The sequence below is a fragment of the Halichoeres trimaculatus genome, unplaced genomic scaffold (assembly GCF_033239565.1).
Source record: "Halichoeres trimaculatus isolate MK-OKI-2021-1 unplaced genomic scaffold, fHalTri1.1 fHalTri1_scaffold_5, whole genome shotgun sequence".
Lineage (NCBI taxonomy): Eukaryota > Metazoa > Chordata > Actinopteri > Labriformes > Labridae > Halichoeres > Halichoeres trimaculatus.
This window is the reverse complement of record NW_027437183.1, coordinates 32,958,144-33,080,039: the sequence shown is the minus strand read 5'-3', so window position 1 is coordinate 33,080,039 and position 121,896 is coordinate 32,958,144. Positions and strand designations below refer to the sequence as shown.

The 121,896-nt window shown below is 40.5% G+C and overlaps 3 protein-coding genes across 7 annotated transcripts; all 3 read right to left on the bottom strand.

The window, feature by feature from the left end:
* Positions 1-24,169: 24,169 nt before the first annotated feature.
* On the bottom strand, positions 24,170-43,169 carry LOC141789836 (secreted frizzled-related protein 1-like). The gene is made up of 3 exons (XM_074669313.1): positions 42,349-43,169; positions 34,261-34,341; positions 24,170-25,053 (listed from the first exon to the last, which is right to left on the bottom strand). The coding sequence occupies exons 1-3, from the start codon at positions 42,869-42,871 to the stop codon at positions 24,728-24,730; spliced, it is 930 nt and encodes a 309-aa protein (XP_074525414.1). The 5' UTR covers positions 42,872-43,169; the 3' UTR covers positions 24,170-24,727.
* A 6,216-nt stretch (positions 43,170-49,385) lies between these two features.
* loxl2b (lysyl oxidase-like 2b) lies at positions 49,386-101,104 on the bottom strand. Its single transcript, XM_074671105.1, has 14 exons — positions 100,842-101,104; positions 95,960-96,319; positions 95,666-95,841; positions 78,478-78,689; positions 74,945-75,161; positions 72,820-73,003; positions 70,005-70,156; positions 63,179-63,346; positions 60,370-60,535; positions 58,572-58,812; positions 56,377-56,492; positions 55,304-55,440; positions 55,110-55,221; positions 49,386-53,177 (listed from the first exon to the last, which is right to left on the bottom strand). Exons 2-14 carry the CDS (start codon positions 96,306-96,308, stop codon positions 53,107-53,109), a joined length of 2,301 nt encoding a protein of 766 aa, XP_074527206.1. The 5' UTR covers positions 96,309-96,319; positions 100,842-101,104; the 3' UTR covers positions 49,386-53,106.
* A 2,835-nt stretch (positions 101,105-103,939) lies between these two features.
* Positions 103,940-109,451, bottom strand: LOC141789890 (lysosomal membrane ascorbate-dependent ferrireductase CYB561A3-like). 5 transcript variants are annotated; one of them, XM_074669406.1, is made up of 7 exons: positions 109,214-109,451; positions 108,803-108,932; positions 107,721-107,925; positions 105,035-105,243; positions 104,787-104,941; positions 104,548-104,704; positions 103,940-104,459 (listed from the first exon to the last, which is right to left on the bottom strand). In XM_074669406.1, the coding sequence occupies exons 1-7, from the start codon at positions 109,228-109,230 to the stop codon at positions 104,433-104,435; spliced, it is 900 nt and encodes a 299-aa protein (XP_074525507.1). In that variant the 5' UTR covers positions 109,231-109,451; the 3' UTR covers positions 103,940-104,432. The 5 variants fall into 5 exon arrangements, with proteins under 5 accessions (XP_074525507.1, XP_074525508.1, XP_074525511.1 ...); XM_074669407.1 differs by lacking the exon at positions 109,214-109,451 and adding an exon at positions 108,236-108,269 and having other exon boundaries at positions 108,803-108,934; XM_074669410.1 differs by lacking the exon at positions 109,214-109,451 and adding an exon at positions 108,252-108,269 and having other exon boundaries at positions 108,803-108,934.
* Positions 109,452-121,896: the final 12,445 nt, after the last annotated feature.

Below are 121,896 nucleotides of genomic sequence, written 5' to 3'. Positions count from 1 at the left end.
GTTTTCAACACAGTTTGCAGCAAAGCTTTTCATCCTTTCTCCACATGTGTACATCTGGATTTCTGTCCATACAAAAAAACTTTTGGACAAAAGCTCCGACTCTCCATACATGTGTAAAATCTACATTTAGGAGCAATAAAACACTAAGAAACCAGTTATTTTTTTCAACAATTTAATTCAAGGCTCTGTGTTTTTAGACCTCTTGGGTTATAGAGCTGTACAAGCATTTGGCTGCAGTGTGTTTTATGTGTTGTTATCATAGTTGTGTTAGCTTCTACCCAATGAGTGACATTTAACCAGTGATGTGTGTTTTGTTCATTGTTATTTTTACGTCCATAACTGAGACAATGTATAGTCCATGTACTGATGACATAGAGGTCAATAGCCAGTCTCCTTCCATCTTATGTCTAAAAGTGCTGTTAACCTTTGTTTGGAATGTTGTCTGAATCATTTTTGACCAGAAAGTGATCAGAAAAAGCTGCAGACACCCTCTCAAAAAATATTACCACCTGAAATAACAGAGATGCTGATTTGGGCTGGATTGATGTCATTAGAGGACCTTTGTGTGTCTCAACATATGGTTGGTTATTTGCCCTGGAGTTTTTTTTGACATGGTCAATCTGCATGGGATTAAAATCTCAGACATAGAGCTTTAATTTACACATTTGTGGATGGCATGATGAACTGTGTTCACAGACAGGTGGAATCAGCGGAAATGTCACTGATCAAGAGCAGTAATCTCAACTACAGTGGCATGTCTGTTTTTATTATTATCAGGAATATCCATTCATTTTCTGAACCCCTTATCCTGTTCAGGGTCACGGGTGGCTGGAGCCTATCCCAGCTGTCATTGGGTGAGAGGCGGGGTACACCCTGGACTGGTCGCCAGTCAATCACAGGGCTGACACATAGAGACAGACAACCATTCACTCACACACACCTAGGGACAATTTAAAGTGTTCAATTAACTTGATGAGCATGTTTTTGGACTTTTGGACTTTTGGACTTTTGTGCAGCCCATTATCAGGAATGTTTTTTTTTTTTTTTTAAATATTAGTTGCCTCGTTACATTATAAAAAAAAACCATGGCTCAGTTAAACATTGAAAAAAAGGTGTTTTCTGTAATTCAGACAGCTCAAGCATTCCACTGTGATGTACAACACTATCCAGAATAAAAGTCATGAGTGTTTTATAACAACATGATGTGGCAGTGTGGCCTTTCCCAACAACAAAGGCTTTAAACAGATTTTTATCAAAGCGATGCAGTCGCTCAGTGTCGGGGGGGCAAGACAGAAGAGGTAAACAGATAAACAACAGCCTTGAGCTGCGCATTTTGGCATCTTCTATCCATAATAAAAGCCCACTAATGAATGACAGTGACAAACAGCAGCATTCTATGCCACAAACATAAGAACATGACTGTAGTCCAAAAATCACAGCCAAAACTCTTCAGGAAAAACTTAAATGCAACAGTATAAATGAATGCAATGTGTGCCTTGCATTACTTATCATCACTGTTCTGCTTGCTTATAATGTCCATCTTTCTATCTTTTTGGCTCACATTACGAAAAAGCTAACAGCTCAGACACACCAGATATGGCCCCAGTCTCACTCTGCTTCATTGTGTGTTGACTGCAGACATCAACTCATACAGGATGCAGGATCAGTCTAGCAAGCTGCATGACTAGCCACGTTTACATGGACCCAAATATTCCACTTGCATTCGGTTTATTTGCTCAAACATAAAGAATTTAACCTTTGTATACACCTCATTCTGAAAGGAAAGTGCCAATCCGAATGGAAACTTAATGGGTTTCACAGGGGTGGAATATTCCTTTCCCCAAACCGATTGAGGTATCATGTATCAACTCAAATGGAAAGTTGTCAGGGTGCGTTTTTTCAGCACGAGCTCAGATATGACGTAAGACGAAACTACAGACGTTCTTTGATAAATCACGTGATATTTACGTTATTCTGCGCATGCTCCATTGACTATTCTGTTTGATTATAGCGGCACATGTAGACCAGAGATTGGAATATTCCTTTCCATGTATATTATTGTTTTCAGAAAAGTCATTCAGAAAGATTCCATTTGGGAAGTCAAAAAACTCCTCATGTAACCGTGATTACTGACAGGCAGCTGGAGTCGACAGGCTGAGGAGTTCCCGTGCTTCTCACTCCATTGATGAGCCTCTCTTCATTCATGGAAAAACCTCAAACCTGTTGTCTCCTGGCCTGGCTCCGCTCATATTGTTGGTTTGTTGTTGTAGTCAAGCTAAATGCCATATGGTTTTGATACAGTTTGTTTTACTTCGAAAGTCACTGGGTGTTTTTAGGTAGTTTCCGTCCACGGCTTATTGTCCCGCTCAATCTGCCATATGATGAATTGACGCATCACAGCCCCAATGTCAACATGGGAGGGATGAAGGCTTGACCGCTGTTGTGGGAAAAAAAAAAATCTGCTTGGGTTACTGCTACAGAGTCATGAGTTTTCAATGCCGCGATCTCCACTACAGAGTCATGAGTTTTCAATGCCGCGATCTCCACTACAGAGTCATGAGTTTTCAATGCCACGATCTCCACTACAGAGTCGTGAGTTTTCAATGCCGTGATCTCCACTACAGAGTCATGTCTTGTTTGTATGCAGAGCTGCTCAGGAGCCTAGAGTTCACAGGCTTTCAGCAGAAATTCAAAGCGTGGGGAACATTTTTCTGTAATTGTTCCACAATTTTTGACAGATTTTTTCGCAGTCTGGTAAATCTCTGTCTGTCTTCACTTCTGAGAGACTCAGCCTCTCTAAGATGATCTTTTCATACCCAGTCAACTCTCTGATCTGTTGCCAGTTATTAAATTATTTGCAAAATGCTCCTGACACTGTTTTTTATTTGAACCACTTACTTTTTAAGCCCTTCAATGCCACTGTCCCAACTTTTATTAGAGGTGTTGTTGCCATCAGTTTCAAAATGGGCTAATATTTCACATGAAACAGTAAAATGTCTCACTGTAAACATCTGATATGTTGTCTAAGTTCTACTGTGAATTAAATATGGATTTCTGAGATTTGCAAATCATTGTTTTCTGTTTTATTTACATTTTACATAACGTCCCAACTGTGTTTGGTTTTATGTATATGAGTGTAAGACAGTTTTTCAAGACATATTTACTCTTAGTTGTTCTTGTTCCTAAAATCATCACAGGGCAAAGTTCCCAGCAAGTGTTGTTTTTTTAGAGCAGCCTTAACTAAAGGCTGCTGAAATATGTTGAAAGCTGATTGCAGTATCAATATTGTCCTCTGAATACCTCGTAATATGCAAATTTTTGAATCCAACCATCTGTTGAAAGTATAAAAAGAGCGTTTTATGACCACGACTTCACCACATCTCGACAAATCCAGTCTGATCTTATCATCAGAAAGGTAAGGGTTTGGTTTTAACTCCTAATCCAGCGTCATATGATATATTCTTGATTTGACCCACACTGTGCTTATTCATTTACAATAATAGATGTAAACTAGAAGACATTCACCAACAACAGGGAATCAGATATTGTTAAGTTCCAGCTTCAGAGATGATTTCCCCAAAGGGACGTTTGAGAAGTCATGTGGTGAAGCTTCTCTCAGTCCTGTCTTTCTCTCAGCTCTATTAGTTCAGATGACATTTCTCTTTCTGGCTGTTCAAATGGATCACTCTACTGTCACGCTAAGCTAACATTTAGCTCTTTCTGTTTCCTGCAGATGGCACTCACTTATCAACTCATTGTGCTCCTTGGCTTGAGCAGTGGACTGTGGATGGGAGCAGATGTAAGTCTTGTTGGATTCTTCTGGAGCTCTGTGGGCTGAGCTGTGTGCTCCAACTACAAATGTCTGATCACAGATAATATTGGTCACTTTAGGGGAATTTTTAGAAAGTCTTCAATCAGATTTTAATCCATACATTTTTGGAATGTGAACATGTTTAATGATGACAGTTGAAGCCAAACTCCCTCAGTGGACTTTGTTACGGCTCCTTTTTTCTGTTTCTTTGTTAAATGTCCTCTCCAAGAATCCTGAAAGTAAACTTCTGTTTAGTTGAGCCGCCAACATCATGTTTTCAGCTTTAATCTTGAGAGTTAAACTGATGAAAATGTTTTTTCTTGTTTTCACAGGCTGCAGACTGTAAATCAGGTAGGTACTGGTCTCTCTGTGTCATAATGGAGTCATATTCAGTGTCTGCAGCCAAGCATCAGATGGTCTCCAGCTGTCAAAGTGCTCTGAAGGCCTGAGCTGGTCTCAGTTCTGGTTCCAGTCTGTCCTTGAAATAGTGCTGTATAGGTTGTCTGAGCAGCAGCTGGAGATGAAGCCGTGTTCAGGTTGAGTCCAGCTGCAGCTTCCAGCAGCTCTATCAGCTGTGATGTAGTTTAAGAGAGAAAATAAAGTGGAGGGAGGAGTTTGAGGTGATATCCTCTAAAAACACACACAGGGCTCATAGAGCACACTCTCACAGTCAGAGACCAGAGGGTTTGATAACTCTCCATCCTTTCTCAGTCAGCAGATGGACTTTCTGTATTATTTAGCTATTTGTATGTAAAGAATCAACAAAAGTCTTTCTAACATGACATTTGTGTTGTTGAAGGTTGCTGCTTGATCTGCCCTGGGGGATGGGAAAGATATAACGGTCGCTGTTATGAGTTTGTGAACCAACTGAAGGACTGGAGTGAAGCTGAGGTACTCATAACACTGTGTTTACTGCATGTTTGTCACAAGAATCTTTCTGATGTTAATGTTTTCTCTAAACTTTTATTTGGTGATTATATTTCTGCTTCTAATTCTGCCTCTCACTTTGTTTGCTCACTTTAGGATGAATGTATAGCCAGAGGTGGCAACCTGGCTTCTATCCATTCTGCAGCAGATTTGGAATATTTCAGAGGATTAGCGAGACCAGATGGTGAACCAACAAGAACTTGGGTTGGAGGCAATGATATAATCAAGGTAAGTGAATTATGTCTGGTTATTTATTGAAAAAAAATGGATACATGAAGGCCGATAGTTCTGGGGGGATATGGAGGTGAAGGTGTGCACAGATATCAGCACGAAGAAACCTGAGGCAGAGACAGAATCATGGTCAAAAAGAGAGCAGCGAAGTGACCAACTGATGATGACGATGTGCCACCATGTTCAGTAACAAAAATGATCTCTCACTGACTGAAAATGTTTGGGGTATTTTGTTTTTTCATTCAGGAGGGTTCATGGAAATTTGCTGATGGCACAGACTTTCCTGCCTCTCTTCCTGGTTGGGGTCCCCCCCCTGCTGCGGAACCAAACGATCCCGCACAGGGACCTGAAGACTGCATGGAAATCATGGCTGTAAATGAAGCTGGAGGTACAAATTTACATTTCATCACTCTTTTGTGACATTCGTGAAACCTTTTGTTTATACTGAATCTTAAATGAACCATTAAAAACCTTTGATGGATAAAAAAGAAACCTTTTTCTCCAGAAGTGTCAACCTTTCATACTGTCACAGTGAGCTAACTAAAGGATTGAGTGGGTCACTCAGAGCATTGTGTCCAATCACTTGTTTTTTTGTGTGTTTTCCCACAGATGAGCAGCCCCTCAACGATGCTCCATGTAATGTCAAGAAAGCTTTCATTTGTTGCCGAGACCCCAGAGCAGTCAGTAGAACATAAAAAAGCAACATCTTCAGTGATCCTGCTGGAAATCTCTTCACTGCCATTCTTGATAACATCAGTGTTTGAAGATTTTTTGACATTAGGGATTATTTGAAATGTTTTAATAAATCAATTCTCAGCATTCATCATGAGTCTTCCCTTTTCTTTTTTTTTTCTATTCATTGCTAAATGGACTTACAGCTACGGTTGGTGTCACAGACTCTGCTTTTTGGAGCACTCCTTTGGTTAGTCAAAGAGCCTGCTCTGGCCTTCAAAGGAATGAACTGCATATCTCCCGTAAAAATGTAACAACAAGCTTGGGGAGGAACACTGAGCTCATTAACTAGAGGTTTTGACATGGTTTGCCTGCTACAGACTTTGTAAACATAAACTATGAACTAAGCATGCATCCTAAGGGGTTTGTTCTCTAGCTACATGGTGTGTTAATAAAACCTACACTCACCGTCCACTTTATTAGATCCACCTCGCTAGTACTGGGTTGGTCCCCTTTTACCTTCAGAACTGCCTTAATCCTTAGTGGCATAGATTCAACAAGGTACGGGAAACATTCCTCAGAGAGTTTGGTTCATATTGACATGATAGCATCACACAGTTGCTGCAGATTTGTCGGCTGAACATCCATGATCAGAATCTCCCGTTCCACCACATCCCAAAGGTGCTCTATTGGATTGAGATCTGGGGTCTGTGGAGGACATTTGAGTACAGTGAACTCATTGTCATGTTGAAGAAACCAGTCTGAGATGATTCCAGCTTTATGACATGGAGCGTTATCCTGCTGGAAGTAGCCATCAGAAGATGGGTACACTGTGCTCATAAAGGGATGGACATGGTCAGCAACAATACTCAGGTAGGCTGTGGACTTTAAACCATGCTCAGTTGGTACTAAGGGGCCCAAAGTGAGCCAAGAAAATATCCCCCACACCTTTACACCACCAGCAGCAGCCTGAACCGTTGATACAAGGCAGGATGGATCCATGTTTCATGTTGTTGACGCCAAATTCTGACCCTACCATCTGAATGTGGAGCAGAAATCCAGACTCATCAGACCAGGCAACGTTTTTCTAATCTTCTATTGTCCAGTTTTGGTGTTGCTGTGTGAACTGTAGCCTCAGTTTCCTGTTCTTAGCTGACAGGAGGGTCACCCGGTGTGGTCTTCTGCTGCTGTAGCCCATCTGCCTCAAGGTTGGACGTGTTGTGTTCAGAGATGCTCTTCTGCAGACCTCGGTTGTAACCAGTGGTTATTTGAGTTACTGTTGCCTTTCTATCAGCTCCAACCAGTCTGTCCATTCTCCTCTGACCTCTGGCATCAACAAGACATTTTGTCCCACAGAACTGCTGCTCACTGGATATTTTCTCTTTTTGGGATCATTCTCTGTAAACCCTAGAGATGGTTGTTGGTTAAAATCCCAGTAGATCAGCAGTTTCTGAAATACTCAGATCAGCCCGTCTGGCACCAACAACCATGCCACGTTCAAAGTCTCTTAATTCACCTTTCTTTCTTCATTCTGATGCTCAGTTTAAACTGCAGCAGATCGTCTTGATCATGTCTACATGCCTAAATGCATCAAGTAGCTGCCATGTGATTGGCTGATAAGAAATTTGCATTCATGAGCAGTTGGACAGGTGTGCCTAATAAAGTGGCCAGTGAGTGTATGTGTTACAATGTCTGCTGCAGACCCAACATTTACCTACTAAGGGCGCGGTCACACTAGCTGTCCAAACCGTGCGGTGCTCAAGCGCGAGGAGAGAGAGGTGGACTTTGGCACGGTTTACTTCATGCACGAGCACAAACACTCTGACAGTGCGTGTGATCCATGAACTATGATCACCTCAAGATCATCCTTTAACAATCATTTTAAATAAAGCGGGTTGTTAGAGGGCTGTGTCGGGCCAAATCGACTTACCATCAGTCTAAAAGTCTCTAAAGTTGTAGCAGTGCTCTCTGTGTCTTATTGTGCTGACTCTGATGAGATCGCGCCTCATGTAAACAAATGCTTCACGATGACATAGGCGAGCCATGCGTGTGTCTGATACCCGCTAAAGTCTGGTTCACATAGGGGTAGTGTGGCCGTACTCTCCAGCTGGGGAACAGTGCTGTGGGGGGGCAATCGTGCTTTAGCTCAGCACGGTATGAATGGCGAGTGTGGCCGCGCCCTAATTGTGAGTTTCCACTTCAGTGTTCCTGTGCTGCTGTTCTGTCTGAAGCCGCAAACAGGTAATTTTTTTGAGAAAACACTTAAACACAAGCAAATGTTTTCACACTAAGAAATTACATCTAGAGGAGTTTTCTTGTGATCCAGTTCTTCACCAGCAAAGAGGTAGTGTCAGAGAAACTGACCGTCAGAGCTCATAACAAAGAGGGAGACAGGCCACAGTCTTTTGGCTGAGATTACAGTTTCAGAGTGAGACTAAAAAATACTATTTACTGAAGCTCTCTCCTGTCTGTCAACCAGATAATGATCAGAAATAAACACTTATGATACAAATTAGAGCCACAAATGAACCAGTCTACTGATGGATCGTTCTGCATCATATTAGAGGACGATGAAAGTCAGCAAATACAAGCTGAGCAATGACGTGCAGCTTCTGATTTTGTGTGAAGGGATGGGTACCTTTCACATTTGAAACGATACGGTACCAATTCCCGGTACCTGGCAACCGTTACTGGCACTCAACGGTACCAATTTTCAGTACTCTTGTATGTTTATGTGGCAAAAAGTATCAATTTGTTAAATAATAAAATTAAACTCTTTTTGATTTAACATATTTATTCTTCAGTATGTGACCTTGTAATGCTGTGTTCATGTACAGCATGGAAAACTTTTGAAAGAATTCGGTCGGTACCTATAAAAGTACCTAATTTGATACCCATCCCTATTTGTGTGATTCACAAAAACATTACTTTTTGCACATAAACCTTCTGCAAAAGAGCAAAAAACAGTTATTTTGAATGTGATGGCAGCAACACCTTTAAAAGAAAAAGCAGGGACAGGGCCATGTTTACGTCTGTGTAGCATCCCCTCTTCTTAAACAACAGTCTGTAAACGTCAGAGGACGGAGGAGACCAGTTTCTGGAGTTTAAAGGGAATGTCATCTCATATAATGTAAGATTCTAGCTGCTCATCAGTACTTTTGATTTCCATTTCTTTCGATTTACCGCTCCGTACTGCACTGCACTGCACTGCACTGCACTGTACTGTAATGTACCGTATCATTAATGGATCTGTGTTCAACCCAACTACAGATACTGAGAATGACATTTTAAAAAACAAGTTGGTGCTGTTTAAATCATGAATCATGAACAGGTGAAGAAACAAAACTGAGACTACTAGAAGATAACTTATAAATTAAGAACACACACACACACTTATTTTATCATACTCTTACTCAACTGTTAACAAGTGAAAACATGACTGAGCCAATAATCAAACTAAAATACATCGTTTTGTTTTTTTAAATTCATCATCAAAAAGTGAACAATGTAACGTCATTTTATAAGCTAGCATCACAATTGTAAATACACTGATTTGAAAATGGTATGGATACATTGGTTTATTTTGGGATGGTGATGCTGAACTCAGAGAAACCAAAATATGGTATTGCTGGTCCGCCTGCACCCTCTAGTGGTGTACTCAGGCTGCTTGAAGGGTACGTCTTTGGTTTTACTTTAAAATCTTAAGAGGGGCAACCAAAGGGAAAAAAAATCTATTTACATTAAGTTAATTACATAAACATCCAAAGTGCACTATTATGAGTAAAGTTTTAAAGAGGAGCATCCAGAAGGAACTTTTTACACCCAGTTTAACACCAAGAGGACATCTTTTTCATGTTTTTACAACAGCGCATCCAGAGGGCATGGGAAGGCCATGGACTTTTGGTTTACCAAAATAAAAGTCCTGAAAAAACATTGGGCCGCTCAGCACTTAAAAGTAAGGAATAGCTTATCTAGGCTGGTATACTGTATGGCAGGGGAAGGGGCACCATGAGGGACCCCTGAATCTGACTGACACACATCCACTGAGCAGGAGATATAGTCTGAGTTTCAACAGTAGGACCTTGTCTATTTCCTGAACATTGGTTGCTTAGGTAAAATGAACTCAACCAATGTCCAGGAAGCCCTCTAAGGGTTGTGTTGGAGGCCCAGTAGAAATATTGGTTTCCAGGGCTGTTACTCAAAATTATCTGGTTCCTGGTCCCAGGTTGCTCACACAAGGCTCTGCTCAGGCCCAGGACCAGAGTAGAGTACCACTGTTTTAGCATGATAGCCTCAACAATAGGGGTCTGACTGTATTGTTTTGCCCTGGGACAACAGTCAAACAAAAAAAGCAAATGTCTTTGCACCCCCAATTAAAAAAAGAAAAGAAAGAACAACTTTTTTTTGTTCTTCATTTGTCTTTAAAAGTATTTTTCAGTTTAATCAGGCTAAATGACAAAAATAAACATACCAATTCATAGGAATGACTCCTGTGAAGTTTTGTCTCAAAACAGGGATCCCAAACACCTGACGAAACATGCCACCCACCAATCCCCCACTGTTTGGCTAGATAAATATCTTGGGATATTATATTTCAAATAAGATGTTTTAAAACATTTAAAGGGACAGTGTAATAACAAAAAAAGTGTTTTTTGTTTGTTTGCTTTTTTGCCTCAGGGCAACGCCATGCCATAGAGGGTTAGCATAATCAAACCATTTATAACCGCTTATGAATGGCACACTCCTGCTAAAATTTGGCATTAAAAATAACACGTGCCGAAGTAGAACTTGGAAAGGACTGAGAAATGTGATTATTCTCTTTGGGCATTAGTTACCCCCCCAAACATTCAGGCTATAACTCAGCTCGGTAACAGCTGCTTGTGATTTATTGGTTTTAACTTTGGAAGTGAGAGAGGCTTTATTGTGCAACAACTGAACTTTTAGTGCCAACTTTGGCTCAGTCAGAGGAATGAAACTCTCTCGTCATGCATTAACCAAGGCACTGAGGAGCTGATGTAGCCAACACTCTGTTAACGATGTGCCTCATGTGAGTTGTGAACCTGGAACCAATGTGAGTCACAACATTAGCAAGTAGAAACAAAAGATTAATTTAAGACTGGAGCAATGATTTTTTTTTAATTGCACAACCGTTGAAAAACAGAAATGATGAATTGACCCCTCTTCCTTTGTTTGACTGACTACATCAGGAGTTTCCTAACATCCTTGTGCCATAATCACAGACTGATGAAATCAAACCTCACCTGTCCCTCAGGTGTCTCTTGATACCAGATGATAAGTAATCAGTTTCCTGCAGTGTTAAGCAAAGTATTTTATCCTCCTTTCCCACCATCCTCTCATATTGATATTTTACCAAAATCTCCCGTATTAGAATGGAATTTAACAAACAAAAACAAAAAAGTTCCTCCCCCTCTCCAAACTGAACTCTGTCGCTAGCCTTGTATAATTAGGTGGGACGGCTCGCAGCAGGCGCCAGAAAGTTTCACAAAACTAAACATCAGCAAACTCTGCTTCTGACCGAGGAACATGTTCTCCATTAGGGGGCGATATGGGGAAAACAAGTCAGGATTTTTTTATAGCAGGATCAGGATTTTATCAGGATTGTTTTTCATATTCAGACTATTTTGACTTAAAACAACACTTTTAGCCCCCAAAACTTCTGATCCTGCATTCTGAACTATATGTTCTGATGTGCCTTGAACAACAAACCTATTTTCACATCATGATAAATCCATCCATCTAAAGACATCAGCTGCAGGGCTGGCCCTAGCTCAGCAGGCAACCTGGGTGAAAGACAAATACGCACCACCCCCCGCCCTCTGCGGCACACACGCAAACATACATACATACAATAAAATAAATACATAATAAATTGTGAAGATAAACATATATACATTGCACACTAAAACTTTACAAACAGGACTTTTTGTGAAATAAAAACAATACAGCAAATCTTAAAACTTTTCAAAACAGTGCAATGAGCAAAATATGCACACCATTGGAATATTTAGAACCATAATAAAAATAAATAAAAATTAACAATACCTCCAAGTTTAGTGCAAAAGCCCCTGGGGGAAAAAGTGCAATTCCAAAAACCTCTCTCTCTATTACAACATGGTAACATCCCACTTCTTGTCATTGAAATAATCAACAAAACAATACAACCAAGGCAAACCGGACCGGGAAGAGAACTCACCTACCCATGAGTGCTAGCGCGTGCATACTGCCGTAAAGGTACAGATCTGCCGGCTGTTTGCAGGATGGATCGCGACGAGGTAATTTATTTAATTTTGACTAAATGACGATGTTTAAAATCGCTAAGTTCAACTGGTTTTATTACTGTGAAGTCGCCCCTGCGCTCATCCTGTTGAAGCGATGAAGTGAATAAAAGTAAAGACAACCACAAGCTGGCGATATCACACACTTGAAATAGGTCTAAACGAAACTACGCACTGGTACGTTCTCAAGAATACAGTAAACGGATGGTAAACAATCAACATGTACTTACAAGTCCAGCAATAAAAGGGCCAAGTCAGCATCGGTTAGACATCCCTCCTCGACTTATATTTCACGCCAGCAAATGAACACCGTACCGATGTTTATTTTGCGCCTAGGTCGCCTATGCCAAAGGCTGGCCCTGGTCAGCTGTAAGAGTTACGTTTCTGCTGAATCTACACAGCTTTAGCTTTAGACAAGTAGCCTTTGCACAGTCCAAATGTAGTTTTGTTTGGTGTTACTCATACTTTGGTTTTGTTTTTGCACTCTACAGAAAATGACAGATATGTCTCTCAATACTAATCCTCTTTGCATCAAAAGTATAGTTTGTTGAAGACTGGGAGCTAAAGAAATTAACTGATCAAACTATTCATGTTGATAATCGCCTGGTTTAAAGGGGAAAGGAAGTCATGCATTGCAGAGTCACTTCAGGGATCCCTTCCAGGTCTGCAGGAATATAGTTACTGGAACAACAAACCTACCATGACATCACCCTCTTAAAAGTAATGGCTGTTATTCAAAGACATATGGCTGCTTGCCACATGTGTAGCACTTCCCTGCCCCCGCCTCTCTGGGGGACATTGGAAAGAAATAGTTTTCCCTGTAAATTTCACTCTCAGGTTATTCCTTTCACTCCCTGGGGTTACAGAGGCTCATACAGCTGAATCACAACTGTCAACTGGTCAACATCAGACTGAGTGGAGCAGCCTGTCTATGCTCCTGATTTGGATGACATAGTATGTAATGAAGTGTGCTAACTCAAAATAACTCACTTGGACAAAATTTGCTTGTTTTATTCTGTTGTGAATTAAAATGTTTCAGGATGACATGTGTGGCTGTTCTTTGTTTGTCAGGGACTGTGGACTGTGCTGCCGCCTGTCTCCAAACAAAGATTTTTTATCTCACCGAAATATTTTCTGGCTAAAGGCTCTGTTCAGACTTTCTGTTTAGTGTTGACTGCAGTGACACGTGGTGAGAACCAGGGGTTTTCTATAGCCTTGTTTCTACCGAGCAGTCCGGTTTGGTTCGTCTCAGTACAGCGCGCATTTTGTGGCATTTCCACTGACTTATCACGGGACAGATCCCCAAATAACCAAGACGAGCGGTCCCACTTTTTGGGACCCTACAGTACGGGCGCCAGGGTGCTGTCAATCATGTAAAGCTACTACAACGATACCAGAAGGACAGAATAAAGACTATAAAAAGCACAATACCCCTCTTTAAAAGTCCCAAATCATTATCATCATCATTTTGCTTGTATTAATGAACTTTTCAGTAAGTTCACACTGCATTAACTTTCTGCTCCCCCAACTCCTGTTTTATGTATATCCCAGAACACTTTGTAGAAAGAAAATCATTTTGCAACTACAGGTTTATTTGATATCGTTCAGTCCCGATCTTCATGTTTGGCTGGGATATAGGTTGTAAATAATCACTGATTAAATGCAGAGTGGTCAAGTAACTAGGTAAAAATACTTGGCTACCTTACTTAAATAAAAATTTGGGTATCTATACTTTACTTAAGTAATTATTTTTTAGCCAACTTTTTATTTCTACTCCTTACATTTTCAGGCAAATATCTGTACTTTCCACTCCGCACATTTAAAAAAAAGCCTCGCTACTCCTGTTTTATTTCAGCTCGTCATCGTTCAAAAAGACACCAAAAAAAGTCTATCCTATCCTAAAATCATTGAAATTGCATCATCCATAAGGAATGAATTTAATTGTGGATGATGAGATGTATAAACGTAATGCCATTCCAACACCCTGCTGGTTTGTACGAGACCCATCACACCTGCATATGACACAGACTGCCCCACAGTTCAGCAAGGAGATGACAGACGTTTGGAATATGGTGTGAAGATGTCTTGTCAGTGGCAGAGACTCAAGAGGGGGGATGGACTATATGAACTATAGGCCCCTGTGGTACAGCCTAAGCTTTTGACCTTAAGCCACGTTTCCACCAAGCAGTCCGGTTCGGTTCGTCTCAGTTTGGTGCGCATTTTGTAGAGTTTCCACTGACTTACCCAGGCACAGATCCCCAAATAACTCAGACGAGCTGTTCCAATTTTTGGGACCCTTTCGTATGGGTGCCAGACTGAACCGATCAACTCTTGGAAAGTGGATCTACAACACTGCAGACCGTTGATTGGTCTAAAGAATCGTCACTTAAACATGCGACAGCAGCTGCATTTCTCCGGGTGGCACACAGACTTCTCTGAAACAAAGCTTGATTGCACTTTGTAACAGAGAGCTACATGCCAATCACAGAGAGGATAAAATGCTGCATGTCTTCCATCTATGCTCTTTGTTTACTGTGTTCTTCTCTGTTGGATTTATTAGCGGGGTACACTAACAGTGTGTCTCAAATCGCATACTTCCATACTATGTACTCAAAATTTTCTAATTGAGTGTACTAAGCATACTACATACTCACTGGCTTAGTGCACGAATTTTGAGGGTGTAGTGCTGTCTCAAATGGCATACTGCCGAGCGCCGTACTTACCGGAAATGACGACATGATGTCGACCTCTTCTTCTTCTTCTACGTCTAATTGTGACCGGCTTCCAGCGCATTTCCGCCAAATACCGCCACCATTTGCCAGCAAATTTTCAAAGCCTTTTCAGCAGTATATTAAACACAGCTAAGAACACGATCAGAATATCAAGATCTTATCATCTTTCATTGTATTTACAACGAATTTCAATCGCGCTTTGCTACGCGAGCCAACAACATCTCCTCCTCCTCCTACTGGCTAAAGATGTCCTGGTGTGTATTGTTTATTTGTATTTTTACCGTGCTGAGCAAACGGCCACAGCTCTCTTCCGCCATTGCTGCCAGAGGAGGAAATGAGTGCTTTGAGTGTTCACAGCTGCATACTCAAAATCCGGGCCGATTTGAGCACATCATCCGGATACTTTTGCATACTCATTTTTCGCATACTATGCACTCTGTTTTTCATTTTGATGCAGTATACTCAAAATTTTGAGTATTTGAGTATGGAAGTATGCGATTTGGGACACGCTATAAGTCGGACTGCTTGGTGGAAACAGGGCTGTAACGTCAACCCCCTCACCGGCTTCAAGTTTTTTTTTTTCATACTTTAAGTAGTTCTGAAATCAGTACTTTTACACTTTAACTTAAGAAAAAAGCTTGAGTTGATACTTCAACCTCTACAAAAGTCTTTTTAAACCATAGTAGCTTTACATCCACTTGAGTAATGAATGTGAATACTTTTGACACCCCTGCTGGGATACATTTGTAGATAATCACTGATACATGATGGTGACCACTGGTTACTGTTTATGGTAAGGACATTATTAGATGCGTTAATTTTAAACTTGGTAGTTGATGACAAATTGACACATACCCAAATAAGTTTAACACCACTGTTATTCAAAGCTGTCTAAATCAAACCTGCTTTAGCAAATCATCCTTTCAACATACAGAGCTGGTTCCTGCACAGGCCTGAGTTTATTGGAGCTTCCCTGAAAGCAGCTTTCAAGTAACGGTAAGAAAGTTCTCATCTGTGATAAATTTTATACTTTGGAAGTGCCAAAGCCAAGACTGGAACCAGATGGAGGAGACATTAGTCTGTTTGATACTTCCTGTTTTTTTCCTGCTGGGTTGTTTAGGAATGTTGCACTGACTTATCTCAGCTCATGAAATACTTCACAACAAACCATTTATCACTTTCAAGCTTCGTCGGCCTGTTTTCAGGTTTGTTTCTATTTAAGTTTAACCATCCAGAAATCAAAGGTAGTATCAGCAGAGCGTCATGTCTGACTGGGAAAAAATGAACACATTCAAAGTATTTAAATTTTCATCAAACAAGGCTTAAAAAAATAAATAAAAATAAAATTCCCTACCAGTCTTGAACTGATATTAGGATCAGATACATACAGGAGCTCCATCAGTCCATAAAACAGCTAAGATCTCAGTCCACCACTGCTTGACATGATGGCACGATAAACAAATCTGAGCATCAAAAAGGAAGAGCAGGAGGAGCACAGAACACTGATCAAGAGCTTCACGACATGGTGTGACAACAACCACGAATCCTGAAATACACCAGATGGGTCTCCTGTCGGTCACTGCTCCGTCATGACACCTGATCAGAAAGGTTTTCTTTCTAGTCAATCCATCAGCTAACACTGGATCCTTTACATAGTGTTACGGCTGCGAGGCTGGTCCAGCAGGTCACATGTTTGTGATGCATCATTGTAGCATAGGGAAGATCAAATGGAACAGGAAATTGTGCACAGAAACTACCAAAAATAACCCAGTGACTTTCAAAGTTTAAAAAAAGTGTCAAAATCAGTTTGTATTTATCTTGATTACGATGATAAACGGACACAATGAGCGGAGCCAGACCTGGAGTCAACAGGTTTGAGGTTGAACAGCCTAATATCAATCAAGAGAGACTTATCAATGGTGTGGGAAGCGTGAGAACTCCTTGGTCTGAGACCCCAGCTGTCTGTCAGTCATGGGGCTTGACAGACTGAAAATGAGCAGGTTTGAGTCCACAAACGCTGTCAAGACACAACAGAGCCAAGTGAAGCTCAACATCAGCAAGACCAGGGGGCTAGTAGTGGATTACCGAAGGAAGAGGAGCCCCATCGCCCCTGCCCCCATCCAGGGAAGGTTGTAGAGAGGGTTGACTCCTAACTGTACCTCGGGGTACAAATCAACAACAAACTGGACTGGTCCAGGCTTCTGGCACTGGTCTGCCATCAAGTGAGGCCGGTGTGGCCCATGTGGAATGCAGGATGTCTTCTTAGAAATTATGCACTGTCTTTTTTTATTGTGTGGCAGCCTGGATGTGTGATGACAAGCAGAGTAGGATGGTGACTTCCTTAGCCCCATACACACACACACACACACACACACACACACACACACACACACAAACACACACACACAAACACACACACACACCAACCTGCAGTAAATCAGGAGGATGCAGCAGCTGGATGCAGTAAGGAACAATACTATACAATACATAAAAGTGTGTAACTTCAATAAAACAATAAGCTTTCTTCAACAACATCACCGCCTCTGACGACATCAGCTTGGCTTCCAGCACCACTGTCAGGAACCTGGGAGTTCTTTTGGATCAGGACCTGTCCTTTAACTCTCACATCCAACAGGTCTCAAGGACGGCATTTTTTCATCTTCGCAATTTCAAGAGAATTAGACACATCTTGTCTTGGAGCGATGCTGAGAAACTAGTCCATTCTTTCGTTTCTTCTAGGCTGGACTACTGTAACTCTCTTTTATCCGGCTGTCCTAATAAGTCTATAAGGACTCTTCAGCTGGTTCAGAATGCTGCCGCTCGGGTACTGACTTGGACTGGGAGGAGAGAGCACATCTCTCCAGTGTTAGCCTCTCTACACTGGTTACCTATAAAATCTAGGATAGAGTTTAAAATTCTTCTTCTGACTTACAAAGCGCTTAATGGCATCGGGCCATCCTATCTTAAAGACGTAATTATTCTGTGTTATCAGTCGAGGTCACTGCGTTCTCAACATGCAGGTCTGCTCGTTGTACCTAGGGTCTCTAAAAGTAGTATGGGAGGTCGAGCCTTTAGTTATCAGGCTCCTCTTCTTTGGAATAACTTACTGGTTGAGGTCCGGGGAGCAGACACGGTCTCAACCTTTAAGAATAGACTTAAAACTTTCCTTTTTGATAAAGCTTACAGTTAGAGCTGGATCAGGTCTGAACCAGCTCTTAGTCATGCTGCTATAGGTTTAGACTGCTGGGGGGAACTGACACACAGGGCTCCTGTTTCCCTCTTTTTCTGTCAGTCTAACTTCTAGTCTTACTGTCCTGTTATAGTTACTGACCATACACCTCTATGGGAGGATCTGAGTTTGTCTTGTAGGTTCCTGGGGATCGGTGAAGTAGACGCCCTGCTGCTGTGCTCCTGTCCGACACCAGCTGCTACGGCTGTAGATTGTTGCTGGGAATGGCCTGCTGGTTTCACCTTAACTGTCGCCACAGCGCCAAACTTCAGACTGCGTCTGTCTCTCTCCCCCTTTCTGTGTACGTGTGTACGTGTGTGTGTGTGTGTGTGTGTGTGTGTGTGTGTGTGTGTGTGTGTGTGTGTGTGTGTGTGTGTGTGTCTGTCTGTCTGTATATGTGTGTGTGTCTGTGTGCGTGTGTGTGTATCCCTATCCCCCCCGTCTCTCTCCCACTCTCTCTCCTCTATCTGTCTCTCTCTCTAACCCCAACACAGTCGAGACAGATGTCTGTCTAACATGAGTCTGGTTCTGTCCGAGGTTTCTGCCCGTTAAAGGGAAGTTTTTCCTTGCCATTGTAACTTGCTAAATGCTGCAAAGTCCTGTACTCATGGTGGATTAAGATAAGATAAGACTCCTTATCTTGTCTTGATGTTGGGTTTCTAAAATTTTATTAACATTTACGGGTCTAGACCTGTAAATGTTTTTGTAAAGTGTCTTGAAATAACATTTGTTATGATTTGGCGCTATCTAAATAAAGACTGATTGATTGATTGATTGATTGAATAATAAGATTGTATAGTGGATGTGTTTTAACTCATTCAAGTTAAGGAGTGTAAGTTATCTTAACTGTTTTTACCATCAATATGAATTCATATAACATTTTGACATAGCTGTCAACTCTCACACATTGGCCGTGAGACACACGCAATTGACTGGCTCACGCCAAGCTCACATTGGCTCCGGTACGGTTGCAGTCCAGATACCGTGCAGATTTTCCACAAGCTGCCACTCACATCAGCTCCAGATAGAGGCTCCGGTGCCAGGTGCAGAAAGGGCACTCGCGAGAGTAGAAGGTCACGTGGGTTCACGTTCTTGTCTGGACTTGAGCGAGAGATTTATTCCTCTTATGTTTATTATTTTTAATAACGTTACTTTTTTCTTTTCTTGAATTATCCTTATAATAGAATGGGATGTGTCATTTAAAATGGGATGACTTTCCACTTCAAGGATGAGTCTCTCGTCGTCCCTTGTTGTCAAAATGAGTGAGGAGATGCTGTGCTGCTCACTTTTGCGACCTCGTGTCACCGGGTATGATGTAATGTTTACATTTACTACTAGCACGAATGTGCTGTGGAAGAAGAGTTAAGTTACATTTGTTTGTTCACTGATTTTATTTTTAAAAAACAACAGATCTTCATGTCACCCGGCAATTCACTTCCTGTACAGCCCATCATATTTCATTCAGCTTGACGCAGACCCTCTCCGGCGTCTGGAAAAGATAGACTTCTTGCGGATTCTTTCCATTGTGCCATACGGCTCCCGTAACCGGACTCGCAATGCGAGGTGCGCGTTGATGTCATTCTTGGCGCGCGCACCTCGCGACCTCGCAACTGCGTCAAGCATAAACTAGGCTTAAGTGTCTGTCTCCTCTTCGGAAAAAAAAATCCATTCTGTTCTCTGTTTTCTGGTTATGATCCTGAATGGGTCAAACTAAATATTGCTGGCTATACGGCAAAATGTTGGTTGGCCCCTCCAAATCTCATTCCAAGGATTTTTGAAAAGTTGATAGCCCTGTTTTTAACTAGACATCTCATCATGAAATAATAACATTGTTAAACACATGAACCTTTGTGTTCTTTAAACCACAATATCTTAAGAATCTCAGCCCAGAGTAACATACCGTACCTGAATGTTTAATGACACAGTAGGGTGGTGACTTTTTAAGCCACATACACACACACACACCAACCTGGAGGATACACGTTGCTAATGTTAGCCGCTAGCTAGCGATCTTTTATCCCTCACACAACATGTGATATCGAACGGTTAACTCAACAAAAACATGGCGAATCATAGAGAAGGCACTCATCAGTTAGTCAGGTATTATCTTAAGTTATGTAGCCTATGTGTGTGTTGAAATGAATGTAAACGTACACTCTTACAGAGAGGTTCACACATTACCTGCAGTAAATCCTCCGGGGCTGGGCTGCAGTTGCACACCACAGGCAGTAGGTGTCACTCTTGAGCCATCTAGCTGAATTTAACTGCAAACCTGTTCAACGATGTTACACCGGCACGGTCAACAAGCTGGTGACGAGGGCCCGCTCTGTGGTCTGACTTGAACTGGACAGTTTGGAGTCAGCGGCTGAGAGGAGGATGAAGGACAGGGTTGAGACCGTCTAGGATAACCCCTCTGACCCTCTCCATGATGAGCTGGGTAGCTTCCTTAGTCAGCGCATCATCCCACCCAGGTGTAAGGCTGGTGTTTGTGACCACTGCCAGCAGACAGTTTAACAGCCCTGGAAGCCTGTCCAAATGCTGAACAGTTCCCCCCAAAACTAGACACTACGTTGCACCTTAACTCACCTCATGCCTCCTATAAATTACTGTCACTCTGCCTCCCCTTTATCTTTATATAATTTTATTGTTAATTGTAAAATCTACTCTGGTTTATTCCACTTATTTCATTTACCTTATGCATATTTAGCCTATTTTATTGTTCTTATTATACTTACTACACATATTTTTCTGCACCGATTCTTCACTTTATAACTTGCTGTTAGCAGCAACAAACAAATTTACCCCCAGCGATAAAGTCTTTATTAGTTCTTTTAAGAATAAATGTGCGTGGGTACAAGAATAGAGTCATGAGAGTAGGACAGCAATGATATGAGAGTAAAGTCTCAATGTTACAAGAGTTGTTTCTTTGCTAGGAGAGTGAAGTTGCAGTGTTGCCAGAGAAAAGTTGTAATGTTACGAGAATAAAGTCGCTGTTTCAGGATTAAGGTCAACTAGTTACTAGAGTGAAGTGATGGCTTTCAATATCTGGTGTCTGTTAAGAATTAGTTAGAAATAGTTTGATCTATTCGCATCATTAGCTTTCATGCTTAACAATCTCCCTTGGAGCTTAAGTTGTATTTTGGCCTTTTTCAAATTGGCTGCTCTCATGACATCATCTGCGCTCTTCTCTTCAGGAAATCATGGCTTATTTTCAAGGAGTTTCAGGAACAAAAACAAAAATGTAGTCTCTGCTTTGGAAGAAGCAATATTTACTAAAATGTTTACTAAAAATGATGCTGAAAACCATCCAGTTTATCAAATGTCATACAAAAAAAAATTATAATAATAATAATGCAGTATTTTTTTGTGTATTTTTTTTTTAAAAGGGCGAAAAAACATCTCAGCTCCAAATAAAGTTACAACTTTTTCTGGTAATGTTTGGAAGTACTGTGCAGTACATTATGACTTTAATCTAACCAAATTTTTTCCTAAAAAAATCTGATTTTTCCTCTGAGCACCCTGACTTAAATTTTAGGGGAAAAAAAAAAAAGATTTTTTTTTTTTTTCACAAGGTTTTTTTTTTTTTTTATCTCTCTCTTCATTACAACTTTTTCCTTGTCAGACTATAACTTTTTCCCCTTGATATTTTGAGTTTTTCTCTTTAACTTTTTTTTTTTTTTTTTTTTTTTTTTTACTGTGGCCATAATGCGCTGTCATTCTACAGCTTCCACCTTGGTCTGGGTTTTTTTTTATATGTATATATCTAAATCTTGTAGGGAAATAGGTAAAAGTTCAATTAAACAGGCTTTGATATACGCGTTTAATCATCTGGAGATGTACACTTTATTACCAAAAGTATTTGCTCACCTGCCTTGACTCACATATGAACTTAGGTGTCATCCCATTCCTGACCCATAGGGTTCAACATGATGTTGGTCCACTTTTTGCAGCTGTTACAGCTTCAACTCCTCTGGGAAGGCTGGGAGGTCACAAGGTTGAGGAGTGTGTTTATAGGAATTCTGTACCATTCTTCTAAAAGTGCATTGGTGAGGTCACACACTGATGTTGGTGGAGAAGGCCTGGCTCTCAGTCCCCGCTCTAATTCATCCCAAAGGTGTTCTATCGGGTTCAGGTCAGGACTCTGTGCAGGCCAGTCAAGTTCATCCACACCAGACTCTGTCATGCATGTCTTTATGGACCTTGTTTTGTGCAATGGTGCACAGTCAGGTCAGAAGAGGAAGGGGTCTGCTCCAAACTGTTCCCACAAGGTTGGGAGAATGGAATTGTCCAAAATGTTTTGGTATCCTGAAACATTTAAAGTTCCTTTCACACCCAGCTCCTGAGAAACAGCCCACACCATAATTCCTCCTCCACCAAATTTCATACTTGGCCCAATGCAATCTAAAATGTACCGTTCTCCTGGCAACCTCCACACCCAGACTCGTCCATCAGATTGCCAGATGGAAAAGCGTGGTTCATCTCTCCAGAGAACGCATCTCCACTGCTCCAGAGTACTGTGGCGGCGTTCTTTACACCACCGCATCTGATGCTTTGCTTTGCACTTGGTGATGTATGGCTTGGATGCAGCTGCTCAGCCATGGAAACCCACTCCATGAAGCTCTCTGTGCACTGTACTTGGGCTAATCTAAAGGCCACATGAAATTTGGAGCTCTGTAGCAAATGACTGTGCAGAAAGTTGGCGACCTCTTTGCATTATGTGCCCCAGCATCCGCTGACCCCTTTCTGTCAGTTTACATGGCCCACCACTTCATGGCTGAGTTGCTGTTGTTCCCAAACTCTTCCACTTTTTTTATAATAAAGCTAACAGGTGGCTGTGGGATATTTAAGGGTGGGGAAATTTCATGACTGGATTTGTTGCACAGGTGGTGTCCCATGACAGTTTCACGCTGGAATTTACTGAGCTCCTGAGAGCGACCCGTTCTTTCACACGTTTGTAAAAACAGTCTGCATGCCTAGGTGCTTGATTTTATTCACATGTGGCCAGACCAAGTGATTAGGACACCTGATTCTGATCATTTGGATGGGTCAGCGAATACTACTGGTAATAAAAAGTGATAACCTTTGAGGCACTGTTTTTATTTTGTGGGTTAGTTAGTTTGTAATTATTACATATCACTGGACCTGTGGAGTCTGATGTTCCAGACTTCAAATCTGTATCAGGGTTCAGCGTTGCTTTGGGCTAAATGCTGAGTTCAGCGCTGCACATTCGCAGTATGTTTCAATGCAGAAATGACAAATTTTAAGAGTTCTGTTTAGATTTACACAGAAACTGTATTTAATGATAATAACATGTCTTGGAAAAAAGCTGAATTAGTTTCTGATTTCACTCTTAAAAGCAGTTTGTGAGACATCTGATGGTTGAAATGTGAAAAACAGACGAAAAAGCTTTACAATGAATGTGTGAAAAAGTCAGAAACAACAGAAACGCTGATAGTTTATAAATTTATGTAACATTTCTATGAACATGTTATTGGCAGCAGTGTGCCAGTTACATTCAAATCTGAAACAAATAAAAGACAAAGGAGACAACAAACAGAGAGTTGACAGGTTTGATTAATTGCACAGTCAACATGTGGAAAAGATGTTTCTTCATATTGATAACTGAAGTTAATGTGTGGACAGAAACAGAAGAGTGGATGCTAAAAACTGCACCATGAGCAGCTGCTGCACGGGTGGACTACACCATAAACTGATATTACGCTACAACGATTCTTCAAGTTACCAAATGAAAATGATAAGCGATATAACAAAGAGGACTACAGTGGCAGTGCAATAGGTTTGAGGTTTGGCAGCACATGAGCTCAGATAAGAGCTCTTCATTACTCTTTTGAAATCCTTTATTGGACAGAAATCTGACATGGAGCTGGCGTCTGCAGTCATCCTGTTGTTCTTTAACTCTGTAATCTGGTTTCTCTTTGTATGGAATAAAAACATTAATCACTAAATGTTGTTTGTTCTCAGATTTAATGCTCTCATGTCTGAATGTTATAATGAGTTAAATACTGAGGCCTCCAGATTGTTTGCTACATCAAACTCTTCAGCCCACGACCCCAGAAATAGTGGGAATGCAGGAGTAGACCAATCCAAAACAAACAAGAAGGGACTTAAAAATTAATCAAGCAGATTGGTAGTAAATTTGACTTTCTGTGTGCACATGTTTCTGTGTTCCCTAAATTAATCTGCCTCCACTTATACTGTTGTTTTCCTTGTTTAGTCACCTCAGGGGTCTTTAACAAAGAAATGTTGAAAAAAAATGTGTTTGTATTAATGTTTTTCTATAATTAATGGAATAAGCTGTTGTAAATAGTTTTTGATTTCACTGGTCATTTCATGACCCCTTCATCTGTGATTTGTGACGTCTACCATAGAAACCGCTGACCTAAATAACTGGGAGTATATACACTTAAAAAAAAAAAAAAAACACCTTTTCTCATCTTACAAAAATACTATGACTATCAACTCCAAATCTTATACTTGTTTGTGTGGATTTATAAAAATTACAGACTGTGAATAATGTGAGTTTTGTCCACTAAATAAACTGTGTGCCTGTACTAAACCCAAAACATGGCATATACATTTTTATAGGGATTTTAAAGAGGTCCATTTAAAAGAAATCAACTGACCAACAGGATGTAAGAGAGTGTCTTCACACAGAGAGTAAATGTGATTTCAGCCAGGCTTCATTTTCATATTTGTTTCTTTGGCAGAGGACCAAAAGAAAACAAAGCCCTTTCAGTGTGTGTGTGTGTGTGTGTGTGTGTGTGTGTGTGTGTGTGTGTGTGTGTGTGTGTGTGTGTGTGTGTGTGTTCTACTTGAACACATTTTCAAACACAGGACATTTGTGTGTTTTGAGTTTCTTCAGAGCCTGTTTGAACTCCTTGCTGGACTTGTCCCACTTGTGTATGCCTGTCAGCAGGTACTGCTGCTCCACCTTGCGGCCCATGATCAGGTAATGGTTTCCCAGGTTGTCCAGCTGCTGGCAGGGGCAGTCTGCACCATTTTTCAGGTACAGCACCAGTGTCTTCAAGTCCTTTTTCTTCAGGTTCCCAGCTTTCACCATCTTCTTTCTTTTCTGAAGGATCACCTTACGGTCCATATTTTCTCGTGTCACCTCTTTGATTTTGGTTTTGAACGCTGTCATCACAAAAAAGAAAAACATATTACTTTACATATTTCTTTGTGTCTTTCTACAGGCCCACCATCGAGAGCATCCTGGTGTACTGTCTGTGTGTGTGGTACACCGGCTGCACAGTGGCTCAGAGGACATCACTGCAAAGGATCATTAACACAACTAAAAACATCACCGACTGCCCTCTCCTCACACCGGAAGAACTGCACCATTCCCGCTGCCTCTGACAGGTGGGAAAAATAACCCAGGACCCCTCTCACTCCAGACACCACATGTTTAATCTGTTACCGTCAGGCAGACAGGACAGGTCAATCACTACAAGGACAAACCGCTTCAGAGACTGTTTCTACCCAACAGAAGTAAGAGTCCTGAACAAAGGCTGAAATCACTGCCTCATGTGTCGTCATATAATTACAATATAACAATTACCTCATGTCATTAATGTACCTGAACATGGGAGCTATTTTGCACTTTTGACTGTTTTGCACTGACTGAAGGGCTCTTGCAATTTTGTTGCACTTGTTGCAATGACAAATAAAGTTCTATTCTATTCTATTCTATTCTATTCTATTCTATTCTATTCTATTCTATTCTCAATGACAATAAAGCAAGTGGCTCTGACCAAATTACAGCGGAGCATCTCAAGTTAGCTTGCCCAAAGGTTGCAGTTTTTCTCGTTTTGTGTTTTAATGGTCTAATATCCCATGGCCTGTTACCAGACTCCATGCTGTCTATTACTTAAGTACCTGTCATCATGGATAAAACGGGCAAAGTGGCAAGTTTAGACAACTACAGGCCTATTGCTCTTGCTAGTGTGGTAGCTAAGGTCCTGGAAGGGGTTCTCTTGGGGCGCATTTCCAAATGTATTAATTCTTCGGACAATCATTTTGGCTTTAAAGTGAAGTATGGTACAGATTTATGTATTTATGCTTTGAAAGAGGCTGTTGATGTATATAGAAGGAAAAATTCCTCTGTTATTGTAGGTTTTATTGATGCATCAAAAGCATTTGATCATGTAAATCACAAGAAGCTGTTTATTAAATTATTACATAAGGGAGTGCCTGAATACATTGTTAGAATTTTGTCGTATTGGTATGCTAATCAGAGTATGCAAGTTGGGAGACACAATGTCATCCCTGTTTGATGTTAGAAATGGGGTAAGACAGGGGGGTTTGCTTTCTCCTGCGCTTTTTAACCTTTACATAGATGAATTATCTCAACAACTGAATGGGTGTAAAACTGGTTGTGTGTTAGGAAACAAAATAACTAATCATCTCATGTATGCTGATGATTTGGTCATCTTTTCCCCAAGCAGTGCTGGGTTTCAGCAGCTACTTAATATTTGTTCAGAATATGGGGTTCAATATGATGTGCTTTATAATGCCCAAGGCTAAACGTAGCTTACAATGACGCACTTAGGATTATATTGAAGAAACCAAGGCGGACTAGTGCAAGTGAACTTTTTTGTAATGCTGGGCTTTACTCTTTAATGCTCTGTTGAGAAATCTGATGTATAAATTTATGTGTAGATTGACAGACTACCAGAACTCTATATTGGGGCTGCTGACTAATCCCCAGCTTAGCTCCATTCGATACCAGTCTCCCTGGTGGAGACACTGGTACAGATGTCTTTTATAATTAATGTCTATTTTGTGTCTATTAATGTCTTTTTATTGTATTTGTTGTGTTTATGGACTTCGAGTCTGGCAATAAAGTATCTAATAAGGTATCTATTCTATTCTATTCTATTCTATTCTATTCTATTCTATTCTAAACACCTGGAAGCTGTTTGTTGCTGTTTCTATTTGTAACTCATATTATAACTTATTTCAAATTTCATCCAGATAAGGATATTGACGTAGATTTGTATTCATGAGCCATGGTCAAATGTTTCTGGGGCAGTCAGGAGAAGAGATTTTTCAGTGACATAGCTCTTTTCTGTCCCTTGCCCATAAAAGAGGAGGCTGGTTCTTAGATGGTTCTCAAGTTGAATCAACACTGAACCAGCACCAGAGAAGGCCACATGTGTGGGTTATCTGTGTCTTTGTTATTGTTGGTGAAAGTTACACCAACACATTTAAAACTTAAAAACAGGGAAACCATGAATATAGAAGTTTGTTAGCTGAGATGGAAAAAGTTCTTTACAGATACTTTTTCTCTTACTGCCTGACTTTATCTTAAATTTCTCTTTTTCTATCAGTCTACCCAAATTTTACTCTTCTTTTTTGTTGGTTCATTTGTAGGGGTGCACCCATCACAATTTTCGGCCCAATCACTAATCACCGATCTTTGAAAAGCCTGACCTGCTGATACCAATTTTATTTTTTATCTTTTATAGCTGACAGCATAAACCTTTAATGTTCCAATCTTATCTTATTGAAAACCATTAAACAATACCTGTGAAACAGTAAAATCTGTATGTTTTAACTTAAACAACCAATGAAGTGTCCTGAGTTTTAGGTCTCAGAGCAAAAAGCACCAATGGCTGGCTGTCAGACCTTCCTGGAGGTTTATAAGATCAGTTTCATATGTTAGGATGGGTTGATCAACAATCCCCCATATAAAGAAATCAGCTCCAATCGATTGGCTGACTGATTGATTACTTCATGTCTATACATTTGTTTTATTTCATTCATTTATTCATTCATTGTCTGTCTTAGCTTCCATCTGTTTTTTTCTTTTATATTTCTTTGTTGGTTTTTCTGTCTGTCAGTCTTTTTCACTCTGACTTACTTTTATCTTGTTTTTCTTATTTTCTCTTCTTTAGTTCTTTTAATCTTTCTGCCTTTCTTTTTTCTTTCTTTCACAAAAACTGTATAATAAATTGGTACTGTCTCCGTGACATCACGCATAAGTTTCTGAAACAGAATTTTGACGCAGCCCCCTGATAGGGGCCATATTGGAAATGGGGCGGGCTTTGAGCCTCCACACAAACAGCTATAGGCCGCCTGCCTGTCAATCAGCTGAGCTGTGCCTCTGATTGGGTAAACTTGCATTCTTAATATTTTCTTCACAGCTGAGTTAGAAAAAAGAAATCCCCTCCCATACAGTGTGTGCTGCCAGAGACATGTTGTTGTATCAGGCTGTAAACATGTTTATTTCTGCTGTGAAAGTGGCTTTTTTGCTTGGTGTGTGGTTTCCGGTAAATGACATTGGGGATCTCACACTATCTGCAGAAGGAAATGTGTTTTTATGGTTGTGGGGCTGAGAGGAATCTGCGGTGTCGGAGGCGTTACAGATTTTGTTTAAATCAGAATTAAGTCATCTAATCCTGCCTCATCTGGCTTTGCTCTGAGCAAACAAATTTCCCAGACCTTTTAAATTTAGCAAGAGCTGAATACAAGTCTGGAAACTATTTATTTGATCTTTTATAAACATTACAATCAGTCTATTTCCAGTACTGCGCTGTTCCTGCAAACAGTGCACATACTTTGCTGCTCTAAAGCCATGAGTATATGTTCAGTTGAAGTCGTTCTGTCTCCATCCATCTCTCTACGTCTCACTTTCTGACACAGTAGCAACAGACGGCTGTCTGTGCAGAGCCTGCTCCTGCCGAGGTTTCTGCTGTCAGAGGGAATTCTTTCCTCTCTGTTTGTACTTGCTGGGAGCTGCTTTGTCAGGAGGATTAATGTTTGGTCTTAGTAAATAATCGTACAGATAGCACAGTTTAGACCTGCTCTCTCTGTAAAGTGTCTTCAGATAACTCCTGTGGTGCTGTACAAATAAAAACCCATGTACTCAGAACACCTACACACCCATGTACGCACACACACACACACACACACACACACACACACACACACACACACACACACACACACACACACACACACACACACACACACACACACACACACACATACACACATGCGCTGAGACTTGCAGCTCTCTCCCTGAGGCCTTGAACTGTCTCCAACAAATCTGAAAACTTCTGCAGTCTATGTTTTTTTCCCAACTCAGCACGACTGTGTTTTATTGATACGAACATTTGTGGTGTCACTCAGGAAGTTTTACAAATCTTTTTACAACCATAGCTCTGCTCTTGGACTATTACCAGTGCTCAGGGTTTGACACTTTGGTGGATTTTCCTGGAGGTCTGGATTGTTTTCATCAGGTTTTGAGTTCCCATTGGAAGAATTTTGTCTCAGACCTGGAAATCCTCATAATTTTGTGATCTTCACCAGAGTACACAGGAAATTATTTGGTACAAGTCTCCATGCCTGGAGACTCAACTGTGATTTAGCAACACTTGTACTATTTGATGCTAGAAGTCAGCATTAAAGAGGGGGTATTCTGCTTGTCCATACCTAAACCACAAAAACAGACCACATGAAGATTTTCAAACAAATGCATGTTCATATGCTGTAGAAATCCCTGAATCTGGCTTTAAACTGATTAAAATGCTTTGTTCTTAAAAACAGCATGAGATTTTCATGAGACTAGCTGAAATGATGAGGTCAGGCAAAAAGTAGTATCTGGCATGTCACTTGCGGCTGAGTGGAGTTTGCCTTGTGGCATATTCCCGTTTTCAAACTGGCATGCCAGCTGCATCAGTGGTATGCCACTCATCGAGGACCCAGGGCACCAGATTAGCCAGTTTGGAAGTTCAACCATGCTGCAGTCAGTTCTCAAATTCAGCATTTCTTGTCTTACTTTTCTGAGACTCAAGGTACAAATACAAACTCAGCTAAATGAAAAAAAAAAATAGTAGAATTGTCAGGATTTGCACATCAGTTATAAGATGTTCAGAAGAGAGCTTAAAATAGAATAAAGACAGAAAATGGTTCCAAAGATGAAACTCATGCAGACACGAAACACAAACTTTCTGATGGATTTTTAAGTTTTCTTTGATATCACACTATAAAGGTTGCTAGGCGCTGCCCTGTTGGCTATGTCTGTCTTTTGCAGCAGCTCTCTCTTCTTTGTACATTTCTTGTAATTTTTTCATCTCTTTTTTCAACATTTGGAGTGGATCATTACTTTGCATGGTTCATTGTTGGTCATGGACACCAAACTTTTTGTGTCTTCAGTGATATTTTTGCTACTTTTTCTACTGTTTGTCTGGAGTTCCTACATGTAACCATGGCCACATTGTTTACATGTGAACTCAGCTGTTAGCGGTCTGTAGCATGTCAATGCTAACTGGTGTAAGGCCTGATGTCTTCCCACAAGGTGAAGAGAAGGAGGTGAGGACAACGTGCTGGTTCTCAGGTATGAGCTAAGAAGTGAAGACGTGGACCTGTCCTTCCATCCATCGTTATTGGAAATGTAAGATCTATCTCCAATGAGATGGACGAGCTAGCTGTGCTAACCCAGCAACAGAGGGTATACCAGAAGGCAGAGCAGCATCATGCTATTCACAGACATGGCTAACGGAGCTAACATCAGACACCAACGCCACATTGGAAGAACTTCACCTGCTGTGAGCAGACAGGATCCAGGAGACAGAGACTGAACAGACTGCTGAAGAAGCTCAGTCCTGGACCCTGTGGAGGTGGAGGCTGGCTGAACTGGACAATGATGGACAAGCTGTCAGCATCTATTTTCTTATGGACCTTTTTGCACTTTCTATACACTTTCTTACTTTTCTTTTCTTGATTGCTGCTGTGACTTTAATTTCGTTGTACTTGTTACAATGACAATAAAGTTCTATCCTATTCTATTCTATTCTATTCTATTCTATTCTATTCTATTCTATTCTATTCTATTCTATTCTATTCTATTCTATTCTATTCTAAACACCTGGAAGCTGTTTCCATTAATCTAGTTTAATCAGAAATTAAGAGCTGTGTGTGGCTTGGTTCTTCTTAAAAAGTTACAATTCAAGTGAGCTTCACTTTTTCTTTTAAATACTCAGGTGTTTTTAATTTGTTACACTTTGTCTTTTAACAAGAAAACCCAGTTTGTTACCAAAGAGCTAAAAGTTTACTTGGAGTTTTTGATAGTAACAAGTTCTGATTTTCCCCTTATGTCAAAAAGAGATTTGCAGAGTCAGTGTTATTCTACCTCATTTGACTGTGGTGGTGTATGTACATAAATACCTCTGCTCAGAGTCTTCTTAGTGTGGTGTATCAGCATTCATCACTAACTGTGGCGCTCTTTCTCACCATTGTAGCTTGTATTCTGAAGTCAGATCCTGCACCGCCTCGGTCCCTGGGGTATTTTTATCTATGCAGATGTTCTGGGCATAATCCCAGAATACCTTTCCTCCCTGTAATTCCTGAAGGATGGATTCACAACCTCAGTTTGTTGGAATTTGTGATGTTTGTTTCTAAAGTCAGAGCTAATCTGGAAATGAAAAGCTTTTAGGTATTCTGAACCTTTTGCCTGGAACAGTCTACAGTCTGACTTTTTGGAAATCCTAGTTAACCTGAATGTTTTTAAACCTTTGTGAAAAGTTCGAATCCTGGCTTTTCCCATGGCAGCACTCCCTTGAAAAAGCAATTTCTGATCTGGAGGAGACTAACCTGGCCGAATGAAGGTAAAATAAAACCCAACAAAATACATGAAGAGTAAAAAAGTCTTTCTGTTAAGGATGTTCAGTCACTTCATGTTTTTTGTTTCATCAGAGTTGTCTCGAAACCAAGAGCTGCACACAGCTTTGTTCTTTGCCATTACCTCCGTCTGAACTTCAGATTGTTATGTAGCCTGACATAAATCCTCTTGATCTTTCAATAAACTCTGTTTAACCTTCTAATCTCCCAGTTTCCTCTAGTTCTCCTTTTAAAGCAGGGCAAAAGCCCCACTGTGGTGGTCCAAATCCCCACGCATGGCCTCCACCGTCCACTGTCAGTTATTGAAGTTTAGAAAGCATGGACAACCTTGAACAACACTTCCATGAGAATAAAAACTCCAGCAGTTTAAACTGACAGAGCTACTTGAGATAAATTCTCTGAATATGGACTTTTAGTCTCCAGTTGTTGTACTGTAACCTGGTGGAGAATAAAAATGTGCGTCATGCTTCCATCTTCCCCACAGCCCCCAAAACAAATTCCCCTTAATTCCTTCTTTAAACAGTTATACTTGGAATAGAAAGACTGATCTGTCTCTATAAGACACTTCAAAACGTCAATTAAAACCTGTATTATCACAAATTAAAGAGCTGCCAGCTTTAAGAGTGCACATGGGAGGGATTAAGACTTTCATCCTCTGTCTCCAGCCACAAAAAAACACCTTCTGAGAGGAGGCTTAGTGTTCAGTGAAATCACAAAAAATGGGCAACATTCTTCATCAGTGAGTCAGAAAAGCCGACATCTTCATGATGAATTCTTTCTCCTTGATGCTGCTTCATGATACCATCTCTTACTGGCAGTAGTTTTTATCCTGCTGTTACACTGAAGGCTTGTTTGAGGTGATATGTGTGTATGAACATGTGTGCAGCTATTTCTGGTCCATATGTATGTGCTCATCTCATGGAGGTAAGATTTTTAAACCTCTTCAAACTCGTGTCGTAGAAGTCCCTTAATCTGTCTCTTCATAGTTTAAAACGGTCAGAAGATCCTCACAAGACATGCTGAAATGATTACGTCAACACATGTGGCTCTCATAACTGGTTCAGGATACATTGGTTGGATGGGCCTCAATCACCAAGGTCTACTCCAAGGTTATTATAGTTTTGCATTTTCCTTAAGTTGATTTGAATTTTTATTTTGTTTTGCCTTGTTTTCAATTTCAGTTTAGGGAAACATTTTAAATTAGGGAACACATATTCACTTTTTATTAGGTGCTTACTTATATGCATTTACGTAGCACACTAGCCCTTTATTAGTATTTATTAAAGGGATAGTTCAGTTTTTTTGAAGTGGGGTTGTATGAGCTCTATGTGACCACTAAGGACATTAGATACAGTAGAAAGTTGTCTCCTCTCCCTCAGTAAGACACAGACTGTAATCGATGGTGACGAGGAAATAGACGCTAACAGGGAGAGACGGTACCAAATTCAAAGGCTATTTTCTCTGCCTACAAGAACTAAAATCAAAAAGTAACACCAAAGTTTTAGAATACGCTACAAAAAATATTTTTTAAGTGCATTAAGTCTTCAGAAATATAAACATTTATCCGGACCTAACTAACTGGTCATGTGTCCTTCCGTGCAGCGCTAGTGCGCTCCGTCCCCCTCCTCCTTTCAGCTGTAGGGAATTTAAACAAGCTATGCTTCGGGCGCCGGTTTTAGCCTCGTGTAAGTTTGATCAAGTATCGTAATTCTTTTGTTTGTACTCTCAGGATTGTGAGGCAGCGTAGGAAATTCAAAATGAGTGACTATGACAGCAACAATGAAGTTTCATTCACTTTGGAACCAAAAGGATACCTGTATGAACTGGAGCACACAAAAGAGGAGCTGCTACAGATGGCGACTGAAACGAATACAGAGGAAACAAAAAGGATGTCCAGTGTCCGTTGATGTTTCCTCTGTATTCCTTTCAGTCGCCATCTGTAGCAGCTCTTCTTCTGTGTAGCTGCTCCAGTTCATGCAGGTATCCTTTTGGTTCCAAAGTGAATGTAACTTCATCGTCGCTGTCATAGTCACTCATTTTGAATTTCCTACGCTGCCTCACAATCCTTAGAGTACTCTTAAACTGTGGCATTACTTTTTGATTTTAGTTCTTGTAGGCAGAGAAAATACCCCTTAAATTCGCCTAAATTCACCATCGATTACAGTCTATGTCTTACTGAGGGAGAGGAGACAACTTTCTACTGTATTTAATGTCCTTAGTGGTCACATAGAGCTCATACAACCCTACTTCAAAAAAACTGAACTGTTCCTTTAAGCACTTATTATAACCTTCTTCTGCATAGCCTTATCCTACCTCTATTACAATATAAACTAAGAATTTTCATTATATTAACTCCTAATAATCACTTACTTTGAAACATGTCGACTCTTTAGACGTTAAAGAGGAAAGTAATGGTGGTTAAATAGCCTCATTGTATTGAGGATTTACACTTGTCCAAAGAATAGCTGAGGTCTAAGGAGTGCTTTGTTCAAACATTTCCTTTTGTTATCATCAAAAAATATGCCTGACCTGAAACAACTTCTTTCTTACTCTTACCGGGAGCCTAACAAGCTTTAATTAGACATCTTTGAAAGCAGATGATATAACTGATGTAACCCCATGAAGCACTGTGATGTGAAACCTGAGCGTTTCAGCGATGACGGTATTGTTCATGCACGTTATGTTATGTTTGCAAAATGATGTTTGAAGGATGCTTACCGAACTCGCTGGCACACATGTGCTCCAGCATGGCATCTGTTTTCATTTCATCGTCACATGGAGGGCAGATGGGAGAGTAACCTGCAGAGAGAAGAAGAGAAATGGACTGAAAATGAGGCCAAACCATCACATTTAAGTAGGGGAGAATGGGGTTGGTTGTCACACTTATCATATCTCGCCACCAGAAGGGGCTGAATCTTCATTTGTGTTATGAGTCAGGCAGCTGAACTTGAGGTGAGAGGACTTTTTGTGATTTTACTGTCAAATTGTCAATATTTAGCTCCTAAGTGTTTTCTTCTTTACTTTTTTCACAAAGAGTTCAAACAAAACAATTGTTGTCCTAAAAAAGTGTGAAGGAAAACAGTTTGATAGTGATAGTTGAGATTGCTATTAGCTAGCTGACTAGTTTGTACACGGTTGTTAGCATTGATGCTAGCTAGTGGTCCAGGTCGCACTCTCTGAGACTCGCCCTCGCAGGCCTCCGCCCTGTGTTCAAATCCAGCCTGTGGCCATCAGGCATGTCACTCCCTACTCCCGCCCTGTTCCTGCTCTATTCTCAGCCCTTTCCTATCACATTAAAGGGGCTGAGAGGAGTTTCTAAGTGATCTTACAAAAGTCCCCCTTCTAGATATATGCCAGATCATAACCCACACTTTAAAATTAGGTTTACATCGCCAATATTGCTGGTTACAGGTTATTTTAAAATTCTACTTCTTAGCTCAAACAGGAGATCTTTGTTTTTCTCTGCTGAAAATGATTTTTTGGATAAGTTTTGTAGTGGTGGTGGACACTGGAGCCTAACTGTCAGAAAGAAAAAGGACAGAAGAGTAGAAGAAAGATTAACAGGAGAGATATACAGTCCTAGCTAAAGGCTAACACAGGAGCTAAACTGTTTGTTCTAATGTTTATTCCAACCCACAGTCAGCAGTTATTCTGCAGTGGTCTGTTCAAACTTGAGAGTCTATCAATAAATGAAGAGTGAGGTTACGTTAGCTCTGATTGGTAGATGACTGGCAGGACACAACCAGGATTCACTAACGTTACACATTGCGGACACGTCATGGAGCATCGTGCTCTCAGCTGTGCTAAATATAAACAGCTACTAAACTACTGACAAACTGACAGTGTTTACTTGTTGTTACCTTAGCCTACAGATTAGTCGGAGCACTGGGCTGACGATAGCGCTAGCCAGCTACTACAACCTTAGCTTGTTGTCACATTTCAAACTTAAGCACTATATACCTCTTCTGATAAATACCTTTCCTCGGTGCGTTGAATCCAGTAAAAAGTTATTTTTAACAAAGAAAATTTGTTTCAATCCGATCTCAATTTAATTCTTGAACAAACACTCCCCTTGCTAAAAGTAACTTATGACAGTGTGCGTAAGACTCCAGGCTAGAAGGTGGCGAGCCAGTACAATTAAAACAGATCCTCTTCATAGAATCTTTAAGGGCGTAAAAAGCTTTCAAACAAATATTATTGTGTTAGCCATCACCATGATGGGGATGATGCAGTTGGACTTGGCAGGTCTCGGTATGCCTTGGCGCTCAGCTAGGAATGGGTACCTTTCACATTTAAAACGATACGGTACTGATGCCCAGTACCTGGCAATCGGTACTGGTACTCAGAGGTACTAATTTTCAGTACTTTTTTGTGTGTATGTGGTAAAAAATATCATTTTTTAATAACTTTTTTTTTTTTTCAATTTAAGATATTTATTAGGGGTGCACCGATCACAATTTTCTGGCCGATCATAGATCAACGATCTCTAAAAAGCCTGACCTGCCGATTCCTATTGGGGCCAATACCGATTTTTATTTTTTATAACTGAAAGCCTATACCTTCAATGTTCCAATCTTATTTTATTGAAAATCATTGAACAATACCTGTGAAACAATAAAATTTTTATGTTTTAACTTAAAAAACCAATAAAGTGTCCTGAGTTTTAGGTCTCAGGGCAAAAAGAAACAATGACTGGCTGTCAGACCTTCCTGGAGGTTTAAGATCAGTTTCATATGTAAGGAGGAGACGATCACCAATCTCTGATCACCGATCCCCCAAAATAAAGGAAACTGGCACCAATCGATCGGTGCATGTCTATTATTAATCCTTCTTCAATCTATAACCTTGAAATGCTGTGTTCATGTCCAGTATGGGAAATCACTATCGGATACTTTTGACAGAATTCAGTCGATATCTTTAAAAGTACCTAATTCGGTACTCATCCCTACATTAAGGGTTAGCAAACTTCACCCGTAAGAGAGAGGTGAATAGCGAAAGATGACAACTAACTGTGTTCTCCCCTATCAGTGATACCAACAATGGATCAATCTCATGACTCCTTACACTCAGAGGATGTTCTTCAGCGAATACAGATCAGAAAGGAAGAAAACAAAATAAATGTGTTGGATGCAAAAGAGGATTCGAGTAGATTCTTAGAAAAATCACTGATTCGGTTGTTTTGTTTCAGGAAGTCTTAACTCTCTGAATGCAGCTCTCCTGGCCTCTGAGTCCTGCTCTCCTCTGTGCTCCACACTCTGATGACCTGACTGCGGTGAGGAATGTCTTCAGCTTTTACAGCCAGCAGTCACTAAAAGCAGCAGTAAACAACTCAAACTCACTCTCCTCTTGATTTACACAGTTTTCAACATGTTTCTTTGCTTCGACGTGCTGCATCATCACCCTGTCTTGAAAGGAACGGTAGTAGTAACGCTTAATCCCAGCTCTGATGAATGCTCTGACATTCCTACAAAAAAGGTAAAAACTGAGCTTCCAAGACAAAAACAACAAGAAAAAAAAACAGAAGACAAAAAGAAGTTTCTGCCAAAAAAGTGTGACGTATCTGCAAACATGTTTCCAACAGGATTTTTCAATTTATACTAATACTGATGGATCTCTTCATGCCAAACAGCTGAGTCACAGTGCTCGGCAGCATTCAATTAAAACCCACAGCGTGGAAGTGTCACGGTGGGTCTGTGGATGGAGTGAGCTCGGGGGTGACAGAGAGGAAAGCAAATAGTTTTCCTCCAGTTGCCAGTTGTCTATTACAAGTGTTTTGCGAAAGCTTGTTAAAGTTGCACTGAAGTGCAAAGAGTTTGTGAAAACAGACTCTGTTTGCAGAGTCACAGGGTTACTTCGCCTATTGACAGCTCCTCTCTGTAAAATGAAGGATAATCAGCCTGGATTTAGAGCAGAGGGGGGAAATTGTTCACAGACCTCTATTTGAAACTGTTGAGGGGTGAGGAAGCAGTGTTTGTCCTCGCGACTAGATTTCAACATTTTCCAGTAATTATGAAAAATGAAATACTGCGTCACTCTGAGTTATGAGACCGCAGCTTCGAGGGGCTTGCTTTTGTGTTTCGTTGTTTTTTAAAGAGCAAGTTTGTAGAATAATAAACAAGCAACATCTGAAAACTATGCAGCTCTGTTTAACTCTCTGGGAAGGAGAGCTCCTCAGAACACCAGGGGTAGAAGTAGCTGAATTTATATACCCCACTTACTGTACCTGGGTAGCTTTTTAGAGTACTTCTATTCCAGTATGTTTGTGAAAACATTCGCGTTTTACTACAGTTTACATTTCCTCAATTACTGTTTTAAAAAAAAGAAGCAGAGGGGATCCAAGTTGTCCATCAACAGTTTGCCTGCAGCTGATTGGCTAACATCTCCAGTCAGGTAATCAGATGAACTTACAACAACAATAAACTGTTCCACAGGTTGGTCTTCCAGGTCAATTACTGCTCAGAGAAACAGAGATTTGATGAAGCTGACTCCTCTTTTCAACCACAGTCAGCTCCAATGTGAGCCCTAATCTGATTCTGATCAGAACAAGCTGTTCTGCAATCTGGACACTTCAGAGAGGGCTTTCACACTGGCACTGTTCTGGTTCTGGGACTAGTTCCTTTCTAAATTCTCAGGACCATGGTACTTTCTAGCAAACCAGCTGCTTACAAACCAGTTTAAATAGGTTGTAATGGAGCTTTCGAGGCCACCCCTAACTCGTATGTTTCCCAGTTGAAATCTCCGAGTTCCAGGCAATTTACGACTTCCGATTGAGCGCAAAGAATTCTGGGATGCTAACAAACCAGCGTTGCAGAAATTCTTAGATTTATTCTTGGTCATTTCACTTACTAAAGGAGCCTGCAAGTTCTTTATTTAAGTGAAAGCGAGGAGGGGAAACGGCGCATGAGGTATTTACTTTATATAAAGTATTTATATATAATATAATATATATATTATAATGTAATATTTTACGGTATATGTTGTTATTTTAAAGTGTATTTTTTGTTGATAAATGCACTGAACGCCAGAGTTGTGCAATGTGTGAACATCAGACTACAAGTTTACACTTGTAGCCCAGTGATGATAGCTCTCTCTCTCTCTCTCTCTCCGTCTCTCTCTCTCTCTCTCCCTTTCTCTCTCTCTCTCTATTAGGTATTTCGTGTTAGTGACACATTTGTCCACGGTCACGGACACATAACAGATTATAGTACATAATGGTGTGTGTAAATTGTGATTGCAACGTTCGAATTTACTTTACATTGTTGTAAAGTCTATTTCTCAGCGTGTGTCACGCGTCCATAGAGGCTGCCATATTGTTTTGGCATAGATGTGATCTCACAAGTCGTAACTCGGAGAACATCGATCTGGTACGAGTCCACGGGTCGTAAGTTACGAGTTCGATATATGAGTTACGGGTTGCCTCGAACACACAATAAGTGGGAGGGTGTTGATCTGTGTTACTTAGGTGGAAGTAAACAACACTCGTCTTTTCAATACAATTAAAATAAAAACAAATGTCTGCTTTAAAACAAAAAAGTAGCATGTCTTTATTGGTATAAAATGTAAATGAAGACACGCCACCAAACCAACATGACTGTAAATGAGTTATATACCCCAACGTAAAGCGACGCTTGAAAGTAGAAAGGACCTCTTTGTAAATTCTCAATTGTTTGTGTTCCTGACTTGTGCTGCTAACGCAATTCTTTCCTTGCATCCTTCCCTACATGCCCACCCACAATGCTATGGTTCTAAGCCAGCTGTGAAACAAATTTTCAGGTTACCGTTTTTTTTCCAGTCTGGCAGGTTCAAAATTATGTTTGGGAACCAGAGCTGGCATGAAGCTGCCAAAGCCCTCATAAGTGAACTCTATCAGGCTGTGATTTGATGTACAAAGTGTCTACAAATGTCAAAATGTAACAAAGAGGCAACTCAAATATTCAGGAAGTTCAACCTAAATCTATGTTGTTCTCACATTAAAGCTCTCTTGTCGGTTTGACTTTAACTATCAGCATAGGAAGAGATGATCTGACTGCATTCAGAGCTCATATCTTGCTGATATCAACTCCCCTCACTCCACACCCGGGATTTATAAAGAACTTCTCAGCACTGGGGATGGTTATCCATAACCAGTTCCTGTTAAAAATCAATTACAAATGGTCCGATCCATCCACCTCGTCAATTCTTTACATTACACCAGGACGGCCAGACCTCATGGTGACGTCACATGACATGCCACACATCAATCACGCTTGTCAGCCAGCAGCAGGATTTCCAAGACACTGGCAGAGACATCAAAGCGATCAAATGCTTGGCTTCACTTTACCAAAAAGGATGCTAAGTAGTGCTGCACAATTTGGGGAAAAGGTGCGATTTGCGATTAGGTAGACAATATTGCGATTGTGATTGTGTCTGCGATTTAATAAAAAAAGTTATGTCATGATGAGTCTACAGATTTGCTTGGTTATCATGGAGAAAAATCTGAATTGCATGTGCTGACATTGTGATTGCGATTGCGATTGCGATTGCGATTGCGATAATCGTGCAGCCCTAATGCTAACAATGCAAAGAGTGATTTGTGCAACGCTGTAATATGCAAGGATGGCAACACCACCAACATGTTAAAGCATAAAATGTCATCAAAGTAACTAAACTCATACTTGATTGAGGTGTTTAGCTCTCTTCACACCTCTTCACAGAGTAACACTCAGTTCTTCTTTACACAGGTTCACTCTGCAGGTACCCTGAGCACTGACGCTGAGAGATTAACTCACACCTCACTGAAAATCATCTAATGAGGTTATTTAATGCTGTGAAGACTAAGATGTAGAGTTCATGTCTTATTTTAAAAAAATGGTCTCAAAATGTGCCACATTCACCTGAAAAATGTCTTATTTCAAGGTATTCAAACACAAAAGTTGCTCCTGAATTACTTGTAGAGTAACAATAAAATCTGCCAATGAGGGAAAAAGAAGGAGCTTGTTCAGCTTCTTGTATTCAGGTGTTAGTCTAGCTCAAAAAACTTGACAATCGAGGATGTTTTAAACACTCTTAGATTCCAGTTTGTTGCAGTGCAGATGAACAGTGACATGAGTTAAAGTTGATGATGGGAACTAATTTCTTTCTCATGGTGTATTCAAGTGAATGAGTTTGATTTGCTGTATAAATAAATAAAGGATCGATTGCTTAAGAATAGGAATAAATCATAATTGTATGGCCCTTTTAAGAGGTACTCAAAGATGCTTGGTTAAATGCTTAGAGAAACTGAAATAAACCTTAAAATGGAATCTACTTTGGACCAAGGTTTTTTTATTGACAACTGCTTTAGTTTTTTCCAAAACTTCATGCTTTTTCCTCTGCTTTTTCAGGATTTATCTAGTATTCTCTGCTACCATAACATCACAAGACCAAGGACATGTAGCTTCTCGGCTCAAGAGACACAAAGTGATCAACTTCTGTGAATTAAACTAACTGTTAAGATCATCTGGAGGGGGTTAGCCTTTATGAAATCAAATAGAGACTGAGGTTTTAGGGCAATCGGTAGTCCAACATCAGATGAAACCAACAATATCTGCAGCCTCTGCACATGGACTTCTTTTCCACCAACTGAGCCAAAGCAGAGCCCCAAAAGTAACACATCCAAACTCAGTACCTCCAACTGCAACCTGGTTTTCAGGAACCATTGTTGTAAAGACACAAAAGAAGACAAAGAAGGCTGTTTACAGAAGCAGAGAAGCTAAAGGCAGCTTAAGTAATGTTATGTGCACTAATGAGGTAATACAATGATTCAATACACCAGCACATAAGTGTTAACGCTAAGTTTGAGGAGGCTGCAAACACATCAGGCCCAGACCTCATCTGTGAGGAGAGTGAGAGCACGTCTGACTGCTCTGGACTGACACACACATCTGTTGTTTGGTTACTGCTTGGTGCTTGTGGGCCCTGAACAAGCATTGTCCCTGAATTCCACAGAAACCGTCAAACAACAATGATTTATCTGCTGAATATTACAACGTTAAATCAAAATCACAAGTGACCGGCCTGACATTCTCATCAAACAGAAAAAACTAACCACATCGTGTTTTCTTTTGGGGAGCTTGGAGGGGGAAGGTTTGAAACTGAGATCACAGCATGTCCCCCACAAAAGGCTGCATTTGTTTGTGTTGGGATTTGCATCTGCAAGCGCACCGTCACCCCTGAAACAACATTCTCAAGCCCATCTAACTGCACCCCGTGTCTGTTTTTACACGGCGGCAAAAGTGGGGGCTGTTAGTTTTCCCACTCTGGTTAGTTGCTCTCTTGGTTGAGTGGTTGGCGGTCGGATAGGTCAACAAACCCCTTATGGCTGAGACCAACAGATGGAAAAGTCAACAGAAAACCAAAGTGGGCTTCTTTTTTAAAGGCACTGAATTAATGTCCACAGCTCATCTTGGGGTTGAGGGTTTAATGTGTGGGTGTGGAGATTTAGAAAGTGACTGTTCCTTCAATTATAGTGAATTTAGGTAACCTACAATTTTATTTCACTGACGCTCATAAACCTTTTAACCACAGCAGTGTGTGGAAATCTTCACATGAGAATTATATACCATAAAATGATTACTGCTTACTAATAATGAGATATACTACTCGAATAATACTATAATATAATAATTATTGCAGCTTGTTAATTTTACTACAAGTTGTAATTTAATGTTAGATAAATAATCATCATCATTTAAATCATTTTAAACTTTGAAGACGCTCCTCTGAGCACTTCCAACCCAAGGAACAGATCAGTGAAGCCTCAGCCCAGCATGACCCTGAGTTTCTTACCTGTGGGCCTGGTGGCCTCGGTGGCGTTGGGCTGCGTCATGGCAATGCACACATCATCCTGGGGGAACTTGTCACAGGTAAGCATCTCCGGCCAAGGGAACCCGAAAGCCGCCATGATGGGGGTGCAGGCGTCCCGCACGGCCTCGCACAGCCAGCGGCACGGATAGATGGGCCGCTCAAGGCACACGGGTGCAAACAGCGAGCACAGAAAGACCTGCGTACCCGGATGGCAGTTCTTGTGCACCAGCGGCACCCAGCTGTTGGCCTGCTGCCTAACCTCGGCCATGGTTTCGTGCTCCAGTAGGCTGGGCAGCAGCATCTGGTTGTAGCCTACATTGTGACAGAGCCGCAAATCCTCCGGGATGTCCACGCACTGTGGAGGCTTGCCGTAGCTGCGTCCGCCGTCATACGTGTCCGACTTCCAGCCAAGGTACTCATACTCTGAGGCGCTGCAGGATGACATGAGCGCCAGGAGAGCAGTCAGCTGGATCACCCTCCATAGCGACCCAGAAGCAGACTTCATGTTTTCTTTTTAAAGTAATGTAGCACGACGCTGCCAAGACGAGCGATTCAACACTCACTTCATGCATTAACTCTGCTGAGGAACAAGGAGCAGATTTAGAAAACCGGAGCTCTGCTGGTCGACTTTGTGGATCGGGTGAAGTCAGCAGTCTTCTCTGGCTCCGGCCCCTTAGCGCACCTCCGCTGCGTGTGGCTCCTCGGAGTGTCTGGCGAAGAAAAACGCTCTGCCTGCGCTCAGCTTGGAAACAAGAGGAGACTGTAAAGTACGCTCCGGCCAATCGGAGTTCGTCTGCGCCTTTTGGCTCACTGCTGACAGTTCAACAAGCTTAATTACCAAGTGTGTAAAACGCTCCAGGAGCCAGAGACCCCAGCCCCTGCCCCCATTCACTTTTAAAACAATAATTTAAAACTCGCTGGGAACAAATTGAGGCCATATGACTACATTAATGGCTAAGTTGTGCAGCATATCTGGTCTGCAAGAAACCAGAAATATCTTGATGATGTGCATTGGTGTAAAGAGTTATGAAGTGTTTTATCTGAAATAAAGATGCCAAAGAAAAGGGGATAAGCCAGAGTTCAGCTACAAGCAGCACTGAAGGGGTTTTTGTACTTCATCATGCGTGGAGCAGCCTCAGAGCCTATCAGTCAAAACTTTGTGTGTGTGTACCAAGAACTTATCATACAGCACAATGATCATTAAGTCAGTATATCAGGGGATATCTGTTTGATTCTGTTCTCCTGCCACATCATTAAAGAAGAAAAATTCAAAATTCAGAGTTTGCAACCGGATTTGTTTGTTGGTTTTACAGCTAACAAAAAACTCAGTTTACAGTGATTTTTTTTGTTTGTTTGTTTCTAGGATGAATTCAGTAATGGCAATTTTAAAGTTTCTTGTATGAACAATTTGTATCACTGAGGAAGTAGACATCTGCTGTCATCTGTTACATGACACTGATTTGATAAAGGGAAGTGTTACTCTGCATTCAGCATAAAATCCAGACCTCTAATTGTGAAACTTGTTTTTCTGTTGACCTCTGTTTGACCTGTGTGACACTGTCTGCCCCTTTTTTTTAATGGAGGCTTTACATGAAGGCTAGGGACTGACCCTCTTTGAGCTTCTTTTCAGACTGTTCACCATTCTGATTGCGAGGGAATAAAGCCATACTTGACTACTGAGCAAGCATTTGCAACACAGTTCTGCATCCTTGCATGCATCAGTCCATAAGTATCTCTGTTCAAAGGGACTGGGACACAAGTATGAAAGGCTAAGTTTGGGGGTGGGGGTTGCTGAAATTAAACTTGAATAAGGTAAATCTCCAGGAGACTAGTGTGTGCAAATGGAAAATCAAAACAAAACAATCATCATCAACAACAACAACAACAACAACATTCAATGCTTTAACATTTAACATTAATAAGTTGGGCTGAGTGAAATCTGATTGATCTAAGTGCTCCAAAAAACTTTTTCCCCCTTTTTTTTCCTTGGGTGGACTGTTAAAGAATTAAAAGTTAAATTGATTTCATAATTTTTGCATTTGAAAAGGTAAAGTTAAACGATTACAGGTTTAAATAATATATAGCAAAAATAGTCATAAAGTACAACCGTTAATATAAATATAGTCAAAATATCTGTTTCAGTCAATGATCAATAATCAGCAATCTTTAACATAATGGATTTCTCCGTTGCGCATCCTTCAAGTCATCCTCACCAAACCTCGTGTAAAAACCCAGCGTTTAATGTACATACAACTCAAATACACCTTTAAATGAGGAACATCTTTAAAATCATGCAATCAATAAAACACTGATGTACAAAATAATAATACGGCTTACGAATGGGTTTGCACAGAAAACATTTTTTTACATAATCAATAAAGAATCAAACTCCTCCATCACTTTCCGAACGGAAAAGCCCGGGTTAAATCAGACGTTTTTCAAAGGGGGTTTTGCCCTGGAGTTTACCTCACCTCCAGCAGAAACAAACTCACAAACAAACAAACAAACACGTGAATCGCAAACGTTTCCAGGGTAACAACAACTTGAGAGGAAAACAAAAACAACTGAGTTTAGACGACTCCTATGAAAACTTTCCTCCAAGTGCGTCACAGACGATAAGGAGGAAGAGGAAGTGACTACGTAAACCGGATATCTGTAAATTGTGGCTCGAGCTCTGATTGGTTTATTTATTTTACGCCAGAAAAATAAATAAATAAATAAATAAATAAATAAATAAATAAATACTAACAAAAAAAAATTCTCATGAGACTAAGCCAAATTAGTATTATAAATCCAGAATAAATGTTTAATTTTAATTATTAAAAGAAAAAAAGTAAGGCCTGGATTGCTATAAAGAGTAAAAGAAAGATCTGCCCTGTGAAGAATAATAATTGAACAAACATCTTAATAAGAGAACTGGCACTTTTTTTTTGAATCATTCCTTTACAAGAAACATAGATGTATTTTTTTTCTTTTAACTGTTGCTCAAAGTAAATAAGATATACAATGACAGTGCGCCTTTTTTTAAAAAAATTATTAGTATGATTTTATTTTAATGGTGGGATCGGGGTCTGGATTTTATCAGGATTGTTTTTAAACATTCATCACAAACATTTCTAGACCCAAATACTTTTTACCCTGTTTCCTAAACTATTCTCATGCACCATTTTTTTGCACATTTTCATAGCTTTTATCTTGTCTTGTGTACTCTGATCTCACATTCTAACATCATGATAAAATTATTCATATAAAGATGACAGTTGTTGTTTTGCAGAATTAACAGAGATTTAGCTTTATACAAGTAGACTATGCACTGTCCAGTAAGACATAACTAGGTAGACTTTGGAAATGTCTGGTGTAAACATACTTTCAAAAAACAACGTGTAGGTCTATATTTGATTTGGTCTCTCCAGTCTCTCATCCAGTCTCCTAAAAACAACTCCTTGACCAAAGTGCCTCGTCATGCAGCTGATGATTGAGTGCCACTCTGTTTAAGCTCACTGCAAAGGCAGCCAGTGTATAAACTGTTTGCCTAGTTAACTGTGAGGTGTGTAATTACTTAAGATAAGTAATTACACACCTCACAGTTAAGTCAATTTGTCTGCCCCAGCTGCCTTTCTCATCCTGGATTTCCCCGCTCACAGATAAGAGCAAAGGTGTGAAACACCTCTATTAAATCAGGGAACGTTTGCTTTCCTTTGTTTTGTTGACAGCACCGACAGAACAACAGATAAACAACAAAAAAGCCTAAACATAGCTCTTAATAACTTATCACTTGATAACTTAAGGTACTTCCTTCTTTTACCTCTACCTCTGCCACCATGAGGAAACATGCTGCGATAACATTCACACAGTGACACACATCTGTCAGTATAAATGAAAGATGAGACATCACATTAAAATATGAGCTTTTATTGGGTTTGAGCAACAGTTAAAAAGTAGTATGTATGAAAAGGTCTTTGAATTATTTTGACCCTTGAAGAATAAGAGATGGCTCCATTTTTCAGCAGAGTGATGTGTTGTGTAACAAACTGCGCACACTGTTTATTTGTGTTAAAGAAAGGCGCGCTGACTCTCAGAGGTTAGTCTAACAATGGTGGATTTGTTTGTGGTGATGCCTTTCAGTCAGATTTATGAGCCAAAGGTAACGATCAACAGTTTACGCATCACTGGTGGATGAAAAAAGAACTAAAATCCAGGAGACAAAGTGGATCTGGTTTTCTAAAATTAGAGGAGAAAGCTCATCAGGAATGATTGCCTTGTTAAAAACCACAAGTTGACTAACAACAAACCAAAACCTCAGCTTGACAATGAGCTGAGGTTTCACTTGATTTGACTTGTTTTTACTTCCAAAATGAGAATGCAGCAGAGAAACCGAGGGCTTCTTGCCCTTTACAGAGTGTTTGACTCTTAAACTAAATAGAATAAAAATAAACGTCAGCTGGAAGAAACCAGAGACAAGGACGTTGTCAGTGTTTCACAGACTGAAATAGTTGTTATGTGTCTGAAAAATAAGCTTACAAACAGAGAAACATTCTGACATCGTCAAGAAGATACAGACAAGAAACGAGAAGTACAAAAACTGCAGGAAAAACCCAGTGGATTATAAATACATTTCTGTACAGAGCTCTGGTTTTTCTCAGTCGTTCAGTCCTCAGTGCTGTGTCACAGAAATTATAGTCAGGATGGATGGTCCTGTTTTAAAACTGCTTCATGTCATTATGTCATCCTCAGAGATGGATGGTAACTGTAACTGAGGTTTTTAAGTGACTCATGGCTGTGACTCTGCTACATTTCTACTTCTCTTCTTTTCTAACATAACCAGAAAGACAGTAACATGGGTTTGTGTAGTTTTTCCAAGTGCCTGTTATCGGCACATATCTCCTCAATGAAACACAGAGCAAACGTCACACAGATCAGACACTTCATTGAAGAGGTGGTAACGATGGCTACAGCAGAGAGTGATGATTATTCTCCACATGAAAACCATCTGAACCTCATGTTTGAAGTTTCTGGAATTTACCTGCTCCCTGCTCTGTAGAAACTTCATCACAACTTGGAGAATTCATCATCCAACCTGAAAAAGTACGTAGGCGCCTATAGCTTAACATTTGTTTTAATCCAGATGGACATTTCAATCTAATCTGTCTGTCAAACTTTGAGTAGTATTTTCAAAATGACAGCTGTTATTCAACCAAAAACTGGCAGACACCAACTCTACTACAGACAATTTAATGTAAAGCAGCTTACTGATGAAATATTTGACATGGAAATAATAACGTACATGATAAGGAACTTGGGTGGTGTATTTGAGTCATGATGGAAAAAAATAATTAACAGTGAGGTAAATTAAAAAAACCGAATGATTATTGTAGATAAATAAAAAAAAAAAAATACACAGCCTGGTTCATGAATCATATTGCTTTTGCTTTAAACCTCTTCTTTCCTTGCATACACTTATTTTATAGTTGTTTTTGTTTTTTTTTTATATTATTTTAAAAAAAGTTTCAAATATATACGGTGGCCGGTGGGTGTCAGATGATTTGCAGAAGCCACAACAGGAATGCAAGAGCAAAAACACGACTGCAAAAGTGTCAACATAACAGATGTACAACCATAAAGGAAGTTGAAAGATGTTAGTTATCCTAACCAGTGTTGGGGAAGTTACTTTTATAAGGTAGTGTTTGCTCGTTACACGTTACTTTTCGAAAAAGTAGTCCCTGTGTTTACTCAGGTACCCTCCATGGAAAGAAATTTTTTACGTTACTTGTTACTTTTACATTACTTTTATGGTGCTCAACTTTGGGCAAACCCCATCTCATTTTCTTCATGTGTATAGGCCTACATAAAGTTCTGCTATGGAGGACATAACAGGTTATTCTTTTTTGCTCTTTATTTTGAAAAATGCCACAGAGCACTTGACAAGAAAAACAATAATGCCATGATGACTGACTGCCCTCTGCATGCTATTGCAGGTACCAGTCTCAGTGAGAGCTCGCGACTATTGCACATTCACGCAACTGAGGCAGTGTTGCTGTAAAACCAGTCCCTGGGAAGGTAATATTGTGCCCAACTGAAAAAGGAACTACATTTTCTAACCATATTTTCAGCAGTAACATGTTTCACTACTTTTTACCCCGAAAAGTAGTTTTGTTACTGTAACTAGTTACACCCAACACTGATTCTAACCGACACAGAAAAGTTGTTAAAAGTAAGTAAATGATTATCTTTTTAACTTCATCTATGAAAAAAGGAAGCTTTGTGGGGGTCTCACCTTGTGATATTCTCTACAGCACTTTTTTTTTTTACTGGAAAAATACATCATCTTATATTTAGCTTTATGAATCCATAACATTTTTCTTAATTTATCTTACATTCCCAACTTTTCAGTGTCCATTAGGATTACTGTACTCTTAGCTTCCGTTGTGCTGTGGCTTTTGCATTTGTGTTTTTGCATTTGGCACCAGGCTACCATAAATAAATCATAATTTTTTACTCGCATAAATTATGAAATCAATTTTACCTTTTGGTGTACCTTTCTATTTTTTTAGGATTATTTCACCTTAAAGTACTGAATAAAACAAATTAAAAATGATGAACTATGTTGTCTGCACTCCTTGTAGCTTAGATGCCATTCTTTTAAAGTAGTTGTGAAGACAGTCTGAAAAAGCTAGTGTTTTTCCAGGATAAAGACCTGTTTCCCATGAGCACTTGCTCCCACTGTTATGAGGATGTGACTCTAACCAAGGTGTGGCAGAGCAGATCTTCTTTAAACACTACTTTTCCTTGTGTAGGAAAACTTTTTACGAGATTCAAAGTGACGAGGTGATGTATTTATTCATTTAACTTTGTACCATAGTTTATTAGCCGGGTATATTCAGTGCATACCTGGAATACAGAGGTATACACAAGATGCTAGGTGCTGTGACCCATGAAATAGACAAGAAATTTGTAAATGATCCATGGTTTTCAAAAGCACAATAAAAGAACACAAACAGAATGATTGGTTGCTCCATGACTCAGACCTTTATGCAGACTTATCACACAAAGTACATCATTCATTAAAATCAGTTCAAGTATACTGTTACTATACATAATGTAGATGTTCAACATGTACTATGCCCTCAGAAAACAGAGGTCTAGTGTGATAGCACCATTATAAACATTATAATAAAACAGGATTTAATACATTATTGGTAAACACTTTAGATGTAAAAAAAAAAAAAAAGAAGAAGAAGCCAGCAAACAGGAAGTTTCTCATGTGTTAGCTTTTAAAAACTGTAAGACCAAAGGCATCATATCTACTCTGTTTCTCCAACATGAAAGTGCTTCTCTTTGTGAACTCTCACTTTATCAGACTGTATGTGCTGCTCATCCTTTTACAGACACTGAGGAGGGGAGGGAATTTAGATCTTCAGCTTCAACATTTGGTGAGAGGCTGGGAACAACCTCTTGTTAGACACCACAGAGACACTAATTAGGGAATCAAACATGTCTGTTGACTGTAGCCTGAGAAACACGGAAAGAGTCCTATGTATGTATGTATGTATGTATGTATGTATGTATGTATGTATGTATGTATGTATGTATGTATGTATGTATGTATGTATGTATCTATCTATCTATCTATCTATCTATCTATCTATCTATCTATCTATCTATCTATCTATCTATCTATCTTCTCCACCCACAGTCTATCAGTCTTCTAACTCTGCTCTAGGTCTTTATTTGTTCAGACAGCGTTTGTCTTTGGTAAACTTGTGGGTTTATGTAAGTACCATTATCAACACCATAAAAGCTGCTCTGTATGCAAATTGTCAGTCTCTCACCAAGCCTTAATGACAGATCACCAACGAATAGATAATTATTTATTACCATCTTAACTGAAGGAAGGCACAGACTCTTTAATCTCCATCTGAAAGCACTCTCAGGGGAAGCTGGTGAACTGTGAGGGCAGCCATGCTAACTATGCTAACCATCTGAGCTGCTGCCTGTCAGTCAGTCACAGCTCCGGGAAAGTCTCTTTCACATTTTTTCTTTTTTTACATCTTTAGGCAATTTGTTTACACTATTACACAAAACCTAAAAACAAAGATAGTAGAGAAAAAACTCCAGACAAAGCTTATCTGCCAGTTAGCAAGCTCGTTAGCTTAGCTCAGCTTGGTTACTAGCTGGAAAAACAGACTGTTATGCAACATAAACTCCTGACATATAACTGTTTACCACTGCTCACATGTGGATTAATTAATACTGTGACAGAGAGGCTTTTAAAACAGTCAGTGAAGGTGAATCACAGGAAATATGCTCTTCATTCCAGCAGACACAATCATGCTCATGATAAATACAACATCATGGCTACAGAGCAGTCAATGAAAACAATACAGGTCAACATTAACTACTTCCTTTTGAATGTTTTGAAATTTTCAGGCTTCAGTGGTATGCTAACAAAGCTAATAATCTTACTTCACGGTTATAAGTGAGCTTAAACTAGTGTAACTGGAGCACATCATAATAAATGTGTTCTAATATTTTGGCTCTTTGTTCACTGGTATGTTAAAATACCGTGTGGGACACCTTTTGATTTAACCAAAGACTGTACAATTTATAGGCGTAGTCTCCCTGACTTCTGTTTCTGAAACAGATTTTTGAAGCAAACTGGCTAACGCAGCCATATTGGAAGTTGTGAGGGCTTTGAAGTTTTGTTGCGTTTCAGCCTTGCGTTTACACAGCCTCAAATGTAAACTTTTGAAAATGGCCTCCAGAGTAGGATTTTTCTGAAAGGCTGCAGCCACTGTTGCCGTGTAAACAGTAAGCCGGCGTTTTCGGCTTACTGTTGTTCGACTTACTACAGTGTTTTCAGTCGCCGGGCGCATTAACACAGATTTTTTTCACTGTGTTTTAGCGTTTTTAGATGAAGCATTGTTGTGTAAATGTGGCCTGAGTCTCAACACCAACAACTATAGGGCTTCCGTCAGTCACATGAGCTGAGCTGTGCCTCTGATTGGGTGAACTTGTGATCTTAATATCTTCTAAACTGCCGGGTTTGGACCCCCCCTTGTGTGTGCAGATGGTAAAATTAGCGATTCAGTTGAAGTTTTGTGAACCAGGCTGTATACAGGTTTTTTTCTAGTCTCTAGTAAATACCAGTACTTCCAAAGCCAACCTCAAGAGGACACTCAAGAAACAGCAGATTTTAGGGCTGCCACATTTTTCTCATATTTATGGACCAGAGGTTGCCACGATAATTTAACACAGTCCAGAAAACCAAAACCAAAACCGCCCTCTATGGCTTTGAGAATAAATAAAAAGTATTCACAAGATCTTCATCTTGCTAAAGTCATAAGATCTTCATATCACAACCTCTAAACTGATTTATGAGACATCGTAGAGGTGGGCCTGGAGCACCAAAGTCTACCCATAGCTCATCCAATCAGAGGGAAGGGGGTTCTTGAAGCTGGGGGCCTTAAAGGGACGGCAGCTAAAACAAAGTGTTTTAGTCTGAGGCTGAAACGAGGGTTTGCTAAGACACCAGTGTGAGAAAAAAAGAATCTTTTGAGCTGTACATTATGTTAAGATGGTCTAGGGGGACAAAAGGGACCTAAAGACTTAAAACTTGACTAAAAATCAAGTAAACTTCATGTCTCTTGCATTTAAAAAGTGAAAGTCAAGGGTTAAAGAGCACATTAAAATGAAAGTATACTGGAGCTATCATAACTGGATGAACAGGAGGTTATGATGATGAGTCCAAGTCTTTGAGTCAAAGTTTAATGCCCACATAATAAGAAGTCATGAGTTGATCTAAAATGTCTTTTTGGAATTATTCAATGTTTTAATCTGAAGCTACATAAGGTTCTTTAAACATATGGGTAACAGGAATGACAGAGTGAGGGTTGCATGAAACTAAAAATACTCTTAATAAAAAAGTGTAGAAGCTAAAAAAGACTTGCGTAGAAGTTAAAAACTATTTCACTATTTGATACTTCCTTAAACAGTTTCCTTAACAAACACCGTTTTTGGATTTGAGTGCAACTCACGCTCACGTATTTTCTTTTAAATTATTATAAAAGAGGCAGTAATATCTTTTTTTTTCAGGCATTTAGTCTCACAGCTACAAGGGGAACATGTTTGTGATATCTTCACTTGAAGCACTTGCTTGTGCCACTTCTTGTTGTTTAAAGATTTATGCTTTGGTCTTAGCTTTAATGGCAAACATGTAAAAGACTTAATTGAAGGGTCATTTGAGTGTCACGATCTGTTTGTGTACTTCAGTGTGTAAGAGGCTCAATCTTTCAAAATGGGACAACGCTACATCTTTAATAACATGAAGGCTTCTGTTGTTGTGAAGAAATCCCCTCTATCCCCATGTTTCCTGGCTCTGAGCCCCAAACGCTCAAACAAAAAGTGTTGCAGAGTTCTGTCAGAGGAGTCAGCAGCTCTCAGCACTTTATGTAACACCATCAATCATTCAAAGGAGAGACGTCACAGGGAACAGGCAGGCACTGCTGTTTTCTTGATCTTAAGCAGGAGCCAGGAGAAGATGTATGACTGTAGCTGCCTGCATTAGACAGGAAGTGCATTTCATATCCTCTTTCCCCTGGTGGGCCTGAGAGGGTGACAGAGAGCCTTTGGATGCTTGAGGAGGGAGCAATGAAGGGAAGGGTAGCCTGGCTTCAGATGGTTTCTCCTGCACAGGGAGGATGGGGGTGTTGATGGTCACTCGATGCCTCTCTGGGGCTTATTTTACCTGTGGGCCACCTGGTTGTTGAGAAGGCCTGGAAATGTATCTTCAGTTTCAGTGCTTAATGAGCCGCCTGGAAGAGAAAGACAGAGTTATCATGTAGAGCCACTCTCGTTTCCACTGCAACAAGTGAAATCCAAGCAAAAGTTTCTCTCATTTTTTTAATAAAGGATTTCTTTTTTCAGAATCGACACAAGTTACATTCACCAGCGACAAGTGACTCATTTCAAGATTTTAAAGACAAAAAAATGCAATTCTAAAAAATGATGAATTGCTTACGATTCATCTTATTGCAAGAAACTAGATGGGCACTTTAACTCCAAGTTGTGTAGCAACTGGTTGTGTTTACACCTGTGCTTGCTGGTAGCCCTGGAACTCATCAGCCAAATGTTGGACGTTCCTGCATTATGGTCCACATAAAATCTCTGCTATATGATGGATGAGCAAACAGGACTAGCCAGATGTCAGATGGTAGGGATGGGTACCTTTCACATTTGAAACAGTATGGTACCAATGCTCAGTACCTGGCAATTGGTACCAGTACTCAATGGTACCAATTTTTGGTACTTTTTTATGTTTATGTGGTAAAAAATATTAATTTGTTTAATAATTTAAATCTTTTTTTTTTCAATTTAACACCTTTTTTTCTTCAATATATAACCTTGCAATGCTGCGTTCATGTCCAGCATGGACAATCCTCTACTCTTCTACTCCCTCACAGTCACAGGGCTGTGTTTAGGTACCTAAACATGGAACCTTTTAATATTACGTGAATTGGTATCCGGTACTTTCGACAGAATTTGATCGGTACCTACAAAAGTAAATAATTTGGTACACATCCCTATCAGATGGAGTTTGAGGACAGCTGGTTCTTATTCTGTTTTTCATTTTTACTATCTATTACTCCTCTGATATTCCTTCTGTATTGTGTATAAGAGCAACTGTATTGACCAGATTTCCTTTTCTACAATTTCATTTAGCAGTCACTTATTACCTAAGCGACGTAAAAGATTTGACTGTATATAGAGTGGAAAGCATGGCTCCAAAATTTACCGTTAAAATGAACAGTTTTGAAGCTAAAATACCCCTGTCACAGGTGTAACACTGTGCAGCCAGAGTCTGTGCAGTAGAGGCTATGAGGGACTCAGAGAGAACCTGAGTGGAGCCGGGTGACAAAAAATATGTTTTTTTTTTCGAGAGAGAAAGTCTAATCTCTTCTTGGCTCTGCCTCCTGACACATTTTACAATTCCCCCCAAATACACAAGATGATGTAAAGCTTTGTCTGAAAATGAAAATGAAAGTTTTCAGAAAAAAGAGGACTTGAATACAGCCAAATAATATCTTTAAATTACCCCAACAATCGGACGTGAGAAACATTTCTACGAGGTGTATCAATTTTTTAAAGTATGACCAGAGCCCATCTGGAACGACTGGGGAGATGGATTTTTTGACCTATACTGCATCCAGCCACCAGGACGAGCAGTTTTTTGTGGTGACCTCTGCAAGCTGAGCAGTCATGTAAAACACAAGCAAGAATATAGGCTGGAGGTAAAACCTTAGTTGGTGCACCAAAGTGTTTCAAGGTATTTTGGCCACAGAGAAAGAGCTTCCTAAATAGATATATCATATGTATTATAACCATGACTAAAAAGTTAAAATCAACAATATCATCCAACCCCAAAACATTCAATGATCAGAGGAAAATATTCACTAAGAGGTCTTAGACCTTCTGACTCATTCTACCCCTGAGACAGACAAGTCTTCAGACATCTCTTAAAGTAGAAAGGGTCTCTGTGGATCGTATAGAGTTTGGTAATTCATTCCACCATTTAGGAACAACAGAGAAGAAAAGTCTGGCTAGAGATTTAGAGCCGCGCTGGGCTGGGAAAACCAGGAGTCTTTCACAATTTCTGTAAGTAACAGAAATAAATCTCCAAGATTCAAACACCCTTATCAAATATTTAAATGTGACTGATATTCACAGAAACATTTGTGCGCTCTCACCGTTATGACAGCTGTACATCCAAACACGATGACCATCATATCGACATCTGCACTTCAGGATGTTGTTGGTGTAGTCAGACTCAGGAACCTCATAGTTTGGATTGATTATGATCTGGAAGAAGGGAAGTGATGATGATCAGGAGAACAAGTCTGTATTTGGAGGAAAGTGACAGATGCATCATGGGATACGTTACCTGAAAGATGTAATCTCCAGGTTTGAGTTCAGTGATGTCGACCCACTGACAGTCAATGTCGTGCCTGTAGGTGTCCCAGCAGCCCACAGTGATACCCTGCTCTCCAAAGTTGGCACATTCATACCTTTTTTCAATCCCTGAAATCAACGAGAGGAGAAGGCTGTGAAGAAATCATGAAATGTTTAAGAAGGACAGAGTGATGCTTGTCCACAAAGAGGCAGTTATACAAGCTGTAAACACAACATTCATCCATTCATATCTAAATGTTTCTCTCCACAGACAAAATAATGTTTATAACTCATGGCTGCCTGATACAAGATTTAAAAGGTCAACCAGTGATAACATTGAAAGATATCAAAAACTTCTTGGTATTGTTTGGAGTACCAATCCTGTCTCTTGGTACCTGCTACTAAAGATTGGTTTGACATTCTTACACATACTGCAAGAAAGGGTATCATTTTGTCAAAAATAAGGAAAAACATCTTAAAAATACAATTTATCCATAGATTTTCTGACATCTACACATTCATATGTTACAGAAATGGTGGTTTATAAGCCATTGAAGTGGCTGAAGGTCTGCTATATTAACCAGGAATTAGCCCCTGACAGGCCTTTAAAGGGCTGGCCAATCAGAGGGAAGGGGGTTTGTGGGATGGACAGCTTTAAAGAGACAGCAGCCAAAGCAAAGTGTTTCACACAACGGCTGAAATAAGAGTTTTCTAAAACACAAGAGAGAGAAAAAAGGGGTTTGTCTGAGCTGTAAATCATGTAAAGATACAATGGAACTACCAGAAGGACATTTTTAGGACAAAAACACAGTACCCCCTCTTTAGATTAAAGAACTACTGAACCGAAATGCTTGGTGGAAAAGGAGTTTTTATGGGCTGTTGGTTGAGTTTTGATGTGCATGTCGTCAACCAAACCTGACGCTGTGATGTTCCTTTCCGTCTTCATTGGGTTGGTCTCAACCTTTGGTTCACTTTAAACAGCTGTGAAGTTCTCTGTGAAGCAATCTGCAGGGACCCCAAGCTTTAGAAAACTTTATTCTCATCCTGAAGATTTTTAATCCTCACCTTCATCACACTCTGAGTCCTCCAGGCAAAAACTTGCTTTGTGTCCTTCTGCCACCTTCGTCCCGTTGAGGCTGAATATGTCATAGAGGGTGAACACCTCCATGCTGTGATAATGTCTACAAACACAGGAACATACTCAGGCTGAAAATGATTCATTAAAAACCTAAAAATCAGCAAAGTGCACCAAAGAGAAGATCAGGGTTAAAACTTTGACATACACTCAACGACCACTTCATTAGGCACACCTGTCCAACTGCTCGTTAAGGCAAATTTCTTATCAGCCAATCACATGGCAGCAGCTCAATGCATTTAGGCATGTAGACATGACCAAGACGATCTGCTGCAGTTCAAAGCGAGCATCAGAATGAGGAAGAAAGGTGATTTTAGTGACTTTGAACGTGGCATGGTGGTTGGTCTGAGTATTTCAGAAACTGCTGATCAACTGGGATTTTAACCAACAACCATCTCTGGGGTTTACAGAGAATGGTCCCAAAAAGAGAAAATATCCAGTGAGCAGCAGTTCTGTGGGCCAAAATGCCTTGTTGATGCCAGAGGTCAGAGGAGAATGGACAGACTGGTTGGAGCTGATAGAAAGGCAACAGTAACTCAAATAACCACTGGTTACAACCGAGGTCTGCAGAAGAGCATCTCTGATCACACAACACGTCCAACCTTGAGGCAGATGGGCTACAGCAGCAGAAGACCACACCTGGTGACCCTCCTGTCAGCTAAGAACAGGAAACTGAGGCTACAATTCACACAGCAACACCAAAACTGGACAATAGAAGATTGGAAAAACGTTGCCTGGTCTGATGAGTCTGGATTTCTGCTCCACATTCAGATGGTAGGGTCAGAATTTGGTGTCAACAACATGAAAGCATGGATCCATCCTGCCTTGGATCAACGGTTCAGGCTGCTGCTGGTGGTGTAATGGTGTGGGGGATATTTTCTTGGCTCACTTTGGGCCCCTTAGTACCAACTGAGCATGGTTTAAAGTCCACAGCCTACCTGAGTATTGTTGCTGACCATGTCCATCCCTTTATGAGCACAGTGTACCCATCTTCTGATGGCTACTTCCAGCAGGATAACACTCCATGTCATAAAGCTGGAATCATCTCAGACTGGTTTCTTGAACATGACAATGAGTTCCCTGTACTCAAATGTCCTCCACAGTCCCCAGATCTCAATCCAATAGAGCACCTTTGGGATGTGGTGGAACGGGAGATTCTCATCATGGATGTTCAGCCAACAAATCTGCAGCAACTGTGTGATGCTAACATGTCAATATGGACCAAACTCTCTGAGGAATGTTTCCAGTACCTTGTTGAATCTATGCCACTAAGGATTAAGGCAGTTCTGAAGGTAAAAGGGGACCAACCCGGTACTAGCAAGATGTACCCAATAGAGTGGCCCAATAGAGTAAGTGTATACTTCCTTTATATTATTACCTTTATTTGTAAAATACAAATCAAAGGTGGCAAAGGTTTGATTTCTGACTCTATACACCTCAACAGCAGCTCAATGAAGCTGCCAAGAGTAAAGTGTTCCCTCCGGCCAACAGCAGAACCACAAAAATGTGGGACTTTTACAGATCTCGACTGTGTTCGGAAAGCTTGAAGCTGACAAATTAAATTACAGGGCAGCAGACCTATGGAAAGGAGGGAAATACTCCAAGAAAAACACACGCCGCAGGCTGAGTTGTGTTTCTTTTGGCGTCACAAGTATAATCTGAAACATAATCTATCACCTTTAAATGTACGCTGAAATTATTATGGTGTGTGAAAAAACAGGCTTACATCAACAGTTTTACACCCAATAAAATTCAATCATTCAAAGAGTGATCTATAAAAAAGATTTCAAAGGATGCTTTTCGCTTTTGATTTATAATCAAATCAAGAATTACCTCTGTTGATTATAGACTGGTTATAACTGTTTATATTCTGTGTCTTTAATTAGGAAAGATGAAGTCATGTAAATTCCATTTTGAACATTATAAATCTGCACCAACCTGCCTATAAACTATTACCCATATGCACTTTAATTTTTGTTCTTGGAAAATGTTCCAAAAGTTTCCACCTTTAAAAGGCCACTGTGGGGTTTTTGTGATCTGTTTGGTATTATTATGTAATTATATTTAAGTATCACTGACGTTTCCACCAGCGAAAAAAGCCCACGCAGTCTTCTGTGACGCTTACCTGTGACAGTCGTGCCACACCCAGGAGTCTCTGCTGGCTTTGGGCCTGAAGTCAGACTGGCCGTTGTTGTGGATCTGAGAGGAGAAGCGCAGCAGGCGGCGGTAGGAGTTGGCCGGCACCTGGCTGGACGTTGAGGACAGACAGTTCTCCTCAAAGGCACACTGCAGCATAAACATGGGCCGGTCCTCCATGTAGGTGGTCTGCTCCACCACCTGAGGGTTCAACACCAGGTCAGGGGCAGCTGTGGGCGGGATGATGAGGGGAGAGAGAAAGCACAAGAGAGGAGACAGAGAGGGAAAATTCTGAGTCATAGACTGTATTATGCATGGACATATTCTCTGTGACATCACCCATTTGTTTCTGATGGAGAGTTTTGAAGGCCATCTTTGACTGAGGAAATGCTAAACTCGAGCTAGCTTCTTTGACTTATGATGAGGGCTGTACAAGCTGTCAAAGAGTGAGCCATTACAGTTTTTCTCAGTTGCTTTGGTACATTCCTCGAATCATCCTCACTATTTGCAAAACAGTAAGTGCATTTCTCAAAACAGTTTGTACAAACAACAAAACACCATGGATTACCTGCAAAAGCCAGTCTCTTTCTCAAAATCCTTAGTTCATCCCTCAAAACTAAGTTTCTGTGTCAGTGAAGGTGTCAGTGCATCAGAATGACGAGTCCTCGTGTCAGTGTGTATGGATAGGACAGTCAAGGTGCTGAGTCATGTTGTCAGTATAACAGTTCACTCTGGAAGGATGTTCTGATGGAAACTATGGCAAAAGTTTTGATGACAGTTATTGTAAATTACTAGTTTCATCTTAGGGTAAATTCGAGATAAATTACAAGAGACTGGAGAAAATTCACATTTTCACTTTCACTGTTTGTGCTGTAATTTGCTGATTGACCTCATCAAACTGTTCATGCAGTGCTGTGGGAATTACAGGTCAGTGCAGTCTTCCGCCACCTCCTTATGTTCCTGTATGCTGGGCCACAAATTCTCATCCACATCACAACAAAGATCTTCTCTGTCCACAAAAAGTCTGAATGATTGAGGACACAGTTGTTTTCCCAAATATTGGCTGCATCCTTCAACCAACCTGGGCTGTTGTAAGCTGATGATTGAGAGCTTGGTCTACAAGTGTGATAGATCTTTATTGCCCTTTACAGGAATTTTTTTGTTTCTGTACAGAGGAAGGTACACATACAGTACATACTTACCAGTTGATGGTTCATGAGATGAACCTTTGAGCTATTTCAGGAAACTGGTTGATCATTAGTTGATCTGATGCTTCAGCCATTTTCATTTGTTAGAGAAAGTCATGATTGACCACGGAGCAATTTACCAATCTAGACAGATTTAGGAAAAAAAGTCTAATGGAATTGTGTGGGAAGATGCTTGACATATTATGATAACTTATGCGTTGAACTAATGACTAAATGTTGTGGGGGGTAAGACTATTCAACAGAGACTCATGATAATACATTTTGACCAACATGACAAAAGCAACTGATAATTTAGGAAACAGCAGAGAATTGTTCATAAACATTTGCATGGATGTCCCAAAGCATCTGCATGTTGTTCAAGAAATAAAAAAACTGCCTTTCTGATGTGCACAAGTGACGCAATGATGTCTAGATTGAACAAGTAGTTTTGAGAATTTCAACTGTGATCTGAGAAATGAACCAGAGCAACTGAGAAAAACTGTAACAAACCAAAACTAGTCTATCTATGGAGCAGAAGGACACACAGCAGGTGGTTTGTCATGTGAGGTGTGATGATTTCTGGGATGTCGACTGTCTTACTCTCTGAACAGGACACTCCAGCAGCGTTGCGTCCGCCTCCTTTAGCACAGCTGAGGTGCTCTCCATGGTGTAGACAATGAGACAGCGACATCTCAGTACCAGAGCAACGGACTCCACTCATCACCACCATGTCAGCACCCACCTGTCCTGGCCAATACCACGTCTCCTGTTTGGGAAACAAGAGCCCAACTTTACATATAAAGGTGGTGTCAACATTCTCTTCTCATGGATATGATACACTTTCAACCAGACGATACAGCAGTAATACTAAAAGTTGTGAAATTTACATCATTTAAATTTTAAACCTTCAGGAACACAGTTCACAAATGAAGGAGAGTTGAAAAAAAAAAGGAATTTAACAAATTTTACAAAAGAAGAACTTTTTAAAAATGTTTAAAAATCTTGCGTTGATCTTGTTTATTTTCTCCAAGTTAAACTTTCAACTTTTACACCTTTTATTTAGACAAGGACAGGATCAAGGACAGCACCAAAAACCAGGAGAAAGAGAAGGAAAATGACACGTGGGAAAGGTGCACAGGGCTGGAAGCAAACCGGAGCTGATCTGCAATATTTCTTAAAAGTGTTTTCTTACTCTTATAAAAAATTGTCCAATAAGACTCAATATGGGAGCACAGATGGCCCAGTGGTTAACGTCACGCTCCATGAGGTCCGCCCTCCTGCAGGTGGCCCAGGTCTGAGTCCAGCCTGTGGCCTTTTTCCTGCATGTCACTCCCCACTCTTGCCCTGTTTCTTGCTCTTTTCAATGTCCTCTCTACTAACTGATTCAAGGCACCAAAGCCCCAAAAAATAACCTTGAAAAAAAAAAGACTCAATATGAGCCACATTAACTATGAAAAAATACTTATGACCCGATATTAAAAGACAAAAATGACCCTTCAGTTTCTTGAAATGAGTAAAACAAACACAGATAAAAAAGAAAAAGGAAATCTACAGAGGTAAGAAAATTTACTGAAGTGTCTTGAAAAAAAAATCTTTACTTCAACAAATTTCTTAAGTACATTAGTGAAACCACACTAACTTTATTTATGACTTTCTCTGGTGATAAGTGCGGTTTTCTGTACCTATCACCAGGGGGCGCAACATGTCACCGTTATGAGTCTAAATCATCATGGACCCAAACTTCTACAGGACACCAGGGAGTGGATTTAGAGAAAGGGCTGTGAGACTTATCATCTGTAATAAAGGATCAGTTCACCCAACATTTAAAGCTCCAACATTAGAACAGACTCTTTCATTACTGCAAACATGATCCTGCAAACATATAGAGCCTGTTATTTCACAGACCATAAACACACACACACACACACACACACACACACACACACACACACACACACACACACACACACACACACACACACACACACACACACACACACACACACGTGTTATGCAGAGAGGGAGAGAGAAGTATCCTCATCCCTTTTTGCACTTTGAGATCAGTCGTCACCTGAACTAATAAAAATATATGTTTCTGAATTACTTCTGATGTATTTTAAGTTTTCAGGCTGTTCAACAAAAAGCTTGAACACCACTGGTTTGTGGTTCTTGAAACTGGGATCAAATAACAGCAATTTGAAGTAGCTCCTGTGCTTGAATTTTGTATCTTTCCTGAAAAAAACTGCTGCACTTCTGAAAACCATTTGAAATGCTTTGAAATAAAATAACCAAATCTGAATCACTCTGTGTTCAAGGTGAGATACTGTTAAAGGTTTTGCTCTGTAAATTCTTGAACTGTCTGAAGATTTGGTTCAGCAAACTAATCACAGATAACAAAAAATCAACATGTTGTGTCATTTTTTAGCTTGATAGATGCTGCAGTATTCACTGCACCAGAAGTTCGGTATTTACAGTCAGTATCTGTCAAGTTAGAATATTATTGCTAAACTTCCTGTTTCCTGATCTTGCCTGCTGGACTTGTACCTTTGCCTCCTTGAACTGACTTCAGTCCACCGAACCCGTTTCTGGATTAAAGACTCTTCTGCAACGCTCAGCCTGTCTCTGTGCTGGTGCCTGATATTCAAACCTGGCTTGTTACCCAAATTTTACGGCTTAAAGCAAAAAAAAAAATCACACGGGATACGGCCATAGACTGTATATAGAGTGGACACCGTGGCGCCGCCATTTATCACTGCACAGTTTCGAAGCAAAACTGGCGCCACCATTGTAGGAGTTTGGAGCCAGAGTCTGCACAGTAGAGACGATGAGGGATTCTGGGAGAATCTGAGTGGAGCTGGGTGACTAAAATAATATATATATTTTTTTCTTTCGAGAGTCTAATCACTTCCTGACTCTATCTCCCGACAAATTTTACAATCCCTGAAAAAAATACACAAGAACGGCAGCTGTCAATCATTGTTAAATGTTACGTAAAGCCTCGTTTTTAACCTTGTTTAACTAATGAAAACGAAACTTTTCAGAAAAAAGAGGACTTGGATACAAGACAGCCAAATAATATCTTCAAATCACCACAACAACCAGACATAAGAAACATTTCTACGAGGTGTAATAATTTTTTTACGTTTGACCACAGCCCATCTGGAATGACTGGAAAGCCGTATTCTTAAACCTATACTGCAGCCAGCCACCAGGGGGAGCAGTTTTTGTGGAGACCTCACTTCAGGCCGAGCAAGCGGACGTCCATATTTTTTTTACAGTCTATGAATACGGCACATATTTCACAAATCTTGTTAGTTAGGACACTCGTAGGTCAAGGTTCTGCAGAATAAAGATAGTCAAAAACATCCTGTTGTGTTAAAAATGAACAAGTAACAAATTAAACTTGTACCTGGAAAGCGCTGCTAGCAAAGCCAAGACCCAGTTGTCTGCAGACCACCATGGCCTCCATGAGTCCCCAGCCTTCACTGCAGACCGTCCCCCAGACCAGAGAACCGTTCTTCCGCATCAGCACCTCCACCCGACCTTCAAAGGGGTTACGACCTCCACTCAGACGCAGCTGTGGGTATGAACACAGGAACAGAGGCACTGAGTGAAAACAAACTTCAACTTCACATATTTGCATGAAGTTCTGCTTAATTTAGTTTAATGATTTAGGGTCTCATGGCTTCACTAGGAAGAACAAACAAACAAAAAACGTGTAAAGTTGGTTAGTCCAATAAAACTTTGAACTTTCTAAACTTTGTGTTGGGTTTAGGGCTGGTTATCAATCAATAATTTTTTTGATACCATTACCAATACAGATACCTTCAGTCACGTTCTTGAATGACACTTTTTGGTAACAATATGAACAAAAAATAATCAGATTACACATTACCAATCTTGAGTTTTTCTGCTTTAGTATTTTTCCTCTCTGAGCAGTTTTCTTGCATAAAAAATGTGAACAACAAATAATTGCCTGCTTAAAAGAACAGTTGCACAGAAGTGACAGGTCAGAATACACTAACTACACTGTAAATGTGTTTATAACTATAAATTGGGGCTGAACAATTAATCAAATTTAAACCGACATCGTAATGTGAAAGAACCCAATTTTCAAATCGCAAATGCTGCAATTAAAAAAAGAGGAAAAAATTTAAAGTGCATTTAAAAAGTGCATTGCACATGTTGACATATTACAGTGGCTAAGCCAGAGATGTAATCTTTTTTACATTTCTGCCCTTTATTTAGTGTGTGATTCAGAGAGGAGAGGATTTATGGTTGTTTTCAAATTATTGTTCATACCCAGCCTGTTGTTCGGCAGTGCTTTGTTCCTTTCTTTGATTTTCAAGGTTCTTAATGATAAATATATTACACATCTACAAGGTTTAAGGTTAAATCAGTTCATCAATACTCTGCTGTGATTGTTATAGTTAAATAAAGATATGTTATTTGTATCACTTCATCTTATTACATATTAAAATGTAGGCCTGGTCTACAGGAAAGAACTGTTTGTATGTTACAGTATCCTTTGTCGTGTTGGTCTTACTATGGAATGGTTTATTGATTGTGTTTAGTAAATAATGCAGAAGATAAACCACATGATTAATCGCAACCGTAGTATTGGTCCAAAAAAATCGCAATTATATTTTTTCCAAAATTGTTCATCCCTACTATAAATTAACCTTCTTTGGATGATTCAAGTAGTAATTATTTTCTTTTTTAATATCAAAATTACCCTCCTCCTTTTCCAGGCTCAGGATCTAACCCAAAAGAAACAAGCATAAGCATCATTCATTGGCATGCAGACACATGCTCTGGTTGCAGCTTGGAGGGACTGCTGCTGCGAGCAAACTCAAAAAAGTCTCTAAATTTGATGTTGGTTGCTTCTTTAAAGAAGATTGCCAAAGAGGTCTGCAAAGTCACTTAATATTGCAATAAAGTTCTTAAGTTGTCAACACTGCTCTGCATGCTGCAGCCATGTGTAATGTCCAGCCACTAGTGGCATTATTAGATATTGATCATGTGATTAACCAAAACTTAGCACCTAAGGTTGAGGCATGTTTTGATACTCGGCACTACGGAAGCATTCCAGTAAGTTTTAAGAAGAAGAACCAACGTTCAGTACCTAGCCCTAGCTAGGTTATGTCCCAACTGTCTGTGTTTGTGCATTGTGTGTGAATATGAGGTGCTTTTTACCATTCACCTGTGCAGCCACAGCCAACAGCAAAGTCTGACTAACGTGCAGTGACTCCTTTAGTCGTGAGGAGACTGAAAGACTCTTGAAAGCAGAGGGTGGAGAGAAACTCGCCAGCCTTTCCATGCTACTGAGGTTTAATGAAGCATCACTTCCTGAATTAAAGTCTGGATGAATGAGCTCCCCTGTTGGGGCCAACATTCCTCCTCCAATCAGGCGCTATAAATACCAGAGGTATGGCATATAGCTGCAGCCGAGGGAGAGCAGAGATAGACCTGAGAGCACAGATCTGGAGAGAGCAAAGACAAGCTAACTGTTGGTGGATATGAGAGACAGGAAAAGAGCAGCGGAAATCCACAAGTCAGAACAGTTTACAGGATGAGCTTTTCAGAAATGACTACAAATCAAAACAGGCTCAGCCCAGAAACTCAACAGAGATACTGAAGGTATTAAAGAATGAGATAAACTGGTTTGTTTTGATGTCACCAGTGGCTCTATCAAAGGCTCCAGGCAGAAGACAAACCACAAGGTTATAAACATCCGGCAGAGGAATGCCTGGAGTTTAACGGCTCATGGACGAAGAGGATTGAAAGGATTTATTGGAAGACAGAGAAAGAAACCAGACATCATCTGTGTTCAAGAAATTTGGCTTAAGCTAGCATAAGACTTTTTTATTAAAGAGTCTGACAGCTTACAAAGTGAGAGGGAGAGACAGAGGAAAGACGTGAAGGAAGTGGGAGATTAGCGTAGACAGGAATAAAAAATATGAAGCCCTGAAGAGAGGGAAAATAGATTTGGACAAAAGATGGAGCAATAAAACTATCAACCTCTGAATCAATATAAGAAGAAACCAGGATTAGAAAAATGAGAGAAATCAGCCTCACATCTTGATCAGAAGCTAATCTGTGTATATCTTATTTCATTTCCAGAACAATGTCCTATTTTGAGATATTAAAACCCAAAAATCAGCGCTGTGATTGACTGGTGATAAGTCCAGGGTGGACCCTGCCTCTGAGACAGCTGGGATCAGCTCCAGCCACCACGGACCCTGAACGGGACAAGCGCTATGGAAAATGTATGAATGAATGAAAAATCCAAAAATCGCACTTAAACTGATCAGTCAAAGGCTTGTTCCAAGAAACTTGATAAGCACGTTGTTTTTAACTCTTCAACACATTTTGAACTCATTGCATGCAGTTCAGGCATCATTTGGTCTTCTAATGTCGTCATATCAGATATTAACAGGGTCACTCTTAACACTTTGACACCCCGATAGAGGCACATTCACCAGATCAGGCTCAAACCATTGTTCAGGAGTTATCAAACCAAGTCAACTGGGGGTCATCTTAGGCCCCATTTACACGACAATGTTTCAACCAAAAAAAGCAAAAAGAGCAGTGAAAAAATCTGTTTACACAAAATCGATGAGGAACGTAAAACAGTGTAGTAAGCATGCCAGACCTGTAGTTGGTGATATAACTGCTGAGTCTTTTGGTAGCCCTCTGCTAAAGTAGAGCTGGGCTGATCATCATCTGTGACGTCAGCATCTCCACTGAAAACTCTGACTTGCTGTTTCTATGGCAACAGTGGCTGCAGCATTCCAGGAAAAAACCTTGGAGGCTGTTTTCAGACATTTTTGTTTCAGGTCAGCTAAAACGCATTTTCTGTGTAGACTAGAGGGTGAAATGCAAGAATACCTTTGTGTTTCAACCTAAAAGTGTTGCAGAGTAAACGACCCCTTCTTGTGCACATGAATCAGAAATGTTAAGCTCATAGGCCCCGATCCCCAAAAGTTCCTAGACATCTGCAAAGTATTACCTCCCTGGCAGGGCCGTTTTAAGGGGTGGACCAAACCACCTACTACATACTACATGTGAATGTAGTATGTAGTAGGCACTACATACTACCTACTGCTTTTGCATGTAGTATGTAGTATGACTGTTCTGTTGGGTCTGTTTTGTAGTATACTACTCTGGTTTCTGGTTTTAAAAGTGGAGCTATAGATTGTGTTGTTTTCTTTTATTATAAATGTACAAAACAATCTATGGGCAGATCGCAGCCTTTTAGTTATTTTGTTAATCATATCAAACAGAAACATCATACTTGATTTCTAATTTTACACCAAATGTTATATTGTTTATTAAAATAAATCTGACAGGGATTTTTTATTTTTTACAGCTGATGGAAAAAACACTCCTATATAATCCAGGAATGGTTTAAAAAGTGAACTAGTGGTTTATATGGGCTAATGAATTTGTCAAAGCAAACAACGATTTTACAACCGGAAGTGACAAGATTTACTGATGTTTCTTTGCATTATTCCACTTCTATCTCATGGACCGTCTAATGTTAGTGTTGTGTTGTAGTTGTAATGCCCACTTATTTCAGTAGATGGCAGTAATACACCAAAACCTGCCACTTGCATAGACAAACAGCGTTAGCACTACTCATCCAGGTAGACTGGTCCGTTAAATACTGAGAAATTTTCCTGGATCAGAAGGACAAACAGGGATTTTTAGATAAGTGCAGATTTTACAGGTTATGACATACTACCTACTACAGGTTGAATATTAAACAAAATAGTAGGCGCTGCTAGTGTAGTAGGCGATTAGGAAAACAGCCTAAATTAGACAGTTGTTCTTGTGATTGAAAAGCACATAGTTCCTCAAGAAGTCCCTGGTTCCCAGAGAAAGTTCACCCTGAGTGGCCTTTCTGATGATGGTCAGATTTTTGACACCCAGGTGACTGAAGTTAAACAGTCCTGCTCTCCATGAATTCATTTCTTCCAGACTTTGTTGACGTTCACCTTAACGCTTGTAAATAAATCATGTGTAGTTCAGTCATGTAGTGAATACAGCCAGGGTTGAAATGAATCAGACAATACTCTCTGAGAAGAGGCCCGTCTGCACAAAATCTCCAACCTCCCACTCTGAAATTCCTGCCTCCTCCCTTTTCAATTCCTCAGTATCTCCAACAGCAGATACAACCAGACCAGACAAGACACATTCATGTAAACCCTGCTCCTCCAAGTCCTGGGCAACCTCTGGTTCTTGACCCTCTTCCCTTCCCTCCTCTTTCCTATCCACTGGGTTTGCTCTGAATTTCTTCTCAAGCCTCCAGTTTTATAACCCAACTGTTGAGGACCAAATGCTCCATCCATGTGGAGAGACAACACATCAGAGTGCTGTTAGTGGGTGGGCCTCTGGATGGCATTTCTGCCACTCATCTATCTTTTATATTGAATCCTCCAACTGAGCTAAACCAAACCACATGCTTCTGGTTTTTATCTCATAAACAGTCAAGACACAGAAACACTCTGATCAGACTTTAGTCATGGAGCAAGTTTGCCTCTCAGTGCTGGGACTGTGCAACTGAAAAGTGTTTCGAGGTCTTTATGTCCTCATTATACAACCATCTCAGCACAGGAACTGTGGTATGAAGAGTTATTACATCTTTCAACAGTTTCTCCTCTCAGTTTTTCTCTTAGAGATTTACTTTACATTTTTACATGCTGTGGTGTCATTTTTTGAATAAAACTTTTGCTGTACATCTATAAAACCCTTATATCTCAAACTTTAATAAAATGTATAGACTTGTGTCTGGACAATATATTTAACATCAAATTGCTAAAAAGTGCAATAAACTATAAAAACAAGAAAATTTTACACATTTTTTTAACACAGAAATGTCATGGCTATATCTCTCGAAAATGTAAATGTTAAAAACATGATGATGTGTATTCAGCTTAAGAAGTGGTGTGAAAAACTGCGGTCAGAATTGTAATGTTTTTGTTGTTTACTGGATTTCTGCAAACACATCAGTGGAAGGAAACAGCGCTCTGGGACATGCTGAAATACAATATGAAAGTGTAACTCCTCAGATTTTTTTTATGCAAAAAGGATTATTGATCTATCTTATCCAGTTCCAAATCTAAGTAACACCGCTGGATGTTTATGCCAAATGTACAGATTTTCAAACTGCCACATATTCATTTGAAATCCCTGATTGATGAATTTCTGCTTTACTAATGCAATAGAGAGGGATGTCTAATTAATGAGCAGACCAAGGTCCTTTACTTCTTTCCCAGGGACTGAATTTGCAACTGTACACATGATATCTCTGAGTGGATTAGACTCTATTTCTTCATTAATACTTTTTTTCTAAGTTTATGCTTTAAATTTCTTTCCTACTTTAATGACCATTTGTGTTTGTTATATATATATATATATATATATATATATATATATATATATATATATATATATATATATATATATATATATATATATATATATATATATATATATATATATATTTTTATATATATATATTTTTATATATATATTTTTATATATATATATACACACACACACACACATATATATATATATATATATATATATATATATATATATATATATATATATATATATATATATATATATATATATATATATATATATATGTGTGTGAGTGTGTGTGTGTGTGTGTGTGTGTGTGGTGTGTGTGTGTGTGTGAAAAAATATATAATGACAAAGTTCAAATAAAGAAAACGCCCTGTTCTGAAAATATAGCATGAGATCTTAAATAGACTTGCTGAAATGATTGTGTAATCACATAAGGATCTCCTGACTGGTTTTAATAAAGGGGTCTACCCAGGGCTCTGCCCCCCTACAGGCCTCCTGAGGTCCAGCTAATCAGAAGGAAAGGGGTTTGAGGAGCGAGGAGCATTAAAGAGACAAAAGCTTAAATAAGAGTTTTCTAAAACACTGTCATGTAAAGATACTACAGACAACAAGGACATTAAAAAGCACCATAAACCCTTTTATACTTTTTGTCGACCAGCCATCAAGCTTTGATTCAAAGCATTTAATGCACTCAACATGAACAGTTTCAGAAGGAGTGGTGTGGCTGAGAACACTTCAGAGGCAGATCTGTAGTTCCACCATAAGGACTGTTGTATTTTAGAGAAAATGTCTTAAAGAGCTGTACACTGCAGTCACCACTCTGTTTGCATATGTGAAACTAAACTTGAGCTCACCGACTCCTGAAAGCCCATGGCAGGCACGTTGCATCTGACAGCTGCATCCTCCTCATGACTGCAACCAAGAGACTCCTTGTTGAAGAAACACTCTGTGATGGACTTCTCAAATCCAGAGCACTCCACTTCGTTCATGTGCACAGGACCCATTCCTGCAAAATATCAAGAGAAGGGATCTGTGTCAGCGACAGAGAGCTGTGCAGTGTCTCAAACTTAGGTTCAGACCTTTAAAACATGGGTAAATTTGTCTTTGGTTGATTATTTCTTTGTTGTAACAATGCTTGTTGGCAGTCAAACTTATATGGTTGTTAAGTCTGTTTATTCCTCTTGAAATGGAGCCACATTTAAAAGGAAGATGTATGTGTGGAATGAGCAGCGGAGCTGAGTGTGTGTGCCCATGAAAAACTAGCCAAATCTTCTCTACCAAAGCCAACAGCTGGCACTGGCAGAGAAGAAAAAGACCACGACCTCTTATTTTGAGTTTACAGATCTGCACAGGCTTCTTTTCCTTGTTACTGACACATTCTTGGAGGAAATAAAACACTATTTCCACTGTGGAACTGAGAAACATGTGAGCAGCATCTCAAGAAGAAAAACAGAGATTTGAAGTATGCTGAGTGTGTACTAAAGAAACGGGTGGGTGACACGTTTTGGTTGAGGGCTGTTGTGCTGTAAAACTCCATGCAGCTGGTTAAACATCCCTTCTGGGGCTGTCTGGGAAGAAAGTACTTAGCGGAGACGATAAAGTCAGACTGCACAGAGAGAGAGCCTGCTCTAATAAAAACAAGCTGGTTGTCCTCTGAACTGTCTCTGCTTTGAGACACTTAATGCAGCAGATAAATCGAACTGTTATGAATGTAAACGTAGCCTAGGCTTCACACAGGACGTGCGTGAGCTGCGTGACGGCTGCAGAACAGCTTCATCTTCATCTTGACACACACAATAACAGATAAGAGCACTCAGACCACAGACATGAGCAGCATGTCTCGCATCTGTCTCAAAAAACAGATTTCCTGTGAATAAAAGACTCTGGTCTCTTTTTTTTTCCTGCAAGCTCTGGTGAATCCAGGCAAGATAGTGAGAAAAATGAGAAGTCAAGGCATGGGTGTAGTTTGAACTTTATGTCTGGAAATTCATGAAAATAAATGTGATTTATTTTGTGTGAATTACATATACCACAGACACCAAACACACAAAAAAACAAAATCTTTCAATAGATGCTCAGCTGCATTCCTCCAGAGACTAGTCTGACAGGCTGGCTCATAGACAACCCTTGGCATTTAAAAACCTGATCATAGACAGTATGTTAACATGCAGAAAGCTTTCTCTAAACGTCTGAAGAGCATCACAGGATGCAGAGAGGTTGTGTCTAAGGCTGAACAATTTTGGAAAATAATCTCAATATAAACAGTTTTTTCCTGTTGGCCAGGCCTACATGTTATGATTAAATGAGATTAATTGATGCATGAATTGATATGAATAACATATCTGTATTCAGCTATTACAGTCACAGTAAAATATTGACAGATTGATTTCACTTAAAGCCTTGTAAACATGTAATATGACTGTAGTTAATTACCTTGAATACAATCAGAGAAAGGAACAAAGCACTGCTGAGCGACAGAGCTGAACAAACAATACAGATTAAAGTGAACAAGGGGTCTGGCTCTGCCAGCCACAGTCACACTGCTGTATGGATCTCTGTCGCTCACAGGTTTTTGCCAGGAAAAACAGCATATTAAAGTAAAAAATGCTGAAGATTAAAAAATGGGAAAAAAGAAAAAACAGACTAACAGTAAAAACGGACAACAGAATGAAACAAAGGACTCAATAAAACACGAGGTAAGGGACTGAGAAAGTGATATCAAGAGTGCATATCTACAAAACATTGTAGTGATGATTTAAATGTTAAAACCCAAGACATAAAATAAATGAAATACATGAAGATAATTTTATTACAGTAACTAGAAAAGCACTCAGACAGCTCAGACCTCCACCTCCATATTAGATTGTCGCCAACACTTTAGTCTTACTTTAATGTTATACTCCCTTTCAGCAGACTGTCTGCTACAATTTGGTGTTAGTTGCAGGTTTGTATGATAATTTGTTACCTGACAGTGTTGAAAATTATGATAACCCAGTAAATATTTCATATTCTGGATCTTAGATACAGAATATTGCCAGGATCTGGATTGTACTTTTACATCTGTCAGAACTTATGGTGACTTTGTCTTGTATTGTTTAGCAAAGCAATCCCACCATTTATCATAGAGTTATATACACATATGGTGAAAACAGCCCTATCTCACAATGATAAAGAATCCTTTAAAAAAATCCTGGATCCAGACGGTGATCCAGATCACCTCCAAAGTTTAATCACTTCTTCCTTATCCCATTTTGAACATTTCCTGAAAATTTCATCAGGATCCCTTTGTTACTTTTTGAGTTCTGTTGTTCACAAACAAACAGACCAACAGACAAATTCTCCCAAAAACACAACCTCCTTGGTAAAAGTAATAAATCATGGAGGAATAAATACAATAATAGAACACTGAGAGATAAAACCATGAATATAATCGAATGAATAAGTGAAGCTAGTATGAGTCTACAGCCTGGGCTTTGATCCTAACCTGTGGCCTCTTCCTGCATGTCACAACCCACTTACTCTTCTTGTTTCTGGCTCCATCCACTGTCCTGTCCTCTCAGAACTAATGTTCAAAAGCCAGAAGTTTTTCATGCAGTTTTGCTCAAAGTGAATTTTCCCTTCAGTCCTCTGGAAAAAGATTCGGTTTACCAGAACATAAAACCAGTGTACCTTGTCCAAAGCGAGCTCCAGACAGGGCTTCTATGGCTGTACCAAAGCCCAGCTCTCGACACACCACAGTGGCTGACATCAGGCTCCAGTTGTCGTCACATATTGTGCCCCACTCTCCATTTTTCAACACCTCCACCCGACCTTCACCCACAATGGCCCCGCCTCGGAGACGAACCAGGGGTTGCTAAAAAGAGGAGGACACAGAAAGTGCAGAGACATCTTTGTGAATCCTAAAGCCACATATTTAGGTCAGCGTGGAACTTAAACCTTTCCTCCTGTGTGATGAGAGTACAGGCAGCAGACTTTGTGTCTCTGTGTTTGAGTTATTTATAAAGTTTCACACTTTCTGTTTAGATCAACCTGGAAATTTAAAATAAACACACCTGTAGCACAGTTTGAACTCTGTTAGCACATTTTACACGTACAAAGTGGAGCCCAGTTGTCACTGGAAAAAATGAAATCTAATCAAGTATCTATGTCGTATTTTTAGTCAAAATTGTTTTCTTAGACTGATACGAGTCACCAGAGGGGTGGCTGTTTGAAGGGCAGGGGTGAAAAGGTTAAAAAATCACACACCAAGTTTATCATATTTTAACAAGCCAAGGGGGCTGTTTCATGTATTGTTGTGTGCTTTGGCGGCCAAGAGGGCGCCACAGTGCGCGCTTTTCAACAACAGGGCCACAAGGAAGGGTGTCTGCCCCCACTGCTCCTCCTCTGTGTCCGCCACTGGGAGCCACATTCACCTGACAAGTCCAGAAAAACATCTTGTTTCAAGGGATTAATATAGAAAAATGACCCCTGCTTGTAAAGACTAACACAATCTACCAATGGGGTAAGAGAAAATTACCTGTTTAGTTTTTTTGGTATTAAGACATTTTTCTTTATTAAAAAATATTTACAACTTCATTCTGCATGTTTTGATGTCCTGCAATAGCTTTTTTTCACCAACAGAGGGTGGTATTGGTGAGTATTGATGAGTTTTAGTCTTAATAAGTATCATCTGTGTAAAAATCCAAGTGACACCCATTCATATTTGATGTGTAGTCTTTGCACTGATTGAATCACATGAAGGTTGAAATTACCTGCAAACTATCAACTTTTTGGAATAACAATTAATGTGTTTTATGACTCAGAGAGTCAGAAAGTCTGAAAGAGAATGGCAGACATCCATACAGTAACCAGCTGAGGTTTGTATAGCTTCTTAAAGTAGCTGTGAGGAGTTTGAAAGTGATCTTGAAAAAGTCTCTCTTCCAGATATCTGCCTGATCGTAATCCACACTTTAAAATGAGATCATCAGCGCCAATATTGCTGGTTACAGGTTATTTAAAATTGCCTCTTCTTAGCTTCAAGGACGGGTCGTCCAGGACCAGATTGATTCACGGCACGTCTAGGTCCCTATGACAACACCACGCCAGCTACTGAAGTTTAGTAGTGAGAAGAGAAAAATGATTTCTGTGATTAATTTTGTAGTGATGGTGGACACAGGAGCCTAACTGTCAGGCAGAAAAAGGACAGAAGAGCAGAAGAGAGATAAACGGGAGAGGTATAAAGCCCGAGCCAAAGGCTAATTAGCTTTCAGCTCAGGCTATATCTCTCTGTAACACAGGGGCTGAACTGTAAATGATAATGTTCATTCCATGAAGGACATAACCAGGATTCACTAACGTTGCACATTACAGACATGTCTTAGAGCACCGGTCTATCAGCTCAGCTGTGCTAAATATAAACAGCTACCAAACTTCTTACAAACTGAAAGTGTCCACTTGTTGTCACGCTAGACTACAGATACGCTGGGGCATCAGGGTGACGATAGCGCTACATACAGCTGGCTGCTACAACATTTGCTTGTTGTCACGTTTCATAACAGAGCGCTACGTAACTGTACTGATAAATACCTTACCATGGGGCGTTGTATCCAGTAAAAAGTTGACTTGAACAATGAAAATTTGTTTTAGCCAATCTCCATTTAATTCCGAAACAAACACACGCCGCACTAAAAGTAATTTACAACACTGTGTGGAGACTCCAGGCTCCAATCAAAACAGATCCTCCTCATAGCATCTTTGAACCGCAGCGAGAGGCGACTGTTGGTGAGCCAGCATGGGAACAAACAGAGATCTTTACCTCCTGTCGAAAGGCCTTTCTGAATCCTGTCATCGGTGTTGGAGCGAAGGCCCGACCAGGCACACAGCTCACCACCACAGGCTGCCCTCCAGCACACGTCTCGTTGGACTTCAGTGCCGTAGCCTGACCGAGTTTGCAGCTGGACAAATGGGCTTCGTTTCCTGTGCAGTTTACAGCGTAGTCCCAGAACAACGGCTTTCTCCTGCGAGCGTACATCCTGAACAGACAGACAGACAGAGGAAACAGAGAATTATTCAATCTGCAAGAAGACAATAATTAATCTCTACATAGGCATTAACACAGGCAATCCTGTGGTACAGCAAACCCATTTGGCTCTGGCACACACATTGGCACCGACACATTTGTGCAAGAGCACTTTGAATGGCTTTTATTCCTTAACAGTCACAAAAACTCCAATGGTTTGTGAAAGCTGAGATGTTGCTCTTTCAGCCACTATGTGGTTATTACTGTTGTTTTTCCGCAGACATTTAAAGGTCCCATGTTATGCAAAAAATCACTTTAAGTCTTTTAGTGAAATTTGTGGGTCTTTGGCTTTCCTCCCAGCCCACAAAATGTGATATTTAATGACAAAACCTGTACGTAGTAGTGCTTGTGAATATAAAATCCTGACCTAAAACAAGCTGTTTGGATTTTGGGGATTTGCCGACGTCAGTGATTCCCTTTTTTGACCAATCAGGAGCAAGTCTAACCTGATTGGTCCCCCCGAACCTCCTCCCCGCCCACTCCTCTCCCCGCTGCTGGAGAGTAATCTCTCCAGCAGCGGGGAGGAGAATGCCAAAGTTGAAGAGCCATCACTGCTCTGTTTTTGGCTGTAAACGGCCACATGGTTCCATACACAAGCTTCCTATCTCAGAAGAAGACAAGACTAAGTGGCTAGAGGTCATTTATCAAGGAAATGTGCCAGCTACACTCAGTAAAACTGTGCATGTGTGAGGCTCATATTGTGTATTATCGTTTGCTGAACAATGTATCATGCTTTGTTTGTACCTTACAGTGAGTCTGACCAGCTAAATATTTTTCTCCTTCACTTTCAGTTTGTCTCCTGAGGAGGAGCAGACATCCTCAAGTAGCCTGTGTGCTCTTGTCCATCTCTTGTCTTATTGTTTTACACAATAAGAGACAAAGGGTTATAAATGTTATTGTGCATGTGTTTTATATTGTTCAAATTTTAAGTTTATCCCATAAAATTTATTTATGTTCAATTGTAGTGTTATTTTCCTCCATTAAACCTCTAAAATCATTTTTTGTGTGTTTTTCTTCAGTTTAAACAATTTTACTTTCATATAACATGCAGTAAGTTTTCTATAAATAATTCCAGATATTGGAAGTTCCGAGTATTCCAGACAAATGGGCCAAAGCATCACACAGAGGACATTTCTCAACTTTTTTATGGTCAAAATAAGCAAAAGAAAGTCTGGGCAAGCATCTCGAGGCCCAAAGGGTTTAAAACTGTAGGCCTGAAATACCATAGAGTGTTGTTTTGCAGCAATCTGGCTGAGCTGTAGTTTCATCATAATGATTGAATCACGTCTGCTTACATGCTTTCAAACAAGCACAGGTCAGTTAATCAATCTCACAACAAATGTTTGCACAAAAAGTCTGGTTTCATCTTAACCCACTATGAGTAGAGCACCTGACAGATGGCAAAGACTAAATCATGTTGTATGAAAATAAAAATCTTCATCACAGAAAATCTCTTCTGCAGTAACTTATGACAGAGGACCTTACATTTATCACTTTTACTTTCTAAAAAATCATCTTCAGTAAACTAATATCCTTCCTGTGACTCTCGATCAAAGCTGAAGCAGAGTGCAGAGAGAAGAACCAGCCCGGGAGCACAGCGAGGAGTGAGGATTACAAAACTGCAGGGGCCTCAGAATGACAGCGTGCATAAACGCACGTTTCACAGGGCTGAAGCTTGAGCAGGCTGACACGTATGTGGAAAGTTATGAAACCATCGTGCAGGGCTGTGGCTTCTCTAGCGGTGGAAACATCCTTCCCAGTTATTAACCCCAAATCCAAGGTCAATTTGAGCAGATTAAATATTTTATGGAGTGTCATTAATAACCTGTGGGCATTTGGCAGCAAAATTCCTTCTATAAGTCAGATTAAATATCTCTCAGAAGTTTATAACTTATACAATCATTCTAGAGAGGAACTCATAGAAAGAGACAAACCATGTTTTTTATGGACTCAGTCAGTCAAGCATGTTATCCAAAAAAATGCATATTCTACTCTTTCTTATCTCCTTATTGGTGATGGTTCCTAAATGACAACAAATGAAGTCTGCGCACTGTCATCAGAGCTTTGGATACCAGTCAGGGGGAAAATCTGCTCTGAATGGAAAAGATGACCAAATGGATAACAGCAAATGTTAAATCTTATGCATCATCTTAATAGCTTTACTCTTCCTTGAAATTTCTGGTGCCTTGGTGCTACAGCAAAAAGTACTTTAAGTTAAAAAAAATGATGGTAATAATAATTGGCTTGCATACTTGCATGCATTTGTCTCACTTTCATTTCTTCTTTTTGCATTTTAAAACTCCACTTGTGAGGTGTGTATGAATAAAGATGGCCTGATCATGATGTTGCTAGGCGCTGCTCTGTTTATTGTGGCTGCCTTTTTGTCTGTTTATTGTAATTCTTCCCATTTTTTTTGTCATCTTTGTATTTGATTTGGGTCATTACTTTGTTTGGCTCATTATTTGGTTGTGGACACCAAACTAGTTGTGTCAGTGATATTTTTACTATATTTTCTCATGTGTTTGTCTGGAGATCCTACATGTAACAATGGCCGCATTGTTTACATGTGAACTCAGCTGTTAGCAGCCTGTAGCATATCAATGCTAACTGGTGCAAGGCCTGATGTTTCCCCACAAGGTGAGGAGGAGGAGGTGAGGACGACATGCTGGTTCTCAGGTGTGAGCTAAGAAGTGACGACATGGACCTGTCCTTCTACCCATCGTTGTTGGGAATGTAAACTCTATCTCCAATAAGATGAACGAGCTAGCCGTGCTAACCCAGCAACAGAGGGAATACCAGAGGGCAGAGTAGCATCATGCTATTTACAGACACGGCTAACAGAGCTAACATCAGACACCAACACCACATTGGAAGAGCTTCACCTGCTGTGAGCAGACAGGATCCAGGAGACAGAGACTGAACAGACTGCTGAAGAAGCTCAGTCCTGGACCCTGTGGAGGTGGAGTCTGGCTGAACTGGACAATGATGGACAAGCTGTCAGCATCTATTTTCTTATGGAGCTTTTTGCACTTTCTATACACTTTCTTACTTTTGTTTTCTTGATTGCTGCTGTGACTCCTTCTGAATTTCCCCTAGGGGATAAATAAAGTGTTTTCTATTCTATTCTATTCTATCAGCCTTTCTGACCGCCAGTCTGAATCATACTGAGGAAAGGTTATTAGTAATATCTGTAAAAGTGGCCGTGTGTAGAGAGAACCTTGCTGCTGTTGGTTACCCAGGACATGCAGGAGGAGTCCGTGAATACTCACTTGTAGACTCGAGAATTGTACTTTCTCTCTCCAGGGAAGCCGAACATGCCACAGATGACTCTACTGCTGAGCTCCGTCCAGTCAGCGTTACAGATCTGCTTCCATTTCCCACCGTCTTTAACCTCCACGTAACCCTCGGTTACGGGGATTCTCTTACGGTACGAAGACAGGATGGCTCGTATGCGCACGTCTTCGACTTGAATATCAAGGTTCTGTGGACAAATGAAGGAGAGAGGGCCTTAGAGATAAAAACATAAAACTATTTACAGGTAAAACTGTTGAATGTATTACCGTTATGTTCTGCTTCTTTATAGTTCTTTAGTTTTATATTGATGCATCCAATTCTCTGTGATCAGACATTATGGGATTGAGCCTCGCTGGTTTGGGACTTTGATTGGCTCCCTTGTCTCCTCTGTTCACTGAAAAAATGAACAGATTCGCTGTATGGCTACACATTACCACCTTTCCAAAGGATTGTCCACCGTCTTTGCATATTTTGTCTCAAACGGTAACGCATTATTCGACATCTGTCTATAAACAGCCAAACAGGTGCTGTTATCCTGCCGTTGATTGAGTTTTCCTCCCTAGTGGCTGGTTGTGCATACATGCCCAGAGTGTTTTTTTGAACCAGGCTGTAAACATGTTTATTTCTCGCCATAAAAATTAGTATATGCATTTTGACATGGGTGTTAATAGAACTTTCCAGACTTCTCCAACCAGCCTCAGGCAGTCACTCCAGGAAGTGTAGATTTGAACATGACACCTATCAGTGTCATGGTTCAACACCAAAGGTTCAACAAACATCTTTCGGAGACTAAACAGCAGAATACAGATTAATTTGTTAGAATTAATACACACTGTCAACATATTTGTGTAAATCTTTCATGTCTAACTCAGTTTTTAGAAAGTAATCTTCAAACTTTCAGTAGAAAAAAGTGCACGTGTCTTGCTTCAGAAAACCCCATGTAGGCCTTTACTGAGTCTTTGTCTCAGAGGAAACGCGGTGCAGATGGGAAAGTCATTAATGGATGTGTGGTTCAGAAGAGGTGAGGGGGGGCCTCCATGTGTTGCAAGTCAGCAATGATTCACTGAGACTACTTCAAGGATCAGGGACTGAAAGCTAGTCCAGGAAACTACTACAACACTTCTTTCACATAAGCTGGGATTCACAGTCATCACCTGACAGAGTATCCTGATTAGGCCTGTTGAAATACAGTCTGATCAGATTAACATGAAGTGGCTGAGTGAGAGGAACATTTTTCAATCTAAACCCCGGTTCATTCATTTAAACACCACGAGCTCTTCAACAAAAACATCACCTTAGGTAATGAAGCAGCTGCAGTAATCCACCCACCCAGCAGAGGCAGACTGACTCTGGTTTACTGTTTTTATCATGTTTTGACTAATTTCAGTTCAACATTCACTCCCCTCTGAGCCCTGAGGGAAACATCTGGCTTCTTTTCAGCTGCTACTGTCTCAGTCAGTCTAACTGAGTCTGCCTGTTTGGAGCTGACTGAGTTAAAGTAGTAAGCAGTGGTTACTTTTTTTACTGAACACTGCTACCTCCTGTGGCTGGCTTCAGGGCTGAAAAACTAGGGAGACAGTATCGATTCAAACATGGAGACTTATCACTAATACTGAGAAGACTGAGAAGCTGAAAACAGAAGTGGAGGACACGTTTGAGACAGAATGGCTGCAGGAGAGAAGTCAGTTTCAGAGTTGCTCCTCAAGCAGCTGAGAGTGGAGGTCTGCAGCCCGACCCCTCTCAAACTAATCAATCTTAAAGGATCAAGCAGAGGTCCCACCCTCTGGCTTTGACTGACAGACCAAGTCATTCTGATGAAAAACAACATTATGAAAGAAAAAGAACATTATGGAAAAAAACATTATGACATAGAGATTGACCTTTTAAAAAATGTTATTTATTTTATAGAAGCTTCGCAAATTAAAAAAAGTCATTACTTTAAAAAGTATGACATTGTTGAAATGATCATTATAAATTATTGAATTACAATAATTTGATATTAAAAGAAAATAAACCATATTTCATAATAACATTGCTTTATTTCGCAATTTAATGAACATATTATGTATCTGTCTGTTATTTATCAACATGGTATTTATTTTAAAATGCTGTTTTTATTTTTTTGATTGCGAGTCTTTTCGGGTTCCATAGAGGATCTGTTTTAATTGCACTCCCTCGCCACCCTGTGGCCCGGAGTCTTACCCACACTGTCATAAATTACTTTTAGTGAGCCATATGTTTGTTTTGGAATTAAATGGAGATCGGATCGAAACAAATTTTCTTTGTTCAAGACTTTTTTACGTGATCCAATGCGCCGAGGTAAGGTATTTATCAGTACAGTTACGTAGTTCAGTAGCTGTTTATATTTAGCGCAGCTGACAGCCCTGTGCTCTAAGACATGTCTGTGTAACGTTAGTAAATCCTGGTTAGCTATGTCCTGCCAGTCATCTACCAATCAGAGCTTACGTAACCTCACTCTTCATTTATTGATAGACTCTCAAGTTTGAACAGACCACTGCAGAATAACTGCTGACTGTGGGTTGGAATAAACAGTAGCACAAACAGTTTAACTCCTGTGTTATAGATTGATACAGCTCAAGCTAAAGGCTAATTAGCCTTTCAGTTCTCTATGGGGTTCAGATCCAGAGACTTGGCTAGGTCTTGACCTGGTGGTCCCTCGTCTACACCTTGATTGACTGAACTGTGTAGCATGAAGCGCCGTCTTGATAAAAAAAAACAACAACCCTCAGAGCTGTTAAAAGCAGAAGGAAGCAAGTTTTCTTCCACAGTCCTGCATCCTTTACAAAGACCAATCTACCTGATTCCAGCCTCACTGAAGCATCCCATCATCATCACTGATCTTTGGGGGCTTATTTCACAGTGGGTGTGGACACTGTGACTCATCTGCCTTCCCAGGTCCCCCTCTTATCATCAGACCACTTGGTGTGGGGCAAAGCTGAAAACTGGACTAATCAGAGGAGATGACTTCTCTAGTCCTCTTTGGTCGAGTCTTTAGGGTCTTTGTCAAACCTCACCTGTTGTCATTCAGAAATTTTCTGATGTACTGTTTTACAAAGAAGCACATTTAAAGGAGAGAATGTAAAAAGCTCAAGGTGCAAAGTTCCCAAGTTTTCGTTCAAAACTCTTCACATCTGAGTTCACATTAGTTCACATTTCACTGCAGGGAGGGAGCACGAAGCCAGGAACAGATGGTCCCAATAAAAGTCTCCCACAACTCACTACCAGAGGAAATCACCTCAGATGAAGAGCAGCGTTCTAAAACACGTGCTTCACTTTTGTCATACTCTGGGAGTATTTAATGCACCAGCAGCTGTGTTCATGTAGGTAAGGTCTCACTCAAAGTCAGAAAAAGAAACCCCTCCTTTTTCTTGACAGATTATTCCACCAGCTGCTGTCGTTGCATAAATAAATAAAGATGTATTAAAGGAGGCAGTTTATACAGGATGCTGGGAGTTCTGTGTTTCACAGAGCCATTCCTTCTTTAAAGCCCGTTACACAATCCTTTTATAACAAACTGATTCAAGCAGATGTTCCACAAAGTGGACTGGATGATAGTAAAACAGTTGAGAAATAAAGACACAAGGACAAGTGAGTAAGAGTTAAGGAATCTCTGGTGCAGCCAGAAAAACTTGTCACTTGATGGTCATTTAAATCCAAGAGATGAGGCTGATCCAACACACAACACACAGACAGAAATGAGTCCCTACAGCTGTGGTGTTTTCTCAGTTGCTCTCCTGGGCAGTGTACAAGGGGGACTTAAAAAACAGGTTGGAAACCTATCCCAGTGCCTACATACCAAAACTCTCTATGGAAAACCACATGGTTCCTGACTATTCCCGAAACCTGGGATAAAGACAGATACTCGAGTACACCAACAGAGTATCACTGAGGCTCCTGTGTTTCTCTGAGACGTTCGCCTCAGGAAGACTGAGCGCTCAGCTGAACTACCATTCCCCTCTGTCAGCTCCCATCATCCATCATATCCACATGCAGACCCTCTTCAGGGCACAAACCAAACAGCAGGGGTGTTTTTTCAAAAGGGGCCACATTTTATTTCTGATAATGATCAGTTTCTGTAGAAAATCAGTCACTGCCTGACGTCAAACATCCTTGTTCTATCATTACATAAAGATCAGCAAACTCTGCTTCTCACCTAGGAAGATATTCTCCATGAGGGGGTGATAGAAGGAAAATATGTCAGGATGTTTTTATGTCAGGATCAGGATCTGGGTTTTATCAGGATTATTTTGCATATTCAGACTTTTTGGAACTCAAACAACTTTTTTTTTTCCCCAGATATTTCTGATCCTGCATCCTGAGATATTTTAATGCATCATTTTCTTTTCCTCCGTCTCAAAACTTTAATCTGGTCTTGTGTCCTCTGGTGTAGTTTTTGAATGTTCACATTTTCACATCATGATAAATTCATTTATTCAAAGACTTCAGCTGGAAGAGTTGTTGAGTTTTTGGAGAATGTACAGAGATTTAAGGGCCGTTAACTTTACACGACAACGGTTTGAGAGTGAAATGCAAAAGTGTTTCAGCCTCGCGTTTACACAGAAACAGCGTTTCAGCCGACTTAAAACGCAAACTTTGAAAACGGCCTCCAGGGTGGAATTTTTCTGATGAGAGGTTGTCGTGTAAACGGGGCCTTGACTTTAGACAGTTAGACTATGCACAAATGTAGTCTAATGAGACCTTATTTGACACATAACTAAGAAGACTTTGCACAAGCCCGATAAACAGCAATGCCACATGAACCCAGGCTCTATACAACAAAGCTCATAACAACACAGCTCTATGTTACCTGGCCTACCACATGGCCCCTGGCCCCCCAGAACCCAAAGTACAGCAGAGAATAAAGTCCTGTTTCCGAAAGCGGTTCAGTTCAGATTGTCTCAATGTGGCACGCATTTTGTGGCTTTTCCACTGACTAATCCTGGGACAGACCCCCAAGTAACTGAGACAAGCAGTCCCACTTTTTGGGACCCTTCTATAGGGGTGCCGGACAAAACCGAGATAGCCTTCTCTGAAACAAAACGTGATTGTTCTGTGTAACATAGAGCCACATGGATATCACAAAAGAGACAACAACGGATGTCTCCTGTTGTTGCTCTTTGTTTACTGTGTCGCATTTTTCTTCTTTGAATTTATTGGCAGGGTACACTGCATCACGCTGCTATGGCGTCACTCTGCTATAGCGTCACGCTGCTATGGCACCACACTACTTTGTATCTGATGTGGCTATCGGCATCCAGCTTACATGCTGCGTACCACGAGGGGACACAGTTGGCTGTGAAAACGCAAACAGGATCAGATGTAACCAATCCACCTCATACCAAACTGTACTGATGTAACCAAACTGCCTGGTGGTAACAGGGCTTAAGACATTACTAAAGACCTGATACTGACATCATCAGTACATCAAAGCAGTGCTTTTATGGTATTACAAGGTGGAAACCTCAGAACATGAGGAAGAGCAATATGAATTCAGAGTAGGGGGATAATTGTGCTTCGACGTTACACGGAGACATGCCCATTAGAGCTAGGACAAGATGCTTTTCTCCTGATACAATTCTTTTACCATTTTGTAGGTGCCAATTCAATTCCGATCCAGATTCTTTGATATTTTCCAATTTGGGGGATTTTTAGTTTGCTCTTCTAACACCAGACCAAGTGAAAAAGTTAAATGATGATGATGATGATGTCTACAGGCTATATCAGGAGCCATATTTCCCCCAAAAATGCACAGGGATCTACCATCTCAACTTTCTTCCAACCCAGCTAGTAAAGAAAGACCAAAATGAAGCACTGAAATTAAAAAAGAAATGTTTTTACAGGAAACTCTTGATTTAAAATTGCTAAACAAAACATCCCAGCACTGGGATATATCGTTTTTTTTTCTCCCACCATGAACAGCAACTCTTCAACTATTTGGGATAGAGAGAAAAATCAAAAAGTTCCTGAAAGAAGAGAAGACGAACTTTCCAAGCATGATATCTGACTTAAGCCAAATTAAAAATAAAAAAAGTCCAGAGGGCCGTATGAAACTTTGATGATAGAGGGTTATGAAGAACTGCAGTGAGAAGCCTGTTTGGGCTTGATCCCAACCCTACCTGGTTAGACTTTACACTCCCTCTGGTTCCCTGCTCCAGTGACAGAAACACACTGATTTACTCATGCTGATATTTTAGGGTCACATGTCAGTCATCGTGATGACCTCTGACAACAAGGTGAGTTTCAAAACTCCTTTTCTGGCTTGGTTTCCATAGAGTTAGGCTGGTGCAGTCAAACAGCTCCTTCTAATAACAAAGTTAAACTCATGTTAAGCTTAAAATCTGAAAACAAGCTGCACAGTCAGAGACACCTGTTGCTCATTGTGAAAGTGGAAAAGAAAAAAAAAATGTTTGAGAAGAGCTAAGAAGGCAACAGACAAATGGCATTCCTTTTCAACAGCACTGCTCATAAAATGAGACAAATCTGTTTTGCACATCACATCATCAAAACAAAGACAGAACGTCCACTGGATCTCGCACGTTTAGTAAGAGACGACTGGCTCCAAAAGAAATCAACATTTTTCACTTCATTTCAGAAAATCCTGGGGCCAAACATCTGCCGGTGAAGTGCAGGAATGTTTTACCTTTGGATAAAAAAGTTGATGAAAACAGAAATTGACTGTTTGTGAATCCTGATTTAATAAAAGACAAATTACAAATTCAAACTGACTGTTGTTTATATAATTAATGATTTTGCCTTAAGGCCTCAAAGTGGGGAAAAACTACAGACTGGAAACTCTGTGTGTGTTGACTTCAGGGCTGCTTGTCTTTTTCTAAGGGATAAATAAACCATCAGAAAAAGAGAGGGGTCAGGAAAAGGACAGGAAAGCTGCAGCTGCATAACAAAAAAAGGTTTGCAAACTGGGAAGATGAATGCAAACAGAAAACAGAGATAAACCTGTCCCAGCATGATAACGACAGATTTGTCAGAACAAGAGAGCAGGAGCAGACGGAGCAATGCATCATGGAATGTGTCCTGGAGGCAGCTGTTATCTGTTAGCCTGATCTTCTTCCATGAGCCATGGGAAGGTTGAATAAGCTGGCTTCAAGTTGTTTTGGAGACAAAGGAAGGAAAGTCACTCGTACTCCACAGTGCTGGAGGAGAGGCTCAGACACAGGACAAACAAGGTGGATCACATCCCAGCTGTGGGACGGTGGAGTAGCTCTCGACTCTTGCAAACCTTTTTGGAGTGGGTCTGGGAGTTGTTCATCTTATCTACTTGAGTTTTGTGGACTCAGAGAAGACTTAATTGTGTGTTCAGTAGAGGTCTTGAGGGGGGGGAGTATAGGGTTCCTTGTTCTCAGTCCCTGGATGACCAAAGTGAAAACTGAGTCCACATACTCAACACAAGGTCGGGCACGTTGCCCCTTTTTAAAAGTCTCTGGTCTTTGTGGTTCTCCAGTAGCAGTCGGGTAGAGGAGGGTCTCAAACCTGTGGGCCTCAGAATTTAACCTCTGCTGTTTGCAGATGATGTGGTTTTGTTGGCTCCTTCAGGCTGAGACCTCCTGAAGACGCTGAGATGAAGTGACTGTGGTGAGAGTCAGCTTTTCCAAGTCTGAGGTTGTGGTTGTGAGGTTCTCTACCAGAAAAAAAATGAGGGGGAACAAGTTTTCACCCTCAGAGAAGTTTAAGTACATCAAATGGGATCTTGAGATTGGCCGGCAGATTGGTGCTTTGGAAGCAGCAATGTGGGCTCTGTACCATCACCATTTCCACAGACGAAGCCCCATGTGTCCAAAGAGCAGCTGTGAGGGGTTGATACAGAAGTACAGTAGCCTCTACTCTTCAATTTAGTCATCAATTCATCCATACATTTTAATTAACACGTTTTCCCCTTTTTGGATCAGGCTGGAGCCTATTCCAGCTATCACAGGGTACACCAGTCTGTCACAGGGCTTACATGCAGAGATGGACAACCATTCACATACTCACACCTACGAGCAATTTAGAGCGACCAATCCATCTGAGCATGTTGAACCGAGCATGTTTTTGGACTGGGAAGAGAAGCTCCACAAACGAGCTAATACTGCGTTCCATTTGTACTCGGAACTGGGAAGTCAGGAGTTGGAGTGACGTCATCTCCGAGTTCAGCGATCCAGTTGCCAAGTTGGAATAACTTGCCTTAACAGCAATATATCTCTATGTAAAGATCAAATTTTACTATTTATACGGCTGATTTATTGCAACAAACACTGGTCAGAAATTCTGAAATAAAAACAAAAATTAAAATACCCCTGAACTTCATATTTCCTATTGGGAACTCAGGGGTGGTGTGGGTGCTCTGACTTCCTAGTCGTAAATTGCAACCTTCAGGGCGTTCCAGCAGAACTCGGAAATTCCAACTTCTGAGTACAAATGAAACGCACCACAAGTCATCTGGCTCCTCCCTCTACATGCTCATTGGTTAAGATGTCCACAATGACGTGGACACCGTCATCCAGAGCATGCTATATTTAAAAGTGGAAACCCAGAAGAGACTGAAGGCCACTGCAGCTCCACTAAAGATCCCAGTATACCAGCATACTGGCAGAGCTGAGGTAGTTCGACCCCTCTGTTTGTTCAGCTTTCAGCTCTGACTCATCTCTGGATTTCCTCAGCACAGCTCATAGATAAGAGCAAAGCAGCTGTTGCTTGCTCTGGCTCCGAATGCTCCGAATGACGGACTTGACTGACATCTGACTCTAACAGGAGGTTTTCTCTTTTTGTTTTTACAAGTGGAACTTAGTAAGAGGACATTATTTTCCCTGAACTGTTGATCTAACTTTTTCTTTTTCGTGAACTAAAGAACAGATAAACTGAACTAAATTCATGAATGAATTTGATATTGTTTGACTTGGTTGGGCTCTAATTTTGTAGACCAGGAGCAAGCGCAGGCGCACCTGCCCTGCACCAGCCTTGGCCGCGTGGACAGGGCGTGACCAGCGCACTTTGCAAGTTTCCTGCAGTTCCAAGAAAGGCGCAGTCAAGGCGCAGAGGAGCGCAGAGGAGCGCAGAGGAGCGCAGAGGAGCGCAGAGGAGCGCAGAGGAGCGCAGAGGAGCACGTCCACGCTTCCCTCCATGCAAATGGCAGAGAGGGAGGAGAAAAGCCGTGAGTGGGTTTGACACAGCCGAGCGCTGTTTTCACCAATCAAATGAGCGCCTCTCCTCGCCTTTAAATGCCCTGCTGCCGAGGCGCAGCCTCTGATTGGTCTGAGTGATCCCCAGCACCGTGGAAACAGTGTGCTGGAAAGACCGGATAGCGGAGACGGACAGAGCCGCTGTCCCTGCAGCAGGAGAGTGGACAGCGGGACGCATCGGAGGACACAAAGCGCGTCACCTTGTGGGCCAGCTCCCGGGACAGATGTAATCTGTTCCTTTGTCATTAATAGGAGTAAAAAATGAAGAGACAGTTACACAGCTGGCTTATCCATTCAGAATACTTTTGATCCACCTGCACTCCTGGTTTGTCATCACCAAATAGCCGAACCTTTGGTGATATACTGTATACTCTCCCAGTGTCTCCACCTCATCCTCCTTACAATAATGTGCTCCATCTTTTTAGATCACATTAAAAATAAAGACTAAAACAGAGAAATATGGGAAATCACGGGTAAATCCTGAGTGACATACATTTATTTTGTCTCTTTTTTCTTCGTCTTTTCTCTCCCTCTTTTCTTTGAATTAAATGAAATGAGAGAACCAGATATATACTCAGTATCAGATGTTAAGGCTGTTTATTGTTTAATTGTAAGATGTGCATCAAACTTGCTGCCGTCAGGTTAACTTTCCATTATGACAAACGGCTTTAATCTGACATCAGATGTGACGGCACAGTTAATATAGATATAAATGTATATGCTGGTTCAGACAGTTACATTAAATAGTGATTGCTGTGATTGTTTACTACATTAAAATGTGTCTGACACTCTGGAAACCTGCCTCTGAGGCTTTGTTGACATGTGCGCACATGTGCGCCTGTCACCAAATTACAGCTGCGCAGGGTGCGCTCCGCTTTGCGCCGAGGATAGACCAGGTTGGAGCTGGCGAGCTTTCAGCAAACTTTCTGCACTGTTTTTGGCACGAAATTGTCACTGCGCCAACATAAATCTACTGGCAAAAATCCCTGATGCGCCGTCAACTCCCCCTGGCGTGCAGTCACACTCATTTCTGCACAGACGGTCTACCAAATTGTCAACAGTCACCATAGAGCGCCGTAATGCTACCGATTGATATTATTTAATATTTGTCATCAAATTATCCAAAATAGTACATAATCGTCGTTGCTGTGTGGTTAATATTAATAGTTACATTCATGTTTTTAATTGTAGCCTGATTTTTTTTTTTACGCACTAAAGGAGATTATGTGTGATTAGACATAGGTGTCCTTTAAAAGACAGAATGACAGCTCTTTCAGCCATCTCCAAACCACTGCTGTGTGCTGTAGGAGAGATATAACACATTGAATGTTCTGAAAATTAATCTCTTGTGAGGAAATTATGTACGTTTGTGTGTGTGTTCAGTGATGAAAATAAATATTCTGCTGGAAAAAGTTTTATCGATGTATGCTAACCTCTAGTATACTAATTGAATTCCCGATGTACACTAGCATCAAGCTAACGCCAAGTGCTCTATATCATTTTAAGAAGATTAAGAGCTTTATGACATGTTGAATGGATTAAAAATGACTCTTGTGCAAAACTATTACACTTGTTTGTTTGTTTATTGATGAAAAATGCTATTTTGCTGGAAAAACAAAGCCTTATCAATGTATGTTTCCAGCTGGCATATCTCTTGTAAGAGAGTTATGTATCAGTGGGCTCTCAGGGAGATCTTTAGTAGCCCCGTATTTATCTTATGCTTTCATAAAAGTACAAACTTATGAAGCGAGAGGTCTATACACGTGATTAAATTAACTTCAAACTATGTCTGACCTGAAGCTCTCAACTTTAATCACCAAGTAAGTCTTCTAGCTCAGGCTAGCTACTGGTAGCAAATCGCATGCAAAGCTCCAAACAACAGCATGTACATTTTAAAGCCTTTATATGACTTGCTACATGGTAGCAAGCTGCATGTAGCTACATGGCCACAGGACGATTCTCTGTTTATCATTAACAGAAACTTTAGGTAACTCCAGCAAACACCTAATTTATTTAATCTCTGCCATCATAACACCATCTGTCACTTTCTACTGCTTCTTTCCGTAACCGAAAATGCTCTTGCCACCAAATGCCAATGCGGAAGCAATCTCTGCATAGAGCCTCTTACACTTTGTAACAGCCACATGCCAATCACAAAGAGGACAAATTGCTGGATGTCTTCAGTTGTTGCAGTTGGGTATCATTTTTCTTCTTCTTCTTTGGATTTATTAGCATGGTACAATGTGATGTGCTGCTATGGTGTCACACTATTAAGTTGTTGACGTAGCTATCGGCATCTGACTTACACTCCACCTGTCAAGAAGGACATTATTTCTTTGGAAACGCGAACAGGATCAGGCATTACTGATCCTATCTGTACCGTTCCAAGCTGTACTGATCCAAACCAGATCGCTTGATTGAAACCAAGTGGCAACCCCCAAACTAAGAATATGAAACAATGCTGAAGTGCTAAAATCTGCTGTTTCTCGAGTGTCCACTTGAGGCTGGCTCCGGAAATACCGGAAGTCACATACACACCAAGCTAAAAACGTACTTACAGCCTGGTTCAAAAAACACCTCCTCTCTGAGTCATTAATTTCACTATCAGCACCCACTGTATGCGGGTGGATTTTTTTCTAACTCAGCCGTTCAGAGGATATCAAGATCATGAGGTCACCCAATCAGAGGCACAGCTCAGGTTACGTGACCGTTAGGGGCCCTATAGCTGTACGCGAAGCCCTTGCCACTACTAATATGGCCGCTATAGCTGATGTGCTTCATTTACCATTTTAGAAACAGATGGGTGATGTCGGGGAGACTATGTCCATGTTTTATACAGTCTATGATTGAAATGGGGCCTATGAATATTTCTTTTTTTAAATCATTTCCCCGGCACTGATGTTAAAAAAGTATTAACCTGTACTGCAGTTGGCCACCGATTGCAGTATTTCAGGTTTCACCTCTCACTAAGGTATTTTTCAGCAACATTCTGGGGGCTGGATAAAAAGCTCTGACAGGCTTTTACAGGCATTTTTCATTCATACCAAATGGCATTGCATCTCCCGCTTACACAGGCTGCTTCTGTGGAGTATGCCAATGCTGTCTTAGTCTCTCCTTTAGTGTTGACTGCAGTACTGCTCAGGTCATCTGGATAAATCAGGCTGCACGTTTGACCAGTCAAGAAACACACACCACCACACAGCTGCACTTCATGTACCCCGGAGTTTCGTAACGTTGAATCTGGTCGGACAGGGAATGTAATGGATCCACATGATCACAGGTCTGACCTCTGTAATTCTCTGGATAAACCAGAGGCTGGAGACTAAACCCACGGTAAGACTGGAATGTCAGAAGAGCCAGCAGAGAAATGCCAAAGATCCAGAGACACAGAGCTGAGCGCTGGCTGTCATTATGTCTTGTTTACTTTGCAGCTGACTGTGACACAATGCTTCACATCCAGTCACTGAAATCCACAGGCATGACCACAGAGGGGAAAACACATGGTGCAAGATGTTGCAAGATGTTTATCCTCTACACATTAAAGCTGCTAAAAAAGAGCAAAAAAAGAAAACACTGCTTTTATTTTACCAACTTGTGGAGACAAAGCATTCACTGACAGGGACCTGCTCACAGAGGTCAAAGGTCAGTAACACGTGGGTGCAGACCTTTGCGTTTGACCTCCACTCTCTGGGGGTTTTTGTTGATGGCTGGCTCGCCATTTTACTGAGGCAGAGAAGGAAGCTGTGCCTTTAACTGCTAACCCTCAAGTATTTGAAGGCCGACTAACCACCCTGTAGAAAACTGCTGTTAAAGCTTCCAATAAACCAGGGAAAGTGCTTATGTGCATCACTAGATTACCCCTGTGAGATGATGATGTAAGGCTCCAGGGAGGCACCAGGGCTGGCAGTGTTCCCCGCGCTCAGAGGCCACATGGCTTTTTTTTCTTTAAGCAGAAAGGCTGAGTCAGGATTAATCCAGTCAGCTACCGTCCTGGCTCCCAGGCACAGAGACATTCCATACCATAATAATCTGTCCTGTCTGTAAACCTCCGCAGGAGCCGGCTTCATCTATCAGCTGATGATGCAGTTTACAAGTCTTGGGGATCGTCAGCGCTGCGTGCAAACACAATAATGCACAACAACATGACGGCAGCAGAACTTTATTCTGTGAGCTTTCCATACGAGACGGGCGACTGTCAGGTTGTCCAACCTAGTAATTTGACTACATGGGACAGAAAAAACTTTGATTTTGGACACCAAAGTCCTGAAAAAGAAAACCTCAGGGACTGTGATTTTGTGTTTTTTTTAGAATCAAACCACAATTCTAAATTTTTCCTTTTGTAGAGAAAAAGTGAAAACCTTATGAGCCGCCCTTTTGGTTTACTTAATGTTTTTATATTTTTCTGACTTCACAGAGAAGCAGAGGAGTAGATCAGTGAGACAGTGAGTTAGATCTGGTCTGCAGTAGCTCATAAGAAAGGAATGTGGGTTCTTGGGGCCGGCACGCTGAGTGGAAAGAGAACACTCGGCTCGGGGTGACAGATAGGAACTTATTAGCAGACCAGAGATGGATGATTTGTTGAGCCTTTTAAGAGTCAGACCAGAAAACCCTAAAAGTTATGACCGAAATGATTAGGAGTAACTTCACTTTTTCTGCCTGATATGAAAGACATGTTGTTAATTCATTTGCTACAATTAGGGCTGTCACTTTAACGCGTTAATTAGTTTAATAAATTACACAACAAATTGATTCCTTTTTATAAAAAATTGACGCGATTAACTCGTTGGCTGTAAGCCATTCCAGTAATGTTAACACCAAAACTACCTAAGAAAAGTGGACTCTCTTCTTATATGTCTCTCTTCCTGTTTTTGATCCGAAAAACAGACAAACGCACGTCTGGTCGCATTCATCTTGGGTGCTCCATCCTTTGATCCTCTCCATGATCTTTGTCATCTTTCACAAGATTGCACCGCTCTTTCTCTCTAAACTACTCCGACACATCCTCAGTCTGAGCGTGAGCTGCCTGAACTTTTCTGACTTGCAGGGTCTCGTTATGTCCCTGTCATCTCACATCTTCACCTCATATCCATGTTGATCTCTCATCCAAAAAGAACACCACTCTCACCCACAGTAGTTTACGAGCCTGATTTTAACTGACAAGCTCCGTCAGACCCTCCCCCCGCTGAAAACATAATCTACTTCTAGAGACGCAGCAAATGGTTGTAATCAAACTGAAAAAATGTGGATTCACAAATCATCTGTTCCTTGTGTATTCATCTGATCAGTCATCATTGCAATTTTGTCCTGTCCTAGAATTCACATTCTTTATTTGGGGATCTAGATTATTTTTGTAATCACATGACAGCTTCAGTTAATTGATTACAACATGCAGGACAAATCTATCATTTAAGGATCACTATGCGCTCTGTGAAGCTTCATATTCACATAATGAGCAGCTTTGTCAAGTCTGATGAAGACACTTTGAGGATGTTTTGAGATATCCTGACTTTAACTAGCTGGGGGTGTGAGGTTTAAAAAATAAAGTTTTAAAAGGCTGAAAAGTTTAATTTTGAACAGTGTTGAGAATAATATTTTTAAAAATAGCAGCAGTTCTGCTTTCATTATTTTCTGTAATCTAATAAATTACTTTTTTCAAATTTTAACTAATCAAGAACTCTGATTAGCTCATCCAGTGCAACTTTCTAGATTCTATATATGAAAACATATAACCAGTGACAATAAAATCAACTCAGAAATGAACAACAGCATTGCTGATCCCCAACCCACTGGTAAGGATTAGCAAAAACACTTTTCTCAAACCCCTTAAATGAATTAGAAAGGCAGCTGTACTCAGCTTTATGAACAGTACAAGGCACTGCTGTCAACATCACAGAACACATTGTCTTTAAGAAGAAAAAGTTGAAAAACAGTATCTAAACTCACTGAGTCATAAAACAGGAGGACAAAAAGGATCACAATTTGAATTTAAGACTAAGGTGTAAAGCAGACAGAGCCCTGGCCTCTTGTGCACGTTGGGGTGTGGTGCAGTTTTTAGCCACTGCTGTCTTCATCAGAGAAAGAACAATCACAACTGCTCTGGACTGTGACTTGTTTTGAACTCAAAGTATTACTTTATACTCTTTATAAAGAAAGGAGTGGTTTCTGGTGTAGGTGTGGTGTAGTTTCTGGTGTTTCTCAGCCTCAAGCAGAGTCTCAGGGAACTGTAGTTTTTTACATTTCTTCATAGGCTTCATATTTCCAGATCAGGGGTTGTCGTTTGGTTTTGCCATGTTTGGATGAAGTGAACTAATGTTTTTCACAAAATAATTTACATGAGTGAACTAATGTAAATGAAAAAGTTGATGCGAGTGGCTGTCAAGGTTATTATAGTTTTACAATTCTCTTCAGTTATTACTCTGGCTGGGTGCTCTTACCTTTGGAAGATGTGAGCTTTTCAAATAGACTTTGTGATGAGTTTGATTTTTTTCCTTTAAGAAACATTCTGCATTCTTTATCACCTTACAGTGAAAGGCACCTGCTCCTGTATCAGTAACACAGTGGTATCCAAAGTAATCTCAATAGGGAACTGCTGTTTCTCCCAACTTTTGTCGCCATTAACGCTCTGCCAGCGGACAAAGTGTGTGTGCTGAGCGCATGCATCAATTGGGGTGAAACAGGCAAAAAAAAAAAACCTGTTTCATATCGACCTGAAATAGTGGGTTTATCTTTATGTATGAGATTGATTGATGTATAGACAAAGACAAAAACTGGAGACAGCTTTCTTCAATTTTAGTTTTGTTTTGGTCAGTTTTGTAACCTCACAATACAGTTTAAGTAACTTCTTCTTTTTTTGTAAAGCCTTGTTTTTATTTTTATCTTAGTTAACAAAGATTTTTTTCCATTAAAAAAATATCTTTATATTTTTGGTTCCTGTCAGGTAGTTAATTAAAGCTTACTTAGAGTAAAACACCACAATAAAGGCTACCACAGACATACCACAAAACGAGCATGTTCTTAACAAGCTGTACACTTTCTGGCTCAGGGAGGGAGAATTCCCTCTGAGAGCTGCCAAACATTAGCCAGTAAAAAAGTTAAAGTCAACCAAGTTTTTAAAAAATCTGTGACTTTATTCATCAACTCATCTTTGTTTGCAGACAGAGAGTTTTTAACTCAGTTACTGAGATGGGTATGCTTTCTGATGTTTGTAAGGGGGTCTTTCAGGTCCTGTGTGAAATTATCTGGCTGGTTTTCGAAGGAGAGTGAATTTCTTTTTTGTGTAAATTAAAGAAAAAGCAGATGGATTTACCACAGACATACTGTAGCTCTGTGTTTAAATGTATTTACTTATGAACTTTTGGGACCTCTGCAACATAAAGCCAGAGGGCAGCTGAAGAAACTACAGCCTTAGTGATGAGTTAATCTTTCACAGGAATCATCAGACCTGCACACCACTGATAAATTTACGCAGGAAGTACCAGACATTTCTTATTTTGGTCTCTTTAAAGTAAATCAATATCATGAAAAAGTAGAATATTTGAATAAATTTCCCCAAAATACAAGAAATTTAGTTCAGTATTTCCAGGAGAAGGGCCCCAAGAGTTCAAATACAACTTTAAATGTGTGTGAAGAAATATGTTAGCTTTTAGGTTCATTGAATCTGACTTTTTTGTTCATAAAACACTTTAATAATGGGCTAGAAATTATAAAAAAAAAAAAATTAGAATTTCACTTTTTAGGTAACACTTTATTTGCTGCAGGATTTTGTTTTGGCCCCAAAGCTCATGTGTGCTCATGGTAAATATTTTATAAGCTATAAGAAAAAGGCTGGTATATACATTTGTGTTGAGAAAACTCAGCATTCTAAATGTTAAAGCTCAGGTAAACAAATGCTGGCTGGATCTTTCCCAAAACAGCAATAACAACAAAGAAATTCTGACGATAAATAGCGCTTGAAATAGATTGTATTTACCTCTACGTGGTTGGGCAGGGTGTTGACAAACTTGAATCCTGGGATCCTCTTGTCACTGCAAACGACACCAACATCTTCAGTGTGTTTACAGTCTGACACACCAATCCCATTGGAGGGACACAGCGCCAGGGTCTTTTCTTTTCCAGTGCAGTGCAGATTATCAAACCAGATGGGTCCTGGCAGAAAAAGAGAAAATCATCAGTTCCTCTGAGAGACTGGAAACTATTTGTTTATCATGTTGAACCTTTTTTGAACTCAAACAACACATAAAATGAATCATCGACTCTTTGCTACCTGTTCCTTTTCCATATTTTGAGGATGGTGACCACGAGACTGCCTCGAAGTATCCCAGCTCTCTGCACACCACCTGAGCCGCATGGATCGTGAAGTCGTCGTCACAGACCGTTCCCCACTCGCTGTTGTAGAAAACTTCTACTCGGCCCTCGTTGTGTTTCCTCTTATCCCCCGCCAACCTGAGCTGGATCCTCGGCGTGTCTGGTGACAGCTGTGGAGCGCTGTACTGTTCATATGCTTGGTCATTGTAGCCTGTCGGGTAGCCGAGGTGTTTGTACTGGGCTGCAGCCAGCTCTATTAAGACTAACAGAAGGAGTGAGCAGCAGGGCAGGCAGCGGGGAGCTGACATTTTGGATACAACTGTGAAAAAGAAGAAAAGAAAGGGGCACTCTGTGAAATTTACTGGGAAAGACTCAGATGAGTTTCTATAAAAGTACTTTTTGAACTTAAAGAGGGGTATTCTGCTTCCCTATTTTTAAACATGGATGTAAAGTAACAATGCTGGATGTTCAGACAAAACATGTGCAGACAGTCAAACCCCTACACATTCATTATTGTAGAAATGCTCTGTTCTAAAAATAGCACCAATTGTCTTCATCTTTACGAGATCTCTATGAGGCCTGCTGAAATGATGAGGTGACATAAGGATCTTCTAAACTGGTTTATGACACGTTGAAGGTACGGGCCTCAAACACCAAGGCCTGCCCATAGCTCTGCCCAGGCTGAGCAGCAACCTCTGGTCCCAAAATATGAGGCCTGTGCAGAAGTGCTAAAAACTGCAGTTCTTAAAGAACATATAAAATATCCTTAACTCATTATTTTATAGAGGAATTATTTGTTTATCAACAACGCTGGATGCGCGCGCAACTTGGGTGCAGAAGCACTGTGTGGTATAATGGTTTTTCAACTGACTTGGAGGAGCTAACCACCAAAAACGCATTCTCAAACTAAAGATCAGCACTGATACGGATGGTTAACGGCTCCCAGGTTTGTGAAATAGCAGTGAGTGGACAGAAAAGATCAGCAAGTGGACAGATATTAGGTGGACGGACGTTTTTAGAGGAGAAATCCGGCGTGTACCCAGAGAGCAATTTAAACACACAACGGTCAGTCGATGCTCATGACTGCTTTATCCATGGACACTTACCAGACTGTGACAGACCAGGACGTAAACGTGTCAATAAATCAGACACCCTCCCAAACCAAAAAGAGCACACAGACTGCTGAGTCTGAGACCCAGTTCATGATAAAGATCCAGAAAACTACGTCCAGAGTTCATTATTTACCCGCAGGTTGCTGGTGTTTCAGTGTAAAGTGTGACCCTGTTAACTGGTGACTCTCGTCCGTTAATCACTGATAGTGTCGGCTAAGATTCACCACTTTGCATGGTCGCTATTAACTCCAAAACACCAGTTGCTCTGTGACGGTCAAAACTTGATAGACATTGTCTCTGTTGTCTAGTATCGTTTCTAAAAACTGAACACAGAACAACCGTACATTATATACTGATAACAGGTTGAATTTAGTGTTTAAAAAACGCTAAATCGTCTGAATGAATGGAGCTAAATAATAAACCATGAAACTTTCAAGGTTTGTCCATATTCCCTTACAGGCACCTAAATAAATATGTGGATGACACCACCTTAGTTAGCCCACTGTTTGATGAGGAAGAGGAACAGGAGGAGCGTGGACCAGTTCTTAACTCTTGACTCTCTTGACTGGTCTAAGTCAAATCTTTGACCTTAGTACCTCCAAAACGAAGGAGTTGACAGTTGATCAGGCACAAACCCCTTAATCCTACTCAGATAAACTGGGAGCCTATACACTCCATCGCAGAGCACGAGTACCTTGGCATTTTGTTTGACGAAAAACTCAGATGGGACTGACAAACTGAATGCCAGGTCCCAGAGGAGAATGGTCCTCCTAAGAAAAAATGTCTTTTAATGTCAGTATCAGAATGCTTCAAATACTTAACTGTGCCATTGTTAAAACTGTTCTTACCTTTTGTATTCTATGCTTGTTTGGAAATGCATAAGGGGCACAGAAAAAGGCAATTGGAAAAAATTGGATATTGTCCACTTAATTGTCAAGCTTGGAGAGCATCTACAGGGACAGAACTGTGAAAAAGGCAAATTCTGGGCAACCAGAGCCACCCCTGGAATCTTTGTTTGAGCTGTTACATTCTGGGTGTCACTACTGTACCCCACTGTTCAGGAGAAACAAAACTAAGATGTCCTTTGTTCTGCTGGCCATTGACTCTCTTAATGAGCAAGTGTCCTGGCCGTATGACTGCTCCACTGGTCTGGTAAAATATCTTCCTTTGTCACTCTATAGATCGGTGTTTGGAGTTGGTTTTTATGTATGAATTTCATGTTTTGTCATGTCCCAGTGATGTCTGTGTTGCATGTATAATAATCCCTTAAGTGATTTCTGCAGCAACTTGATTTTTTCCACAGGGACAAAAAAACTGTAATTTCTACTATGAGGACATGGCTAAATTGACTGACAGGTGGGCATCCGGTAGATGTCTGTAAAGAGGCTTAAGACCCGCCTCTTTCCCTCATCCTCATTCAAACACAGAGAGGTTGAGTTCAGCTTTTCTTTATGGCCCCCATTCACCACAGGCATCAAAACTCTGTATGAAAAAAAAATGCATGATGTCACAAAGACTGTAAAAAAAAAATCATCTCGCTCTGCTTGAAGTGAGGTCGCCACAAAAACTGCTCCCCCTGGTGGCTGGCTGCAGTATAGGTAAAAAAAAAAAATCCATCTCCCCAGTCATTCCAGATGAGCTGTGGTCAAACTTTAAAAAATTAATACACCTTGTAGAAATGTTTCTCACGTCCAGTTGTTTTTTGTGATTTGTGATTCTAAGATATTATTTTGCTGCCTTGTATTCAGGTCCTCTTTTTTCTGAAAAGTTTCTTTTTCATTAGTTATACAAGGTTAGAAATTAGGTTTTACAACATGTTTAACGATGATTGGCAGCTGATGTTCTTGTGTGTTTTTTCAGGGATTATACAATATGTCGGCAGATAGAGTCAAGAAATGATTAGACTCTAGAAATATAAAAAAATAATCATTATTTTTGTCATCCAGCTCCACTCAGATTCTCCCAGAATCCCTTGCAGTCGCTACTGCACAGACTCTGGCTGCACAACTGCCACCAATGGCTGTGCCTGTGATGGGGTGATTTTGGCTACAAAACCATACAATGGGAATTGTCCACTCAATACACAGTCTTTGGATGTCACAGAGACTCCATAGACTTTTAAGTCTATGGCCCCAACAGGCCATCACTCTGTGCTATTACTTTCTTTGCAGATTGTCTATGACTTTAATATCAGGGCTGATGTGATGTATCATTAGGCATTAGGTACTTTTATAGGTACTGACCAAACTCTGCAAACTAGCACTAAGTACAAATCCATGTAAAATCAAAAGGTACCATGTTTAGGTACCTAAACATCCATGAGACTGTGAGGGAGTGGAAGAGTAGGTGATTTTCCATACTGGACATGGACACGGCATTGCAAGTTTAAATATTGGAGATAAAAAAGTTAAAATGAAAAACTTTGAGATTTTAATACTTAAAACATTAATGTCTATTACAATATAAACACACACAAGTACCAAAAATTGGTAACGTTGGTACAGATACCGATTGCCAGGTACCGTGCATCAGTGCCGTATCATTTCAAATGTGAAAGGTAGCTGTCCCTATGTATCAGTAGATCATTTAAGGTTGCCTACCATTAATTTTTGAATTCCTTTGATCACCAGAAAGAATTCACAATTTTAATTTTAAAATGCTTGAAAGCCTGCCAGGTGTTGAAAAACTCAGGCAACAGGAAAAAGCTGACACATGTCCGCGCAGCTGCTTCTCTTCATGTACATATAGAAGAAAAAAACTGCCTCAAAACCCTTGGCAAAGATAAACACAACTTCTCAGAGTGAGAAAATGCCATACAAAAATATGTTTTCGCAGTTACTCTGATTCCTGATGAACCGCTGCATCTGCCAATCCTCTTCGTTATGTCAGCTTCAATCTTTTTGATTTTATGTAAAACATCTGGCAGGGAAGTTTACATCCTTCAAGTGCTGAGTTTCTACTTTCCTCGCTGTAACGTGGCAGTGGTTACACAAGCTGGAAACAACGCATATTACAGAATCAAGACATGGAATGAAGCCCTCAGCCTCTGGGCCTGCCTGCAATGTGTTCATGTCCATATCTTCATATGAAAAACCTCTGTCAGCATGTAAACACACCAGCTCGACCACAGACTGAAACAACACACACTGAATAAATACACCTCTGAACCAGTCCTAGTTAAATTTTCTGAAAATGTGCTGTTGAATCATCAAACAGATGAAGATCACTTTTATAACATGATCCTAACAGACATGAGGCTTGGCTTTTTGAGATGACACATGTAATCACAAAAACAGCACATCCAGAATGTTATACCAATAATTTCCTAACTTGAGTAGGCTGTTGTAAAGACACTCAGCAAGCAGTTTTAAGCTTCTTTATGAGACAAAGATCTCATGACTATATGCTTCAAGTGTTATTCATGAGAAGCCATCAAAGCCCACCTGTATTCAGTGTTTGCAATGATCACGATGGAGCCCCAACTCTTCAGATATTAAGATCTGCAGTAAGTGATTTTTTCTGATAGTCGTGGTATAAACCAGCTTAGGCGTTATTTATCAGACAGTGTCTGCACAGGAAACCTCTCTGCTCTAACTAACGTGAGCACTGCAGCAGCACCATGGCATTAGAACACATAACGGTCTCCTCCGTTAGTAACGGTCTCTCTGTGCTGCCATTGATGACTTCTCGAGGTCACGTTCGCATTTTTACAGTCTCTGTTAAACTTACTTTCCGCTGAGGTCCGTCCGTCCTCCTGAGACCGGGTCGCTCCTGCAGGCTGCAGCAACAGGCGGAAGGCAGAGGGCAAAAAGTCCAGTCCGTAGGCACCGAGGGCCACAGTCACTTTCTTTTTCCTCCTCCAAACTTTCACTCCCTCTGCAGTAAATATCAGCCTTCAGACCAGGGCTGCGGTGGCCTCACCCACGAACGCCCACCTCCACGATGACCTCACCGGAGACAACCGGGGACGTGGAAATAGCGGATCCGACATGAAAACAGCGAAGAGACCGTTTTTACGGAAAATGTTGCCTTCGAAGACTGTCGGAAAAACAGCCACTAATATGTCATGAGGATGAGAAGAAACTCTGGAGTTACTTGCATCTGAAAAGAACGCACAGAACAGGAATGATGATGATGATGATGATGATGATGATGATGATGATGATGATGATGATGATGACGATAAGGAGGAAGATATGCACAGCTAACAACCCAAATTTGATTTTTGAAAAGTTAGGTTGCAGCCCTGATGCAAGATTTATTCTCAAATACTTTATGTCATGCGAAGTTACTGTCTGAAAGTTACTGGGGGGACTAAGGTACAATATTTTTTAGACTTGAAGTCTTAGACTAAAATCCTTGGACTTTAGTCGGAATCAAACTCAGAATTTTGACCTCTTTTTGTTAATAATGATAATAATACAAATAATAATAATAATAATAATAATAATAATAATAATAATAATAATACTTATTGTTGTTATTATAATAAAGTACAGTACCTTTTTTTTTCTTTGGCTCTTTCAGACATATACAGTATCATACGAATGCTCTTTGTGTTAACTTTTTCTTGTGTGATTTCTGTAAAATCAGTCTCTCAGTGCTCAAACCTCCTTGTTCCATCATCACAGACTGAGGAAACCAAACCTCAACTCTCCCTCAGGTGTCTCTGATCCCAGATGATCAGTGATCAGTTTTCTGCAGTGTTACATACTGAGTAAACATCAGAAAACTCTGCTTCTGACCAAGAAACATGTTCTCCACTAGGGGGCAATGTAGGCAAAATGTGTCAGGATGTTTTTATGTCAGGATCAGGATCTGGATTTGCCTCAAAACAATCCTGAGCAAATGTGAATGTTTTTCACATTCAGACTATTCGAACCTGTAAACAACATTTTTAGACCAAAATATTTCTGATACTGCATTCTGAACTATTTGGTGTAACAATTTTCACCTTTACTGCGTCACTTCATAACTTAAATCTTGGCTTGTGTTCTCTAATGTGTTTTTTGAACTCTCACATTTTCACTTCATGATAAATCAGTTTATTTAAAGAAGTCAGCTGTAAGAGTTGTTGAGTTTCTGCTGAATGTACAAAGCTTCAGCTTTAGACAAGTAGACTATGCAGAGTATAGATGTAGTTTAGTGAGATGTTACTGGATAGACTTTGGTTTGGTTTGTGACCTTGATGGACAATGTAAATGTTCATATCATTTAGAGCATGATTCTAAATAGAAAGTGACAACTTTGGACATGTCTTACCACATTAAAAACATGTTAACATTAACAACACATCATTTTATGAGCTTAGCTATCTGTGAATTTATTTACTTAAAGCCTCACTGTGGACACCAAAAGAAGAGTAACAAATGTGTATTCCATGTACCTGATTGATACAATGAATGGAAAATGAAATTATATTCCACTAATGCTATTGCATTGGCTAGTACCAATAATTAGAATCCATTTCAATGTTGATTTTCGACACTTTTACCCCACTATCTCAATTCTCTGCATTTTATGTCACACACGTTTATCAAATTTATTAGCCAGGTATTTGTCCCCCCCCCCCCCTCCAAAAAAAAAAAAAAAAAAATTGCACTCTTATTTGACAGTTTGCACATGACATGCATTGTTTTACTGAGGCACACTGGAGTAATGTCCAAGTGTATGCTTCAGTGACACTGGTTGTACTGGACTCTGCTCTGCTGCCACCTTCTGTTAAAATGTAAGAAGGCAAACTTTGAGGCATACTGGCAAATTAAGATATTCCTCTGAGAGTTTGAGACTGATGGATAAAACAGTTGAGAGGATCCTTAAGTAACAAGACACTGAGGGTTTTATAGGATACCAAGGCTTTACAGTAACATTTGATGGCTGTTGACTGTATAAGAAAAGGAATCCTGAGCAGAGGTTTTATTGTTTGGAAAAAAAAAAGAAAAAAAAAAAAACAATCTTAAAAGATCATTTCAAACTTTATTTAATCAAAATATGTTTACATCGGGAGAGAAAATAACTTAAATAAAGGCCATGATGGTTTCTTTGGAATGGGTCAATATAAATACATCAAATAAACAAACAAGTATGATTTGATTCTGACTCTGTGGCTGTGGCCACCTGCTGGACAAAAAAGGAACTGGTTTTGGCCACACTGTTCAGGGTCACAGGGAGGATGGAGCTGTAGATAAAAAAGCAGGGTGCTCTCTTCTCTACAGATCAGTTCACCTGGTGAGCAGGTTTTTGGACTGTAAGAGGAAGCCAGAGAGAAGCCATGCACGCACTGGGAGGACATGGAGGATTCAAACCAGGAACCTAATTAATGTAAATATGTATTTGTTTTCAACCTGATAACTTGCAGATATTTTGATTTTTCTTCACCAAATCTGATGTTTATGTAGAGTAATCTTTGACAAACAGAATTTTTCTTATTTCTTGCAAAAACTGTACTTTCAGACTTAATATGAGCCACATTCACCTGACAAGTCCAGAAAAACATCTTATTCCAGGATTTTAAAGGTGAGAAACTCTTCAATTGTTTGTAAAGAATGAAGAAAAAAATCTGCTTCTAATGTGAGAAAATGTAATTGATTGAAATCTTGTAGTACGACTTTATTTTCATTCAAGTACTAAACAAGTACATTGTTCTGACCTCATCAGTAGGTTCTTATCTTTTTTTTTTTTTACTATTTACAAGCAATTCAGGTGTAATTTTTGTTTTTTGATATCTTGATCAAGGCATCTTTCTGGTCTTGTCATGTAAATGTGGCTCTTACAAGGTCAGATAAGACTATTTTGACCAAAATAGACACAAGAACTTGCTGAGTTTCCAGTTTTTTAAGTGTATGATTGTACGATAGGTTAAGTTTTTGTGTGCCTCACGACGTATTTGACATTTCAAAGTTTGTTGCAGCACTCTGAAGTACATGGCGATAACTGTGTGAGTGTAGAGCAATACCACAAGAAACATATTTACTTTGTAAGCACGGCTTTGCTTTTTTTTAAATATTATGACACATGATTTACTGGATTATGCTTGTAAGATTATACAAACTGCCTTGACACACCCTGATCCCTGATAATCAGAGGACGACGAATGGACGGATGAAATATACTGAAACACAAAGACAGTGTTTTTTAGGAAAATGTGTTTTTTTAGTTGTTGGCATTGACTCATCTTATTGCGTAGCTCAGATTACATTCAAAACGGATCACTCTCACACCTCTAAGGCATTTTCTGCTTGTGCGTAATTAATATTTCAAAGCTAATCGTCATCTGAGTGATGATATACGGACGGATTTCAGCATCTCATGAAGTTTCTGTCATTCACTTTCATCTTGGATGACTTGCTGTAAGGAGAGAGGGACAACATTGAGTTTCTTGTTTCATGTCAATTTTTGGAGACAACATTTCAAACAGACTACACAAGATTCTCACCGTGTAACCAGTCTCCTCTGGTGGAGAATCTGGTCGCTGCCATTTATGGTTAGACAAAATCTTTAGTACAACCAGGCCAAAGGCAACAATCAGAACTCCCAGTGAGTTTGCAAAAATAGCCTCGGGTGGAAAGCTGGAGTACGGCTGATTTCCTGAGCTGTTGGAGAAATATAGTCAAGATATTTAGAAAGGGAACTTCATCTTTTTGGCTCAGAGAAGCAGAGAAATGAAGCACTCACAGGACAAAGAAGAGTTTTTCATTGATTCCTGAGATGCAGGCGGCGATGCTGAAGACCAGTATGCTTCCTCCAAACCACACATGGACTGGTTTCAGGAGCTTACGGAGAGACACGGGAGAGCAGGGCAAGAGGAAGCCAGCCGCACCCACAGCCCACTGGATGGATCCACAGACACAGTAAAAATAAACACACAGGCACTGTACAGTGCAGTTATCTTGTCCCAGCCAAAGCTAAGTGAGACAACAAACCTGTAGGGCAAAGAGAACAGTAGCAGCGATCCCAATCCAGCTGTGTAAGGAGTACATGTTGGGGATACTTTTAGCGTTGTGGAAGTCAAACACAGCACACAGCCCAAGGATTGAAAGGATCAGAGAGAGGAGCATCAGTGAGGCATGCAGAAGCTTCCAGGGGAGTTTATTCTGACCCCAGGTCAGGGGGACGCGGTACAACACGGCTCCTGCATGAGGAGAAAATACAGATTCAAAGATTATTACAGCACAATGTCATGTGTTGATTGGGTCATTCTGGAGGACGCCGAGTTTCTGAGCCACTGGTGAAGACCTCAAGATAAGAAACTAAATCAATCAAAAGAAAAGAATAGTAAAAGATTGGAGAAGTAAAAGAGGGAAAAGTGCTACATATATAACAAAGTAAATATATGACTAATTAGATCAGGAAACATGATAAAATATAGAAAAATAAAAGCTTTTGAGTAGTTTTTTCAGGATTGGTAAGATACGCCAGAAGGGAGAGCCAAGAAGAAATTAGACTTTCAAATGAAAGAAAGAAAGAAAGAAAGAAAGAAAGAAAGAAAGAAAGAAAGAAAGAAAGAAAGAAAGAAAGAAAGAAAGAAAGAAAGAGTTTTGAGTCACCCAGCTCCACTCAGATTCTCTGGGTGGAGCAAAAAACTGTACATTGGTAAAAGACGGAGCCACCCTGTCCATTCTGTATACAGTCTATTGGTCAGACAGCATTTAAAGCAGTACAACATTCAATAAATGAAAAAGATTTAAAAATGTAAACATCAAAACAGAATTGAAAATAAATAAAACAGAGTTCAGAAAATAAAAAGACAAAGAAAATTAGATTAAAAAAGCATATGCTGCTGATGAAAAACTAGATTTAAATAGTATTTTTTTAGCTTTGATTTTAAAACATTTACACTTCAGTTCTGTTAGTTGCTTTTTCTAGCAACGTGTTGCTGCACCACAGTTGCTTTGACCTCTGAGATCAGCCAGCTGACCTGAGTCTGTGGATTTCAGGGCCCTACTGGGTTTATATTCCAACAACGGTCAAATCCAAGGATAAATAAGAAAGAGCAAGGCCATTAAACAGACTGTAAGAAGGATCTGTTTAAACAGGACTGCAGTGACACTGTTATGTTAGACATGGGTTTGTTTTGCAAATAAGGGGAGATCAGACCTTTTACCTCTTTTTTTTTTTTTTCAAGACAACTTTTAACTGGATAATGAATAAAAACCTGTAAGGTAGCTATTGATCAACAGTCATAAAGCGCTGTTGTTTGAACTGTGACAACAAGCAAACGTCAGTTTGTACCGTAGTTTAGTGGCCTGCTATATGGAGCGCTACAAGCTAAGACATGCTCTAAGACATGTCTGTAATGTGTAACATCCTGGTTATGTCCTGCCAGTCATCTACCAAGCAGAGCTAACGTAACCTTACATTTCATTTTATTGATAGACTCTCAAGTTTGAACAGACCACTGCAGAATAACTGCTGACTGTGGGTTGGATGGACATTAGCACAAACAGTTTAGCTCCTGTGTTAGCCTTTAGCTCACATTTTAGCCTTTAACCCATGTTTTACTATCTAGCTTGCGCCCTATCACCCTTCTGTTAGCTTCCTTTTGCTCTTCTGTCCTTTATCTGTCTGACGGGCTCTGGTGTTGTTATAGAGACCTTCACATGCTGTAAATCGATCTGGTCCTGCTCAACCAGATTGGGAAGCTAAGAAGTAGCATTTTGAAATAACCTGTAACCTGTAATACTGGTGCTGATAATCTCATTTCAAAGTCTGGATTGCAATCAGACACAGCCTATATCTAGAGGGGAGAGTTTTTCCAGATCACTTAGAAACTCCTCACAGCCACTTAAAGGGATTTAAAAAAAAAAAAAATCTAATAAAGACACCTTAAAATAAATCCTAAAGGTGCAGGTAGCCAACACAAAGGCTTTGACACAGATGTAATGCAGGCTCTCTTCCTGGTCTTTGACAGCAGCTGAATTCTAACACTGACTAACACTGGAGCTGACATCAGTAAGAGTGAAACATTAACCATCTGCTGAGTGTGAGTGGTAACTCTTTCAGTGTTTATGAGCCTTGTTAAGTCTTTCATTTCAACAATCAAAACAGCATTTCCTCCTCTGCTGGAGTCACGAGACAGTGCTTGTGGCTCTTGTAACTCAACCTCAACAGCCAGATTACCTCCTGAAGTACCTTGACCTGGAGTAAAACCAGTTCAGTAAGCCAGCTGTAAGGTGTTGCTCTGACGGGCTGAAAGAGCAGTTTGCCTGTCTCGCATCAGTTAAACAATAGTTTCATTTTGACGGCCATTCCTTTTATTTCTGAAACGGAGAAGAGGAATTAAAAAACTCATGTGCTGATCGTCTGATACTGCTTTTTTAACTTTGGTTCCTCATTTGCCTCCCCTGTACAGTGGATAAAAACCAAAGTTCTCTGGTGGATGAAACAATGTCAATGTCATTAATCCTACATTATATAAAAAAATTGACTGAGGTCAGCCTCAGAGTTAAACAGTGACAGCTGATATTATCCCAATAAGCATCGCTGAAGTCATGCATCATATTCACACCAGTTCACTATAAAACCTGTTGTGCTTTAATACAAAACTACAGAGACAGAAGTGAGAAGCAGAAATGAAACTGTCTGATCTAAATTTGAAATCACACTCACCATTTCCATACAGCACGATCAGGCCTGTGACCATCAGGACGGGATGCCAGTTGAACTGCTGGTTCGAGCCATCCCAGGCAAATCCTTGGCGCCAGTGACTGTTCCACACGCACACACACACCACACATGCCAAGCCGAGGCACAGGCAGAGCACGTAGCATATGTAGAAGCTGACGACTGACCTCATCCTGAAGAGATCTGCAGGCTTGACTCATAAAGAGAACTAAATCAGGATGGATTGAGTGGAGTAGTGAGATATGTAGAGTCTGCTGCAGACCAAAGTTCAGCTCTGGCCTGGGTTCACTTGATGTAAGACATGTGATCTTTATTTTATATCAAGGTCAATCTTAGACACCAAGTAAACGATTATTCAACAGCTGTGTCTTTTTAAACACTCTTTTTAACCAGATGCCATCAAATTGCTTTTTTAAATTTCATATATTTGACATATGTAAGTGATAACTTGCCATACATAAAAATAAACAGAATATGAGATAAATGAATTTAAACTAAACCTTATTTACAAAGCACCTTTCAGACAGCCAAGCTCTTCACAAAAGAAAAAAAGAGAGAAAATTAAAGAAATTAGTGAAACATTAGTAAGGGTATGTTAAAATAGAATCAGAAAAAGTTATGAGGATCCCAAAAAAAATAGTGAGAGATAAGAATAAACAGATTTCTGATTTTAACAATGCAATCGAAGACTGGAAAGAATCACTCGAGATTAAAACTAGAAGCTGGGTCTCTAGTTTAATTAAAAAAAATCCTTGAAAACTTATTTGTAAAAAAAAAAAAAAAAAGTTCCCTGACTTAAACAAAAGTAAGAAGGATATATGAATATATCTTTTTTGGTCAATAAGATGTTCTTTCTGGTAAATTCTTCTAATGTAAATTTCAGCAGATCACAGAGCCTCACATTCCCTTAACAACTGACACTGACATTAGATTTTCCAGCATGTGTTCCTTTATTGACTTACCTTGTCCTCAGCTGCTGACACTTTGACTCTACAGTCCTGGACCTAACATGACATCATGAATAAAGTGTTTCTGTGTCTCATATTTTTTCAGTGGCTCGTACTCACATTGTTATTAGCTCTCACTTCGTGTTTCTTTGAATTCTCACTTCCACATTCAGGGTTAGTGAGGTGAGTGAGGGGGAAGCAGTCTGAAGTGGAGGAACAGGTGGGGAGGACTGGTTGTATCTGCTGCTGCCTGTAGAAACAGGACGAAATGTGTGAGGAGGTGACTGAAAAACTGCTTATGGGACTTTAGTTGAATGTCGTTTTGTTACGAAGCGAAAGTCAAAGTATTTCCGGGAAATTTAAAAATGTCAGCCCCCTGCGCAGTTATCTAATTCTGGTTTTCTATATTTTGTGATAACAGTTTTCAGATATAATGGATTACAAAACATCATTTTAAAGTGTCTTCGTTTGTAGTTTGATCGGCACACCTCTTTGTAACATAACCTTAACGAGTATCATGAAGTTTTGTACCTATCGTCCTTGTTCATTTCTGCTCGTAAAGTGTAAATCTTTCGCCTCTTCAGTCAGAGCAAGGCGAGCTCCTACTCCCCGTTTCCGAACACTCCGCATCTGAAAAGACAACTGACAGGGACTTAAAGGTTGTCAAAGGAAAAATGTTAGCGAGAAAACCCGCTTATATTGTAAGAAACAAGACATTTCCTTAATAACGGCGCAATGCCTGATGGTAAATGAAGTTTTCTTGATCATCACCTCCGTCGTCTTCTTCTGCACTACATGTTGGTGCGTTAGCACCACCCTCTGGACTGGAGTATATCCTGTGCTGCCATGGTTGCCATGTTGGGCGGGTTTTGAACACGTTGGCCCGGGGGAAATTGCATTAGGCGGGCTGATAAAATTTGGGCTGCTTTTTTTTTAACATTTGACGAATTTTTAGAAAATATCCTTGAAAAATGATAGCAAAGCAGATGCAATTACATGGAAAGTAACGAAATCTCCCACATTTCAATAAAATGTGTCCTTGCACACTAAAGCACTCAATCTGACCCTTCTGCTCTTTGTCCTCAGGCGCAGAATGAGTCAGTAGGTCTAGGACCCAGCTCTCAGTGAATTTTCAGCACTAATTACGGAATGTGGTTAAAGGTTGAAGCATATTGTCGCAGCAGATTGTGGTTTGTTGACTAGATTATTCAATGTTATTGTAACCAAAAAATCTGGCAGCACCTGCAGTTAAATTAGCATTTTGTCGCACAAACTAAGGTTTTTCCTTTTGTCTAAATTCTTGTGTGTATTGTACGTCACTTTGGACAAAAGCGTCTGCTCAATGAAACTGTAGAACTGTAGAGCTGTGAGTCACGTTTCAAGCTGTAGCACTATTATTATTAGTGTGCTGTATCCAGTAAAAAGTTTTCTTGAACAAAGAACATTTGTTTGGATGCGATCTCCATTAAATCACAAAAGAAACACACAGCTTGCTAAAAGTAATTTATGACAGCATGCAGAGACTCTGGGCCAGAAGGTGGCGAGGGAGTTCAACTACAAAAGATCCTCCTCATAGCATCTTTAATCAGTTGACACTGTGAAATGGTATTGGTCACTTGTAAGCGCCCCAAAGACAGAATCATGCCAAAGTATGGGAAATATCTCAAATTATGCAGAAAAAAATGGGAGTTGGATCTGAGGATGAGTTATTGGATTTTCTCTGTACCAGAGGATCTTTGTACAAATGATGCAAGAAAAAGAGAGTCATAATGAATGCTGAGAATTGATTTATTGAAACATTTCAAATAATCCCTGATGTCAAAAAATCTTCAAACACTGATGTTATGAAGAGATTTCCAGCAGGATCACTGAAGATGTTGTTTTATGCTTAGGCTAATATCATGTCTCGGACACAAATGAAATGTTTCTTGACGTGACATGGAGCATCGTTGAAGGGCTGCTTCTCTGTAGGAAAACACACAAGACACCAAGTGATCAGACACCACGCTCTGAGAGATCATCTTAATTCATTTGTTGGTTTATCATGATAGAATCTGTTGAAGGTAGGCATGTCTGAAAGAACAATTTTTTTTTATCCATCAAAGGTTTTCAGTGGTTCATGTAAGATTCAGTGTAAACAAAAGATTTCACCAAAGTTTTAAAAAAAAAGAACAATGAAAACTAAATTTGTACCGTTATGTTCGTTTACGATCTGGATTTCTATGCAGTCTTCTGGTTCTTTTTGGTTGTTTGGTTCCTGATAGCCCCAACCGTTGAAATTAAAGTCAATACCAATGGTCCATTTCCATTTCTTTTCCTGAATAAGAAAAAAAGCATTTTCAGTCTGTGAGTGGCATCTTTTTCCTGTTGTCTTCATTCATCCAGTCCTAGCAAGTCATCAGCTGTTACCTTCACCACCCGACAACAAAAGGACTTTCCTGATCAAAATATCCATACAAATACACATGCCAATGACTTTATGTCACATCACACTAATACAGCATGTGTTGTTATTAATCTATTCTTTTTTTTTCTTCTTAGCAGGAAAATAACTTTTTATTGCCCCAAGTCTGATCCTTTAAGATATGTGTTCTTGTATTCTTTCAGGGCCTTCTCATTGCAGCAACTTTCATTTTTCTCCAGTTTATTTACTTCAAGTAATTCTCCAGTCAATATCTCTTAATTTAGATAATCAGACATAATTCACTTACCTTGATTTCATAGCCTCCAGTCCATACTCGTTGTAATTTATTGCCTAGTTTTGCCATTCCTCTGAGCAATTCCATATCACTGTCATATTGAACAGCAGCCAGGTTGCCACCTCTGGCTATACATGCACCCTAAAGTGAGCAAACAAAGTGAGAGGCAGAACAAGAAGCAGAAATATAATCACCAAATAAAGGGTTAGAGAAAATATTAACATCAGAAAGATTCTTGTGACAAAGACATGCAGTAAACACAGTGTTATGAGTACCTCAGCATCACTCCAGTTCTTTGTTTCATTGACAAACTGGAAACAGCGAGATTTATTGTGTGTCCAACCACCAGGGCAGACCATGCAGCAACCTTCAACAACACAAATGATGAGTTAAGAAAATAATGAACATTGTTGATCCTTTAAATATAAACAGATGAATAATACAGAAAGTCCATCTGCTGACTGAGGAAGGATGGAGAGTTATCAAACCCTCTGGTCTCTGACTGTGAGAGTGTGCTCTATGAGCCCTGTGTGTGTTTTTAGAGGATATCACCTCAAACTCCTCCCTCCACTTTATTTTCTCTCTTAAACTACATCACAGCTGATAGAGCTGCTGGAAGCTGCGGCTGGACTCAACCTGAACACGGCTTCATCTCCAGCTGCTGCTCAGACAACCTATACAGCACTATTTCAAGGACAGACTGGAACCAGAACTGAGACCAGCTCAGGCCTTCAGAGCACTTTGACAGCTGGAGACCATCTGATGCTTGGCTGCAGACACTAAATATGACTCCATTATGACACAGAGAGGCCAGTACCTACCTTCTGGACAGCCCGCACCCTGTGAAAACAAGAAAAACATTTTCATCAGTTTAACTCTCAAGATTAAGCTGAAGACATGATGTTGGCGGCTTAACAAAACAGAAGTTTACTTTCAGGATTCTTGGAGAGGACATTTAACAAAGAAACAGAAAAAGGAGCCGTGACAAAGTCCACTGAGGGAGTTTGGCTTCAACTATCATCATTAAACATGTTCACTTTCCAAAAATGTATGGATTAAAACATGATTGAAGACTTTCTAAAAATTCCTCTTACATGACTAGAACTAGCTTCTGCTGCCATCCACAGTCCACTGCTCAAGCCAAGGAGCACAATGAGTTGAAAAGTGAGTGCCATCTGCAGGAAACAGAAAGAGCTAAATGTTAGCTTAGCATGAGAGTAGAGTGATCCATTTGAACAGTCGGAAAGAGAAATGTCATCTGAACTAATAGAGCTGAGAGAAAGACAGGACTGAGAGAAGCTTCACCACATGACTTCTCAAACGTCCCTTTGGGGAAATCATCTCTGAAGCTGGAACTTAACAATATCTGATTCCCTGTTGTTGGTGAATGTCTTCTAGTTTACATCTATTATTGTAAATGAATAAGCACAGTGTGGGTCAAATCAAGAATATATCATATGAAGCTGGATTAGGAGTTAAAACCAAACCCTTACCTTTCTGATGATCAGATCAGACTGGATTTGTCGAGATGTGGTGAAGTCGTGGTCATAAAACGCTCTTTTTATACTTTCAACAGATGGTTGGATTCAAAAATTTGCATATTACGAGGTATTCAGAGGACAATATTGATACTGCAATCAGCTTTCAACATATTTCAGCAGCCTTTAGTTAAGGCTGCTCTAAAAAAACAACACTTGCTGGGAACTTTGCCCTGTGATGATTTTAGGAACAAGAACAACTAAGAGTAAATGTGTCTTGAAATCTGTCTTACACTCAGATGCATAAAACCAAACACACAATCATTCAAAACCATGAACCACCTCTGTGCTCCATCTGATCAATGCTGAAAATTTAAACCCAACCCCAATTACAAAAAAGTTAGGATATTGTTTAAATGTAAATAAAGACAGAATAAAATGGCTTGATAACATTATTCCATTTTTAAATTTGATGCCGGCAACACCTCTCAGAAAGTTGGGTCAGTGGTATTTCGTATTTGGTATTTCAGTATTTACAGGCTAAAAAAGTAAATGGTTTTAAAAAGAAACAGTGTAAGGAGCGTTTTGCAAATAGTTAGGTCAAATCGCAACAGGTCAGCAGGATGACTGGATAAGAGGAGAAGAGCTTAGAGAGGCTGAGTCTCTCAGGAGTAAAGAAAGACAGAGGTTCACCAGTATGTTACAGACAAATGTGCCCCAATTAAAAATTTGAGAAGGCTTTGAATTCTTGTGTTGTAATCTTGTGAATTGTGGAACCATCAGCAGCCCAGCAAACGAACCAGACATGACTCTGTAGTGGAGACCACCGCATGGGATCAGGAACACTTCCCTAATTCGATGTCTGTAAACACAGGTCACCATGTCATCCACAAACGTACACTCACCGTCCATTTTATTAGGCACACCTGTCCAGCTGCTCGTTAATGCAAATTTCTAATCAGCCAATCACATGGCAGCTACTCAGTGCATTAAGGCATGTAGACATGGTCAAGACGATCAGCTGCAGTTTAAACCGAGCATCAGAATAAGGGAGAAAGGTGATTTAAGTGACTTGGAATGTGTCATGGTTGTTGGTGCCAGATGGGCTGTGTATTTCTGAAACTGCTGATCTACTGGGATTTTAACCCACAACCATCTCTAGGGTTTACAGAGAATGGTCCCAAAAAGAGAAAATATCCAGTGAGCAGCAGTTCTGTGGGACAAAATGTCTTGTTGATGCCAGAGGTCAGAGGAGAATGGACAGACTGGTTGGAGCTGATAGAAAGGCAACAGTAACTCAAATAACCACTGGTTACAACCGAGGTCTGCAGAAGAGCATCTCTGAACCAACAACACGTCCAACCTTGAGGCAGATGGGCTACAGCAGCAGAAGACCACACCGGGTGACCCTCCTGTCAGCTAAGAACAGGAAACTGAGGCTACAATTCACACAGCAACACCAAAACTGGACAATAGAAGATTGGAAAAACGTTGCCTGGTCTGATGAGTCTGGATTTCTGCTCCACATTCAGATGGTAGGGTCAGAATTTGGCATCAACAACATGAAAGCATGGATCCATCCTGCCTTATATCAACGGTTCAGGCTGCTGCTGCTGGTGTAATGGTGTGGGGATATTTTCTTGGCTCACTTTGGGCCCCTTAGCACCGAGTGAGCATGGTTTTAAGTCCACAGCCTACCTGAGTATTGTTGCTGACCATGTCCATCCCTTTATGAGCACAGTGTACCCATCTTCTGATGGCTACTTCCAGCAGGATAACGCTCCATGTCATAAAGCTGGAATCATCTCAGACTGGTTTCTTCTACATGACAATGAGTTCCCTGTACTCAAATGTCCTCCACAGTCCCCAGATCTCAATCCAATAGAGCAGCTTTGGGATGTGGTGGAACAGGAGACTCTCATCATGGATGTTCAGCCGACAAATCTGCAGCAACTGTGTGATGCTGTCATGTCAACACGGACCAAACTCTCTGAGGAATGTTTCCAGTACCTTGTTGAATCTATGACACCAAGGATTAAGGCAGTTCAGAAGAGAAAAGGGGGTCCAACCAGGTACTAGCGAGGTGTACCTAATAAAGTGGCCAGTCAGTGTAAGTTAAAGTGTAACTATTTGTATCGATGTCAATGCCCAACATCAGCATTAGTGGCATGTGCAGCTGGAAAGATTGAATCAACACTGAAAGGTTAACTCAGATTTTAGACCAACACATGCTACTGTCTTCAGGAAAGTCCTTACTTGTTAGCCAGACAAAACTACACCACATACTTTATCCATCACAACAACATGGCTCTGCAAAAGAAGGGTCCAGGTTCCAAACTGGCTGTGCCTGCAGTCCATACCTTTGACTACTTGAATGCATTTCACACATCATTAAATTAAAAATCCAGTGAAGACTCAGTACTGCTGAGCAGCCAGAATCTCACATTAGATGAGATGACATTCCCTTCAAACTCCAGAAATTGGTCTCCTCCATTCCCTGACATTTGCAGACTGTTGTTAAAGAAGAGGGGATGCTACACAGACTTAAACATGGCCCTGTCCCTGCTTTTTTTTAAAGGTGTTGCTGCCATCACATTCAAAATAACTGTTTTTTTTTTTGCTCTTTTGCAAAAGGTTCATGTGTAAAAAGTAATGTTTTTGTGAATCAGGCCCCAAATTCTGATTTACTTACACAGCCAGCGCAAGAAGCTGCACGTCATTGCTCGGCTTGTATTTGCTGACTTTCATCGTCCTCTAATATGATGCAGAACGATCCATCAGTAGACTGGTTCATTTGTGGCTCTAATTTGTATCATAAGTGTTTATTTCTGATCATTATCTGGTTGACAGACAGGAGAGAGCTTCAGTAAATAGTGTTTTTTAGTCTCACTCTGAAACTGTAATCTCAGCCAAAAGACTGTGGCCTGTCTCCCTCTCTGTTATGAGCTCTGACGGTCAGTTTCTCTGACACTACCTCTTTGCTTGTGAAGTACTGGATCACAAGAAAACTCCTTTAGATGTAATTTTTTGGTGTGAAAACACTTTCTTGAGTTTAAGTGTTTCTTGAAATAAATGTTTGTGACTTCAGACAGAACAGCATCACAGGAGCACTGAAGAGTGGAAACTCAGTTAGCAATAGATCACATGAATACTTAAGGCTGATTTATGCTTGAAGCGTCCGCGGGGTCCGCGCAGCTTCATGCAAATGAATGACGTCATTGTCACACCTGCACCACCTCACACTGTCCCTTTCACACGGCAAATTTCCGCACCCCAGAACAAGGAATAAAACATCGTTAAGTTCCAGCTTCAGTGATGATTTCCTCAAAGGGACATTTGAGAAGTCAGCACACTCGAAAAATTTTAACCTGCTGGACGGAGAGGCGCAGACAAGACAGTGGAAGAATGGAATTTCATAGTAGTCGAAGTGCAGAAATATAGGCATCTGTATGACTCTTCACACAGAGATCAGCGTGATAACCAAGTGGTGAATAATTTATTGCGTGAAAATCGGGCCGTTCTCGGCAGAGAAGAGGAATCAGTTAGGAGAACCTTGAAAAATCTCTTGGACAGATATGGAAATGTGTTGTAAAGGAAGGCAAACTTCGACTCTCGTTTATTACTCTGGTAGACATACGTTTGTGATACACCGCCCCCCGTATTTTGGGAACAGACACCATCGAACTCTGCGCAGGGTATCAAAAAGCATAAAAGCCTCACGTGCTCTGTTACAAGGATCTTGTGCGTCTCATTTCCGCTCGTCACAATTTGGCGCAAAATAAGACACAGCCTTTAGGCCCATTGTTTCATTCTCACCTTAAACCAGATTATTGCAGGGGGTGCTACAGAAAGCTTAACAACTCTAGTTCAAGCCAGAATGAATACTGTGCACCAAGGGCGGACTGGAGCACGGGGATACCGGGGATTTCCCCGATGGACTGGTGTGGGCCACGGCCGCAACATGAGAGAGAGGGGGCGGGGCTGATCAGGCTGTGGCACAGATTGTGGTCTGTTGGCAGCCAATATGCTGTTGGGGGGGGTCAACCGATGTGTCCCGTTGTTGTGGGCTGGGCCAAGTCAAAGTCCCAGGCTGTTTTTCAGTCCCAGTCTGCCCCTGCTGTGCACCAAGGGGCAACATCCACTGATAAAAATGAAGACTATGTGGAAGTGGAGTTTTCTCCTGGAAAGAGTTGTAGGGCATGGAAGCATTTCAGATCTGCTTCATCCTTCGAGCTACGTACGATGTCCTACCATCTCCCACTTACCTCAACCAGTGGTACAGATAAGACTCTATGTGCCCCCTCTGCCCATCTCCAGCAAATCTAAAGCAGATTCAAGTGGGCTGCAAGACGAGCCTCAAGGCCATTACAGATGGCGGCACAATCAGGTGCTGAGGTGTCTGGCAGCCACTCAACATGATCACCATCATAAATCATCAATTCTTGCATCAGCTGGAGGTTTTTTCCACGATGGAGAAGTAAGAAACATGGTCAGGGTAAGATCGTACCACAACCATATGGGGGGCAAGACTGGAACTTAACTGAAGGCTCAGCCTTGGGGATAGGGTCCAGAGCTCGGACTTTTGGGTGGCTTGGAGTAGAGCTGCTGCTCCTCCACATCAAGAGGAGCCAGATGAAGTGGCTCGGGCATCTGGTGAGGATGCCTCCCAGACGCCTCCCTGGGGGGACTTTTTCGGGCATGTCCAGCTGGGACATTGATGGTTTTGTGAACTGTTGTCTCAAACTGGTGAGGTTGTTAAAGCTCTTTAAACAGCTGAAACTAACAAATACATCTTTAGAGTTGAAAAGCAGTTTAAATCTCTTGAGCCCCTGCAGAGGAAGTCAAGAAGCACCGCTACCAAGGTGCTGTTGGTCAGACAAGATTCACCTCAAGATGTAGGACACTGTTGGCCTTTCTTGACTTGGCTTGGCTTTCTTGTTGGACTTTCCTCCATGGGACCTTAAAACAATGTGGGCCCGTCACTCTGTGGGCCTGCCTCTCATAGGGTTTGGCATGGGGGTTGGGTGCACAGGAGACTGGGTGATGGTCATAGAATTGGCCTGAGCTGATTGCTGACTGCTTTGGGGCTTGTGGGGGAGCAGCAAAAGGAGCCAGAGTTAGTTTAGGAGGTGGAGCGACACCATTTAGATTAGGTCATGCTTAGCTCCACTCACATGTTTAGTTAAAACTCTGCCTGAAAAAATGTGGGGAACTTTGCTTTGGTTTTCTTACAAACAAGAATAACTGAGAGCAAACATGTCCTAAAAATTTCTTCCCATCATACATAAAATCTACCCATTAATTTAACTTAGTACTTCTTGGTACCTCTTCTGATCATGTTGTCTCTTTATGTTTTTCCCCAAATCATTAATTCATTTGCATATTAGGCACAAACTCAAATAACTGATCTGTTGTCACCTGATAATTGTGGTGACATGTTAATGCCTGCAGTGTCATTATTCAGTAATGATCAAATCAACACTCTGCAACACTTCGAGGCTTTGTCATGTCATTTATTTATACAAGTAATTGGTTCAAGGTCAGTGGACATGTAACATACTTAGGAATAAGAAATGGTCACAAAGGAATGAGTGATGTTGTTCAGGTAAAAGGACTAAGATGTGTTTTGTGGTTCTGTGTGCAAAATATTTCAGATTTGCTCTGGTAAAATTACGTAATAAAGCCAAGAAGCTTTGCTCTTAGCTCATTTAATGCCTGCTGGAGGTCCCAGCCTGAGGAGCCAAACAGAACAACATCATCAGCAAATAGAGATTAAATTATGAGGCCCCCAAACTGGAGACTCTGTTCCATTCGGCTGAGCCCGGCTGAGATCCTTGGAGACGGCAAACATAATCTTTGAGAAGGGTTAACCCTCTATGAGAAGGTGTTGGATTTAGTATGTCAACACAGCTCTCACTTTGGCCAAACAGAGATCGAATAGCAAACAAAGAGGGAGGGCCCAGATGCAGACTAACTTAAAATCTTATTTACCGGACCAAAAATCCTAAAAACAGAACAAAACAAGAAAAACCTCAAAGCCCAAAAGCACTGACTGTAAACTGGGGCAAAAAAACACAACATGGTATGGGACCAGATGAGAAGACATACAAACTAACAGACCTGAAGAAACACAGAGATTAAGTAGATAGAGGATAAATTAACACAAATGTGAATCAAAAGAGGTGAAAGTCATGACGAGAAATCAAGATAATTGGAAAACACATGGCTAGGGCGACCAATACGTCCTCTTTTGCTTTCTCATCCTCCTTCTTAAGATGTGAACTTATGTGTAGATGGATCATATAAGGTTTCCTGAAATGTTTGGGTTTTGTACAGCTTGTTCTATAGACCATGAGTATTTATATTAATGCACTGCACTGGACCACTGGCATTTCTCCAATGTTCCTGTCAAGATGTTGAGCATACACACCACATGTCATGATGACATGTAGGATTAAAGAGCTGATGACAGTGGAAGCAAGGTGAAGTATGTATTTACATACAGACTGTGGTTTCTGTGAGTTAAACAAACAATTTAAAGTAATACATTAACACAAGCTTTAAATAACCATAACGAATCATCATCATTAACCCAAGACAGTGAAGAAAATGTAGTCAACAGGCTTACAGGCTCCTGGACGCATGGTCTAAGGACGCGGTCACACTGGCCATCCAAAACGTGCCGTGCCTAAGCACGATTGCCCCCCTGCAGCGCCGATCCCCAGCTGTAGAGTACGGCCGGCGGTCACACTACCCCAATATGAACCAGACTTTAGCGGGTATCAGACACGCACACAGCCCGCCTACGTCATCATGAAGCATTTATTTACATGAAGCGCGATCTCATCAGAGTCAGCACAATGAGACACAGAGAGCACTGCTACAACTTTAGAGACTTTTGGATTTATATTAAGTCGTTTTCGCCCGACACAGCCCTCTAACACCCCCACTTTGTTTAAAATGATCGTCGAGAGATGCGCTCACGGTGATTATACGTAATGGATCGCACGTGCTGTCTGCGTGCTTGTGCTCGTGCATGAAGTAAACCGTGCCGAAGCCCACCTCTTTGAAGCGTGCCGAAGCACGGAAGGGAATCGTGCTTGAGCACAGCACAGTTGAGGTCACACTGGCCCTTCCAAACGTGCTTTACGGCTGAAGCGTGCTTAGGCACGGCACGACTGTCCAGTGTGACCGCGTCCTAAGACCTCTGCATGAGAGACCTGGCCTTTTAGGCCATGTCTACATGCAGCCAGGTATTTTCAAAAACTAATACCCACTTTCCCCCCAGTCGTTTTTAAAAATACTTTTGTTCACAAGCAGCGGGCAAATCCACCTATGAGTGCAGCTCGAAGCATGCCCAACCTATATTTGGCAGTAAATTCCAGACATAAAACCTGTGCCAACCCAGTCCACAAGAAACCATGATACCAGAGGTTTCAGAAAATAGTTTTCCGTGATGTAAATCTGCAGTTTCGTGTGGAAAACAGGCAAAAATGTCAAAAAATTATGCAGTTTCCCAAATACTCGGCTACGCGTGGACATGGCTTTGGTGCTTGCTGTAGGCACGCCTGTCAGCCACTATCGCTCATCTAAAGCTAGGTGCCAGTTTCAGCCACCAGATGCTGCTATTTCAAGTGGCAAGGGCTTCACCTACAGCCAAAGGACGCCTGTCAGTCACATGACCCTCAGCTGTGCCTCTTATTGAGGGAGCTCCCGATCTTAATATTCTCTGAACGGCCGAGTTCGATAAAAATTCAACCCCCGTACAGTGGGGGGCCGATAAATAGACGTTTTTTATTTTGTTTTTTTTTTCCTTTTTTGTTTTGTTTTTTTTCTACTTCTGACCCATGCACTCATTCATAAATATGATAAAAGAAAATATTTAATACATAGAAAAGGAAAACAGTTCCACTGTGGAAGTCAGGAACATCTTGCACAGCATCCACGCCGTTCTGCAAGAGTAAATGAAAACAACTTCATGTCCATAAAAGTCAAGAAACTACTGACACAAAAGCACAAAGATTGGCATTACCAAGGCTGCGACAAGTCTGCTGATCCTGGAGTAGGAGGTGAGTGTGGGCCCCTTTTGGGAGTTCTGCACAGACACACGCTCCTCATTGTCACTGCTCTTTTAGTGATTCAGACTTGGTTAGCTCTCTGGGGCCCCCTTCTGTTTCAGGGGAAAATACCTGTGCAGCTGTGCAGCCAGTGGTCTGAGATGCACAGTTGTGTCATTTTTTACGTTATCTTTCAAAGAGAGCTCATTCGCACACGTGAATTCATGCAGCAATAAGAAAAACCCTTTCTTTTGTTGTCAAAAGCAATTTGACAAGAGGTTCAATTTCCTCATCATGACCTTTACTTTATCTCCCACATTGATTATTGTTGCTGAAACTCCCTGTAAACTGACATTCAGTTCATTCAGACCAGAAAAAATGTTACCCAGACAAGACAGACGTGTCAGAAACTCCTTATCATGCAAATGCTCAGACGCTGGACAGTTATGGTCATTTGAGTTCAAAGAGACGTGTCAATACTTTACCTTTTCATAACCAGCATGCATCTGTGTGATCCCTGCACATTTCACTGCAGTAAATATGCAAGAGCTAAGGGGCCTAGCTTTCTTAAAGTTCACTATTTTTACTGTTGTGCCCAAAGCACTTCTCAGGCTGGCATGTATTCCCTTAGCAGCGAGAGCCTCTAGATCAGAGGTCGCCAACCCATCGATCGCGATCGACTGGTCAATCTTTGAAGCTTCCCCAGTAGATCTTGAAAATAATAGAAAAATGAATCACTCATGATGGAGTGACAGACAAATGCGGACCATGGCTGGAAAAATTGATGGAGGAAATCAGATCCGAGCTTCCTACGATCATTTTCCAGTGTTTACAGATGCGCTATCATCTACCTCTGTGTTTTTTATGCTGTAATGATTCACGTCATCACCTAAATATCCCGTGAGTCACGGAGAAAACTTCTGTTCTACACTTTGTCCAGATTTATAAGATTCAGAAGCATAAGTTCCCTCTGTCACTCT

Excerpts from the sequence above, each read along its gene's own strand:
- LOC141789890 (XM_074669406.1), bottom strand. Across the intron at positions 105,244-107,720 it reads GATCGTGCTGTATGGAAATG|GAGCCGTGTTGTACCGCGTC; the intron begins GTGAGTGTGATT and ends CTCCTCATGCAG. Across the intron at positions 104,460-104,547 it reads CAGAGGAGACTGGTTACACG|CAAGTCATCCAAGATGAAAG; the intron begins GTGAGAATCTTG and ends CTCTCCTTACAG.
- loxl2b (XM_074671105.1), bottom strand. The coding sequence starts at position 96,308 with ATGTCAGCTCCCCGCTGCCTGCCCTGCTGCTCACTCCTTCTGTTAGTC. Across the intron at positions 95,842-95,959 it reads AAAATATGGAAAAGGAACAG|GACCCATCTGGTTTGATAAT; the intron begins GTAGCAAAGAGT and ends TTTTTCTGCCAG. Across the intron at positions 55,222-55,303 it reads CTGGAGATTACATCTTTCAG|ATCATAATCAATCCAAACTA; the intron begins GTAACGTATCCC and ends CCCTTCTTCCAG.
- LOC141789836 (XM_074669313.1), bottom strand. The coding sequence starts at position 42,871 with ATGAAGTCTGCTTCTGGGTCGCTATGGAGGGTGATCCAGCTGACTGCT. Across the intron at positions 34,342-42,348 it reads CGAGGCCACCAGGCCCACAG|GTTACTCTCCCATCTGCCCT; the intron begins GTAAGAAACTCA and ends TTCTCTCTGCAG. Across the intron at positions 25,054-34,260 it reads CATGTGTGCCAGCGAGTTCG|CGTTCAAAACCAAAATCAAA; the intron begins GTAAGCATCCTT and ends TTGTGATGACAG.